Source organism: Mustelus asterias, chromosome 11 (genome assembly GCF_964213995.1).
Source record: "Mustelus asterias chromosome 11, sMusAst1.hap1.1, whole genome shotgun sequence".
Taxonomy (NCBI): Eukaryota; Metazoa; Chordata; class Chondrichthyes; order Carcharhiniformes; family Triakidae; genus Mustelus; species Mustelus asterias.
Window position 1 is genome coordinate 95,046,696 of NC_135811.1, and position 135,533 is coordinate 95,182,228.

The 135,533-nt window shown below is 44.3% G+C and overlaps 4 protein-coding genes and 1 pseudogene across 4 annotated transcripts; 2 read left to right on the forward strand and 3 right to left on the reverse strand.

Moving 5' to 3' along the window:
• Positions 1–20,626: 20,626 nt before the first annotated feature.
• LOC144500684 (glucose-6-phosphatase catalytic subunit 1-like) lies at positions 20,627–31,137 on the reverse strand. The gene is made up of 5 exons (XM_078223996.1): positions 30,847–31,137; positions 27,672–27,781; positions 25,528–25,633; positions 24,338–24,453; positions 20,627–23,286 (listed from the first exon to the last, which is right to left on the reverse strand). Exons 1-5 carry the CDS (start codon positions 31,083–31,085, stop codon positions 22,775–22,777), a joined length of 1,083 nt encoding a protein of 360 aa, XP_078080122.1. The 5' UTR covers positions 31,086–31,137; the 3' UTR covers positions 20,627–22,774.
• Positions 31,138–41,036: 9,899 nt separating this feature from the next.
• Positions 41,037–51,926, forward strand: LOC144500703 (glucose-6-phosphatase catalytic subunit 1-like). Its single transcript, XM_078224037.1, has 5 exons — positions 41,037–41,347; positions 43,200–43,309; positions 44,330–44,435; positions 46,630–46,745; positions 50,822–51,926. The coding sequence occupies exons 1-5, from the start codon at positions 41,118–41,120 to the stop codon at positions 51,331–51,333; spliced, it is 1,074 nt and encodes a 357-aa protein (XP_078080163.1). The 5' UTR covers positions 41,037–41,117; the 3' UTR covers positions 51,334–51,926.
• An 8,789-nt stretch (positions 51,927–60,715) lies between these two features.
• On the forward strand, positions 60,716–69,166 carry LOC144500702 (glucose-6-phosphatase catalytic subunit 1-like). The gene is made up of 5 exons (XM_078224035.1): positions 60,716–61,034; positions 63,800–63,909; positions 65,651–65,756; positions 66,692–66,807; positions 67,753–69,166. The coding sequence occupies exons 1-5, from the start codon at positions 60,796–60,798 to the stop codon at positions 68,262–68,264; spliced, it is 1,083 nt and encodes a 360-aa protein (XP_078080161.1). The 5' UTR covers positions 60,716–60,795; the 3' UTR covers positions 68,265–69,166.
• An 8,346-nt stretch (positions 69,167–77,512) lies between these two features.
• On the reverse strand, positions 77,513–116,967 carry LOC144500685 (amine oxidase [copper-containing] 3-like). The gene is made up of 4 exons (XM_078223998.1): positions 115,356–116,967; positions 85,969–86,257; positions 84,205–84,334; positions 77,513–82,913 (listed from the first exon to the last, which is right to left on the reverse strand). Exons 1-4 carry the CDS (start codon positions 116,914–116,916, stop codon positions 82,623–82,625), a joined length of 2,271 nt encoding a protein of 756 aa, XP_078080124.1. The 5' UTR covers positions 116,917–116,967; the 3' UTR covers positions 77,513–82,622.
• LOC144500686 (amine oxidase [copper-containing] 2 pseudogene) lies at positions 99,298–100,702 on the reverse strand (annotated as a pseudogene).
• Positions 116,968–135,533: the final 18,566 nt, after the last annotated feature.

A 135,533-nucleotide genomic window follows, 5' to 3' on the forward strand; every position in this document is an offset into this window, starting at 1 on the left:
CATTCATAGCCACGTAAAGAGTTTTATTTTCCTAATTAAGGCAACATAGGTTCAATATTTTTCACAAAAGCTCAAAAGACCAGACCATTGATTAGCTTCCGTTAGCCATTGGAGGCTTATTTGGAATTGAGATATACCGCATTGGTGATCTGTTTGCCAGTCTTCCATACATTGTGATTTTACAGGGGATGCTGGGCTTTTGGCTGATTTTGCTATTTGCCGAAGTATTTGTAATTTTTTCATGTTGATGGCTAAATCACCACTCTGAGCAAACGGCAGTGCGTAATTCGTTGGGTTTAATGTGATCCTGTGCTACAGTAAATACAAGGTGAGTGACCTTGTGAGTGACCTCCTTGAACTCTGAGATCTTTGGTCAGTGGCGGAATGTCAGTGCATAGCTTAACCAGCAATTTCTTGCTTGAGAGCTTTCCAATCAGCTCTTGTCACGCAACCAAATATTGTACTCGCTATTTCTTTCAAAATACCAATGAAAGGGCACTTGGATACAGATCAAATACTATAATGGTCAGCTGTGCCATTTGATGAATGCTTTCAGGATAGTAGCAACATGAGTGACTGAACAGAAGGGGATGTCACTATGAATTGTGCATTTTTCTGTCTAGGTGATCTTCATGGTGATAGCTACTTGAATCATAGAATCATACAGCGCAGAAGAGGCCCTTCACCCCATCGAGCACATTAGAAACACCTGAACTCCCACCTAATCCCATTTGCCAGCACTTGGCCCAAAGCCCTGAATGTTATGACGCGCCAAATGTTCATCCAAGTACTTTTTAAAGGATGTGAGGCGACCCACCTCTACCACCCTCCCAGGAGGTGAATTGTGCATTTTCCTATCTAGGCGATCTTCATGGTGGTTGTTACTTGAAAGAAGAACAATGGTGACTGAAGAAAACGAAATCATTAAAAACAACAATTTGCATTTTCTTTTACTGAGGGTGGGATTTTCCGTCGCCTCCCATGGCGCATTTCGATGGCTCGCATTGGCTGCCAATGGGATCTTCCGATGTCTACGGTTTTTTGCGCCGCTCGCCCATCCCACTGCTGGGTAACCCACCGCGATGGAGACCCCTTCGGTGGGACAGGAAGATCCCTCTGGCAGGAAGGGCTGGAAAATCGAGCCCGGAGTATTTTCAATATTTTTTGTTTTAATTTTGGATTTCCAGCATTTGCAGCTCCCTAAGCCCATGTTCAAAGCATTCTGAGTTGGCATTGGCTGTGATTATCTTCCAACTGCATTTCAGAAATACTCAGCCAATTCTTCAATCTCCTGGAAATTTCCGATCTGGTCTGCCGAACAACCAAACAAATGAGCTGCACCTATGCACAAACCTCTGTTATAGTTGGGCCTGGGTTCCAGTCAAATGCAAGTAAGTGTGTATCTTAACCAGAGGGTTTCTTGATTTCAAACTGAGTATCTCAGTTTGTTCGCTGCACTAGAACTGTGGCCATAACTGTCCATTTCTTTTAACCTTCAGAGAAAGACAGATGAGAAACTTGTAATGTATATCACGGTGGCACAGTGGTTAGCACTGCTGCCTCACAGCTGCAGGGACCGGGTTCGATTCCCGGCTTGGGTCACTGTCTGCGTGGGTTTCCTCCGGGTGCTCCGATTTCCTCCCACACTCCAAAAATGTGTGGGTTAGGTGCATTTTTTTAAATATACTTTTCCAATTCAATCAAATCAAATCCAATTCAGAGTCTCAACAAGTTGAGACATTTCAGATCCAGGCTGACAAGACAGGGCGAGCGACCAAAACCACCCTGTCCAGGGCCTGATCTACATGAGCCAAGCTGATTGGAGAAGGGGGAGGTTCCTCCTCCAAGACCTGAGCTCATTTGCATCTTAGCCAAAAGGCCGAGATGCCGCTTTTAAAAATTGCTTCATATGAAACATATGAAGCCTCAGCGTAACCTAATGACCTCAACCAAGTGCGGCCGACCATGGGGTGCCGACCATACACTTGATCTTAGCCAAAAGGCCGAGAAGGTTAGGTGCATTGGCCATGCTAAATTGCCCCTTAGTGTCCCGGGATGCATAGGTTAGAGGGATTAGTGGGATAAATATGTGGTGTTACGGGGAAAGAGTCTAGGTGGGATTGTTGTCGGTGCAGACGTGATGGGCCAAATGGCCTCCTTCTGCACTCTCGAGTTTCTATGATAATATAATAATGTAAAATTCCTTACAGAAGTCAAAGATGTGAGGGTTAGATGGATTGGCCATGCTAAATTGCCCCTTAGTGTCAGGGAGACTAGCTAGGGTAAATGCATGGGGTTATGGGGATGGGGCCTGGGTGGGATTGTGGTCAGTGCAGACTCGATGGGCTGAACGGCCTCCGTCTGCACTGTAGGATTCTATGATTCTATGAAGACTGAAATCTCACCTGTATGTGGAAATCAAAATCTCCCTCATGGGGCAAAATAGGAATTCATTAACCTTTCAGTGACCAGGTAGCAATCAATGATTTTCCCATAGTCAGCTAGTTCTTTTTATCTTGTACTGATTGTTCATTTGAAAATCATGGACTTCAGAATGCGAAGTTAATGTGTGACAGGCAAAAAATCAGCATCGGGGGAGGAACCACAAACCTGTTAAACCTCTAAAAATGTCATAACTTATGCTTACTCTCCTCACGTGGAATGAATCCAATGTAGAGTTAGTATTTTTAGGAACGCTTTCACCAATTGTAGGTTTCATGACTGAGCACATTTGCGGTCGATGGCATATCGAATAGTCATCCATTCTGTTATGAGGCATCCATTGGTGTCTTCTTATGAACAGGGGCCCACTCCCACTTTGCATCATTCTTCTCTCTTTTGGACCTACCGACCTAGCATGGCTACAGAGGAGCTAACCTTGTCAATCTCCTTCTTAATCCACTTACTGCAACCCTCTTGAATATCTGCCAGTCACACTGACAACATCAGGTTAAAGTTCAACAGTTTATTTGGTCGCAAAATCCACTAGCTTTCGGAGCGCTGCCCCTTTGTCAGGTGAGTGGGAGTTCTCTCACCTGACGAAGGGGCAGCGCTCCGAAAGCTAGTGGATTTTGCTACTAAATAAACCTGTTGGACTTTAACCTGGTGTTGTGAGGCTTCTTACTGTGTTTACCCCAGTCCAACGCCGGCATCTCCACATCAGTCACACTGACATCAGCTTTGACTGAGTCTTACTCATTGTTAGCAGTGTGGGTCTGTTTTGCAAGCCTCGTCCCCGGCTCTATTTTCCACTAACTGTGCCATCCAAAGCTTGAAGGTGGTGAAGGGACCCTTATTGCTTGCCCCCTTCTCTTCTGGAACCCCCCTCCTCTTTTGAACACTTCATCTCCTTCCATGCTTTTATCTCTCTTTTAATGACAAACCCGGCATGTCATTTTTAATCAAAAAGTTCACAAATTAAATTGTACCTCTTCTATAGCCCCCTGCACCATCTGATTCAGCCCAAGTAAATAGCTTGGCCATAGGAAGGGAAGGTAATGAAATTTTGGTTGGGAGCTAAATCTGATATCAGATCTGAAATGCAATGTTCTAGGATCTGAGCTCGGTGGGGTATGAAGGAATCTCCAGTCCCAGCCTGCACAGTGTGGCCAACCCATGGTACCTGACGGGTGGCAAAGTGGTTAGCACTGCTGCTTCACAGCGCCAGGGACCCGGGTTCATCGGCCTCGGGTCACTGTCTTTGCGGAGTTTGCATGTTCTCCCCGTGTCTGCATGGGTTTCCTCCGGGTGCTCCGGTTTCCTCCCACAGTCCAAAGATGTGCAGGTTAGGTTGATTGGCCATGCTAAAATTGCCCTTAGTGTCCTGAGAAGCGTAGGTTAGAGGGATTAGTGGGTAAATATAAAGGGATATGGGGTAGGGCCTGGGTGGGATTGTGGTCGGTGCAGACTCGATGGGCCGAATGGCCTCTTTCTGTGCTGTAGGGTTTCTATGTTTCTATGAAAACCCTTTTTTAACAATAATTGTGGGTAGGCGATGGTCTAGTGGCATTATCACTAGATTATTAATCCAGAAACTCAGCTAATGTTCTTGGGACATTGGTTCGAATCCCACTATGGCAAAATTTGTTTTCAATAAAAAATATTTGGAATTAAGGATCTACTGATGACCATGAAACCATTGTCAATTGTTGGAAAAACTCATCTGGTTCACTAATGTCCTTTAGGGAAGGAAACATACCTGGCGGCACAGTGGCACAGTGGTTAGCACTGCTGCTTTACAGCTCCAGGGACCTGGGTTCGATTCCCGACTTGGGGTCACTATCTGTGTGGAGTTTGCACATTCTCCTCGTGTCTACGTGGGTTTTCTCCGGGTGCTCCGGTTTCCTCCCACAGTCCAAAGATGTGCGGGTTAGGTTGATTGACCATGTTAAATTGCCCATTAGTGTCCAGGGATGCGTAGGTTAGAGAGATTAATGCGTAAAATATATGGGGGTAGGGCCTGGATAGGATTGTGGTCGGTGCAGGCTCGATGGGCCAAATGGCCTCTTTCTGCACTGTAGGGATTCTATGATTCTATGGTCTGGCCTACATGTGCCTCCAGAGCCACAGCAATGTGGTTGACTCTCAACTGCCCTCGGGCAACTAGGGATGGGCAATAAATGCTGGCCAGCCAGCGACGTGAAGTCCCACAAATGAATTTAAAAAATATACTTTTGTCATCTCTTTTAACTCTTCCCACTTCTCAGTGTCTGCTCCTTCTCTGTGAAGTGTATATAGGATATTTCTGAATATTCAAAAATTTCTGACGTTAATTTTGTTCCTCTCTCTAAAGATGCTGCCTAATTTCTATGATTCTATGATTCTATGAACCTACTGAGCGTTTCAAGCACTTTCATGTATTTATTTCAGGTTTCTCATGGAACTTAAGATAAAAGCAAATTACTGCGGATGCTGGAATCTGCAACAAAAACAGAAAATGCTGGAAAATCTCAGTAGGTCTGACAGCATCTGTGAGGAGAGAATTGAGCCAACATTTTGAGTCTGGACGACCCTTCGCCAGAACTGGGAGCAAAGAGAATCAGCAGAGATTTATATTATGAGGGTTGGGGGATGGAGTGGAATGGGACAAAGGGAATGCAAATGAGGGTACAGAAGACTGAGAAAATGCTAAAAAAGAGTCCATTAAAGTGGTCAAAATGTGTGAATGGCAGTACAGAGGTACAGATTGTTAAAGGACTGCCTGGGGAATGTGGCAGTTGCCCTGAAAGGAGGGGTGGAGGGGTGGGGGGGGGGGGGGGGGGGCGGCGGGGCAGGAAGGAGAGCTGGAATGGAAAGTGGGAAAATGGAGATGAGAAAGAAGGATGATAAAATGGATAAATGAGATGAAACAAAATGAAATAAAATAAATGGAAATGGGGTAAGGGTGGAGGGGAGAGTTCATGCTCTGAAGTGGTTGAACTCAGTGGCACGGTAGCACAGTGGTTAGCACTGCTGCTTCACAGCTCCAGGGTCCCGGGTTCGATTCCTGGCTCGGGTCACTGTCTGTGTGGAGTTTGCACATTCTCCTCGTGTCTGCGTGGGTTTCCTCCGGGTGCTCCGGTTTCCTCCCACAGTCCAAAGATGTGCAGGTTAGGTTGATTGGCCAGGTTATAAAATTGCCCCTTAGAGTCCTGGGATGTGTAGGTTAGAGGGATTAGCGGGTAAAATATGTGGGAGTAGGGCCTGGGTGGGATTGTGGTCGGTGCAGACTCGATGGGCCGAGTGGCCTCCTTCTGCACTGTAGGGTTTCTATGATTTCTATGATTTCTATGAAAATGAATCACCTCACATTTATCAGGGTTAAACTCCATTTGCCATTTTTCAGCCCAGCTTTGCATCCTATCTATGTCTCTTTGCAGTCTACAACAGCCCTCCACCTCATCCACTACTCCACCAATCTTGGTGTCATCAGCAAATTTACTGATCCACCCTTCAGCCCCCTCCTCTAAGTCATTAATAAAAATCACAAACAGCAGAGGACCAAGCACTGATCGCTGTGGCACTCCGCTAGCAACCTGCCTCCAGTCCGAAAAATTTCATCCACCACCACCCTCTGTCTTCGATCAGACAGCCAGTTACCTATCCAATCGGCCAACTTTCCTTCTATCCCACACCTCCTTACTTTCATCATAAGCCGACCATGGGGGACCTTATCAAACGCCTTACTAAAATCCATGTATATGACATCAACTGCCCTACCTTCATCAACACGCTTAGTTACCTCCTCAAAAAATTCTATCAAATTTGTGAGGCACGACTTGCCCTTCACGAATCCGTGCTGACTATCCCGGATTAATCCGCATCTTACTAAATGGTCATAAATCCCATCTCTAAGGACCTTTTCCGTCAACTTACCAACCACCGAAGTAAGACTAACCGGCCTATAATTACCAGGGTCATTTCTATTCCCTTTCTTAAACAGAGGAACAACATTCGCCACTCTCCAGTCCTCTGGCACCATCCCCGTGGACAGTGAGGACCCAAAGATCAAAGCCAAAGGCTCTGCAATCTCATCCCTTGCCTCCCAAAGAATCCTAGGATATATTTCATCAGGCCCAGGGGACTTATCGACTTTCAGTTTATTCAAAACTACTAGTACATCCTCCCTCCGAACATCTACTTCCTCCAGCCTATTAGCCTGTAACACCTTTTCTTCCTCAAAAACATGGCCCCTCTCCTTGGTGAACACTGAAGAAAAGTATTCATTCATCACCTCGCCTATCTCTACTGATTCCATACACAAGTTCCCACTACTGTCCTTGACCGGCCCTAACCTCACCTTGGTCATTCTTTTATTCCTCACATAAGAGTAAAAGGGAAATTAAAAACAAAACACTTTTCATTAGTTTGTTGAAAACCCAACCGGCAGGTTAGACTGATATCCCAGGGTCACTTGACATTTAAATTAGCATGTCTTATTCAAGTTAAATTTTAGCATTTTTCAGTTAGGAGCAATGGGACAATGCTGGGACAATGCTCAGCAAAAGGAAATCTCACCCATTTTTAATACCCATTCTGCCCAGGATGCTGAAACCAGTGATTCCTCAATGACCCCAAACTTTGACAGTAGCATCCCTACAGTGCAGAAAAGGCCATTTGGCCCATCGATTCTGCATCGGCTCTCTGACAGAATACATGACCCAGGCCCTCTTTCTCACTCTATACCTGTAATCCCACACATTTATCATGGCTAATCCATCTAATATTGGGACAAATAAGGGTAATTTCACATGGCCAATCCACTGAACCTGCATTTCTTTGGACACGAAGGGCAATTTAGAATGGCCAATCCACCAAACCTGCACATGTTTGGACTATGGGAAGAAACCGGAGCACCCGGAAGAAACACACGCAGACACAGGGAGAACATGCAAGCTCCACACAAACAGTGACCCAAGGCCGGAATTGAACCTGGGTCCCTGGAGCTGTGAGGCAGCAGTGTAAACACAAAACCGGTCTCAAAACTAGAACTTTCCTCAGTAATTCCTATCGAATGGAACAGAATCACCGATGGGAACAGTGTTGACAAGTCGGGAAAAAGATTCAAAATTTGTCAACATGGACCAACAGACTCAAGAACGATACCTTCCCTGCTGTCATTCGAATTTTGAATAGTCCGATCATATATTAAGCTGATCTTTCTCTTCACCCTACCTGTAGCTGCAACATTATATTCTGCACCCTCTCCTTTTGCTTCTTCACTATGTACTTCATGAGTGTTAGGTTTTGCCTGTATAGCACGCAAGAAACGATAGTTTTCACTGTATCCCAATACATAGAATCCTACAGTGCAGACGGAGGCCATTTGGCCCATCAAGTCTGCACTGACCACAATCTCACCCAGATCCTACCCCCATAACCCCATGTATTTACTCCAGATAGCCCCTGACACTAAGGGGCAATTTAGCATGGCCAATCCACCTAACTCGCACATCTTTTGGAATGACAATACATGTGACAATAAATCAAGTCAAATCAAATGGAACTAGATGAATATTAGTACCCTCAGTAGCAATCTAAATGCTCAAAGTCTGCCTCTAAACCAGAACATGATAATTTATAGTAATCAAGCTGAATTGAATAGAAATACCAACAATTATTTTCCTTCCCCCTTTAATCCAAAGGGGTTACTAAAAATCACGGAAAGTTGGACATTGTCTGCAATTTAGAATTTGTTTTTTTCTACAAGGTTGCAATTCCTGTAAATCAATTTCTATTGGATCTAGCTAGTCACTAACTGTTAATGTTCTATCCGCAGTAAACCTGCCATGTTTGTGAAATAAATTCTGTTTTTCTGGAAACAGAATGATAGGACCAAATCCATTTTGCAGTGTTAAGGTGTTTATGAACTGGGGATATTAGTATTGCAACCCTGCTATTGCCAAGGAGGCAGGGGTGGAATCGGGGCATCAACCTGTCTCTGGGAAGCCCAGATATGAGTGGAACATGAGAAAATGAGGACCTACTGGATTTAATGATGGGAGATCATTAGAATTTTGCTTGCACTGATACATTGAAGGATGGATCTCTGGTGGGAGGGCCTGTGGTAGAATGCACGTACTGGTCTGGGACCACTGAGGATAGTCCCGGACAATGAAGAGGATTGAGCAGGACAGGTGAGGTGGGAGCGTGGATCATAGAGAGATCTTGGGGTGAAGATCCTCAGTTCAAAGGATGGGCTCAGATCACAAGAGGTAAGCTGGATCCTGGAAAAGAGGGACCTGAGATTGCAGGAGGGATTTGGGTGAGAGGGTGGGCTCACATCGTGGAGGTAATAAATGAGAGATCACAGTAAGGGGTCAAACAATGGGGGGGCTGCTTGGATTGTGGGGGGGGAAGAGAGATCGTGGTCAGCCTCGCATCTGGAGGCAGAATTAAGCAAGTGTGTTTGAGGGACTGTTAGGGGGTCGTGTTGGCAGGTAGCACTTCTGCTACTCTTGGCCCACGAACAAAGAACAATACTGCACAGGAACAGGCCCTTCGGCCCTCCAAGCCTGCGCCGCTCATGTGCCCAACTAGACCATTCAATGCTGGAAAAGTATTTGCCCACTGGATCTGATTGCTCCCATCTCCCATCACCTGCTGAGTTTCCTGAACCCTGGGAAACCTGGCCTATGAGCATTAGATCCAAGCTACTGAAAATAAAGATCTGAGGTATGCAGCCTCATTTAAATATTTTAATTACTGACCTATCTCTGCAGAGCGGCTACCTGCCTGACTCCAATGCTGCCACAATCAAATCGGAAGTTTATGACAGCTTGGATCAGGCTTCCCATTTGCTAAATTTAGTTTCCCACATCAAGACCTCAAAGGGGAGAGCAGCCTATGATCATCTGATGGCACGGAGGTAATAGTAATTAACACTGTTGCCTCACAGTGCCAGGGACACAGGTTCAATCCCGGTCTCGGGTGATTATCTGCGTGGAGTTTGCATATTCTCCCCGTGTCTGCATGGGTTTCCTCCGGGTTCTCCAGTTTCCTCCCACAGTCCAAAGATGTGTGGGGTTACGGGGATAGGGCCTGGGTGAAGTTGTTGTCGGTGCAGGCTCGATGGGCTGAATGGCCTCCTTCTGTACTGTAGGGATTCTATGACTATGACGGCTTTATCTTCAGTTCTTGAATAGATTCAAGTCAGAGATTGTAGATTTTCAGAACTGAAGTAAAACTAAGGGATATGGAGATAGGGCAGGAAAATGGAGTGGAGGTAGAAGATCAGCCGTGATCTTATCGAATGGTGGAGCAGACTTAAGGGGCTGTACAGCCTCCCCCTGCTCCCATTCCTTATGTTCTTATTGGCAATACATGTGGGAGCTCTAATGCATATCAAAGCTTGTTTAATTGATGACCTGATCAGTTGGAAAAAGCAGAGAACAGCATTTTAATGAGTAACTTCCCATCCCATATAAATGTACTTTAAACTGACTTCATGTTTTTCTTCTCTCAGTGGTTCTTTATTGGAGTTAAGATGAAAGTATGGAAAAAAATATCCAAATCCCCGAATAGCGTTCTAAAACAAAATTCAGTGAATTCAGATAAATCCACATCCATTATCTGTGGATCTTTTATAAGTAAACATTTACCAAGGCACAAATTGCTTCACTCATAGTGAGCCATTTGTTGACGATCTTATCGAGTAGAACATCTCCGTCTGTGCATTGTACTGAGATGTTCTACTGAGTAAACCTGTAAACAAATGTGTGATCACAATGGTTAGGAGGAAAGTATGTGACTTCAATGGGTTTCAGCATTAACCTAACTAGTTGAAAAGTATGTGACAGACTCACTACAAACACAAATTAAAAGCAGGAAATATAATCGGAAAGATAGATGAAACCATTAAATGGATGAGAAAAGAAGATTAAATGGACACTTGATCGAATTCTAAAAGCATTATATTGTACTGTATGGCAGTGATTAGCAAGGCACAATGAATGTTTGGATATACAAATCCACCCAAAGACTATAATGTTCAGTCAATTAGTACGAATGGTAAATAAAGAGTTGGGAAGATAAACATATTATGATAACGGAATTAAAGGACAGAGGCTATTGATGGATTAAGTGACCTTTTCTCGCTCCAGCCACCATGTAACTGCTAAACAAATAGCACAGATTTTATTGTGTTTTGTCGCATTAAAAATCTGCCCTTTTATCTGTTGAATTAGAATTCCTACAGTATAGAAGGAAGCCATTCGACCCATTGAGTCTGCGCCGACTCTCTGAAAGGGCATCTTACCTACGCCCACCCCTGGATATACCCCATAATCCCACACATTTACCCCACTAATTCCCCCTAACCTACACATTTGGGACTCTAAGGGGCAATTTTGCATGGCCAATTCCGCCTAAGCTGCTCATCTTTGGACTGTGGGAGCACCCGGAGGAAACCCACGCAGACAATGTGCAAGCTCCACATGAACAGTCACCCAAGACTGGAATCGAACCCCGGGATCCTGGCACTGTGAGGCAGCAGTGCTGACCACTGTGCCACCGTGTGGCCAATATAACAGAATATTTTACATCTTTTTGCATTTATTGTGGATTTGGGGGCCAATAGTGTCTATTTCCTATCCTGGTTCCCAATTCTTATCCCTGGAGAAGATGTCTTTTGTGCAGGAACACCCATGCTGATGTCAGGCTCGGAGTTGTAGGACTTTGACCCAGTGATCATGCAGGAACGAATGCCCAAATCATGAAAGTGCATGACTTGGAGATATAGGAACATTGGAGCAGAAAGAGGTTATTCAGCCCCTCAAAGCTGCTCTGCCATTCTCTTCAGTCATGGCTAATCCATATCTTAATTCCATCTACCTGCCTTCCTTCCATAACCATAAAACTATTTACCATTTATATAGAAGATCTGGAGGAGGGGACTGAGTGTAGGGTAACAAAGTTTGCAGACGACACAAAGATAACTGGAAAAGTGAATCGTGTGGAGGGCGTAGAAGGTCTGCAGAGAGATTTGGACAGGCTGAGTGAGTGGGCGAGGATCTGGCAGATGGAGTATAATGTTGACAAATGCGAGGTTATTCACTTTGGAAGAAATAATAGCAAATTGGATTATTATCTAAATGGAAAGAAATTACAACATGCTGCTGTGCAGAGGGACCGGGGGTCCTTGTGCATGAGACGCAAAAACCCAGTCTGCAGGTGCAACAAGTGATCAAGAAGGCAAATGGGATGCTGGCCTATATCGCAAGGGGGATAGAATATAAAAGCAGAGATGTCTTGCTGCATCTGTACAGGGCATTGGTGAGGCCGCAGCTGGAATACTGTGTGCAGTATTGGTCCCCTTATTTGCGGAAGGATATATTGGCCTTGGAGGGAGTGCAGAGAAGGTTCACCAGGTTGATACCAGAGATGAGGGGTGTTGATTATGAGGAGAGACTGAGCAGATTGGGTTTGTATTCGTTGGAATTTAGAAGGCTGAGGGGGGATCTTATAGAGACCTATAAGATAATGAAGGGGCTGGATAGGGTAGAGATGGAGAGATTCTTTCCACTTAGAAAGGAAACTAGAACTAGAGGGCACAGCCTCAAAATAAAGGGGGGTCAGTTTAGGACAGAGTTGAGGAGGAACTTCTTCTCTCAGAGGGTGGTGAATCTCTGGAATTCTCTGCCCACTGAAGTGGTGGAGGCTACCTCGTTGAATATGTTTAAATCACAGATAGATGGATTCCTGATCGGTAAGGGAACTAGGGGTTATAGGGATCAGGCGGGTAAGTGGAACTGATCCACTTCAGATCAGCCATGATCTTATTGAATGGTGGGGCAGGCTCGAGGGGATAGATGGCCTACTCCTGCTCCTATTTCTTATGTTCTTATGTTCTAATACCATTGCTTGAGGAAAATCCATATCCATCAATTTTGAAATTTCCAATTGGCCTTATCCCAATAGCTTTTATGGGGAGAGAAAATTCTACATTTTCACTATCATTCTGAAACAACCTTTGTGATACTGGAGATCAATGAGAAGGTTATTGAGTACATACCTGACCAAAAATATTATTAATACCTAATTACCCTTAGTAAAATTATGGTTTAATTAAGCTAATCTGTGACAATTTTCCAGCAAAATTCAACGGTTTTCAATGGTAACATTTCAGTCTTCATAATATGAAATATATTCTTTGTACTCTGGAAGTGTAGCACATTGCAGGTGTCAGAGCAGCTTTCTTGAAGGTCAACCCATGGAAAGCAACTGGCCCGGATGGGGTACCTGAATGTGCACTCAGATCCTGCGCGGATCAGCTGACGGGGGTATTCACAGACATCTTCAACCTCTCTTTAGTTAAGAAAGCTCACCAACGTCTCTACTTTCTCAGAAGACTAAGGAAATTTGGCATGTCAGCTACGACTCTCACCAACTTTTACAGATGCACCATAGAAAGCATTCTTTCTGGTTGTATCACAGCTTGGTATGGCTCCTGCTCTGCCCAAGACCGCAAGGAACTACAAAAGGTCGTGAATGTAGCCCAATCCATCACGCAAACCAGCCTCCCATCCATTGACTCTGTCTACACTTCCCGCTGCCTTGGCAAAGCAGCCAGCATAATTAAGGACCCCACGCACCCCAGACATTCTCTCTTTCACCTTTTTCGTTTGGGAAAAAGATACAAAAGTCTGAGGTCACGTACCAACCGATTCAAGAACAGCTTCTTCCCTGCTGCTGTCAGACTTTTGAATGACTTACCTTGCACTAAGTTGATCTTTCTCTACACCCTAGCTATGACTGTAACACTACATTCTGCACTCTCTCATTTCCTTCTCTATGAACGGTATGTTTTATCTGTATAGTGCACAAGAAACAATACTTTTCACTGTATGTTAATGCATGTGACAATGATAAATCAAGTCAAATGTGCTGCTGCCTCACAATGCCAGGGACCCGGCTTCAATTTCTGGCTTGGGTCACTGTCTGTGTGGAGTCTGCATGTTTTCCCTGTGTCAGCGTGGGTTTCCTCCGGTTTCCTCCCACAGTCTGAAAGACGTGCTGGTTAGGTGCATTGGCCATGCTAAATTCTCCCTCAGTGTACCTGAACAGGCGCCGGAGTGTGGCGACTAGGGGATTTTCACTAACTTAATTGCAGTGTTAATGTAAGCCTACTTGTGACTTGTGTTGAATCATAGAATTCCTACAGTACAGAAGGAAGCCATTCAGCCCATTGAGTCTGCACTGACTCCCTGAAAGAACATCATAAATTAACTTTAACTTTAACTCATGTACGCTCAAAATACCATCTATTTAAACGTTGGATTGTGCAGATTACAAGTTAGAACTTTGACATTATTTAAATCATTTTAAAATATCAACATAATGATTAAATTAACCACTAATGATTTAATGATTAATCAAGAGCAGGAATGTACTACTGAGGTTGTATAAGGCTCAGGTCAGACCCCACTTGGAATATTGTGAACAGCTTTTGGCCCCATACCTAAGAAAGGATGTGCTGGTCTTGGAGGGGATCCAGAAGAGGTTCACAAGAATGATCCCAGGAACGAAGGATTTGTCATATGAGGAACGGTTGAGGAGTCTGGGTCCATGCTCGATCGTGTTTAGAAGGATGAGGGGGGGATCTAACTGAAACTTACAGAATACTGAGAGGCCTAGATACAGTGGATACAGAGAGAATGTTTCCATTAGTGGGAGAGACTAGAACTCGAGGGCACAACCTCAGAGCAAAGGGATGTTCCTTTAAAACTGAGATAAGGAGGAATTTCTTCAGTCAGAGGGCGGTGAATCTGTGGAACACAGAGAGCTGTGAAGGTCAGGTCATTGAGTGTCTTTAAGACAGAGATAGATAGGTTCTTGATCAATAAGGGGATCAAGGATGAGGGAGAGAAGGCAGGTGAATGAGGATGAGAATGATATCAGCCATGATCGAATGGCGGAGCAGATCCGGTGGGCCGAATGGCCTAATTCTGCTCCTATATCTTATGGTCTTATAACTGGACGGGGTCACCTTGTTTATCTAACACAAAAATAATTTAGATAACAGCAACTTCACAAATTATAGATTTCTACAATGCAGGAAACCCACCAATTAGATATATAAGCAGTTTCTATGTATGTATCTCTATTTCAATCTAGGTTGTTGAATTGTAATATTGAGTATAGTGAGACTGGCATTGCCTTCCTTCATTTGGAGCATTGCAATGTATCAGTATTAATAGTTCAAATTTTGCATTTGAAATTAGTTCTCCAAAAGTGAAAGGCAACTTTAGATTGTTGGTCGAGATTTAACCCAGTTATCTGATACAAAGTACACATGGAACCCAATAAAATATTTATTTGGCAATCCAGATTATGCTTGGATCAGGGATATTAGTGGATTTTGATTTATTAACGACATTATATGGCCTTCTATTTTCACAATCTGTTCCGATCTGAGGGTTATTTATAACTTTGTTACAGCCTGCCTAGAAATTATAGGTGAATTTTTTTTTCAATCCTTACACTCACAACTGGCTGAAGCTCCAGGTGCTTTGTATTTCATATAATGAGCAAAGTTATTGGTATAGATCCTTACCCAAGATCAATCTATGACTTGATGCCTTTACCTAATTTAGTAGTGATTTACGGTGGCACAGTGGTTCGCACTGCTGCCTCATAGCGCCCAGGGACCCGGGTTCAATTCCCTGCTTGGGTCACTATCTGTGCAGAATTTGCATGTTCTCCCCATGTTTACATGGGTTTCCTCCGGGTGCTCCAGTTTCCCCCCACAGTCCGAAAGATGCGCTGGTTAGGTGCATTTGCTAAATTCTCCCTCAGTCTACCTGACCAGGTGCCGGAGTGTGGCGACTAGGGGATTTTCACAGTAACTTCATTGCAACTTAATGTAAGTCCACTTGTGATACTAAGAAATAAATTAAACTAAAATGTTACTAAGCGACCTCTAGTTGCCAATTTTGACATTCAATGTTACATCTGAGGTTTCTGAAAAGAATTTAACATTCAGATTGTGCTCAAAACATACAAAGATTAATTTGTAGTTACCTCCCCCTTAAAGTAGAGACAATATATGTATTGAACTTCTGTAAAAAATGGACTGGTACAGATAAATAATTGCAGGGAGTTTGAAGGTTGCAATGCATTTGTTTGCTACTTTCTTCTGTTGTGGTGGACACATTAGAGGTAGTGAGTATGACAAGGGTATGAATGTGAATAACATCATATCACTTTATTAGATTGAAATGAATGTACATGTCATTTGAAATTACTATTACAACATAACAGTTTCAAGTGTTTGAGGACTTCATATTATACAAAAAGAATACATGGAATATTTGATTCTGAATCTCAGCTGTTGCTTGTCTTTCTTGGGTACAGTGCTTGGGTACATGAAGGCTGTGTGGTGGGATACAGCACCGATTAACATTATCTAGACCAACAATCTAAAGTTGCCTTTCACTTTTGGAGAACTAATTTCAAATGCAAAATTTGAACTATTAATACTGATGCATTGCAATGCTCCAAATGAAGGAAGGCAATGCCAGTCTCACTATACTCAATGTAGTATCACAGCTTGGTATGGCTCGTGCTCTGCCCAAGACCGCAAGGAACTACAAAAGGTCGTGAATGTAGCCCAATCCATCACGCAAACCAGCCTCCCATCCATTGACTCTGTCTACACTTCCCGCTGCCTTGGCAAAGCAGCCAACATAATTAAGGACCCCACGCACCCTTCTACCTTTTTCGATTGGGAAAAAGATACAGAAGTCTGAGGTCACGTACCAACCCACTCAAGAACAGCTTCTTCCCTGCTGCTGTCAGACTTTTGAATGGACTTACCTTGCATTAAGGTGATCTTTCTCTACACCCTAGCTATGACTGTAACACTACATTCTGCACTCTCTCATTTTCTTCTCTATGAATGGTATGTTTTGTCTGTATAGCACACAAGAAACAATACTTTTCACTGTATGTTAATGCATGTGACAATAATAAATCAAATCAAATGGGCAGCACGGTGGCACAGCGGTTAGCACTGCTGCCTCACAGCGCTAGGGACCCAGGTTCAATTCCTGGCTTGGGTCACTGGCTGTGCGGAGTCTGCATGTTCTTCCCGTGTCTGCGTGGGTTTCCTCCGTGTGCTCCGGTTTCCTCCCACAGTCTGAAAGACATGCTGGTTAGGTGCATTGGCCATGCTAAATTCTCCTTCAGTGGACCCGAACAGGTGCCAGAGTGTGGCGACTAGGGGATTTTCACTGTAACTTAATTGCAGTGTTAATGTAAGCCTACTTGTGACTTGTGTTGAATCATAGAATTCCAGTACAGAAAGAAGTCATTCAGCCCATTGAGTCTGCACTGAGTCTCTGAAAGAACATCATAAATTAACTTTAACTTTAATGCTCAAAATAGCATCTAATTAAACATTGGATTGTGCAGATTACAAGTTAGAACTTTGACATTATTTAAATCATTTTAAAATATCGACATAATGATTAAATGACTAATGATTTAATGATTAACCAAGAGCAGGAATGTACTGCTGAGGCTGTATAAGGCTCTGGTCAGACCCCATTTGGAATATTGTGAGCAGCTTTTGGCCCCATACCTAAGGAAGGATGTGCTGGTCTTGGAGGGGGTCCAGAAGAGGTTCACAAGAATGATCCCAGGAATGAAGGATTTGTCATATGAGCAGCGGTTGAGGAGTATGGGTCTATGCTCGATGGAGTTCAGAAGGATGAGGGGGGGGGTCTAATTGAAACTTACAGAATACTGAGAGGCCTGGATACAGTGGACACGGAGAGGATGTTTCCATTAGTGGGAGAGACTAGAACTCGAGGGCTCAACCTCAGAGTGAAGGGATGTTCCTTTAAAACAGAGATAAGGAGGAATTTCTTCAGCTAAAGGGCGGTGAATCTGTGGAACACAGAGAGCTGTGGAGGTCAGGTCATTGAGTGTCTTTAAGACAGAGATAGATAGGTTCTTGATCAATAAGGGGATCAAGGATGAGGGGGAGAAGGCAGGAGAATGAGGATGAGAATCATATCAGCCATGATCGAATGGCGGAGCAGACTTGATGGGCCGAATGGCCTAATTCTGCTCTTATTACTTATGGTCTTATAACTGGACGGGGTCACCTTGTTTATCTAACATGAAAATAATTTAGATAACAGCAACTTCACAAATTATAGATTTCTACAATGCAGGAAACCCACCAATTAGATATATAAGCAGTTTCTATGTATATATCTCGAATTCATAGAAACATAGAACAAAGAAACATAGAAAAACTACAGCACAAATAGGCCCTTCGGCCCCACAAGTTGTGCCGAACATATCCCTACCTTCTCGGCCTACCTATAACCCTCCATCCTATTAAGTCCCATGTACTCATCCAGGAGTCTCTTAAAAGTCCCTATTGAGTTTGCCTCCACCACCACTGACAGCAGCCGATTCCACTCGCCCACCACCCTCTGTGTGAAAAACGTACCCCTAACATCTCCTCTGTACCTACCCCCCAGCACCTTAAACCTGTGTCCTCTCGTAGCAGCCATTTCCACCCTGGGAAAAAGCCTCTGAGAGTCCACCCAATCGATGCCTCTCAACATCTTATATACCTCTATTAGGTCTCCTCTCATCCTATGTCTCTCCAAGGAGAAAAGACCGAGCTTCCTCAGCCTATCCTCATAAGGCATGCCACTCAATCCAGGCAACATCCTTGTAAATCTCCTTTGCACCCTTTCAATCATTTCCACATCCTTCCTGTAATGAGGCGACCAGAACTGAGCACAGTACTCCAAGTGGGGTCTGATGAGGGTCTGATATAGCTGCATCATTACCCCGGACTCCTAAACTCAATCCCTTGATTGATAAAGGCCAGCACACCATACGCCTTCTTAACCACTTCCTCCACCTGCGGGGCCGATTTTAGAGTCCTATGGACCCGGACCCCAAGGTCCTTCTGATCCTCTACAGTACTAAGAGTCTTTCGCTTTATATTGTACTCCTTCATCCCATTTGACCTGCCAAAATGGACCACTACGCATTTATCTGGGTTGAAGTCCATCTGCCACTTCTCCGCCCAGTCTTGCATCCTATCTATGGCTCTCTGTAACTTCTGACATCCCTCCAGACTATCCACAACACCACCAACCTTTGTGTCGTCGGCAAACTTACCAACCCATCCTTCCACTTCCTCTTCCAGGTCATTTATGAAAATGACAAACAGCAAGGGTCCCAGAACAGATCCCTGGGGCACACCACTGGTGACCGACCTCCATTTAGAAAAAGACCCACCTATACCCACTCTCTGCCTCCTTTGGGCAAGGATTTACAAGGATGTTGCCTGGATTGAGTGGCATGCCTTATGAGGATAGGCTGAGGAAGCTCGGTCTTTTCTCCTTGGAGAGACATAGGATGAGAGGAGACCTAATAGAGGTATATAAGATGTTGAGAGGCATCGATTGGGTGGACTCTCAGAGGCTTTTTCCCAGGGTGGAAATGGCTGCTACGAGAGGCTTTTGCTACCAAATAAACCTGTTGGACTTTAACCTGGTGTTGTTAAACTTCTTACTGTGTTTACCCCAGTCCAACGCCGGCATCTCCACATCCTTTGGGCAAGCCAGTTCTGGATCCACAGGGCAGCAGCACCTTGGATCTCATGCCCTCTCGCTTTTTCTAGAAGCCTTGCATGGGGGACCTTATCGAAAGCCTTGCTAAAATCCATATAAACCACATCTACCCCTTTCCCTTCGTCAATGTGTTTAGTCACATTTTCGAAGAACTCCACCAGGCTCGTAAGGCACGATCTGCCTTTGACAAAGCCGTGCTGAGTATTCTTGAGCATACTAAACCTCTCTAAATGCTCATAAATCCTGTCCCTCAGGATCTTCTCCATCAGCTTACCAACCACTGAGGTTAGACTCACCGGTCGGTAATTTCCTGGGCAATCCCTATTCCCCTTCTTGAAAATAGGAACCACATCCGCAATCCTCCAATCCTCTGGCACCTCTCCCGTCTCCATCGACGATGCAAAGATCATCGCCAGAGGCTCTGCAATCTCTTCCCTCGCCTCCCACAGTAACCTGGGGTACATCCCAGGTACATCCCATTTCAATCTAGGTTTTTGAGTTGTAATATTGAGTATAGTGAGACTGGCATTGCCTTCCTTCATTTGGAGCATTGCAATGCATCAGTATTAATAGTTCAAATTTTGCATTTGAAATTAGTTCTCCAAAAGTGAAAGGCAACTTTAGATTGTTGGTCTAGATTTAACCCAGTTATCTGATACAAAGTACACACGGAACCCAATAAAATATTTATTTGGCAATCCAGATTATGCTTGGATCAGGGATATTAGTGGATTTTGATTTATTAATGACATTATATGGCCTTCTATTTTCACAATCTGTTCCGATCTGAGGGTTATTTATAACTTTGTTACAGCCTGCCAAGAAATTATAGGTGAATTTCTTTTTCAATCCTTACCCTCACAACTGGCTTTGTATTTCATATAATGAGCAAAGTTATTGGTATAGACCCTTACCCAAGATCAATCTATGACTTGATGCCTTTACCTAATTTAGTAGTGATTTACGGTGGCACAGTGGTTTGCACTGCTGCCTCATAGTGCCCAGGGACCCGGGTTCGATTCCCTGCTTGGGTCACTATCTGTGCGGAATTTGCATGTTCTCCCCATGTTTACATGGGTTTCCTCCGGGTGCTCCAGTTTCCCCCCACAGTCCGAAAGATGCGCTGGTTAGGTGCATTTGCTAAATTCTCCCTCAGTCTACCTGACCAGGTGCCGGAGTGTGGCGACTAGGGGATTTTCACAGTAACTTCATTGCAACTTAATGTAAGTCCACTTGTGATACTAAGAAATAAACTAAACTAAAATGTTACTAAGAGACCTCTAGTTGCCAATTTTGACATTCAATGTTACATCTGAGGTTTCTGAAAAGAATTTAACATTCAGATTGTGCTAGAAACATACAAAGATTAATTTGTAGTTACCTCCCCCTTAAAGTAGAGACAATATATGTATTGAACTTCTGTAAAAAATGGACTGGTACAGATAAATAATTGCAGGGAGTTTGAAGGTTGCAATGCATTTGTTTGCTACTTTCTTCTGTTGTGGTGGACACATTAGAGGTAGTGAGTATGACAAGGGTATGAATGTGAATAACATCATATCACTTTATTAGATTTAAATGAATGTACATGTCATTTGAAATTACTATTACAACATAACAGTTTCAAGTGTTTGAGGACTTCATATTATACAAAAAGAATACATGGAATACTTGATTCTGAATCTCAGCTGTTGCTTGTCTTTCTTGGGTACAGTGCTTGGGTACATGAAGGCTGTGTGGTGGGATACAGCACCGACTAACATTATCATTACCCTGGCAGAACAGCATTTGGGCTGTTAAAGAAGCTGCAATGAAATTGCAACCTTAAAAAGCCATTCTTGCCCTGGTACAGAGATCAGGCAATGAATGTCAGCAGTCAGAGTGAAAAAAATGGTAGAATACTAAGAGATATAATGCACGGAGCAGTCCACTTGACTGGGGCCCCTTCCACCTGAAACATTTCCTCCACCAGTGATGGACAGTGGCAGCAGTGTGCATCATCTAGAAGATTCACTGCAGTAACTCATCAAGCCTCCTTCGACAGCGCCTTCCAAACCTGTGACCAATACCTTCTAGAAGGACAACAAGGGCAGCAGGGACATGGGAGCACCATCACCCACAGGTTTCTCCCCAAGCAACACACCATCCTGACTTGGAACTGTATCATTGTTCCTTTACTGTCGCTGGGTCAGAATCCTGGAACTCCCTTCCTAACACCACTGTGGGCGTACCCACACCACACTGGCTGCAGTGGTTCAAGCAGGGAACACCCAACCACCTTCTGAAGGGCAATTAGGGATGGACAATAAATGCTGCCTTAGACATCTCGTGAATGAATTTTTAAAAATTCAAAAGCCTGAATATGCATCATAAGGAAATGACAGGAAACATATTGACAGATGTGCCAGAAAGCTGTTCCCAACCCTAAATGTTGACAATTGTACCCAAAAGGTTCAAGCACTCTGTTTTTCAATTTGATTCCCCATTTAGGGTGCGATCTTACCGGCAGTTCACGCCTCACTGCTGCTGCCAGCGAGGATGGAGAATTTGGTACTCAGCCAAATCTCTGTTCGCTGCAGCGGGACTGGAGAACCCCACTGGCATGAATAGCCAGAAATTCCGTCTTTACTCTCTTTTGTTCAGTGCCGGATTGCTCTTCCTCTGCTCAGTGAGATCAGGCTGTAGGGAGCCACGAATCTCACACCTTTCTTTGCTGTTGTGTGTGCCAATCACTGGCATCGGTTCGAAGGTAAAGCAAATGGAGTGCCAGATTCCCCCACTGATCAGTCACTATATTATGACTAAATGCACCCTTGGTTAACCCTGTGCCCTCACCTTTCCAAGTGACTGCTTTAAGAGCAGAGCCGGCTCATACTGTGACTCAGAGCAGCCAAAACTACCTGTTCTATTTGAAGTAGGCCAGCGGTTCGCTCCAGCACAGTAAGGAGCAAGATAACTAACTCGACGGTTAGTTAATAGAATAGAATCACAGAATCCTGCAGTGCAGAAGGAGGCTATTTGGCCCATCGAGTCTGCAACCACAATCCCATCCAGACCCTATCCCCATAACCCTGTGTATTTCTAGTCCCCCTGATAAGGAGGGGCAGTTTAGCATGGCCAATCTACCGAACCCACACATCTTTGGAGTGTGGGAGGAAACTGGAACGCCCGGAGGAAACCCATGCAGACACGGGGAGAATGTGCAACCTCGATTCAGACAGTCGCCTGAGGCTAGAATTGAACCCGGGTCCCTGGCGCTGTGAGGCAGCAATGCTAACCACTGTGCCACCGTGCCACCCCTAATAACATTCAGAAATTCAAAATATCCCTGCCTATTATTGCTGTCCTTTTGCACACAAAGAGGATGAAATTCAATTCAAAATAATATCTAGTAACCAATAAAGAAAAAGTACAAATGTCCATAAAATCTGAAATAAAAAAAAACAGAGACAATACAGAAAAATAAGCAGGAAAACTGAGTTGTTTCTCAGCATCTGGAAAGAGAATGGACAGGTTAGCATTCTGATGACCTCTCTGTCTCTGGCATTCTTTGTTTTTCTCTCCCTCTTCCTCTTTTCAAATGCTGAAAGAGCTGCTATGCAGTTCCAGGATTTTCCTGTGTTTTCTTTTTTAAACGCTCAACAGTGCTGAGAAGATCATTAGATATTTCCAAGTTTTGTATCGACAGAACTCTATAGAAGCTTCTTCTCCTCGCGGTTTACAATTTGTGACACACAGTACGGGACAAATGCCACAGCTGCCAGAGGCACTGCTGCACTCTTACAGAAAGACAGTAAGTAAAACAGGAATTCTCTCTGTGTTGGGGGCTTCACCGAGTCAAAGAGGTGCAGGATGATCAATGAGGCCACGATGCAACTTAGCCTGAAACTGAACTGCTGGCTCTTCTTCCCTTTGCAGCTTTCCATGTAGATGGGAGAGTTGAGGGCCAATCCCAATCCAAACAAGGCTCCCACATTCCTGACCAGACTAGCGAAGGGAGTGCTGTCGATGTGGACCCACTCTGCCCGGGCACACCATCTCTGGGCTTTCTCCACGGACCACAGCAGGTCCACTCCCAGTACTTTCAACAGCAGGTAAAAGCCCAGAGCGAAGGAGAACAGGAAGAGAGTGATCTTCAGATACTGCTTGAAGGTTACGTCGTAGATTGCATTAATTCGACCAAACACTTGAGCCACAACTAATCCTGTGAATGAAAATTTACAATTAATATTTCATCAGATATTCCATCGGTAGATATAGATAGAAATATATATGCTATGTACAATATACATGTGTGCCAATAGCAAGGTCATTTTTGAGGATTTAGTGAACTGTATTTAAAAAATAAATGTTCATCATTTTAACACAGGTTTCCATCTCACCATCCCTTTCTCAAGGGCAATAAATATTGGCCCAGCCACTGGTGCCTGCATCCCATGAACTAAAAACCAATCGGCTTTAATGTGGTGTTTTTTTTCAATGCAGAAGGGCTTTCAAGCATCGAGTGGGACTGTGGCACAGTGGCAAAGTGGTTAGCATTGCTGCTTCATACCGCCAGGAATCCGGGTTTGATTCCTGGCTTGGGTCACTGTCTGTGTGCAGTGTGTGCACATTCACCCCGTGTCTGCGTGCGTTTCCTCCGGGTGCTCCGGTTTCCTCCCACAGTCCGAAAGACGTGCTGGTTAGGTGCATTGGCCATGCTAAATTCTCCCTCAGTGTACCTGAAAAGGCGCCAGAGTGTGGCGACCAGGAGATTTTCACAGTAATTTTATTGCAGTGTTAATGTAAGCTGACCTGTGACACTAATAAGAAACGGTTCAGCTCTGATAAAGGGTCATCCAGACTCGGGACGTTGGCTCTATTCTCCCTCCCGAGACGCTGTTAGACCTGCTGAGATTTTCCAGCATTTTCTGTTTCTCTTTCCGATTCCAGCATTAAAAAGGATCTGGGATAGAAATTGGTCAAGAGTTGTTGTGTAAAATGGGCAATTTCAGATTCATTGTCCAATAAACACAGCTCCTGATATTCACATCCATTGACTCCACAGTCACTTGTAGTTAAGTCCATCAGAAAGGGTCAGTTTTAGGCACTGCTGCCAAACAGCTATTGAATCAATTGTGTTTTTAATCCCTTGAGAACTGAAATGATGTAGAATATCACAAACAGGAACAGAGGCTGAAATCCCTGCAGGGTAAATCAATGCACAATGATCGAGTTGTATCATTATATTTTCAACTGAAAGAAGGAATCCTGACCTGAAATAACCCCCATGAAGACCTGATGTGGGAAGTGAGCGGCTAGAAACACTCTGGAGGCACAGACACAGGCCTGAATCAGCCAGAATCCCGTCCAAAGCAATACGTGGAGACACCTGGAAAACAGGAAGGTCATTATTGTACAGTCAATTAAAGAATGAATCCATTACTTATAAAACACATGAGGGATTATAACATTGTTCATCCTTCATCCAACCAGACAATATCCATCCATATTTATTTTTAATCTTTTTTTCATTCATTCATGGGACATGGGTGTCACTGGCTGGACCAGCATCTATTGCTCATCCCTGGTTGCCCTTCAACTGAGTGGATTGATAGGCCATTTCGGAGGGTAGTTGAGAGTCGACCACATTGCTGTGGCTCCGGAGTGGCATGTAGGCCAGATCAGGTAAGGACAGCAGATTCCTTCCCTAAAGGATATTGATGAATCAGATGGGGTTTTCCGACAATCTACAATGATTTCATAGTTATCAGTAGATCCTTAATTCCAGATATTTGTACTATAGTGAAGCTTAACAGATTGTATTGGAAAAGCTGTAGTTTAAGACCTTAACACAAGTGGATCTGCACTTACACTATCATCATTTAAATCAACTTTATAACTGCTGTGGGCAGTTCCCCATTAAAACAGATTCATCATTAATTGGAAAGATAAGAATAAGCAAGATAACTTATTCATACCAGTCATTTTTTTTAGGTTTAGCACAGTTACTTATTACACTAAAGCTATGCTAATATAAAATTAAATAATAGGTATTGGATTTAGTAACTGACTGAGAATAAACTCTCTTCTCAAATCTGGGGAGCTCAGAATGGTCATAATCTACACATGGTACAAATCCCTAATCATAATTCCCTTTAATGGGATTTTAAGTCAACCACAGGACAGTATACTAAATCTACTTGTACATAAACATTTCTAAAAAAGGAACCAAGATCAAACACAACATGTTAAATGTGGAAGTGTTGAGTTTAAATGTAATCAGTCTTTAAACATACACACCTCCGGTACTGTCATACAGAATTGCATACATGTTGAACTGTATCTACACCTCACATACGAAACTGCATTTTATGTGCACGACCCCTGTCAATCCAGACAAACCTATTGTACAGAAGCTGCACTGTACACACTTGAATGTACGTATAATACTTTGAAATCTTACCGTTTTTGGAAGGAGGGCTGCTTTTTTTGTAATCCAAAGGTGAGGAGTGCTGTGACCATCACATACCAGACACCAGCTGAACCCATTGCGTGACCAGATGGACTTCCTGTCAAACACATCATTCAAAGGCTCAATTATAAAATGGTGTTTTCCATTGCTAAACATTTAAGTAATACTTGGCAGTGCTTTTTAAAAAATACTTCTTTTCCTACCCCTGCACTATTCCATCTGGTGTACTCCAAGGATCTCTCCTTGGCTCCCTCCCATCTGCCCCTTGGTGACAAAATGTGAAAGCAGAGTGTTGGTTTACACATCTACACTGACAACACGCAGCTCCCCCTCCTCTTAACTCCTCCACTGTCGCTAAATTGTCAGACTTCTCATCAGACATCTGGCACTGGATGAGCAGAAATTGGCACCAGTTAAACATTGGGAAAATGAAAGATATTGGGTGGGATTTTCCTCCCCGTCAGTGGTGTGTTTTGCGGAGGCAGGAGGAGGTGTGTGCTCACTGGCAGCAGGATCTTATGGTCCCGTTGTTGCCAACGGGATTTCCCGTTGAACACGTCGCTCAAAGCCGGGAGATCCGCGGTGAAGGTGCGGCTTTGGCGGGACCATAAGATCCCATTGGCGTGAATGGCAGCAAGATTTTGGTGATTGTCTTAACTCCCCGCTTAACACTCCATTCCCGAGCTCCTGACAACATCCTTTTTCCATGCGACTGTCTGAGACTAAAGCAGACTGCTTGCAATTCTGGTGTCATATCTGACCCCAAGATGAGTTTCCGACCTCAAATCTGTACCATCACTAAGACGGCCTATTTTCATCTCTGTAACAATGCTGACCTCACCCTGTCTCAGCCTATCTGCTGCTGAAACACTCAGTCATTTCTTTCCTAGTTCCAGCCTTGACTATTTCAACACACTGTCATAATCTTATTAATCTCTATCAGGTTCCCCCCTCATCCTACAGCGCTCCAATGAAAACAATCCCATGCATATCCTCGAGTAGTATTGGACAAGAAAACTCAGTGAAAAGACATCAAAAGTTAAAACGATCAAGATTTATACAGTAAATGGTAGAGCCCTTAGAAATATTAGCATACAGAGGGATCTAGGCGTGCAGATCCCCAGTTCCCTGAAGGTGGCAACTCAGGTTGACAAGGTGGCCAAGAGGGTGTATGGCATGCTGGCCTTCATTGGTATTGGCATTGAGTATAGGAATTGGAAAATCATGTTGCAGCTGTATAAGTTTTTGGTTAGGCCGCATTTGGAGTATTGTGTACAGTTCTGGTCACCACACTACCGGAAGGATGTTGATGCATTGGAAAGGGTGCAAAAGAGATTGACCAGGATGTTGCCTGGTTTGGAGCATATGGACTATGAAGAAAGGTTGAACAAACTTGGATTGTTTTCATTGGAGCCTCGGAGGATGGGGGGGACCTGATAGAGGTTTAAAAGATTATGACAGGCTTGGATAGAGTGGATAGTCTGAGTCTATTTCCCAGGGTCAAAGAATTAATTACTTGGGAGGATAGGTTGAAAGTGAGATGGGGAAAGTTTAAAAGAGATGTAAGGGGCAAGTTTTTCACACAAAGGGTGGCGAATGCCTGCAACGCATTGCCGGAAGAAGCGGTGGAAGCAGATTCTATAACAATTTCAAGAGGCATCTGGATAGATACATGAATAGGCTGGGAATAGAGGGATAAGGACCACGTAGAGGCAGGAAAGTATTAGATTAGAGAGGCATCTGTGTCGGCACAGACTTGGTGGGCTGAAGGGCCTGTTCCTGTGCAGCACTAGAACATAGAACATAGAACATTACAGCGCAGTTCAGGCCCTTCAGCCCTCGATGTTGCGCCGACCAGTGAAACCAATCTGAAGCCCATCTGACCTACACTATCCCAATATCATCCATATGTTTATCCAATGACCATTTAAATGTCCTTAATGTTGGCGAGTCCACTACTGCTGCAGGCAGGGCATTCCACGCCCTTACCACTCTCTGAGTGAAGAACCTACCTCTGACATCTGTCCTATATCTATCACCCCTCAATTTAAAGCTATGTCCCCTCGTGCTGTTCTGTGTTCTTTTACAACTGCAAAGCCTGCTGTTGTCGTTGTAATGCAATGAATTGCTGGTACCTGGTCCTGTTTCACAGGTGATGGGAAACTGCTGCACCAAGGGAAGAGAGGAATTAGCGTAAAACTGGGTCTCATAAACCCACCAGTAAGGTCTCTCTCCAAATAAGAACCTGTCAAAGAAAGATGGAAACTGATTAATATGTGTCCAATATCCGTTATTTGCTTACATGTCCTCATTCTTTGTAATCACATTTAACTCTTCCAATAGGAAACTTCACTTACTGATACATGCAGGAATTTGAATCATTGGCTGAGGGGTCTGGCATGGGGGAGCCAACAGGCTCTAGAATGTATGACGTTGGAATTGAATTCAGCAGATGCAAATTGTAACCAGAACACAAACTGAAATCCCCAGCTGAAGTTCCTGCCAAGAGTTCAGTCAAAGGACAAAAGGCGCCATAACATGTGGGCGGCACGGTGGCACAGTGGTTGCACTGCTGCCTCACAGCGTCAGGGACCGGGGTTCAATTCCCGGCTTGGATCGCTGTCTGTGCAGAGTGTGCACATTCTCCCTGTGTCTGCATGGGTTTCCTCCAGGTGCTCCGGTTTCCTCCCACAGTCCGAAAGACTTGCTGGTTAGGTGCATTGGCCATGCTAAATTCTCCCTCAGTGTACCCAAACAGGCGCCGGAGTGTGGTGACTAAGGAATTTTCACAGTAACTTCATTGCAGTGTTAATGCAAGCCTACTTGTGACGCAAATAAAAATACTTTTAAACTTCATAAGGGCGCAGGGAAGGAAAGAGTTGCCATCTCTATTACATTGATCTGAACCAGGGGTTAAATCAGATTAGAACTCTTTCAAGCTACTTTTTTCTCTGCCGGTTTGACATCTGTCCAAACACCTCGGAATGTGAACTAATACTTAAACACCCAAAGTTATGATAAAACGATAATTCACCTCCTCAAAAACAAATTCAAATAAAAAAACATAAGACATAAATATTAAACTTAAAAAAGATACATTCACCAGAGATAACACCAAGAAAAACACCCAGGATGAAGGAAGGACTTATCATTTTATTATCTTGAAATATTCACAATTTCAAAATGGGAAAATATCTACTGTGATTAGTACAAGTATAAATGATTCACAGAAGGTGCCGAGTGAGGAAACTCCAATACGCTGTGTTTGAGCTGCTCAGGCACTTTTCTGTGACTTCAAATTTCCATAAAATATGTTTGGAATCTCATGTCAACGTCGGAAGGTGCAGTGGTCAGAAGGGCCATGTACTTCCTGCAACTAAATCAGTCCTTGCCCTGTATTCCCATTCCCAACCACAAGACCCCCTCTGGCAGTTAGCTAGAGGTTTGTTGTTTGTCTGTCTCTTAGTGTAAAAGAACTGTCGACCGTCCAAGGTACGAGGAATAAATGCCGCAAATATGTTTTAAATTATAAACATTTATCATTGTTTTAAAAAATGGAGATTGGAATAAAAATATTTCTGTCCTCAGTCGCAAGTGCCCAAGTCTCAGAACATAAAACAAACACACCTCCGATTACTCATAGTAAGAAAGAAGTACAGAATATTTATGTAGTTAAAAGCAAATTACTGCGGATGCTGGAATCTGATGAATCATAGAATCCTACAGTGTGGAAGGAGAACATTCGGCCCATCGAGCCTGCACCGACCACAATCCCACTCAAGCCCTATCCCCATAACTCCATGCATTTAACCTAGTTAGTCCCCCTGACACTAAGGGGCAATTCAGCATGGCCAATCCACCTAACTGGATGAAGAGTCATCCAGGCTCGAAACATTGGGAGGAATTCTCCGGCCGTTCATGCTGACGGGATTCTCTGGTCTCGCTGGCAGCACACCCCCTCCCCGCAGGTTTTGGACTGACGTGGGTGACATCGACGGAAAATCCCATTGACAGCGGCAGGACCAGAGAATCCCACCACCAACGAACAGTGCGCCGCCTCCCACGGCTGAGAAACACGCAACTGGGAGGCCGGAGAATTCCCTCCATTCGCTCTATTCTCACTCTGCAAATGCAGGCAGACCTGCCGACATTCTCCAACATTTATATAGTGCCTTTCATGACTAGTGCATTAGAATCAATTAAATACTTTTGAATTGTGGTCACCGTTGCAATGCAGGAAATGTGGCAATCAATATGTACACAGCAAGCTCCCACAAACAGTAATGTGGCAATGAGCAGATCATCATTCGCGGAACGGTGGCACAGTGGTTGGCACTGCTCCTTCACAGCGCCAGGGACCCGAGTTCAATTCCAGTCTCGGGTCACTGTCTGTGTGGAGTTTGCACATTCTCCTCGTGTCTGTGTGGGTTTCCTCCGGGGTGCTCCGGTTTCCTCCCACAGTCCAAAGATGTGCGGGTTAGGTTGACTGGCCATGCTAAATTGACGTTAGTGTCAGGGGGAGTAGCAGAGTAAATATGTGGGGTTACGGGATTGTGGTCGGTGCAGATTTGACAGGCTGAATGCCTCCTTCTGCACAGATGTTTCTATCTGTTTTTTTGTGATGTTGATTGAGGAATAATTATTGGTTGGGATATATTGGGAAAACACCCCTACTCTACTCTAAAATAGCACCATGGAATCGTTTACATGCACTTGAGCAAACAGATGGAGTATTGGTTTAACATCTCATTCATAAGGCAGCATGACCAACAGTTCAGTAGTCCCTCAGTACTGCACTAGACTGTCAGTCTTGATGTTTGTGCTCAGACACCAGAGTAGGAATTGACTCCAGCACCTTGTGACTGAGCGGCAACAGCGCAACCAACTGAGCCACAGCGAAGGAGGTTCAGTCTGCTACATTGTCATGTATTAAGGTCTATTCCGTTGCTCTAATGAGAGACATTTAATCAATCTCCAAAGAGCTTGTGATAGGGGACATACCAGGCCGGAGATTGGCAATTGGACAACTAAAGCTGAGGAAAGTTTCATGAGGAAACTGATATGACCGAGTCAGTTTGAAGCTGCCAATTGGCAAGTCAGCAACAGGGAAGGGAAAGCAGACATTTTAACCTGTAACTTGGACTTCCTCCTGACTGGGGAAGGTGGAGGGACAATATTGGAGGCAGTCAGCATTGTGGGGTGTGACAATACATACCCGCTGCCCCTCAGTCCTAACTATCCCTAAGTTACCTGAAAGTCAGAGCCTAGGCCTCCAAAGACATTTAGTGGAGAGAGTCAGCGAATACTTACCATTTGAAGATGAGGTTGAGCCAGTCTCCAATGACCGCCACCCAGAGGAGTTTGATGCCCACCGCCTCACACAGGTGGAACCAGATGGGGAAGAAAACAAAGAAGGTGTTTCTCAGGTCAGCGGCGAAAGAGATAAAAGTGAACCAGCTCTGGGAGTCCTGGTAATTCTGCTGTAGATACTGCACCAGTTCAACTCCCGAGCTGTGGAGCAGGTCCATCCCAGTGTCCATCCTCTGCATGTTCAGAAGGCGCTGAAGATTTTCTCGGTTTGCAGTATGGCTTCTGATTTTGCTGGTGGGGATTCAGGGTTTATATAGGAGAAGAGAACGGTTTGGCAACTTGTTATCAATTCCATTTACAGCCAATAATCACGAAAGATTGAGCAAACCTGTGCAAAACAATGTCAATGGCCTTTTTGGCAACAACATCTGCGTCATTGGCCTGCCTCAAGCCAAACTCCTAACGCATGCAGGGATCTGCAAAGCCAATATTTGTGAAAAACACCCTTGTGAAAATATTGGAGCTTGACAAACTTATCAAATTCATCACAGCAAAACTCGACAATCTCCGCTGCTTACATCATTTGTAAATCACACAGAAGAGAGCATGTGTAGCAAAATTTGCTGACAATGTCAGGTTTTGAAGCGAGATGACTCGCGTAAGAGAGATTTGCATCATTCAAAATGTTACGCAGAAATTAAATGCACAAGATGCACATCCAATTCAGATGTGGATACTGAATATGTAAATAGAAAATGTGAATTGTCGGAAGTGGGTAACCGGTTTTGGTATTGGTAGCAAAATATGGAATAATGGGGACTGTAAAACTGCCTGAAATGTTGCTTGGTTACCTTCAGTCAATAAAAATTTTGCAAAGTTTTGCCTTCTTGATATCTTACCTGTGGTCTGTTACATTAGGAATTTCAATGTAATCATATTAGTGTGTGGCTTAATGGGCAGTGATCAGTCACTTCAGATGGTCAGTCCTTCTGCAATGAAGGCACGAACACTCATAGCCATGACTGAAGAACAAAAAAGCAACTTTCTCCTCCTTGAGGGTGTCTATTTAAAATAGTGTTAAAGTTTTTAACTTAAAAAAGTTGAAAGTTTATTTAATCTTCGTCACAAGTAGGCTTACATTAACACTAATGATGTTACTGTGAAAGTTACTGTGTTGGCACGCCTGAATGCTGGATATTTTTTGGTCCACCAGAAACCATATTGCCTTGGAGTGGTGAAATGTTTTCTATACATAACTTCAAAGTACTTTTCTTTTCTCAGCACAGTATCTTCCAAAATGATCAAGGTTTGAATTTCATTACATTTTGTTTGCTGTTTCTTTGAAATAATCACTTTTGTCTGACATCTCGAGCAAATTCAGGAAACGTTCCCCAAAATCTATGTAGAAACTGAAGCCATGAGCAGTCTCAAAATGCTTTCCACTATACAGCTGACAGCTTAATCATGTGCAGTTGAACGTTCTTCAGTTGTAGAGCACGGCTACAATAGTAGCAACCAAAGTGACTTAGAGGTCACCAGTCTAACCATAGGAACAGTGACAATTAAAGAGACATTCACATACTGATTGAGGAATAACTTTTGTTTCCAAAGAGAGCTTAGAGAAATGTAATAACATAGAAAATAAGAACAAAAGGAGGCCATTCAGTCCTTTGAACTTGCTCCTCATTCATTATGATCATGGTCTGATCCTGCCTTCCCCACATATCCTTTGATCCCCTTTGCCCCAAGAGCCAAAGTTAACTCCTTCTTGAAAACCTACAATATTTTGCCCTCAACAGCTTTCTGTAATAGCGAATTCCACACATTCTCTGGGTGAAGAAATTTCTCCTCATCTTCGTTCTAAAAGGTTTACCCCATATCATTGGACTAAGACCCCTGGTTCTGGACACCACCACCATCAGGAACATCCTGCATCTACCCTGTCTAGTCCTGTTAAAATTTTATACATTTCTATGAGATTCCCCCTCATTGTTCTAAACTCCAGTGAATACAATCATAGAATCATAGAAATCCTACAGTGCAGAAGGAGGCCATTCGGCCCATCGAGTCTGCACCGACCACAATCCCACCCAGGCCCTACCCCCACATATTTACCCGCTAATCCCTCTAACCTACGCATCTCAGGACTCTAAGGGTCAATTTTTAACCTGGCCAATCAACCTAACCCGCACATCTTTGGACTGTGGGAGGAAACCGGAGCACCCGGAGGAAACCCACGCAGACACGAGGAGAATGTGCAAACTCCACACAGACAGTGACCCGAGCCGGGAATCAAACCCGGGATCCTGGAGCTGTGAAGCAGCAGTGCTAACCGCTGTGCTACCGTGCCGCCCCTAATCCTAACCAACTCAATCTCTCCTCATGTGTCAGTCCTGCCGTCCCAGGGATCAGTCTGTTAAACCTTCACTGCACTCCCTCCAATCCTCTTATCTGCATTCTTGCTGATGCAAAGAGCGCTCTGGGAGCATTGAAACACCATTGTGCATTAAACCAAGTAAGTTTTAAGTAATTTTTCCTTAGGTTTCTGATTCCTGATCAGTAGGATCAATCATTTTCATGTCCACATCATTCACCTCCAATGTTTAAGCTAGGATTGATGAGAACCAGGACTTTAGGGTCAAGACAGGAGCTGGAATCAGCAAGAACATCTTTCCTCAGATAAGGAGTCTGAAGCTGCACACAATATTGCTGATGTGGAGATGCTGGCGTTGGACTGGGGTGGGCACAGTAAGAGGTCTCACAACATCAGATTAAAGTCCAACAGGTTTATTTGGAGTCATGAGCTTTTGGAGCGCTGCCCCTTCATCAGGTGAGTGTTGTGAGGCTTCTTACAATATTCAGGCATGGCCTCACCAATAGCCTGTATAATTGCAGCAAGACACCCCTGCTCCTGTATTCTCTCACTATGAAGGCCAACATACCATTTGCCATCTTTACTGCCTGCTGCACCTGCATGCTTACCTTCAGTGACTGGTGTACGAGGACACCCAGATCTCGTTGCGCATTCCCCTCTCTCAATTTATAGCCATTGAGATAATAATCTGCCTTCCTGTGTTTGCTACCAAAAAATGGATAACCTTACACTTATCCACATTATGCTGCATCTGCCAACTCACTCAGCCTGTCCAAATTACACTGAAGCATCTCTGCATTCTCCTCACAGCTCACCCTCCCACCCAGCGTGGTTTCATCTCAAAGACACTTCTTCACCAGCATCCACTTTGCTCCATACTGAAACAGTGTTTTTTTACTTCTGTTATCATTTCCACTTTCAGTCAATGATTACTATTGGGTGCAATCCCAAAGAAAAACAGAGTCAGTGTCCTTTCGATCAATGAGGCCTGCGTCATTGCAGTAACTGGGAGTGAAGTCCTACGCACATCTTGATTCACAAGGACAGATCTTATGAAAGTGGCTGGAGTTGTTTACAGAAAGTAAATTGCGTTTTGAAGAGTGTTTTTCTAAATCATTGGTTAAATTTTATTTCAGCCACCAATTTATGAATTTATGGTAAGTCGGAGAATATTATAGTGAGAGACTACTCTATTGCAAGAATCAATTGGCTTTCAGATTTACCACACATTGGAAATGAGGAACACTTAGGAAGCAATTAATACACCAATGACAATTGACTGTTTATCAATGACATCGAAGTTTCCATGGAATCAATAGCAAACACACTATTGACAGATCGTGGGAAGTCTTGAACGCTGGTGAACCAGAGGTTATGGGACAAGACCGTGTATTTTGCTTATTGTCACACAATGTTGTTTGGTTTATATATTTCTTTACAGATTGAGTCCAGCCAAATGTAACACAACACAGAGAGGATACAGTGGAATGCCAATTAAATACAATCCTCTCATCTGCATTTTTGTTGATGCAAAGAACCCTTTGGGAGCATTGAAATACCTTTGCGCATTAAACCAAGTAAGTTTGTTCAGTTTTAAGTAATATTTTCTTAGATTTCTGATTTCTGATCAGTAGGATCCATCATTTTCATGCCCACATCATTCACCTCCAACATTTAAGCTAGGATTGATGAGAACCAGGACTTTAGGGTCAAGACAGGAGCTGGAATCAGCATTTTTAAAACTAGTATACCTCTGTTAAATCGATAAGTTATATATTTTAACAACAAAGAGTGGGAGGTTGGTTCGGTAACCAAATTTGACCAATCAGAAACTAAGGGCACGATCTTGCCTGCCGTTCATGCCACGTTCCCGCTGCAGCGAGGTTGGAGAGTTTGGCGGCCAGCCAAATCTCCATTCACTGCAGCGGGATGGGAAAATCCCACCGGCGTGAATGGTGGTAAGATTCCGGCCTAAAAGTTCAACCATCAGACTAAGTGGAGGTCTTGTGGTGCACTGGGTTGTGTACCTGCCTCTGAGCCAGAAGCTCTGGGTTCGAGTCCCACCACAGAACTTGATGGCCAAAGAAGGTGCGTTCATAACACGGCCAAACAGGTTGAGTGTCAACCTGCAAAATCCTTCAAACATGCTGATGGCTGGTGGTAAGAGCGGGAGAGACTCCTGGTCAGCCATGTTTGATGTGGAGTGGTGCCCCTCAAGCTATAAGCCTCGCGTGACAGATTAGTGACTTGTTTTGAGAATTATTAGCTATGGAAATAGCTGCCTTAGTGCACCACTAGGTATGGGAAGAGAATTGGAATGAGGAGACTAAGTAGAGAACCTTTCAATTGCTTATTAGTTTCCGTTATCCAAGATGTGTGTGGGACCTTCGTTGTGATAGATAATTGAACAAAATTAGGAGAAGGAATAGTTCATACTGCTGTTTACATCTGCACTACCGTTAAGTGTAGGCATGGCTGATATTTTCCTTCATCTCCACTTTCCCACCTGCTCCCCATATCCCTTGATTCCCTCAGAGGATGGAGCATACACAACCCCCTCGAATAGAGAATTCCAAAAGATTCACAACCCTCCAAATGAAGAAATTTCTCCTCTTCTCAGTCGCTAAAGATCAATCCTTTATCCTGAGACTGTTCCCCCCATGTTAGAGATTCCCCAGCCAGAGGAAACAGCCTCTCAGTGTCTATCTTGTCAAGTCTTTTTTGTTTCAATGAGATCACCTCTTATTTTTCCAAATTCCAGAGACTATAAGCCTATTTACTCAGCGCCCCCGCCCGCCCCCCCCCTCCCCCCACCCGCCCCCCACTTCTAGGACAATCCTCTGATCTGAGGAACCAATCTAGTGAACCCTAGTTTAGACCTTCTAAAAAATATTCTGCAATGCAATTCTTATTAACAAAGTGAACAACCTCAAACTTCTCTACATTATACTCCGTCCATCATCCTGTTGCCCACTCACTTAATCTGTCCCTATCTCTTTGCAGCCTCTTTGTGTCCCCATCATATCTCACATTTCCACCCAGCTTTGTAATGTCAACAATCTAGGATCCATCACTCTCAGTGTCTTCATTTAAGTCATGAGGTGGAGATGCCGGCGTTGGACTGGGGTGGGCACGGTAAGAAGTCTCACAACACCAGGTTAAAGTCCAACAGGTTCATTTGGTAGCACGAGCTTTTGGAGTGCTGCCCCTTCATCAGGTGACTCACATGATGAAGGAGCAGTGTTCCGAGAGCTCGTGATTCGAAATAAACCCGTTGGACTTTAACCTGGTGTTGTGAGACTTCTTTCATTGAAGTCATTAATATAGATTGTAAATAACTGAAGCCCCCAGTCGATTGGAAGGTCTTGCTGCACAGTGTGTAGCATCCCTACCTTTGGACCAGAAATGCAAGGTTCAAGTCCAACACCAGGACTTGTTGGCCACAGGAGTGTTCAGAATGTGGTTCAATGGGCTGCTAATTAGCTCTGGATTCCTTCCACCACTTCCCCAAATATCCCCCCCAAAAAGGAGGGGAAATTGTGTGATTGTGGGAAAATAAATGATTTTTTTTTTGGATTCCACCTAAGTACTAAACTAGAATCTTCTAAGAATGGCAATCCCATTATGGCATGACTCCATTCTTTTCACTAGTTGACCTCACAGGTTTACCGACGTTTTTCTCACAATGTTTCAACTGACCATCAGTTGACTTTCCTTCAGTTGTCTGCCCAAAGGCAGGTCTGATCCACAGTGCCATGACCCTTACCATGAAGTCACCCCAGCAGGAACAGAGATCGAGCCCCCTGCTGCTCCTGCTAGTCATTCGGGCCATTCAGCCAATATAGCAAACCGGCCCCCCAAGATGTTCGAGTTGCTGTGGCAACATGTGTTGTATTCCGGAGCAATGAATAGTGATGGTCGAGGCTCCAACTTTCTTTCCATCACATGGCCGACCAGGAATCTCTCCCACTCTTACCGCCTTCCTTTGGCAACATTGAAGGATTTGCAAGTTGATTCTCAACCTGTTTGGCCGCTTTAATAACTTGAGAGCGATTCGTGACTTCAACTTAAGAAGGGTTTATTAACAACAATATAAGTACGTATGTGCAAGCAATGGTCAGACAGAACCAAAGACACGGCTACACCTTCTGCTCCCGTGGCTCCAACTGAGGTCCCTCCTTGATCCCGGACATGCTCTCGATTGGCTCGGCTTCCCGCGTTGGCTCTCCATAGAGTCCGGCCCAATCACATGACACTCAGGGATTGCCCCCTTAAAGGGGCCACATTACCACAGCTGCATTATGAAAACACTTTCCTTGGCTAACAAGTTTATTTCTGGGACTTAAACTTGAGACTTCTGGCTCAGAGGTAGACATGCTACCCACTGAAACACCAAACCTAGTTAATACAGCGGGAAACCCTTTGATTTAGTACAGCATGGGTCCAGGGCTTTATTGAGGGTGGGCTCAGGAGTGGAAATAGAGAAAATGGAAGGAAAAACATTGGGGTACAATCACATTGATCTCAAAATACTGACTCATACTTTAAAAAAAACAAATTTTGGAGAAAGTCAATTAATTTGAGTATTCAATCAGGCCACTTAATAAGCTGGCCTGTGTTTGGCTGAAGCATCTTTTAATAACTATTGGAAAATAACCTTGCGCTTAATCACCTGTTGTTAATTCTCGAAAGAAAATTGGCCCGTATGCAAGATGGGATTGTGGGGTATGTGCACTCAAGTGATGCATGATCCTTTCTGGACTTTCAGACTGGTCTAATCTGTTCTGCTTCCATAAGTTTTCATGCTGACTGTTCCTGTGCACACAATTAATTTTATAGTAGTTATCAAGAGAAGGAATTTTGTTCCACACCCTGCCTCTTCCCCTACCCCTCACCCCCACAACATGGAATTGGTGTGAGCAATAAAACAGGTAATAAATATTAATCATTAAAAATAAGGGACAGACTTTGTTTCTCACACTCTCAATAATCTGGATACAAATTACTCTTAAAATCGCGCTCTTTTAAAAAATCACAGTATGACTCAAATTCCCGCTCAAACTTATTTGCATAATCACAAACATAAAGGGCAGGATGAATTGTCCCCTCCAAATTTCAAATGGTCACAACAGAATTTGGTATTCTTGTGTTTGTCCTGATGAATACGACAAAAAGCTTTAGCAATATGGCTCCCTTTTCAACAATGTTCAAAATCAAGGGAAGGTGATGGCCTAGTGGCTATTACTCCAGAAACTCAGCTAATGTTCTTTAAAGTTTATTTCTTAGTGTCACAAGTCGGCTTACATTAACACTGCAATGAAGTTACTGTGAAAATCTCCTGGTCGCCACACTCCGGTGCCTGTTCGGGTGCACTGAGGGAGAATTGAGCATGGCGAATGCACCTAACCAGCACGTCTTTCGGACTGTGGGAGGAAACCGGAGCACCCGGAGGAAACCCACGCAGACACGGGGAGAATGTGCAGTCCCCGCACAGACAGTGACCCAAGCCGGGAATCGAACCTGGGCCCTTGCACTGTGAGGCAGCAGTGCTAACCGCTGTGCCACCATGCCGCCCTCATTTCCATTAGTTTGGGCTGGTTTGCGTTTCAATTAGTTTGGGCTGGTTTTACCAGACCAATTATCCCAAAGTTGGCCAAACCAGCTTTTAAAAGATCAAGGAATTGAAATGCAAGTTAAACAGAGCGTAAATCAAACTTCCATGAACTTTAACCCACAAAACTGGCCAAGTATCGACTGAATTAGCAAAGATGGTATTGGTTGCACCGATTGGGCCTGTTTGCAACCATTCCAGAATTCTCTTCAAATTGAGTTCAGTAATATTAGGTGCACAGTATTAATTCAATACTAATTAAGTTTATAATTTTATTTAAGTGGTGGGCAACAAGTGGGGATTCACTACAAATGAGAGCATGTGGAACCTGTGGTTGGTTGTATGTTTGCAATGTGTAAATAAAAGCACCAAAAGACTATGCTGCAGTTCTCTCCTTCACTTCCAGACTTCTGCAGCAATACACAAAAGTTTTAAGAGTTTTTACATGTTAGATATATTTAATTGACTAATAATTTTTTTTATTCATTAGTGGGACATGGGTGTCCCTGGCTAGCCAGCATATATTGCCTATTCCCAGTTGCCCTTGCAGTGAGTGGCTTGTGAGGCCATTTCAGAGGGTAGTGGAGGGCTCTGGAGTCACATGTAGACCAGACCAGCTAAGGACAGCAGATTTCCTTCCCTAAAGGACATAAGTGAACCAGATGGATTTTTTCGACAATCGATAATGGTTTCACGGTCATCAGTAGATTCTTAATTCCAGATTTAAAAAAAAATTAAATTCAAATCCTACAATCTGCCATGGCAGGATTCAAACTGGGTCCCCTGGGCGGCACGGTGGCACAGTGGTTAACACTGCTGCTTCACAGCGCCAGAGACCCAGGTTCGATTCCCGGGTTGGGTCAGCATGCGGAGTCTGCACGTTCTTCCCGTGTCTGTGTGGGTTTCCTCCGGGTGCTCCAGTTTCCTCCCACAGTCTGAAAGACTTGCTGGTTGGGTGCATTGGCCATGCTAAATTCTCCCTCAGTGTACCCAAACTGGCGCCTGAGTGTGGCGACTGGGGGATTTTCACGGTAACTTCATTGAAGTGTTAATGTAAGCCTACTTGCGACACTAATAAATAAACTTTGAACTTTAATAACTCTAGACTAATGTATCCATATTATAACTGCATTTTGAACTTTACTTTGGCCTCTCAAATTTTAAACATTTGCGGCGAATCATGTCGAATCTGCTCTTAGAGAAATCAAAGGTGAGTGGGTAAGTCAAACTCAAAGTTTATAAGAGAGGACAAAACGTGTATCCTTAATATTTCTCCTGTAAAAGGCAGAAGGATATGAAAACTTTGTTATTTGATAAATAATCGGTTAATGTTCTTTGCAATCCATAGCATAAACAGTCAACATAATAGTCTGCTCCTATATCTTGTGGTCGTAAGGTCTAATGTTCTTGCAACCTTCTGTAATCTCTGCAAACATCTGCAAAGGTGGATTTTTCGCTGAGGAAACTTCTTTCATTTCGCTTTATCTAAGACATTGTGCAATGTCGTTTTGTGAGTAATGATTAGTGAATTCCTGAGAACTGGGTAAAATGCTAAAAAAATTCAGTTAGAGAACAGATGCATTACAGACTTATGCAAATTAAGGGCCTTATGGTTAAATCAGAACGGAATCCTTTGACCATCTAACAGAAAAAGTACACATTTCTAAACAAAAAAACATTTTTGCAGTCTGTTCTTTTCACAGGAGAAAGTCTGTACACCGGTTTTCACACAGATCTTGTCTCTCTGCATGACCTTTACAGGTTGGCTCACTGATGAGAGCTATTTGTGAATATTTACTCAGTAATTTAACATGCTTCTGTGCTATTAGTGGAAATCCCAACTGTTGCAGGGTTAAAGCTCACTTGCTTCTGTTTGAAAATGCATACATATATTAAATATTATAGTTAATTGACTTTATTTCAAAAATTGCTCAGACTTAGACCTCTGTCACCACATCTAAAATTACATTAGGTGAAGTGCAATGATGTTAAAAACACTCTAATCCTTCCTCTCCAGTTGTTTATTAGCTCAATCAATAAATTCAATGACTTGGGTGTTTTTCAAGCTAATAGGTATCCAAACATGTTTGCGTCAGCCTGACATGATCTTGCTTTGTTCGTTGACTCTGCGAGCCCAGCTTCTGAGTCCAAAGATCGCTGTGTGCGCATTATCCAGCTGGCTATCCCTGTATATAACGGATCCACTCAGCACAGCAGAGGAGAGCTAATCCTGCAGAGGGACAGGCTACAAGAGAGGTTACCTGAAGTCTCTGCAAGGTGTAGAGGATGGACACTGGGATGGACCTGCTCCATAGCTCAGGGGTTGAACTGGTGCAGTATCTACAGCAGAATTACCAGGACTCCCAGAGCTGGTTCACTTTTATTTCTTTCGCCGCTGACCTGAGAAACACTTTCTTTGTTTTCTTCCCCATCTGGTTCCACTTGTGTGAGGCGGTGGGCATCAAACTCATCTGGGTGGCAGTCATTGGAGACTGGCTCAACCTCATCTTCAAATGGTGAGTCTCAGAGAATAAAATTATATATATTTTTTTTGTTACCTACAAAATCTCAAAAATTGCCTTAACATTTCCGAGAAATAGAATACAGCTGGTTATGTTCCCATTTACAAAACCAGCAACAAACTTGGTTCAATTTTCACTTTAGTGGAATTGACTGTGCAATCTTTTAGCCTCAACGAGCATTGGACCCTTTCTGGGTTAGCTCAGCTATTCAAAGGGTTAACCAGCTGAACCTTTGGGGACCATTGTCAAGTGAAGGATTCACATTTTTGTATCTTCCATCAAACTTCTCCTCTTTTCTACTGCAAATGCTGACCTCCCCTGGGCTGCACCTTAGTAGAAAAGGTAAATCAACCACAGGGTGCATCACTATCCAATCCCCTTCTCATCAGATGTTTACACATGAGTACTTTCCAAGATGTACTCTGGTTGGTCGTTTCGTTGCTTAGTTCTGGGGCATTGCAATCATCGCGTTAGACTCCCTCCAGTGAGCAGCCAATATAATCAAGGTCAAGGATACAAGTCGGGACCTTTAGCTCAGTACTGAACCAACCACGGTGCTGTATGTTTGCACTTTGTATTCTCGTATGCAACTGGAAGAATACAGACCTTGATGACTTTTCTGTTATGTTCATGCCCACCGCTTCAATTGAAGAGGAATTCTTCAAATATGTAGGCTGCATTTTGTTCAGAAGTTGATGTGGGATTGTTCACCCAAAGAAATATAAAACCCAGAGCTCATGCATCATGTACTATATTTAAACAAATAACTTAGAATCTAGAATCCTGCAGTGCAGAAGGAAATCATTCGGTCCATCGAGCCTGCACCGACCACAATCCTGCCCAGGCCCTATCCCCATAACCCCACATATTTCCCCTGCTAATCCCCCTGATACTAGGGTCAATTTAGCATGGCCAATCAACCTAACCTGTACATCTTCGGACTGTGGGAGGAAACTGGAGCATCCGGAGGAAACTCACGCAGACACGGGGAGAAGGTGCAAACTCCACACAGACAGTGACCCGAGGCCGGAATTGAACGCGGGTCCCTGGCACTGTGAGGCAGCAGTACTAATCACTGTGCCTCCCACCTGTTGATCAAGTATGCTTCTCTTATTCCTACACGTCTTTAAATTTGGAAATAATGGGCGAATGGATTGAGTCTTGTTCCACTATTCCCACTCAAGCTGACTACACAATTTCTCTTTCTGGTTCCCACATTAGCTAATAGTGTTAATGCTGCTCTCTCTTCAGGTGCTGCCCTCCTCTCCTTCAAACCTGACATTACCTTTCTCCTTGAAAAATTAATCCTTCACCTCTCTGTCTTTGAAATTTACTACCCCATCTTTAATGTCCCGTTCCTCTGCAACATCCTTGAATGTGTGCTAGGCTCCCAAACCCTAGCAAAAATGTAGCCATGCATTTTTGGTGCCATTTAACTTTAGCTAGTAACCTTTAGTGGTGACATGATGTAGATACACTTGATTAGAAGATATTTTATGGGACAAATAAACAGCGATCAGTAATTAACAAGACCAGGGCAACATTCCAAGATAACCTTTCTACAATCAGGAGTCAGTAAACAGGAGGTACTCAGTTCCTAAGTTTTACAATCTTTGCTACTGCTGAGTTCAGCTCATATACTTTGAAAAAGCAGTTCTTATCAGCATTTCTTAGATATTCCAGTGTAAATGTTTAGCAAATGTTCCATGTTATTTGATTCTAACTTGTTTTGCATTAGTTTGACGATTCTTTTGAGTGAAAACCAGAAGTTACTGGAAATGAAAATATATGTATAATTAAACCTGTGTTTTTTCTTTAACTATGTTTTCTTTGTTTTCCTTTTCAGGATATTATTTGGACAGAGACCTTACTGGTGGGTTCATGAAACTTCCTACTATGGCAACTCACCTGTTCCTGTGTTAGAGCAATACCCCATCACCTGTGAAACAGGGCCAGGTATTTATCAATAGGATCATGGCTGATCTAATTGTGGTCTCAATTCCAAATTCCTCTCTGCCTCCCAAAACTCTTGATTTCCCTGTCAATCAAAAATCCTGTCTAATTCTGCCTTGAATAATTTCAATAACCCAGCCTCCACTGCCCACTGGACAAGATAATTCTACAGACCAACTCTCTCTTCTGAGAGAAAACACAATTCTCCCCATCTCCACCTTAAAGGACCCTTCTGATTCTTAAGTAAAAAGAGAAAGTGTTGGATAAATTCAGCAGGTCTGGCAGCATCTATGGAGAGAGAAACATAGTTTATATTTCAAGTCTATTTGACTCTACATTTCTGTAGAAGGGAAACATGGATGCAGAACATTAACTCCACTTCTCCTCCACAGATGCTGCCAGACCTGCTGAGTTCTTTCCACAGAATTTTGCTTTCATTCCTCTTATTCTTGAACTGTATCTGTTAGGTCTAGTCTCCCTCACAAATGGAAGATTCCTTTTAGTATCTACCCCCTCAGAATCTTATATGCCTCAATAAGATGTCTCAATATATGTCAGGGGTGGCACAGTGGTTAACACTGCTGCCTCACAGCACCAGGGACCTGGGCTTGGGTCACTGCCTGTGTGGAGTTTGTACATTCTCCTTGTGTCTGCGTGGGTTTCCTCCGGGTGCTCCGGTTTCCTCCCACAGTCCAAAGATGTGCGAGTTAGGTTGATTGGCCATGCTAAATTGACCCTTAGTGTTAGGGGGGACTAGCAGGGTAAATAGGTGGGGCTACGGGAATAGGGGGTGATTGAGATTGTGGTCGATGCGGACATCGATGGGCCAAATGGCCTCCTTCTGCACTGTAGGTTTTCTATGTACATTTCTATGTAAGATCGTCTCGCATTCTTCTAAACTCCAATGGGTATAGCCAATGAGAGAGCAGCACACTTGCAAATACTGGAAACTGTAAGTCTTCAAGAAGTGCATGTTTGACTTTTTCCATCATTGCTGATGACTCCAAATCTTGTCCGTTTCAGGAAGCCCTTCAGGCCACACGATGGGATCAGCTGGGGTTTGGTACGTGATGGTGACAGCCTTTCTGACCAGCACACTTCAGAATAAGCAGCACTGCATCCAAAACTGGTGAGTCTGTGAAACATTAAGGGCAGGATTTCTCCGATCTCATCCGTGGCCCCTCACGCTGCAAATGAGAAAGGAGAATTTGGCATTCCAGCCAAAACTCCGTTCGCTTTCAGCGGCACTGGAGAACCCCAGCTGCGAACGAGAATGGAGATTTTCGGCGTAAATCTCTAAAATTGGAGGAGTCCAATTAAATTTGATTGAACCCTGAGTTATGCAGAAAGCCTCCAAAAAACTGGAGAAGTTTACACTCGAGAAAAGAAAGTTCAGGGCAGGTCTTAAAGAGATATGAAAGATGTTGAGGTGTGGTGATAAATTGAACCATAGTCATATGCTTAACAGACAGAGACAAAGAGATGAATGTATGTTCAGAAGCTGAACAATTAATTCATTGTGTAGAGGTTGGTAAGCTTACAAAACATGCTGCACAGGTTATTAATAGCATTAGATAACCCTAAACCAGACTTCATAGAATCCCTACAGTGCAGAAGGAGGCTATTCAGCCCATCGAGTCTGCACCGATCACAATCCCACGCAGGCCCTATTCCCACAACCCCACATATTTACCCTGATAATCCCCTGACACTCGGGTCAATTTAGCATGGCCAATCAACCTAACCCACACATCTTTCGGACTGTGGGAGGAAACCGGAGCACCCGGAGGAAACCCATGCAGACACGGGGAGAATGTGCAAACTTCGCACAGGCTGTGACTCGAAGCCAGAATTGAACCCGGGTCCCTGGTGCTGTGAGGCAGTAGTTCTAACCACTGTGCCACTATGCCACCCAGCTTTTTTCTTTTTCTTTTAAAAAACTTTTTAATTAAATTTTTAACAGGGTGAATATATGGGGTTACGGGGATAAGGCTTGGGTGGGATTGTGGTCGGTGCAGACTCGATGGGCTGAATAGTCTTCTTCTGCACTGTAGGGATTCTATGATTCTGTGAAGTCCGGTCTAGGGTTATCTAATCCTATCAATCTTCCCTTTACGAATGCCATAAAATGTTTATTTAAATATGGTAGTGCTTGTTACAACTTATTACATGGTAAATCCATTTACATTCATTGGCCACAATCAAATAAAGCCTTCAGAGCGGCTTTACAGTTAATAGTCCAAATGTAGTGGTTAACTTAACAGATAAACAGATTAACAGCACAGGTACACTTAGATACTCCCACAAATACTCCCACTTGTGAGTTGTTTATCAGACATCCCAATTTGAAAGGTAAGGAATGAAAGACAGAAAGAGAGAGAAAGAAAGAAAGATAGAAATATATATAAATCTTAAGAAAGTAAATGCAAGGCATTTTCAAACTTTGGAACTGGCCAGATGAACCACTGTTCATTCCAATCTAATGTTTAAACAAAACATAGAATAAACTACATACAAAATCAAAAATGGGTACAGAACAGCTTCCTAGTTGGCACAGACCATAGACACAGGCGACAGACCAAGGCTGCTCATGATCTGAGACCCACATATTTGGTAGGTAAACATTGCATGCTCTGGAAAGTGGGTAGATGTCAAACTGCAGAGTACACAGTAGGTCAGGTTTATTTCTAAGGTACAAAGGGAAGGATGTGATAATGGATACCAATTTCCTTGGAAATTAAGTTTATTCAATTGATGAAATTCCTGCCTCCGCAACCTCCCCCTATGCCAACCACATACACCTGAGGCATTTAATAACACCATGATCAGAGAGTAAAGCTGAACATTTGGGCGGCGCGGTGGCACAGTGGTTAGCACTACTGCCTCACAGAGCCAGGGACCTAGGTTCAATTCCAGTCTTGGGTCACTGTCTGTGTGGAGTTTGCACGTTCTCCCCATGTCTACATGGGTTTCCTCCGGGTGCTCCGGTTTCCTCCCACACTCCAAAGATGTGTGGGTTTGGTTGATTGGCCGTGATAAATTGCCCCATTGTGTCAGGGGATTAGCAGGGTAAATATGTGGGGTTATGGGGATAGGGCCTGGATGGGATTACTTTTGGTGCAGGCTTGATGGGCCGAATGACCTCCTTCTGCACTGTAGAGATTCTATAATTCAATGATTGGTGAAGCATTGTTGTTTGACAAGAACAATTTATGTTGGTAATATATCTGCTATTTGGACACTTTACTACGAGTATGCACAGTTAAATCCTAATGATGGTGTTATGTTGTTACTTGCTGACATCACTGCCTTCACTCTTTCAGGTGTCTGCGTGCTTTACTATGGGGAGCCTTCTGGGTGATTCAGATCTCTGTCTGTGCGTCCAGAGTGTTTCTGGCTGCTCACTTTCCACATCAAGTCTTCCTCGGGGTCATTTCAGGTCAGTGGAAGTATTTAGGAATCCTTCCTGTGTGACTGAGAGACCGCAATATCTGACCTGTGCCGTTTGTAGGAAGTAGCTGATTTGCTGTTGCAGAGAGCTGGCACGGAGACAATGGGCCAAAGGGCCTCTTTCTGAGCTGTAACTATTCTATGATTCTTGTACAAAATACCTTTCTGTTTATTTAAAGCTATTCAGCACCCTCTGTTAAACGGGCACAGAGATGTGCAGCTAAAGTGGATTGGCCATGCTAAATTTCCCCTTAGTGTCCAAAGATGCGTAGGTCAGGGGGATTAGCAGGGTAAATAAGTGGGGTTACAGGGATATCACCTGGTTAGGGTGCTCTGTCAAAGAGTCAATGGGCTGAATGGCCTCCTTCTGCACCGTAGGGATTCTATGATCCCATGATATTGTGCACTCGATCGTATGAGAACAGCTCAGATTGAAATGTTGAAGCTTAGATTCACGAAACATAACCAGTATTTAATTAAAGGGCCAGAAGTTTAAAGTTTATTTTAAAAGTTTTGTTAGTAATGTCACAAGTAGGCTAAAATTAACACTGCAATGAAGTTACTGTGAAAATTCCCTAGTTGCCACACTTTGGTGCCTGTTTGGGTAGACTGAGGGAGAATTTAACATGGTCAATGCACCTAACCAGCACGTCTTTCAAACTGTGGAAGGAAACTGGAACACCCAAAGGAAACCTACGTAGGCACAGGGAGAACGTGCAGACTCCGCACAGACAGTGACCCAAGCCGGGAATCGAACCCGGGTCCCTGGCACTTTGAGGCAGCACTGCTAACCACTGTGCCACCATGCCACCCCAACAACTCCTAAGAGATTGTGATCACAGTCAGTTTGTCATTCTGCTCCTTCTGGAGCTGCAAGATTCTCTCCTGACCTTCTGACTCGGGTCTGCTGAGAAATGTACAGAATGCTAGGAATTCTACTGTACAGTAGAGTAGCATGGGAAAGTGAAACCAGGCTCTCCTTTATACGGCCCTAGCTTAAGGTTTTAAGGTCCCAGTCACTTTGAGAAGGTAAGTGGGTGGGGTGGGGTGTGATGGTTCGGGGGGAGGGGGGGTGGATGAGATGGGTTGGGTGGAGTCTAGGGTGGGTAGAGGGGTAGAATGGGTCAGGGTGTCAAGTGGTCAGTAAGGGGATCTCAGGGCAGTCGAGGGGTGGGGGGGAGGGGGGTGGTAACCGTGGGGAGTGGGTGGTAGTCTGTGGTTGGGTGGGGTAGTTAAGTGGGTAGTCATGGGGAGTGGGTGGTAGGCTGGGGGCAAGGGGGTGGTGGTGGGTAGGGAGTAGTCAGGAGATCTGGTGGGGTGATGGGGCCTGTAGTCAGGAGAGGACCCAGTGGGGGATCACTAGTATAGTTCACCAGGAGTGAGAAGTGGTTTTAATCCTTCTAACTTTTCCTGAGTAATTATTCTCCTAAAGAGTCAGAACCATCAGGAGTCTCCAATCAGAGTACTGGATGGTTTCCGATGCAGGGTAATTACCAATGAATTTATCAGGAAACTGCCATGCAGTCCTTACATGGGGATCTCCAGGGGGGCCCCCGGTGCAATTTCTGGGGTACATCCCGGGTGCGACTCCCTGAACCAAGGAATGGAATTTCCAGGCCATTGTCTCCTTGGCTACAGTGGTTAACTTGGTAAAATTATTTTGGCCACCGTGGTAATAGCTTCATAATTGAAATTACTTATCCTCGCTACAATTAAGAAAAAAAATGTTTTGCGTTACCACACTCTCAGGATGTTTTTAAATGCTCCTCAGGTCCCTGGCACTTTGAGGCAGCACTGTTAACCACTGTGCCACCATGCCACCCCAAGAACTCCCAAGAGATTGTCATAGAGTCACAGAGGTTTACAGCATGGAAACAGGCCCTTCGGCCCAACTTGTCCATGCCGCTCTTATTTTTTTAAAAACCCCTAAGCTAATCCCAAGAACTCCCAAGAGATAGCAGCACTGCTAACCACTGTGCCACCATGCCACCCCAAGAACTCCCAAGAGAATTGGGATGATAGAACTTCAAGAGATAACTTACATGTCTGTTCTATGGGCTTTTCTTGTGCTTAGTCCAATGACGAGAGCTTGGTTTTATAAGATGGTTTTCTCTCCTTCTCATTGTCAGTTTTCTCCCATTCTCCTTTGCTGAGGTTGTGAACTCCTTGCTGGGGGAGGGTTCCATGGATGCTGAAAACACATTAATATCTAGCTCAAGTGGCCATTCTTAACTTGTGAGTCTGAACAATGAGCTTTAAGTAAAGACCATATCGCAACTGAGCTCCATCCTGTCCTTTTGAGCATTTAGAATCCCGACAGTGCAGAAGGAGGCCATTTGGCCCATCGAGTCTGCACTGACTCTCTGACAGAGCATCTTACCCAGGCCTGCCACACTCTTCCTATCCCCATATCTCCACATATTTACCACGCTATTCCTCCTAACCTGCACCTCTTGGGACACTACGGGGCAATTTATCATGGCCAATCCACCTAACCTGCACATCTTTGGAGTGTGGGAGGAAATTGGAGCACCCAGAGAAAACCCACGCAGACATGGGGAGAACATGCAAACTCCACACAGATAGTCACCAAAGGCTTGAATTGAATCTAGATCCCTGGCGCTTTGAGTCAGCAATGCTAACCACTGCCACCGTGCCACCCAAGGGGGTCATTGGATAATGACCAGAAGCAGGAACCCTGGCCAATAATATAACCTCTCTTCTAACACAGGACGCCAACTGTAGAACTCATAATGGCGTCCCATCTGACGTCAGTCAACTCAGCACAGTTTAGGGACTGAACACAGGCCCTTCTCTGATTTCTCTGACTCAGCTACCCATTGCTTTTACTCAGTAAATGATGTGTTGAGCTCACTAAGTCACTTTTAATAATTCATATGCCAATAGAAGACTAAAAATAGAATGTGTTTTACTTCAGCAAGACTCAACTGCTGCAACCATTTGTTACAAATAAGAACAGAGAGAACATAGCCACCCAATCAATCATTGAGCCTAGTTTCCCCCTGGACCATCCCAACTGGTTTTTTATTCTTTCATAGGATATGGGCGTCGTTGGCTAAGCCAGCATTTGTTGCCCATTCCTAACTGCCCCTTGGACTGAGCATCTCGCTCGACCATTTCAGAAGGCAGTTAAAAGTCAACCACATTGCTGTGGGTCTGGAGTCACGTGTAGGCCAGACCAGGTAAGGATGGCAGATTTCCTTCCCTGCAGGGCATGAGTTACCTGGATGGGTTTTTCTGATATTGACAATGGTTTCATTAGACTTTTAATTCCAGATTTTTAAAATTGAATTCAAATTTTATCATCTGCCCTGGTGGGATTTGAACCCAGGTGCCCACAGCATTACCCAGGGCCTCTGGGTTACTAGTCCAGTGACAATACCACTACACCACTGCCTCCTGCTTATCCTAATTCTTTAACCTCCTGATGCAAAGCTCTTCCAAAGGTTTGCCTGACCTCAAAAAATTATGAAACTAGAAGTATATTCCAGAACGTCTATTTGTACATCTTCTTTATTCTAATTAGTTGCTTTTGTCATCTGATGCTTGGTCCTAGTAGCCATTTTGCCTATTTCATTATCTCTAACTACTCTGATCCAATTAGCCTTTAATCCATGACCGAACCAAATATAACGTTTCCCTAATATTTGTTTTATTAGATTAAGTTAATAGCATCAAGAACAGATACACTGGACATTTATCTCATTGATGTTTGTGGGTTCTTTTGCTCCAAGTGTCGGCCTACACAAGAATAGATAAAGTAGTTCAAAGTAACTTGCAGTGTGCAGAGAATAGTTCGATCTTTCTGACCAATGTGATAAGATATTACATCAGTACAGTCTTTACTGCTATAGAGGACAATAGCTAATTTGAGATCAACTGGGTTCAGCATAAGCTATCAAATTTAGATATCTCTCAAATGGCCTTCATTGTGAATGATGTCAATAACTAGAAGAGTTCCATGTATATTTAGTATCAAAACATGACAACCATTTCTTGGCCCTTGTATTCACTGTGTTAACTTTTGTACTATTTTGTGTTCAGGGTTGGTTGTGGCCGAAGCATTTGGTCGAATTAATGCAATCTACAACGTAACCTTCAAGCAGTATCTGAAGATCACTCTCTTCCTGTTCTCCTTCGCTCTGGGCTTTTACCTGCTGTTGAAAGTACTGGGAGTGGACCTGCTGTGGTCCGTGGAGAAAGCCCAGAGATGGTGCACCCGGGCAGAGTGGGTCCACATCGACAGCACTCCCTTCGCAAGTCTGGTCAGGAACATGGGAGCCTTGTTTGGATTGGGATTGGCCCTCAACTCTCCCATCTACATGGAAAGCTGCAAAGGGAAGAGGAGCCAGCAGTTCAGCTTCAGGCTAAGTTGCATCGTGGCCTCATTGATCATCCTGCACCTCTTTGACTCGGTGAAGCCCCCAACACAGAGAGAATTCCTGTTTTACTTACTGTCTTTCTGTAAGAGTGCAGCAGTGCCTCTGGCAGCCGTGGCAATCATCCCATACTCTGCATCACATGTTATGAACCAACAAGAGAAAAAAGTGCTATAGATAACTAGAACTGACATGTTCGCACAATAGTAACATCGCTCTCTGAATCAAATCAGTTTGACTTTGGTTAGTTTTCGTACTTTGGGACAGGATCTGAATTCAACCAACATCACAAAGGCACAAAGCTAGCAGGACCCATTGAACAGAGCGGTCTTGTAAGGTATGTGATTTGTTGAGAAAAATTGCATGTGCTGGAGGTTTCCTAAGAATGAACTGCACATCATAGATCAGCAGCTGCATTTTTAATCACTGTCCTGTCTGTATTCCATTGTAATCCAGTACTTACATTGAGTTGCATTTATCTAAGTCAACCCTTTAGCTATGCAGTCACGGTGCTTAATGTTATTTGGTAAAATGAGAACCATAGCGTTATGTTTTGTACGGCGCTGTTTGCCTTCAATGGGCTCCTTATCAATACAACTACTTGTTTAAAGGTAACATCTGGAGCACCCCTGATGACCCAATGAGAAACTGCACACATGACATGTTATGGACAGGTCTCATGTGCAATTTGTTGACTTGGTTGATCTTATCTGAGAGCAAGCCAGTGTTCCAGCTCCTGACTGTTGGACTGTGTAAAAAGTCTGCACATGTGGGCGAGGACAGGATTGTGCCAAGTCGTGATTCACCCCATGGTCCAATATGCCGTTGACACTCAACCTATCTGCCTACACATGAAAAAATGGCCAATTCGGTATGGGACTGGAGGCATAGCAGTTTCTGTGAAGTATCCTTCCACTTTGTGGAGTAGAAGATTGTATCGCATTTCTACCATTTCATGTTCTAATGACCTTGTTTGACATGAGTATTTGGATAAAGGGGAATGCATCACTCATTACCAAAGCTTCAAATTGACAGGATCCAACTCTTCAAAACTTTTGCTTTAAGAAAATGATTTGAAAATGTACGTGTCTCAGCTCAGGCCTGTGCATTGGGTTTTTTTTTCTGATGGTGGGTAGACAGTTATTTATTTTATAAAGGTGGTCTTTATCAAACAGAAAACAACTGTTAAGTGCTTTAAGATCACTTCGCTAGATTCCACCATTTTGTTCTTTTTCATTGTGCACATCTTTGAGTAATTGTTTTGTTCAGTGTTTTCTTTTAATAAATATTTTGAAAACAATGATGTTGTTTGTTTGCAACTTGTTTTAATTTTTTGAGGTGTTTTATTTTGAGTAAGATTCTAAGGATGGCGACTGATTGGCACCCATCATCCCAAGAGTTGGTGCCCAATGTGCCGCTGTCACCTTTGAACTCCTGTTGCCATTTGACACTCACTTGAGTGTTGATTGGCAATAGGCGTAACTTCCGATTGCCCTCAGAAGGAAGGTGCACCAATCAGATTGGCCGACAACTCTTCTGCCCAGCCAGGCATAGCGCTGAAGTGGTCGGAAGTGGTACTGCAGTGCTCTTCCTGCAACTGAAGCATAGGGCCAATTTTACCATCAAGTTGCGCCCATTTTCGGGCTCAAAAACTTGGTAAAGTTGGGCATAGGCAAATAGCGTGATCTGTGCCCGCCTCTGCTCCGGTTCCCCCTTTGCCAAAGCCCAAAAATGACCGCGATTGGGACTGCGCCAGAAACAGGTGGACAGTCATTTAAATGCGTTTGCATGCATTTAAAATGACTTAATGGGCTGCACACCCAATCTTACCAGTACTTCCCCCTTTACCACCGCATTCACCCATCCAGATTCGGCGTGAAACAGACATACTCTGCAAAATTCTGATTCGGGTGCTCCAGTTAGTGAGGCGGTAAGTGCAGAGTATCTGACGGCTCCCTGCTTGAGATTGGTGGGGGGAGGGGGAGGGGGGGTGAAGGGGGGATCTGCTGCCACTCTGCCTGAGATCAGTGAGGGAGAAGGGGGATCCGCTGCCACTCTGCTTGTGATCAGTGACGGGGAAAGGGAGCGTCCGCTGCCACCCTGCCTATGATCAGTGAAGGGGAAGGGGCAGGTCTGCTGCCACTCTGCCTGAGATCGTTGGGGAGGAAGGGGGGTCCGCTGCCACTCTGCCTGAGATCGGTGTGGGGGATGGGGGAGGGGCCCCCGATCGGTCTGGGTGGCAGAGAGGGTGGGGGATAAGGGGGTCAGTAATGTTGTGGGGGTAGAGCAATGTCTGTGGGGGCCAGGGGGAGGCATTATCGGGCCTGGGAGCGATGTGGCCGGGGAGCCGCATTCTATCATTTTTTTTCTGCGCGTGCGCAGTTGGAGGTGATGATCAGAGCTGCAGGATTTTGGGTGCATTAAGCCCCGCCCACAGACTTGTGCAGCGCGATTCAGAATTGCTGATATTTTTTCAGGCAGAGTGCGTTTGGGGGCGCCTGAGAACGGGTCTAAAAGTCAGATCCGAAACACTCCCAGTTTCAAGTCTGCCCAGCACTTAGAATCAAAATGGTAAAATCGGGTCCATAGAATTATAGAATCCCTACCATGCAGAAGGAGGCCTTTCGGCCTGCACTGACAACAATCCCATCTAGGCTCTATCCCCGTAACCCCACATATTTACCCTAGTCCCTCTAATCCTGAGGGGCAATTTAGCATGGCCAATCAACCTAACCAGCACATCTTTCGGACAGTGGGAGGAAACCGGAGCACCCAGAGGAAACCCACACAGACACGGGGAGAACGTGCAAACTCCACACAGACAGAGTGACCTTGGGTCAGAATCGAACCTGGGTCCCTGGCGCTGTGAGGCAGCAGTGTGTAGGAACATGGGACTTAGGAACACCACAACTCGATAAAACCATGCCTGATCTGCTTATGGTTTCAAATCCACTTCCTGTCCATCCCCCCATAACCCTTGACTGCCTTGCTATCAAAATCCATCTAACTTAGCCTTGAATAAATGCAATGGCCCAGCCTCCACTGATTTCTGAGGAAGAGAATCCCACAGACTAATGATGGCATGGTGGCACAGTGGTTAGCACTGCTGCCTCACAGTGCCAGGGACCTGGGTTTGATTCCCAGTTTGGGTCACTGTCCACACAGAGTTTGATTTGATTTATTATTGTCCCGTGTATTAGTACACAGTGAAAAGCATTGTTTCTTGTGTGCTATACAGACAAAGTTTACCATTCATACAGAAGGAAATGAGGGAGTGCAGAATGTAGTGTTACAGTCATAGCTAGGGTGTAGAGAAAGATCAACTTAATGCAAGGTAGGTCCATTCAAAAGTCTGACGGCAGCAGGGAAGAAGCTGTTCTTGAATCGGTTGGTACATGACCTCAGACATTTGTATCTGTTTCCTGAAGGAAGAAGGTGGAAGAGAGAATGTCTGGGGTGCGTGGGATCCTTAATTATGTTGACTGCTTTTCTGAGGCAACGGGAAGTGTAAACAGAGTCAATGGATGGGTGGCTGGTTTGCGTGATGGATTGGGCTATATTCACGACCTTTTGTAGTTTCTTGCGGTTTTGGGCAGAGCAGGAGTCATACCAAGCTGTGATACAACCAGAAAGAATGCTTTCTATGGTGCATCTGTAAAAGAGTCATAGCTGACATGTCAAATTTCCTTAGTCTTCTGAGAAAGTAGAGGCGTTGGTGGGCTTTCTTTGCACGTTCTCCCCGTGTCTGCGTGGGTTTCCTTCAGGTGCTCCGGTTTCCACCCACAGTCCAAAAGATGTGCTGGTTATTGCATTGGCCATGCTAAATTCCTCCCTCAGTGTACCAGGACAGGCATTGGAGTGTGGAGATTAGGGGATTTTCATAGTACCTTCATTGCGATGTTCATGTAAACCTATTTGTGACTAATAAATAAATGAAACTACTATTATTTACTCTGAGAGAGGACATCTCTGTCTTAAAAGGGTGAGCTCTTATTTTCATTGGTGTCTGCCTAGTTCTAGTCTCTCCCACAAGGGGAATCATTCTTTCAGTATCCGCCCTGTCAAATACCCTCAGGATTTTATGTGTTTCAACAAGTATAGGCCCAATATGTTCAAACTTTCTTCATACAATAAGTCCTTCATCCTGGGAATGAGTGGACTGAGCCTTCTCTGGACTGCTTCTAAAACAATTATATCCTTTTTCTAATAAGAAGAACAAAAGTGTACACAGTACTTTGGGCGCGGTCTCACCAAAGCCCTGTACAGCCGTGCAGTAAAATATCCATGCTTTTATATTCCATTTTTCTTGCATAAATGTAACATTCTATTTGACTTCCTAATCACTTGCTTTACCTGCATACTATATTTTTGTGATTCATGTGGGTGGCATGGTGGCACGGTGGCACAGTGTTTAGCACTGTTGCCTCACAGCACCAGGGACCCAGGTTCAATTCTGGTCCCAGATCACTGTCTGCGCGGGTTTCCTCCGGGTGCTCTGGTTTCCTCCCACACTCCAAAGATGCGCGGGTTAGGTGGATTGACCATGCTAAATTGCCCCTTAGTGTCCCAAGATGTGTAGGTTAGGTGGATTAGCCATGGCTAGGGATAGGGTGGGGGAAGAGGGTCTGGGTAAGATACTCTGTCGGAGAGTTGATGCAGACTCAATAGGCCAAATGGCCTCTGCTGCACTGGAGAGATTCTATGATACGCTGATATATCAGGACACCCAGATCCCTCTGTACCTCTGAGTTCTGCCATCCCTCTACACTTAAATATTATACTGTTTTTCTATTCTTCCTGTCAGAATGGACAAGTTCATGTTTTCACACATTATACCCCATCTGCCATATTTTTGCCCGCTCACTTAACCCACCTATATCCTTCGTAGACTCCTCTCCTCCTCTTGACAATTTGCTTTCCTACCTTTGTGATTTCATTCTGCAAACTTAGCGATATTCAATCCCTTCATCCAAGTCATTTATAGAAATTGTGAATAGTTGAGGCCTCAATGGCCGAGTGCTTTTCATTAAGGACGTGCTGGACGATGAGATCTGCTGCTGGTCCTTTAATGGGCAGGGCCGGAAGATCACCGAGGTGTGCTGCCCTCCATAGTGTACACAACAGAGAAGAAACAGACCAAGGTTGAGTTCCCCGAAGCCCAAATCTATGAAGAGACTCTGAATATTTTATTGTCCTCTGGTGGACACCCCACTAATTACAGCTTGTGAGCCTGAAAAAGACCCATTTATCCTTACCCCGAGGGAGATGGCACCGTAGTGGTGACTCCACATCAGGGGCAGAACCTTCGGTTCAAGTCCCGCTCCAGGACTTGATGGCCACGGAAGTTTGGTTCAAAATAGAGCCAAAACAGGTTGATTATCAGCCAGTAAATCCTTCCAATACAGCTGATGGCAGGCGGTAAGAACGGGAGAGTTTCCTGGTCAGCCATACTGCAGATGGCAATGCCAAGCCACTGCAGTACTTTGCCAAGCATAGTTATGCGCCAATCCAATGTCTTCTTAGGGCGTGGTACCCGGAGGAGGAGGAGGACACCTACTCTCTGCTTCCTGTTAATTAACTAGTCCTTCATCCATCTATTTTCGAGCTGTAACCCCAGCTTTAACTCATAGGATAAAATTCCTACAGTGCAGAAGGAGGCCATTTGGCCCAGTGAGCCTGCACCATTAACAATCCCGCCCAGGCCCTATCTCCATAACCCCATACATTTACCCTGCTAATTTACCCTGATACTAATGGCAATTCAGCATGGCCAATCAACCTAACCTGCACATCTTTGGACTGTGGGAGGAAACCGGAGCACCCAGAGGAAACCCACGCAGACATGGGGAGAACGTGCAAACTCCACAGAGACAATGATCCAAGGCCCCATTTGTACCCGGGTCCCTGGCACTGTGAGGCAGCAGTGCTAACCGCTGTGCCACCGTGTTGCCCTTACATCTTTGGTCAAACCTTTGATCACCTGGTCTAATGTCAGATTTTGTTTGATTGCACTACCATGAAGTACCTTTGAATGTTTTATTATGTTAAAAATGTGACATAAATACAACACATCAATAGAAAATCCACGTTTCCTGCTTATAATGAGGTATCTACTATTTACTCAATTCAAGAGCTGTAAAATAAATTCAATAGTTCTAAGATAGACATTTTGTCCATTTCATTATCTTATTGATGACTTACTGGAGAAATTGGCACCCCACCCATCACATTCATGCCCTCCACCACCGACACACACCAGCAGCAATGTGTACCAGCTACAAGATGCACTGCAGTAGCTCAGCAAAACTTCTTCGACAGCACCTTCAAATCCCTGACCTCTACCACCTCAAAGGACAAGGTCAGCAGGTGCATGGGAAACACCAAGTTCCCCTCCAAGTCACACACCATTCTAACTTAGAATTACATCACCGTTCCTTCATAGTCACTGGGTTAAAATCCTGGAACCCCCTTTCTAACAGCACTGTGGGTGTACCAAGCGGACTGCAGCAGCTCAGAAAGGCGGCTCACTACCCCCTTCTCAGGAACAGGTATGTCTTGCTGCAATTAGACAGGGCCTTGGTGAGGCCACAGCTGGAATAGTGTGTGCAGTTTTGGTCTCCATATCTGAGTAAAGATGTTCTTGCTTTAGAAGGAGTGCAGAGAAGGTTTAGCAGACCGATTCCTGGGATGGCAGGACTGACGTATGAGGAGAGATCGAGTCGGTTAGGATTGCATTCGCTGAAGTTCAGAAGAATGAGGGGGGAATCTCATAGAAACCAAAATATTTCTAAGCGCACTAGACAGGGTAAATGCAAAAAGGATGTTCTCACTGGTGGGGGTGTTCAGGACCAGGGGTCACGGTCTGAGGATACAGGGTAAACTTTTTAGGACAGAAATGAGGAGAAAGTTCTTCACCCAGAGAGTGGTCAGCCTGTGGAATTCACTTCCACAGAAAGTTGTTGAGGTCAAAACATTGTATGTTTTCAAGAAGCAGATATAGCCCTTGGTGTGAAGGGTATTGAGTTGGATGATCAGCCATGATAATAATGAATGGTGGAGCAGGCTTGAAGGGCTGAATGGCCTCCTCCTGCTCCTATCTTCTATCTTTCTATATTTCCATAAATCAAAGATTCATGGGTTCTCAATTCTAATTCTGATCATGAAACAAGATTTTTAAAATTAATTTACAGCATGTGGATGTTGATGATTAGACTGGCATTTATTGCCCATCCCTACTTGCCCTCGAGAAGGTGGTGGTGAGCTGCCTCCCTGAACCGCTACGGTCTCTGAGGTGTAGGTACACCCACCGTGCTGTTAGGAAGGGAATTCCAGGATTTTGACCCAGTCACAGTGAAGGAATAGCAATATATTTCCAAGTCAGGATGATGAGTGGTTTGGAGGGGAATCTCCAAATGGTGGTGCTTTCCAGGTATCTGTTATGCTTGTCCTTCTAGATGGTAGTGGTCACAGGTTTGAAAGGGGCTGCCAAAGGAAACTTGGTGAGTTCCTGCAGTGCATCTTGTAGATAGAACACACTGCTGCCATTGTGTCGGTGGTGGAGGGAATGAATGTTTGTGGATGTGGTGACAATCAAGTGGGCTGTTTTGTGCTGGATGATGTGAACTTTCTTCAGTGTTGTTGGAGCTGCTCTGATCCAGGCAAATGGAATGTATTCCATCACACTCATGTATAAAAACTATGAGGGGCATAGATAGAATGGACAGGAAGAAACTTTTCCCCTTGGTGGAGGGATCAATGACTAGGGGGCATAGATTTAAGATAAGGGGCAGGAGGTTTAGAGGGGAAATGAAGAAAAGCTTTTTCACCCAAAGAGTGGTGGGAGTCTGCAACTCACTGCCCGAAAGGGTGGGGGAGACAGAAATTCTCATCACATTTAAGAAGTATTTAGATGTGCACTTGCCATGCCAAGACATACAAGGCTATGGGCTAAGTGTTGGAAAATGTGATTAGAACAGTTAGGTGATTGTTTTTGACCAGTGCAGACATGATGGGCTGAAAGGCCTCTTTTCTGGTGTAGACTTCTATGACTCAGTGACATGTGCCTTGTAAATGGTGAACTAGCTTTGGGAAGTGAGGAGGTGAGTTACTTCCTATGGGATTCCTCGCCTCTGGCCTGCTGTTGTAGCCATTGTACTTATATGACTAGAAAGGCGATGGCCTAGTGGCATTATCGCTAGACTATTAATCCAGAAACTGAGCTAATATTCTGGGGATCCTGGGTTCGAATCCCACCACGACAGATGGTAGATTATGAATTCAATAAAAAAAGATCTGGAATTAAGAATCTATTGATGATTGTTGGAAAAACCCATGTCCTTTAGGGAAGAAAATCTGCCATCCTTACCTGGTCTGGCCTACATGGGACTCCAGAGCCACAGCAATGTGGTTGACTTTCAACTGCCCTCAGGCAATTAGGGATGGGCAATAAATTCTGGCCAGCCAGCGACGCCCATGTCCCATGAATGAAAAAAAAAGTTCAGTTTCTGGTCAATGGCAACTCCCAGGATGTTGACAGTGCTGGTAATATCATAGAATCCCTACAGCGCAGAAGGAGGCCATTCGGCCCATCGAGTCTGCACCGACCACAGTCCCACCCAGGCCCTACTCCCACATATTTACCCACTAATCCCTCTAACCTACGCATCTTAGGATTCTAAGGGGCAATTTTTTTTTATAACCTGGCCAATCAACCTAACCCGCACATCTTTGGACTGTGGGAGGAAAGCGGAGCACCCGGAGGAAACCCACGCAGACACGAGGAGAATGTGCAAACTCCACACAGACAGTGACCCGAGCCAGGAATCGAACTCGGGACCCTGGAGCTGTGAAGCAGCAGTGCTAACCACTGCGCTACCGTGCCGCCCCTAACTATTGAATGTCAAGGGGTGAAGAGATACAAAGTGCTTTGGGGTGGATGATGTACTTTAGAAGGGGGGTCACTGTAAAACCTGACAGTGCTCACTGTGGGTTCACTCTGAAACCTGAAGAGAATGGAGATGGATCATGAAGGTTTTTATTGCTCTGTGTAAACACCACAAGATTAAATCTCGCTACTGCAATCTGCAGTGACCACAAAAAAGCCATCCTTCTTCTTATCGATTTGTGGTTCAGGGTTTTTGAAGTGAGGCTACTGACAACAATGGAGCTCCTGTGGATATCAGAAGGGAAACTGCTAACGAAGTTACAAGCTGCTCTGCGGCATGTGGTGCTGGTCTTTCACATTTGTGGCTAAAATCAAAATTAGGTTTGAGTCCCCAATAAAGATGAAAAGATCTATAATAAAACAATTGCATTTGTTGAACTGAAGAAACCTAACATTTGCTGTTTATTGTCCAATTTCAAAGTGTATTTGGTGAGTCAATAAAGCAGATACCACAGGCATTTTCAGTGCGAATGTCCTAAACGCATTTACGTCAGTTTGAAATGACATTACGTCGCTCATTGACTTTGGGTCAATTTCACAAGTCCAAAGATCGCTTCATGCACGTGGGTTGTGTTGCTGGCCGTTGTATATAACTGACACAGTGGAGAGAGTTTCAGCCAACAAGGCGAGAAGCGGTGAAGGTGAGAACCGAGAGAAATAGACATCTCCGCTGGACTTTTTCCACACTTCTGAACATGCACAGGATGGACACTGGGATGGACCTGCTCCATAGCTCGGGGGTTGAACTGGTGCAGTATCTACAGCAGAATTACCAGGACTCCCAGAGCTGGTTCACTTTTATCTCTTTCGCCGCTGACCTGAGAAACACTTTCTTTGTTTTCTTCCCCATCTGGTTCCACCTGTGTGAGGCGGTGGGCGTCAAACTCCTCTGGGTGGCAGTCATTGGAGACTGGCTCAACCTCATCTTTAAATGGTAAGTATTTGCTGACTCTCTCCACTAAAGGTCTTTGGAGGCCTAGGCTCTGACTGTCAGGTAAGATAGGGGTAGTTAGGACTGAGGGGCAGCGTGTATGTGTTGTCACACCCCACAATGCTGACTGCCTCCAATATTGTCCCTCCACCATCCCCAGTCAGGATGAAGTCCAAGTTACAGGTTAAAATGTCTGCTTTCCCTTCCCTGTTGCTGACTTGCCGATTGGCAGCTTCAAACTGACTCGGTCATATCAGTTTCCTCATGAAACTTTCCTTAGCTTTAGTTGTCCAATTGCCAATCTCCGGCCTGGTATGTCCCCCATCAAAAGTCAGTGTATTTTCAGAGAAGCTCCTTGGAGATTGATTAAATGTCTCTCATTAGAGCAACGGAATAGACCTTAATACATGACAATGTAGCAGACTGAACCTCCTTCGCTGTGGCTCAGTTGGTAGTGCTGTTGCCTCTCAGTCACAAGGTGCTGGAGTCAATTCCTACTCCGGTGTCTGAGCACAAACATCAAGATTGACAGTCTGGTGCAGTACTGAGGGACTACTGAACTGTTGGTCATGCTGCCTTATGGATGAGATGTTAAACCAATATCCCATCTGTTTCCTCAAGTGCATGTAAAATATTCCATGGTGCTATTTTAAAGAAGAGCAGGGGTGTTTCCCCCATATGTCCTGACCAATTCCTCACTCAACATCACAAAAAACAGATAATTTGCTCATTGTCACATTACTGTTTGTGGGAGCTTGCTGTGTACATATTGATTGCCACATTTCCTGCATTGCAACAGTGACCACAATTCAAAAGTGCTTCATTAATTCTAATGCATTGGTCGTGAGAGGCACTATATAAATGTTGGAGAATGTCGGCTGCATTTGCAGAGTGAGAATAGAGCGAATGGTGGGAATTCTCCGGCCTCCCAGTTGCGTGTTTCTCAGCTGTGGGAGGCGGCGCACTGTTCGTTGGTGGTGGGATTCTCTGGTCCTGCCGCTGTCAATGGGATTTTCCGTCGATGTCACCCACGTCAGTCCAAAACCCGCGGGGAGGGGGTGTGCTGCCAGCGAGACCAGAGAATCCCGTCGGCATGAACGGCCGGAGAATTCCTCCCAATGTTTCGAGTCTGGATGACTCTTCATCCAGTTAGGTGGATTGGCCATGCTGAATTGCCCCTTAGTGTCAGGGGGACTAACTAGGGTAAATGCATGGGGTTATGGGGATAGGGCCTGAGTGGGATTATGGTCGGTGCAGGCTCGATGGGCCGAATGTTCTCCTTCCACACTGTAGGATTCTATGATTCATCAGATTCCAGCATCCGCCGTAATTTGCTTTTAACTACATAAATATTCTGTACTTCTTTCTTACTATGAGTAATCGGAGGTGTGTTTGTTTTATGTTCTGAGACTTGGGCACTTGTGACTGAGGACAGAAATATTTTTATTCCAATCTCAATTTTTTAAAACAATGATAAATGTTTATAATTTAAAACATATTTGCGGCATTTATTCCTTGTACCTTGGACGGTCGACAGTTCTTTTACACTAAGAGACAGACAGACAACAAACCTCTAGCTAACTGCCAGAGGGGGTCTTGTGGTTGGGAATGGGAATACAGGGCAAGGACTGATTTAGTTGCAGGAAGTACTTTGTCCTTCTGACCACTGCACCTTCCGACGTTGACATGAGATTCCAAACATATTTTATGGAAATTTGAAGTCACAGAAAACTGCCTGAGCAGCTCAAACACAGCGTATTGGAGTTTCCTCACTCGGCACCTTCTGTGAATCATTTATACTTGTACTAACCACAGTAGATATTTTCCCATTTTGAAATTATGAATATTTCAAGATAATAAAATCATAAGTCCCTCCTTAATGCTGGGTGTTTTTCTTGATGTTATCTCTGGTGAATGTATCTTTTTTAAGTTTAATATTTATGTCTTATGCTTTTTTATTTGAATTTGTTTTTGAGGAGGTGAATTATCGCTTTCTCATAACTTTGGGTGTTTAAGTATTAGTTCACATTCCGAGGTGTTTGGACAGATGTCAAACCAGCAGAGAAAAAAATAGCTTGAAAGTGTTCTAATCTGATTTAACCCCTGGTTCAGATCAATGTAATAGAGATGGCAACTCTTTCCTTCCCTGCGCCCTTATGAAGTTTTTAAGTTTACTTATTCATGTCACAAGTAGGCTTGCATTAACACTGCAATGAAGTTACTATAAAAATCCCTTAGTCACCACACTCTGGTGCCTGTTTGGGTACACTGAGGTAGAATTTAGCATGGCCAGTGCACCTAACCAGCAAGTCTTTCGGACTGTGGGAAGAAACTGGTGCAAACGGAGGAAACCTATGCAGACACGGAGAAAACATGCAGACTCTGCACAGACAGCAATCCAAGCCAGAAATCGAAACTAGATCCCCAGTGCTGTGAGGCAGCAGTGCAACCACTGTGCCACCGTGCCGCCCACATGTTATGGCACCTTTTGTCCTTTAACTGAACTCTTGGCAGGAACTTCAGCTGGGGATTTCAGTTTGTGTTCTGGTTACAATTTGCATCTGCTGAATTCAATTCCAACGTCATACATTCTAGAGCCTGTTGGCTCCCCCATGCCAGACCCCTCAGCCAATGATTCAAATTCCTGCATGTATCAGTAAGTGAAGTTTCCTATTGGAAGAGTTGAATGTGATTACAAAGAATGAGGACATGTAAGCAAATAACGGATATTGGACACATATTAATCAGTTTCCGTCTTTTTTTGACAGGTTCTTATTTGGAGAGAGACCTTACTGGTGGGTTTATGAGACCCAGTTTTATGCTAATTCCTCTCTTCCCTTGGTGCAGCAGTTTCCCATCACCTGTGAAACAGGACCAGGTACCAGCAATTCATTGCATTACAAAGACAACAGCAGGCTTTGCAGTTGTAAAAGAACAAAGAGCAGTACTGCACAGGGACAGGCCCTTCAGCTCACCAAGTCTGTGCCGACATAGATGCCTCTTTGATCTAATGTTTTCTTGCCTCTACATGGTCCATATCCCTCTATTCCCTGCCTATTCATGTATCTATCCAGATACCTCTTGAACGTTGTTATAGAATCTGCTTCCACCACCTCTTCCGGTAGCGCGTTGCAGGCATTCACCACCCTTTGTGTGAAAAACCTGCCCCTTACATCGCTTTTAAACTTTCCCTATCTCACTTTCAACCTATCCCCCCGAGAATTGACCCTTCAACCCTGGGAAAAAGACTCTGACTATCCACTCTATCCAAGCCTGTCATAATCTTGTTAACTTCTATCAGGTCCCCCTCATCCTCTGACGCTCCAATGAAAACAATCCAAATTTGTTCAACCTTTCTTCATAGTCCATATGCTCCAAACCAGGCAACATCCTGGTAAATCTCTTCTGCACTCTTTCCAATGCACCAACATCCTTCCGGTAGTGTGGCGACCAGAACTGTACACAATACTCCAAATGCAGTCTAACCAATGTCTTATACAGCTGCAACATGATTTTCAAATTCCTATACTCAACGCCGCGACCGATGAAGGCCAGCATTTCATATGTCTTCTTGGCCACCTTATCCACCTGAGTTGCCACCTTCAGGGAACTGGGGATCTGCACGCCTAGATCCCTCTGTATGCTAATATTTCTAAGGGCTCTACCATTTACTGTATAAATCTTGATCATTTTTACTTTTGATGTCTTTTCACTGAATTTCCTTGTCCAATACTGCTCGAGGATACACATGGGATTGTTTTCATTGGAGCGCTGTAGGATGAGGGGGGAACCTGATAGAGGTTACCAAGATTATGACAGTGTGTTGAAATAGTCAAGTCTGGAGATAGGAAAGAAATGACTGAGTGTTTCAGCAGCAGATAGGCTGAGACAGGGTGAGGTCAGCATTGTTACAGAGATGAAAATAGGCCGTCTTAGTGATGGTACAGATTTGAGGTCGAAACTCATCTTGGGGTCAGATATGACACCAGAATTGCAAGCAGTCTGCTTTAGTCTCAGACAGTCGCATGGAAAAAGGATGTTGTCAGGAGCTCGGGAATGGAGTGTTAAGCAGGGAGTTAAGACAATCACCAAAATCTTGCTGCCATTCACGCCAATGGGATCTTATGGTCCCGCCAAAGCCGCACCTTCACCGCAGTTTCCCGGCTTTGAGCGACGTGTTCAACGGGAAATCCCGTTGGCAACAACGGGACCATAAGATCCTGCTGCCAGTGAGCACACACCTCCTCCTGCCTCCGCAAAACACACCACTGACGGGGAGGAAAATCCCACCCAATATCTTTCATCTTCCCAATTTCTGCTCATCCAGTGCCAGATGTCTGATGAGAAGTCTGACAATTTAGCGACAGTGGAGGAGTTAAGAGGAGGGGGAGCTGCGTGTTGTCAGTGTAGACATGTAAACCAACACTCTGCTTTCACATTTTGTCACCAAGGGGCAGATGGGAGGGAGCCAAGGAGAGATTCTTGGAGTACACCAGATGGAATAGTGCAGGAATAGGAAGAGAAGTATTTTTTAAAAAAGCACTGCAAAGTATTACTTAAATGTTTAGCAATGGAAAACAGCATTTTATAATTGAACCTTTGTATGATGTGTTTGACAGGAAGTCCATCTGGTCACGCAATGGGTTCAGCTGGTGTCTGGTATGTGATGGTCACAGCACTCCTCACCTTTGGATTACAAAAAAAGCAGCCCTCCTTCCAAAAACGGTAAGATTTCAAAGTATTATACGTACATTCAAGTGTGTACAGTGCAGCTTCTGTACAATAGGTTTGTCTGGATTGACAGGGGTCGTGCACATAAAATGCAGTTTCGTATGTGAGGTGTAGATACAGTTCAACGTGTATGCAATTCTGTATGTCAGTACCGGAGGTGTGAATGTTTAAAGACTGATTACATTTAAACTCAACACATGTGTAGATTATGTCCATTCTGACCTCCCCGGATTTGAAAAGAGCTTTTTCTCAGTCAGTTACTAAATCCAATACATATTATATAACTTTATATCAGCATAACTTTTAGTGTAATAAGTAACTGTTTTAAATCTAAAAAAAATGACTAGTACGAAGAAGTTACCTTGCTAATTCTTATCTTTCCATTTAATGATGAATCTCTTTTAATGAGGAACTGCCCACAGCAGTCATAAAGTTGACTTAAATGATGATAGTGTAGATGGAGAACCACTTGTGTTAAGCTCTTAAACTGCAGCTTTTCCAATACAATCTGTTAAGTTTTTCTATCGTACCAATATCCGGAATTAAGAATCTACTGATGACTATGAAATCATTGTCGGAAAAACCCATCAGGTTCACTAATGCCCTTTAAGAAAAGAAATCTGCCGTCCTTACCTGGTCTGGCCAACATGTCACTCCAGAGCCACATCAACGTGGTTGACTCTCAACTACCCTCTTAAATGGCCTATCAAGCCACTCAGTTGAAGGGCAACTAGGGATGAGCAATAAATGCTGGTCCAGCCAGTGACACCCATGTCCCATGAATGAATAAAAAAAGATAAAAAAATAAATATGGATGGATATTGTCTGGTTGGATGGAGGATGAACGATGTTATAATCCCTCATGTGTTTTATAAGTAATGGATTTATTCTTTAATTGACTGTACAATAATGACCTTCCTGTTTTCCAGGTGTCTCCACGTATTGCTTTGGACGGGATTCTGGCTGATTCAGGCCTGTGTCTGTATCTCCAGAGTGTTTCTAGCCGCTCACTTCCCACATCAGGTCTTCATGGGGGTTATTTCAGGTCAGGATTCCTTCTTTCAGTTGAAAATATAATGATACAACTCGATCATTGTGCATTGATTTACCCTGCAGGGATTTCAGCCTCTGTTCCTGTTTGTGATATTCTACATCATTTCCGTTCTCAAGGGATTAAAAACACAATTGATTCAATAGCTGTTTGGCAGCAGTGGCTAAAACTGACCCTTTCTGATGGACTTAACTACAAGTGACTGTGGAGTCAATGGATGTGAATATCAGGAGCTGTGTTTATTGGACAATGAATCTGAAATTGCCCATTTTACACAACCAATTTCTATCCCAGATCCTTTTTAAGACTGCGGATGTTGGAATTGGAAACAGAAACAGAATATGCTGGAAGATCTCAGCAGGTCTGACAGCATCTAGGGAGGAAGAATAGAGTCAACGTTCTGAGTCTGGATGACCCTTTGTCAGAGCTGGGCCTTTTTTTAAATTAGTGTCACAAGTAGGCTTACACTGCAATGAAGTTACTGTGACAACCTCCTAGTCGCCACACTCTGGCGCCTGTTCGGGTACACTGAGGGAGAATTGGGCATGGCCAATGCACCTAACCAGCACATCTTTTGGACCATGGGAGGAAATCAGAGCACCCGGAGGAAACCCATGTAGACGCAGGGAGAGCATGCAAACTGCACACAGACAGTGACCCAAGCTGGGGATCAAACCCGGATCCTTGGTGCTGTGAGGCGGCTAACTATTGTGCCACTGTCCTACCCAATGCTCCAATGCCTTTCTGCATTGAAAAAAAACACCACACTAAAGCCAATTGGTTGTATATTCACGGGATGCAGGCACCAGTGGCTGGGCCAGTAGTTATTGCCCTTGAGAAAGTGATGGTGAGATGGAAACTTGTGCTAAAATGATGAGCATATATATATCCAACGATTACATATCCGATGAAATATTAATTGTAAATTTTCATTCACAGGATTAGTTGTGGCTCAAGTGTTTGGTCGAATTAATGCAATCTACGACGTAACCTTCAAGCAGTATCTGAAGATCACTCTCTTCCTGTTCTCCTTCGCTCTGGGCTTTTACCTGCTGTTGAAAGTACTGGGAGTGGACCTGCTGTGGTCCGTGGAGAAAGCCCAGAGATGGTGTGCCCGGGCAGAGTGGGTCCACATCGACAGCACTCCCTTCGCTAGTCTGGTCAGGAACGTGGGAGCCTTGTTTGGATTGGGATTGGCCCTCAACTCTCCCATCTACATGGAAAGCTGCAAAGGGAAGAAGAGCCAGCAGTTCAGTTTCAGGCTAAGTTGCATCGTGGCCTCATTGATCATCCTGCACCTCTTTGACTCGGTGAAGCCCCCAACACAGAGAGAATTCCTGTTTTACTTACTGTCTTTCTGTAAGAGTGCAGCAGTGCCTCTGGCAGCCGTGGCATTTGTCCCGTACTGTGTGTCACAAATTGTAAACCGCGAGGAGAAGAAACTTCTATAGATTTGTGAAATGTAAAGTTATCAGAGGCAATAGGGTGAGTAGTCAGAGAACCCTAAAAAGAATCAGTTTACCTTTAACTGATTCATGTACACCACACATAAAATGCTGCGGTTTTCTGCTCAAAACTCTCTTTCATAGGAGCAGGAGGAGGCCATTCAGCCCTTCGAGCCTGCCCCACCATTCAATACGATCATGGCTGATCGGTCACTTCAGTGCCTTTTACACCGACTATCCCCATAACTTTTTACCTTAATGTTAATCAGTAATCTACCAATCTCTGCTTTGAACATACACAATGTCTTCGCTTCCACAGCCCTCTGGAGTAGAGAATTCCAAAAATTCCTAACTCTCTGTGCAAAGAAATTTCTCCTCATCTCGGCCCTAAGTGGACCTTATTTTGAAATTGTGCCCCTGAGTTCCAGGGGAAAGACAATGCCCGGAATTTTCCTTCCATTCAGGCTGGCAGGATCTTCCAGTCCCGTCGACGATGCACCCCCACCATGGGTTTCATGCCGACGTGGATTGCATTCAACAGGAAACTCCATTGACAACGGCTGGACCAGGAAATCCCAGCACTGGCCAAAACACATGACAAGTTGCATGGAAAATCCCACCCAAGTTGTTTTTCTCTGGGATAGAGCAGGATGGTCATTAACTCACCAGAGGTTTCCTGCTAGCTGATTAACACCTGAGGCAGTATTTTGTTTATTGTTAGGTACCTCTATAGTAAGGATGAGGGGATACAGGATGAGGGGATCGAGGCATTGATGAGTCTGAGGTGAGCTGCTGCACATTTTTAGCTCGTCAGTACTCAGGTACAGAATCCGCTCACATCTGAGGAGTTGGGAGTGAATTGAAATAGTAAATGGCTCTTGGCCATACCTTAGACCTCCTCTACCTGGGCTTCATAAGAACATAAGAAATAGGAGCAGGAGTAGGCCATCTAGCCCCTCGAGCCTGCCCCGCCATTCAATAAGATCATGGCTGATCTGACGTGGATCAGTACCACTTACCCGCCTGATCCCCATAACCCTTAATTCCCTTACCGATCAGGAATCCATCCATCCGCGCTTTAAACATATTCAGCGAGGTAGCCTCCACCACCTCAGTGGGCAGAGAATTCCAGAGATTCACCACCCTCTGGGAGAAGAAGTTCCTCCTCAACTCTGTCTTAAACCGACCCCCCTTTATTTTGAGGCTGTGTCCTCTAGTTTTAACTTCCTTACTAAGTGGAAAGAATCTCTCCGCCTCCACCCTATCCAGCCCCCGCATTATCTTATAAGTCTCCATAAGATCCCCCCTCATCCTTCTAAACTCCAACGAGTACAAACCCAATCTCCTCAGCCTCTCCTCATAATCCAAACCCCTCATCTCTGGTATCAACCTGGTGAACCTTCTCTGCACTCCCTCCAATGCCAATATATCCTTCCTCATATAAGGGGACCAATACTGCACACAGTATTCCAGCTGCGGCCTCACCAATGCCCTGTACAGGTGCATCAAGACATCCCTGCTTTTATATTCTATCCCCCTCGCAATATAGGCCAACATCCCATTTGCCTTCTTGATCACCTGTTGTACCTGCAGACTGGGCTTTTGCGTCTCATGCACAAGGACCCCCAGGTCCCTTTGCACGGTAGCATGTTTTAACTTCACCTCTGTTTGGTCAGTGGCTTCACAAATACTTGAATTTTCGACACTTGAAGTGTGGCAAGATCTTGAATTGTTATTTATTTATTTTTTAGTGTGTTTTTGTTTCAGACACGGTACAAAATATGTGATGAGAATAAAACTAAATTTGAAATAATTGCTGACAACTAAATTTCTTTTCGTTGTATAACTTGCAATGTTTTATTTTGTTATTTCATTATTAAAAAAAGCCAGAAAAGAGATTGAAAGGCCGCAGCTTCTTCTCATTTTTTTTCTATTGTGGAATTAAGTTTGTGAATGAATTTGTTTTATCACTCACTAAGATCTAGCTATGCAGCAACACACGCTGTGTAGTGTTGGGGGGGTAGTTAGTGCGCATTTAGGCTTAAATTGCATGTCAATGCAGAAGATTATGCCATGTAATAGGCATGTATTAGTTCGCTAGTTAGGTTGAGCTGTGTCCTTTAATGCAACACCAGGTGTTGGTGGGAGACAATGGCCAAGTGGTATTATCGCTGGACTATTAATCCACAAACTCAGTTAATGTTCTGGGATGGGATCCGGGTTCTAAGGTGTTTTCTGAAGTTTGGTGTTCAAAATGGCCAACTTGAGGCCTACTCAGTGATGTACAAAGTTTTAAAAAGGTCTCTTTGCTATTACATTACATTCCTCTATTTATAAATCCAAGTATCCCATATGCTTTGTCAATGTGCCCTCCCATCTTTCAAGAATGTGGACAAAAGTTCCCTGATCATCTACACCTTTCAAAATCATGTAACTTATGGTGTCTGGCTTTCAATATTAGTCCTCGGAATGGTCATCACTTCACATTTTCTGCAATGAACTCGTGATCCTGTGGTGTGTAACTCACTTCCTGTTCACCATCTACAAAGCACAAGTTAGAAATGTGATGGGATACTCTCCACTTTCCTGAATGAGTGTGTGTTGTGTCCAACTTGAGTAGGACTCAAGACGTTTGACACCACCCAGCACAAAGCACCCCATCCACAAATATTCACTCCCTTCATCACCAACACACAGTGGCAGCAGTGTGTACCATCAACATAATGCACTGCAGGAACTCACCGAGGCTCCTTAGACAGCACCTTCCAAATCCACAGCCACTGCCATCTAGAAGGAGAAGGGCAGCAGAGACATGGGGACATCACCACCTAGAAGTTCCCCTCCATATCACTCACCATCCTGACTTGGAAAAACATCGTTGTTCCTTCACTGTTGCTGGGTCAAAATCCTGGAACTCCATCCCTACAGCACTGTGGATGTACCTAGACCACATGGACTGCAGCAGTTCAGGAAGGCAGCTCACCACCACCTTCTCAAGGGCAATTAGGGATAAATGATGGCCTAGCCAGTGACACCCACATGCCATGAATGAATTTTTAAAAACTCTGCCATGCCTCTGCCCATTTCACCATCTCCTTTACGTCTAGTTTCGGATCACCTGCAAATTTCATATGTTGCTCCCTACAATGGGCGGCATGGTGGCACAGTGGTTAGCACTGCTGCCTCACAGCACCAGGCACCCAGGTTCTATTCCGGGCTTGGGTCACTGTCTGTGTGGAGTTTGCATGTTCTCCCCGTGTCTATGTGGGTTTCCTCCAGGTGCTCCGGTTTCCTCCCACACTCCAAAGGAGTGCTGGTTAGGTGCATTGGCCATGCTAAATTGCCCCTTAGCGTCAGGGGGACTGGCAAGGGTAAATATGTGGGGTTATGGGGATAGGACCTGGGTGGGATTGTGGTCGGTGCAGACCCGATGGGCCAGGTGGCCTCCTTTTGCACTGTAAGATTCTATGATTCTCAGCTGTTCATAAAAATTGCTTTCTAGGTAAAAATCTAAGGCAGATTTGAAACTGTGACCAAGTTAAATAAAGTTATGTATAGTTACATAGTTCCCAACTTGGATATTTTTGGTGTTGGGTTTGCTTTGTTTAAATGGTTTTGTATTTTTTGGCTGCTATTCAGAACATCAGTGCACAGGAGGGCATCTGTTCAATGACATGGATGTTGTTTAAAAGCCCTGTTTGATGGGTAATGTTAACCCAATGGAGTCAATCTTTTTCTGGCCTTTGGGAGACCACATGGACTGCAGTGGTTCAATCAGGGATTGCACCACCACCTTCTCAAAGGCAAATAGGGATGGGCAATAATTGTTGGTCATGCCAGCGACATCCACAGCCTTTATGTGAATAAAAATCATCTCTGAGCTCATCGAGTCTGCACCGACCACAATCCCACCCAGGCCCTATCCCCGTAATCCCACACACTTACCCTGCTAATCCCCTTGACACTAGAGTCAATTCAGCATGGCCAATCAACCTAACCCGCACATGTTTGGACTGTGGGAGGAAACCGGAGCACCCGGAGCAAACCCACGCAGGCACGGGGAGAACATGCAAATTCCACACAGATAGTGACCCAAGACAGGAATTGAACCCGGGTCCCTGGCGCTGTGAGGCAGCAGTGCTAACCACTGTGCTGCCCAGGGGACTAAGTAGGGTAAATGCATGGGGTTATGGGGATAGGGCCTGGGTGGGACTGTGGTCAGTGCAGACTCGATGGGCCGAATGGCCTCCCTCTGCACTGTAGGGATTCTATGATTCCACTCTATGAGTCTAGTAACTTGACGACACGGCAAGAATTTTCCAATGTTAGGTGTAGATAATTATCAACAGATCACCATTGCATAATAAATGAGATACAATAATTCATTTGCTTATCTTTCATCATAAAACTATGATACGAAGGACGTACCTGCTGATGCCAGAATTTAGGGATTAAATTAACTGGAATTTTCTACAACTTTGAAAAACAGTTAAGCTGTTTGTAGCACAGTCTTTATAAAACCACGGCAAAGAATGCTTCCACAGTTTTCTACAACGCATGAGAGTGATGGCTGTATAGTGGTATTGTCACTAGGCTAGCGATCCAGAGGCTAATGCTACAAGGACTGGTATCAAATCCCACTGCAGTGGTTAGTGGAATTTAAATTTAAGCATTAATAAAACAATTGGGAGTTGAAAGTTTGTCTCAGTCAATGACCATGAAACGATCATCAATTGTGTTAAGAACCCATCTGATCTAATGTCCTTTAGGGAAGGAAATCTACTGACCTTATTCTGGCCGATATGTGACTCCAGACCCACAGCAATGTGGTTGCCTCTTAAGTTCCATCTAGAAGGACAAGGGCAGCAGATACATGGGAACACCATCAAATGCCAGTTCCCCTCCAAGCCACTCACCATCCTGACTTGGAAATATATTCCCATTCCTTTGTAGTCGCTGGGTCAAAATCCTGGAATTCTCTCCCGAACGGCATTTGGGTCAACCCACAGCACGTGGACTGCAGCAATTCAAGAAGACAGCACACCAATGCTTTCTCAAGGGCAACGAGGGATGGGCAATAGATGCTGGCCCGCCAACGACACCCATGTCCCATGAATGGATAAAAAAACCTGCCCCTCTTAAGTCACTTAATTGTACCAAACTGATACAGAAACACCAGATAGGCTGCAGTGGATCAAGTTGCTGGGTCACCTCCACAATCTCAAAAGTAATCGGGAAGGGTGGCACGGTGGCGCAGTGGTTAGCACTGCTGCCTCACGACGCCAAGGCCCCGGGTTCGATTCCAGCCTTGGGTCACTGTCTGTGTGGAGTTTGCACTTTCTCCCCGTGTCTGCGTGGGTTTCCTCCAGGTGCTCCGGCCATGCTTAAATTGACCCTAGTGTCGGCGCAACTTGTGGGCCGAAGGGCCTGTGGGAATAGGGCCCGGATGAAATTGTGGTCAGTATAGACTTGATAGGCCGAATGGCCTCCTTCTGTACCGTAGAGGTTCTATGAATTGCCTGGCCCCCCTAAGAATGCCCGCAGCCCATGAAAGCATAAAACAAGAACTTATCCTCATAAGGCATGCCACCTAATCCAGGCAACATCCTTGTAAATCTCCTCTGCACCCTTTCTATGGCTTCCACATCCTTTCTGTAATGAGGCGGCCAGAACTGGGCACAGTACTCCAGGTGGGGTCTGACCAGGGCCCTATACAGCTGCAGCATTATCTCCCGATTTCTCAACTCAATTCCTCTATTGATGAAGGCCAGTATTCCATACGCCTTCTTAAACACAGCCTCCACCTGCGACGCTGCTTTGAGCGTCCTGTGAACCCGGACCCCAAGATCCTTCTGATCTTCCACACTGCCAAGCGTCTTACCCTTAATATTATATTCTTTCATCCTATTCGACCTGCCAAAATGAACCACCACACACTTATGTGGGTTCAAGTCTATCTGCCACTTCTCCGCCCAGTCTTGCATCTTATCTATGTCTCGTTGCAACTGCTGACATCCTTCTACACTATCCACAACACCATCAACCTTTGTGGCATCAGCAAACTTGGCAACCCATCCTTCCACTTCCTCATCCAGGTCATTTATAAAAATCACAAAGAGCAAGGGTCCCAGAACAGATCCCTGGGGCACTCCACTGGTGACTGGCCTCCATGCTGAAAAAGACCCATCTACAACCACTCTTTGCCTTCTGTGGGCAAGCCAGTTCTGAATCCACAAAGCAATGTTCCCTTGTATCCCATGCCTCTTCACTTTCTCAATGAGCCTTGCATGGGGCACCTTATCAAACGCCTTGCTGAAATCCATATAAACTACATCTACCACTCTTCCTTCGTCTATGTGTCTCGTTACATCTTCAAAAAATTCAATTAGGCTCGTAAGGCATGATGTGCCTTGGTCAAAGCCGTGCTGGCTATTTCTGATCATACTATTCCTCTCCAGAGGTTCATAAATCCTGCCTCTCAGGATCTTCTCCATCAATTTACCAACCACTGAGGTTAGACTCACTGGTCTGTAATTTCCCGGGCTATCTCTTCTCCCTTTCTTGAATAACGGAACCACATCCGCAATCCTCCAATCCTCCGGAACCTCTCCCGTCTCCATTGATGACGCAAAGGTCATCACCAGAGGCTCAGCAATCTCTTCCCTCGCCTCCCACAGTAACCTGGGGGACATCCCATCCGGTCCCAGCGATTTATCTAACTTGATGCTTTTCAAAAGCTCCAACACATCCTCTTTCCTAATGTCCACATGCTCAATCTTCTCAGTCCACTGCAAGTCTGCACTGCAACTACAAAGATCCTTTTCCACTGTGAATACTGAAGCAAAGTATTCATTGAGTATCTCTGCCATTTCTACCAGTTCTATACAGACTTTCCCACCCTCACATTTGATAGGTCCTACTCCTTCACATCTTATCCTCTTGCTCTTAACATACTTGTAGGATGCCTTGGGGTTTTCCTTTATCCTGTCTGCCAAGGCGTTCTCATGACCTCTTCTTGCTCTTCTAATTTCCCTCTTAAGTTACTTCCTACTAGTCGTATACTCTTCTAGATTTCTAACATTACCTAGCTCCCTGAACCTTTTGTAGGCTTTTCTTTTCTCCTTGACTAAATTCGTTACAGCTTTCGTGCACCATGGTTCCTGTGACCTACTATAACTCCCCTGTCTCATTGGAACATTGCTATGTAGAGCTCCAGACAAATTTTCCTTGAAAATTTGCCACATTTCTTCTGTGCATTTCCCTGAGAAAACCTCCTTCCAATTTATGCCTCTAATTTCCTGCCTAATAGCATCATGATTGCCCTTACTCCAAATAAACACTTTCCTAGCTTGACTGATCCGATCTCTCTCCAGTGCTAATGTAAAGGAGATAGAGTTATGATCACTATCCCCAAAATGCTCTCCCACTGAGATATCTGACACCTGCCCAGGTTCATTCCCTATGTTCTAACAGATTGGAAATCTTTGGGAGATAGGTGTGCATCCAATTTCCCCATGCGCACAAAATTGGGACCTCATGAACTTAGCCTGTTGGTAAGTACACAGGTCAGAAACTGTAAGAATTGGTCATTAATGTTTTGAGTTCATGACTAATGCAAGGGCTCCACCTGAAGAATTAACCTGTCTCTACTTCTTCACTTCTTTCCCGCTATGCATTTCCAATATTCTCTGTTTTCGTTTCAACGTGCGTGGTTTCTGTCTTTTTATTACAGCTTTATGTTGCTTCCATTTAATATTTTTGTTCTATTCATACAAAATGTGCAATAAATCTCTGATTTAAATCTATCATGCCTAACGAATAGTCAAACAAGTAGGACTTTCCAGTTCGGTGCTCCGAATGCACGCTAGGATTGCGTATTGGACAATTGAACATACACAGCTCTTATTGGATGGAAATTCTACATCCAAGGGTGAAGAATCGCCTGAAATGCATTTCTGTGAAGTAATTAAACTCTGAAATTGATAGGTTTTTTTGCATTAATCCAATTTATATTGATATAGCCTAGATTGAAATATCTGGGAGGCAATATTCATGAACCAAGACATGTTACCTGGAACATATCACCTAAAATTCCTCTGTCATGCTTCTTGTGACTTTAAAAGGTGAGATAGGTTTTTTTTATTTGTTCGTGGGACAAGGGCGTCGCTGGCTGGCCATCATTTAGTGCCCATCCCAAGTTGCCCTTGAGCTGAGTGACTTTCAGAGGGCAGTTAAGGATGGCACAGTGGCACAGTGGTTAGCACTGCTGCCTCACAGCGCCAGGGACCCGGGTTTGATTCCTGACTTGGATCACTGTCTGTGTGGAGTTTTCATATTCTCCCCGTGTCTGTGTGGGTTTCCTCTGGGTGCCCCGGTCTTCTCCCAATGTCTAAAAGACGTGCTGGTTAGGTGCATTGGCCATGCTAAATTCTCCTTCAGTGCACCCGAACAGGTGCAGGAGTGTGGTGACTAGGGGATTTTCACAGTAACTTCACTGCAGTGTTAATGTAAGCCTACTCGTGAGACTAATAAATAAATTTCGAATCAATCATATCGCTGTGGCTCTGGAGTCACATGTAGGCCAGGCCAGGTAAGGACGACAGATTTTCTTCCCTAAAGGACATTAGTGAACCAGATTATTGTTTTCTGACGATCGACAATGGTTTCACGATCATCAGTAGATTCTTAATTTCAAATATTCTTTACTGGATTTGAATTCCACTACCTGCCGTGGCACAATTCGAACCCAGTTCCCCAGAACATTAGCTGAATTTCTGGATAATAGTCTAGCGATAATACCACAAGGCCATCGCTCCCCTAAAAGTAAAGATAAAGTCGCTATTGTCTCAGGTGACCATAGGCTGCTCAGCCCTTTGAAGGGGGGAGCTGACTGGTGGTGATTTAACCTGAGGCTCACCACACCTCAGGCGAGGGGCAAGGTTGAGAAGGCGGGGCCTTCATGAATAACCTCAACCGGTACGGGAATTGAACCCACTCTATTGGCATCAATCACCAACTGTCCAGCCAACTGAGCTAATCGACTCCCTTTTGGTATCATTTAGAAGGACATCATAATCATTTGCCATACTTAAAACTAGCGGACACCTTAATAACATCACTAGATGGGTGTGATTGCCTAATGAAGCTATTTGCACTGTAACAATGAATGATATTTCTCGGAATAAGCAAACTCACTGCCTCATCAATCATATCTTTACTGAAAACAGGGTGGTAATAAAATTATTACAAGTTCATTGTACACAAGATTACATTTTTTTATTGACTAATTGTTACACAGATAATTGTTAGTTGAGAATAAACTCTGGAAATTACTGTGAGTTACCTTATGTTCCAAATGTTTAGCTTAACCGCAGCAAACCACTTCTTTCTACTTTAAGGGAGCTGTATGTCATTTAAAATAAAAGACTTAAATCCAGTATTAAAATATCAGAGAGGAATCTGACACTAGTATGTGCGCACAATTACACTGGCCACCTTCATTTCCCATTTTAAATTGCGCCTGTGTAATTCAGTGTCAGTGAATCATCTGGAATGCGTCCAACATTCAACCTGCTTTATTTAAAACAGTCTAATAGCCTTTGTAACAATTGAACTGCAGTCGTGTTAGAGAACAGTGCCCCCTCCTGAAAGAGGATAATTGTTGCTTTACAACAGAATTAGGCAATCTGTAAAATGTGGCTCAAAGAAACCAAATTGAACTTGCTTCAAAAATTGTTACTTTTTTTTCCCTCCACTTTCTCCTCACCTCTGCTGATTTAAGTTGGAACACTGTACCCAGTGGTTCACTCAATGCTTATTTACCCAACCTGTTTCCTCACACATTTCCCAATAGGATCACTGGATAGTGATAATTGGTCAGAATTCAAATGGGTTTTCCATTCGATTCAAGCAGAACTTCATTGTTGTTCTCAACCGTAGAACCATAAAATCCCTATGGTGCAGAAAGAAGCCATTTGGCCCTTTGAATCTGCACCAACTCTCCAAAAGAGCATCCCACCCAGGCTCTCCCCTCTGCCCTATCTCCCCTTACCCCATGTGTTTACCCTGGCTAATCCACCTGACCTACACATCTTTGGACATTAAGGGGCAACTTAGCATGGCTAATTGACCTAATCTACACATCTTTGGACTGTGGGAGGAAAACAGAGCACCCAAAGGAAGACACAGGGAGGATGTGCAAACTCCACACAGTCAGTCACCCGAGGCCACTATTGAACCCAGGTTCCCTGGCACTGTGAGGCAGCAGTGCTAATCATAGTACCACCCCGCCATCATGACAGAAGACAACATTTTGAAATTCGTAGTGATAGGGATCTGCAGCTGAAAGCGAACACTATGGTACCCATCAAATTGTATTTGTACTGTTAATGGTGTGTGGTAACTGCAATCCCAAAGTCAATACCAGTGCTGGATTGGCAGTTGATGCGCAGTCCTCAAAATAATCACATTACCAGACAAAGAATAGAAATTAGACTTAAAAAAAAAACACATAAATTTTCTTTGACTGCCTCTTCTGTTCACATACAATGAAGGTTAACAGCTAGTTTTAGTTTCATGACCTTTGCTTCCCTACATGAAGCGTTTCTATCATGGTGGGGAACATGGGGCAATGGTGTACACGCAATCAAACTAAGCTACGCTACTTGAGGTCATCCAAAACTCAGTTGTCCATGTCTTAACTTGCACCAAATCCCATCCCACTATCCCCCACTGCTCATTGACTGACATTGGCTCCTGCTTAAGCAATGTCTCTTTCTCAAATCTTCCCATGACCTCGCCCCTCCCTTTCTCGGTCATCGCCTCCAGCCCCACAACTCTCCGAGATATCTCCGCTCCACTAATTCTGGCCTGTTGCGCATCTCCGATTCTTAATCACTCCGCCATTTGTTGCCTAGGCCCCAAATTCTGGAAAAACTCTCCCTACACCTCTCCATTTTGCTTTCCTCCTCTAAGACACTCCTTAAAATCTATGTCTTTGTCCAAGCTTTTGGTCATCTAATTTCACCTGATGTGACTTGATGCCATAATTTGTTTTATAAACACTCCCGTGAAACATCTTGGGACATTTTTGCCGAAAACCTCCATCCTCGTTCGTGGCTGGGATCCTCCGGTATTGCTGAAAGCGAATGGAGTTTTGGCCGGAATGCCAAATTCTCTATTTTCACCTGCAGCAGCGTGGGCACGGATCAGATTGGTGAATCACTCCCTTTATTTCATTGCGGATGCTATATAAATGTATGTTAATGTTATTGTGGTGCTTTTAATGGAAAATATTATGCAGAGTTGCTGAATATCAAAGATGGCAGCTGAAATTCAGGTCCCATGGATTGTTTATAAGATGGTCTTGAAATTTCTAAACCCTGTGAAAAACATTTGATCCTGGGGGTGGGAATTTACGGCTTCGCTCATCCCAAAACCGTAAAATCCCACTCTAGGTCAATGGACCTTCCCATTTACTAGGATGCTACCGGGACTTGATGGTTTGAGTTATAAGGAGAGGCTGGATAGACCGGGGCTTTTTTCTCTGGAGCGTAGGAGGCTTAGGGGTGATCTTATAGAGGTCTGTAAAATAATGAGGGGCATAGATCAGCTAGATAGTCAATATTTTTTCCCAAAGATAGGGGAGTCTAAAACAAGAGGGCATAGGTTTAAGGTGAGAGGGGAGAGATATAAAAGGGTCCAGAGGGGCAATTTTTTCACACAGAGGGTGGTGAGTGTCTGAAACAAGCTGCCAGAGGTAGTAGTAGAGGCGGGTACAATTTTGTCTTTTAAAAAGCGTTTAGACAGTTACATGGGTAAGATGGCTATAGAGGGATATGGGCCAAATGCGGGCAATTGGGACTAGTTTAGGGGTTTAAAAAAAGGGGCAGCATGGCCAAGTTGGACCAAAGGGTCTGTTTCCATGCTGTAAACCTCTATGACCTCTCTATGACTCCATTGTCCGCCCCTCACCCATTCGTCGCGGGCGGGGTGGAAAAATTCTGGCCTATGTCTGATTGTATACCACCTGAATGGTAAATAAATTAGATTTTTTTTGCAAGACTGCATCATTTATAACCTACAGCAGTGCCCTTGGCAACAGGTAGGCCACAGCTCTCTAACATTCCAAAGCATTTTGTAATTGCTGGCCAGAAATTCTTGATCAATCAATATCGTTAACCTCTAATCCCCAGAAGGAAGCATCCTCTTGTGAACATACTCTTCAGCCGGAATTCTCTGACCTCGTCCACGGCTGGGATTCTCCAGTCCAGCTGCTGTGAATGGAGACTTGGCTGAGCGCCAAATTCTCCATTCTCACTGGCAATGGTGGCAGGGCGTGTGATATCGGAGAATCCCGGCCTTTGTTTCACAGCAAGCTGGACAGGTAATGGTTCGTAAAAGCAGAAAAGTGGAAGCATTTTATGCATTGAATGAAAGAAAGAAAAGGAGGCAGTTGGGCCTCAACTGGTTCTTGACGGTAATCGCAAGCAGGAAATCAGCAATCAAGTATGAAGAAGCCCTTTCCTTTGACCTGTGTTTTATTTTTCATCAGTCTCTTAAGATTGACGAAGAAAATCTTTGCACAAATATATTACACAAGGTCCATGGAATGGATCCTGACTTAATGCAGATGCAACTGTGGAAATCAAAGCATTTTTACGTTGACTGTCTCACATTATTTCCTCAACTGATCTACTACATCGCCATTTTACAGAGATTATTTTTTTGTACTTAAAGTGGTTGTTTTCCTGCTGTAGTTTCCACTGTACCACTTGATGTAGGACAAGAAACTGCAGATCTCATCTGCCAAGTGTAGAAGCGCTGACCAATGGAACTTTAAACCTACAGAAGGCTTTAACGTTGAAGATTGTTGCCCTGCTGTGGTGTTGCCAGAAAACACTTTTCACTTGGAACAATGGTAACCAGGTATAGCCTCAACAGTGATTGACACATAACGCTAATAATGTTGCGTGACCTCCGATGACGAAGGTCATTACTCGAGTTACATATCGATTTATCCCTTTATGTTTTATTGAAGTGACACCCTAATGTATAGAAGAAATAGAATATTCAACATGGCATTGTCAGCGTATGCCAAAATATTGGTGACACTGTGAAATATGTAGCCCACGGCATTATTTTAGAAGTTGGCATAGTTGCAATATAAAAAAATATAAAAATGTGTTTCAAAAATGAAGCTATAAAAATGCTTACAAAATAGAAAGTCAAACCAAAAGTGAGGTTCGATAATTATATCCCTTGTGTAAAGCTTTTCGTAACACACTCTACGATTCGATCCTTTCTAGGGCAGTATAAACGTTATTCAATCCCCAAAATACTAGCAAAAATTGCTGAAATTTGCAGAAACACCGTGTAATAAAAAACAGAGTTTGACTTATTCAGTCACAGGAAACTGCTGACTTAATTACAAGCAGCTCTGATTTTGGAATGTGGGTCTCCAAACATTATGAAAGTCCCCAAAGCCCTTTAGCAAAAGTGACTTTTAACCTAGTCACAAAAAAAAATCAATTAGTCATGAACGATATCGCTAGCCTCACTTTTGGACACAACAAGAAGTCTCACAACACCAGGTTAAAGTCCAACAGGTTTACTTGGAATCACGAGCTTTCGGAGCGCTGCTCCTTCCTCAGGTGAATGACTCACCTGAGGAAGGGACAGCACTCCGAACGCCCGTGATTCCAAATAAACCTGTTGGACTTTAAGCTGGCGTTGTGAGACTTCTTACTGTGCCCACCCCAGTCTCACGTTTGGAGGCATTTACAAAAGCTAGCACACATCTATTATACTGTAATGATGTATCTGATCAATTAAAGAAGTCACCTTATGCGCCAATGTTTCAATTAAACAATCCGTTACATTGAGGCAAGACAAAGTCACTTAGTTTCTGAGCTACTAAATGCAAACTTATTTTCAGTCATAATGGGTTTAAGGGTAAATTTGACTCAATGATTCTCCCTGATGCTGCATCAACTATGCATTGTCTAGCAGTCAAACTTGGAGGTCACTTAGCTCTGGCAGGATTTCCTGCCCATTAAAATCTAATGGATAAAGAATTTTGTGGGGCCCCTGCACACAAGATTCTGTGCCGGGAGCTGGAATTTGTGAAATCTACCCTGCATTTTTCTTTAGTGTTGGATGTTAGACTATTAGGGCTAGTGACAGCCATATAACATAACAACATCTCGCAAAGTCAATCTGACCCCAATCTGATGAATGGGGTTGTGGAATTTTCAAGTAGATCGCAGGAGCCTAGATAAAACTGTGATTTCTCTACAAAGAAATCTAATACTGTAGGGTTAAAATGAAAGTGGTGGCCAGTCACAGTTAGCTTGCCTTCTCACTCTAATCAAATCCTGATAATAATCGAGATCTATTTCCATAGGTGAAGTCTGGGAGATTGGGTATACACGAGGCATATTCCCGTGCACATGCCATGGGGTTGCTCTTGCAAGTTACTGTTTTCTGGAGGGGATCAATGTAGACAGCATCTTGAGCGTAAATGGAAGGATCATTTGTAAAGTAGTTGACTGGTTTTAAAATGAAGCCAACACCATTTCCAGCTGTGGCAGTATTGGGAACATCCTCTGCATGGGGAATGTGGAGAAAGCCAGCCGTAATCCAGGCTACCAGGTCCTGTTCACAAACATGAAGGAAATAGGAGTATGGTTACCATTTTGACATATAGATAATAAAAACAAACAAATTTCCACCAATTTTCTCCCTTCCTTTAATAATGGGGGTGAAATTAGCCTACACCAGAAGTGCAAAACAGGCTTAGAGTCATGGCCTCAATGAAGGAGGCTATTCGGCTCATCGAGTCCATGTCATGCGAATCAGCAGTGGGGTCCTTCTCTATGAGAGGGAAGGTTAGCCCGTGGACAGTAAAAGGCAACAAGGCCGAGCCCAATTTGAGCATCACACCTGTGCATGTTTCAGCAGAATAGGGGAGTGGCGTAGTGGTATTATCAGTGGACTAGTAATCCAGAGATCCAGGGTAATGCTCTGGGGACCCGGATTCAAATCCCACCATAGCTGATTGTGAAATTTGAAATCAATAAAGAACTTGAATTAAAAGTTTAATGATGACCATGAAACCATTGTCGAATAAAATCCATCTGGTTCCCCAATGGGCGGCACAATGGCACAGCGATTAACACTGCTGCCTCACAGCTCCAGGGACCTGGGTTCAATTCCCGGCTTGGATCACTGTCTGTGAAGAGTCTGCATGTTCTCCCCAATGTCTGCGTGGGTTTCCTCCGGGTACTCCGGTTTCCTCCCACAGTCCGAAAGACTGGTTAGGTGGTTTGGTGCATTGGCCATGCTAAATTCTCCCTCAGTATTCCCGATACCCGAACAGGCGCCGGAGTGTGGCGACTAGGGGATTTTCACAGTAACTTCATTGCAGTGTTAATGTAAACTTACTTGTGACACTAATAAATAAACTTTAAACTTTAACAATGCCCTTTAGGGAAGGAAATCTGCTGTCCTTACCCAGCCTGGCCTACATGTGACTCCAGATCCACAGCAATGTGGTTGACTCTTAACTGCCCCCTCAAGAGTGATTAGGGATGGGCAATAAATGCTGGCCCAGCCATTGACACCCACTTCCCATGAATGAGTAGAGAAAAAGGAATATGGAGGCCTAATAAAATTTGCTTTCTTTCTCCTGGGGGAGGGTAACAGATGCCAGTAACTGAAACCCAACTGCTGCCCTGAATGGGGGTTAGCTAATTCAACATAGACCTTCTGGCTTACCATGGCCTCTCACCCTGCTCCTATCAAATATCATTGGATATGCAAGAATGACCTGGGATTGCTGATACAGTTTCCGTGGCACCTGTGATAGCAACCCATGGTTCGCAGATCCAAGAAAAATGCATCTCCATAGTCAAAAATAATTGTTTACATGCAGATATAAACGAACCTCATTTTTAATGTTTTCATCATTAATAAAGTCTTCAAAATAAACAGCAGGCTCCCATGGATTATTCTGATTGTAGATACTGCTACTCCTTCGCTCCTTTTCTTTGTATTTTGTTATTGCCAACTGATACCTAAATTGGACGTAACAACATTATTAGCTCATCTTGTCCATGAGCGTGCAAAGATTCAAATGCAACAACTTGCATTTATATGGGGCCTTTAAGCAATAAAATATCCCACAGCACTTTGCAGCAACTTTATAAAACTTGATATCAGATGTCAGAGCAGATGACCAAAACTTAGTCAAAGAATTATGTTTTAAGGAGCACCTTCAAAGGGGGAAAGAGAGGTCGAAGGTGGAGAGAGGGGTTTAGGGAGTTCCAGATCTTAGGAAGGATTTGAATGTTGAACACAGAAAAGAAGACTGTAGGGGGAAAAGGGTAAAGTTAATGAAAAAGCCACGCGGACTGCTAGCAATGTGGAAAGGCGGACAAAGGAGAGAGGAGAAAGGGCAATGCATAGGAACGCAGCAACAGGAGTAGGCCATTCAGCCCATCGTGCCTGTTTAGCCATTTAATGAGATCATGGCTGACCTGTGGCCTAACTCCAAATATCTGCCTTTGGCCCATATACTTAATTACTTTGGCCCATATACTTAATTTGCTTAATAAAAATGTATCTATCTCAGATTTAAAGATAACAACTGATCTAGCATCTACTGCCATTTGTGGAAGAGAGTTCCAAACATCTACCACCCTTTGTGTGTAGAAGCGCTTCCGAACATCTCTCCTGAATGGTCTGGCCCTAATTTTTAGACTAGTTCTGGTGGTAGAGGCAGATACGAAAGGGGTGTTTAAGGGGCTCTTAGATAAGCACATGAATGTGCAAAGAATAGAGGGATATGGACCAAGGGCAGGCAGAAGGAGGGATATGGGGGGTAGGGCCTGGGTGGGATTGTGGTCGGTACAGACTCAATGGGCTGAATGGCCTCTTTCTGTACTGTAGGATTTCTAAGGAATTATTTTAATTTGGCGTCATGTTTGGCACAACATCGAGGGCTGAAGGGCCTGTTCTTGTGCTGGACTGTGCTATGTTCAGTGTTCTATGTATAAATTTATTAATTTACCCATATTTCAACACTTCCCCTGTACAAAATCCTATTTATTGTAAATGTCACAAAATATTAAATAAACAGGCCACAACATAATTTACTATTGCAAGAAATCTGAGATCCAATGCATTATTTTTGTAACTTTGGGGGGCGGGCAAGAGTGCCAGTCAGGTATTGTTCACTAACCGTTATGTCTTATGTTTCTCAGAAGTCAGAAACAATCCACACTTTAGACACAAATACTGGCGCGGACATCAAGTATATTTCTCCAGATCTTGCCATATGCTACAGAATGATACTTTGTTATTTTGGCACACTGACTAGTGCAGTAGCCATGATGTGGAGATACCGGCATTGGGCTGGGATGGGCACAGTAAGAAGTCTCACAACACCAGGTTAAGCTCCAACAGCTTTATTTGGAATCACGAGCTTTCGGAAGACAGGATGAAGGAGCAGCGCTCCGAAAGCTCGTGATTCCAAATAAACCTGTTAGACTTTAACCTGGTGTTGTGAGACTTCTTACTATAATTCAGTAGTAAGAGATGCGGAATTCTAAATACACTCTACATGGATACTGCGTGCAACATTACAGTTCCTAACTCTTCTCAAATAATATTACAATATAACTGCAACCAAGAGCTAAATGCACTATACCTTTGCCAGGAGATAGCTTTTTCTTCCGGAATGTCTTCCGGCACACTGTCAGGGTTGAAGCTTACCACTTGGATCCTGTAACCTCGATAATGTTTCCAGTTATTTCTATGATTCAGGTTTACAAAACTCAGATATTTAGGCATTTTCTCTCCGGCTTTGAAAGCTGCTTCATTTTCTTTGTCCAATATTTTCTCTTTCACAGTGGGCACTTTTACCTTCTGACCACTTCTCCACGGGACTGGTTTGAGTATGTACTCCACGTCCTTTGTTTCAATAGCGTTACTTGTTCCTAAAGGGGAAAAAAAAAAGAGTTGGTGTGAACTCAAAATGTAGAATGACAACACTGCGCCAAACAAAAGCTGGTTTGGGAATATGCGTTCATACCTTCATAGGGGAGGTGATGGCTTAATGGTATAATCACTAGACTATTAATCCAGAAACTCAGTGAATGTTCTGGGGACTCGGGTTCGAATCCCATCAAGGAAGATGGTGGGATTTGAATTCAATAAAAAATATCTGGAATTAAGAATCTACTGATGACCACAAAACTATTGTCGGAAAAAGCCATCTGATTCACTAATGCCCTTCAGGGAAAGAAATCTGCTGTCCTTACCCAGTCTGGCCTACATGTGACTCCAGAGCCACAGCAATGTGGTTGATTCTCAACTGCCCTCCAAAGGCAACTGGGGATGGGCAACAAATGCTGGTCTCACAAATGAATGAATAAAAAAAAAATTATTCAGAATATAAAAATCAATAGTGACACAAGAACAATTCCTAGGGTGGAATTCTCCCACTGACAGAACCAATGGTGGTGGGGTGTTGGGGGGAGGGGTTTGGAGGGGGTGCTGGGGGGAGGGATGAGGAGATACAGCAGGAAGCTCAAACAAAATGGTTCCAAACCAGTGTGAAATTACGGTGGGATCTTCCGACACTGCCCGCCAGGGGAGATCAGGAATCCCACTAGACACCGACGTGAAACTGATTTCCATCCCACTAATGGAATGCAGATGAAGGCAGAACCAGAATCTTCCCCACACCCAATTCTCCGTGACGTTGGAAGGAAACATATGTGGTGTGCAGAAGTTGGGACTTATCTGAAGAATGCCTGGGGCTGCTTTTGCAGTTCAGGATGGAGGCCGCCAGCTACCCTGGACCCCAGAACACCACAGCAGCGGGTGGGGGTGGGGCGGGGGGGGGGGGTGCATCTAAAAGGTGGCTCTGGCAGATTCAGTGTCATTAAGGAGGTTTGCCTTCTTGCCTCAGAGCATTCCTGGAGGTCCATCTTCTTTCTTCAACAGTGGGTCAGTGATGTCAAATGCCTTTTCAATATGGCACCTGGATGTAACGGCAAGATGTGGACTATTGAGCCCTCCCTGACACAGAAGATGGCGCAAAACTGCCAGTTGCATAATTAATTACACCGCGGCATGTGCGGAATACATGGTGTGCTTTTCATCGGCCTCCGCAGAAGGAAATTCTCCCGGCCACCAGCCTCACCACAGGACTTAGTCCTGGATTGGAGAATTCCGTCCCAAAGTCACAAAAAGAAAACTATGCATATTCCCAACCCAGTATTTGTTTGGCATTGATTTGATTTGATTTGATTTATTATTTGTCACATGTATTAGTATACAGTGAAAAGTATTGTTTCTTGCGCACTATACAGACAAAACATACCGTTCATAGAGAAGGAAAGCAGAGAGTGCAGAATGTAATGTTACAGTCATAGCTAGGGTGTAAAGAAAGATCAACCAGCTGGGAGCTATGGAAGATGAAAGTCTAACACAATATTATCATTTTATATTTTGGGTAATCATCATCAAGCAAACAATGTATAATAATCTTAAGAGTTGTTAGTTCTAGTTGCTGTCTTCTTATGAAGACATATTCTGTAATAAAACCCTGAAGCACCAAGGTCTTCCAAGTTTTCAGCCTTAAAGCAGCAACATCCTATCTATTTAATGATAGCAAATTACACATTATTTGCTACATAGGGCAGCACAATGGCACAGTCGTTAGCACAGTGCCAGGGACTCGGGTTCAATTCCCGGCTTGGGTGACTGTCTGTGTGGAGTTTGCACATTCTCGCTGTGTCTGCGTGGGTTTCCTCCGGGTGCTCCAGTTTCTTCCCACAGTCCAAAGGTGTGCGGGTTAGGTGAATTGGCCATGCCATTGAGCGGCACAGGCTTGGAGGGCTGAAGGGCCTTTTTCCTGTGCTGTACTGTTCTTTGTTCTTTAGAAGTGTACAAAATTATGAAGGGTATAGATAGGGTGAACAGTGGGAAGCTTTTTCCCAGGTTGGAGGTGACGATCACGAGGGGTCACGGGCTCAAGGTGAGAGGGGCGAGGTATAACTCAGATATCAGAGGGACGTTTTTTACACAGAGAGTGGTGGGGGCCTGGAATGCGCTGCCAAGTAGGGTGGTGGAGGCAGACACGCTGGCATCGTTTAAGACTTACCTGGATAGTCACATGAGCAGTCTGGGAATGGAGGGATACAAACGAATGGTCTAGTTGGACCAATGAGCGGCACAGGCTTGGAGGGCCGAAGGGCCTGTTTCCTGTGCTGTACTGTTCTTTGTTCTTTGTTTGTTCCTAAGTTCTCCCAGAGTGTACCCGAACAGGCGCCGGGGTGTGGCGACGAGGGGATTTTCACAGCAACTTCATTGCAGTGTTAATGTAAGCCTACTTGTGACACTAATATAATAAACTTTACTTTAAACATCTTATTATGCAGTTTCCAGTCTTCTTATTGGGGCTTCTACTTTTCTGTCCACATTGCAGGGCTATGGGGAGAGAGGGGGAGTGGAACTAAGTGGGAAAACTTTTCAAAGAACTGGCACAGCCACAATGGCTAGGTTTTGTCACCGAAAATGTTTGTTCATAAACTTGGCTCACCCCTACTCAACTCTTAGACAGGTTGACACTTGTGTATGAAGTCAGATTTTCATGCACCTGCAATGTTGAATACAATTTTTTTTGTCAAACTTGAATGGTGTTGGGGCTATGTATTAATTGGTATTTTTTTAAAGAAGTGTAACAATACTTATGGGGAAATGGCTTTTTGCACAACAAAAGCCACTTAGTGGAGATCAAGCGTTCAGCAGCTAAAGCTTTGAAAAGCAGCTTGAAATGTGATAAGGTCAAACATTTTTAGTATTTGTCAAATGACAAGTAGAAACACTTCCCAGGGTTGTCAAGTTTAACTTGCTAGAAGCTACCTTTAGCACCCATGAGAAAATCTTAGGTCATTTTCATGGCAATCTTGAGAATTATCTACCGAACAAAATTAAAACTACAAAAGGTCATTAATGTAGCCCAATCCGTCACGCAAACCAGCCTCCCATCCACTGACTCTGTCTACATTCCCGCTGCCTCAGCAAAGCAGCCAGCATAATTAAGGACCCCACGCACCCTAGACATTCTCTCTCCCACCTTCTTCCGTTGGGAAAAAGATACAAAAGTCTGAGGTCACGTACCAACCGACTGAAGAACAGCTTCTTCCTTGCTGCCATCAGACTTTTGAATGGACCTACCTTGCGTAAAGTTGATCTTTCTCTACACCCTAGCTATGACTGTAACACTACATTCTGTACTCTCTCCTTTCCTTCTCTATGAACGGTATGCTTTGTCTGTGCAGCACACAGGAAAAAGTACTTTTCACTGTATACTAATACGTGTGACAATAATAAATCAAATCAGATCAAAGAAATTGCCTCATCCGAGTTCTTAACATCAGCAGATTCTCAGCTTTTTCAGTTTCCAACTGTATCCATACCTGATGCATGTTGTGAGCTGCTCACAGAAGCAAACAGCTCTGTCATCAGGATATCAGAAATTCCATACAACAGGAAACCTTTGGAGCATTTCTCACTGCTGTCATATTTGCATCCACTTTAACATGATGTCAGCAGTCTTCAAACACATCAGCATACATGTTGTATGTTTGACACTCATAAACTGCCCAACACAGTATATCACTGATTCTTCAGCTAACCATTAAAATATTTACCAGATTGCACATATATAAGCTACTCGCATCTACTGATGTTTCCATGTTCAATATAGGCATGATAACTTTAAATATGGGCCCTATCGACCCCCCAAGGGTCCCAGTTATGCCTGTCTTTCTGTGGAGTATATGGAACATTCCTTGTTCCTGTCCTACTCAGGCCCTATCCCACAATGGTTTTTCCAGTACCTCAATGATTGTACCGCTTTGTGCTCTCATCTGGAACTGGAAAAATTAATCAATTTTGCTTCCAGTTTTCATCACTTTCTCCAACACTTCCCTTCCCTTCCTTTACTTCTCCATTTCTGGGAATCAGCTGTCTGCTGATATTCATTATAAGCCCACTGACTCCCACAGCTACCTCGACCGCACCTCCTCATACCCTGCTTCCTGTAAGGACTCTATTCCCTTCTCCCAATTTTTCCATTTCCATTGTACCAGTTCTGATTCTGCTACCTCCCAGAACGGTGCTTCCGACATGTCTACCTTTTTCTTCAGCCCAGGACTCTCACCCCTTGTGTTTAACAGAGCCCTCAACCACGTCCAACCCAGTTCCTGCTCACGGGGCAGCACGGTGACACAGTAGTTGGCACTGCTGCCTCACAGCGTCAATTCCAGCCTCAGGTGACTATCCATGTGGAGTTTGCATGTTCTCCCTGTATCTGCGTGGATTTCTTCCGGGTGCTCCGGTTTCCTCCCCCGGTCCAAAGATGTACACTTTAGGTGGATTGGCCATGCTAAATTGCCCCTTAGTGTCCAAAAGATGTGTAAGTTAGTTTGGTTAGCCATGGTAAATACATGAGCTTACAGGGATAGGGTGGAAGGGAGGGGCCTGGGTGGGATGCTCTTTCAGAGTCAGTGCAGACTTGATGGGCTGAATGGCCTCTTTCTGCACTGTAGGGATTCTATGATTCTTCAACCCTTGCTCCCAGAATCACAATAGGATTCCTTTCCCTTAATTTGCACCCACAAGCTTCCATATTGAGAGGGTTGTCCTCCACAATTTTGAAGCAGTTTTTAAATCAAGCTCACAAATGGCAAAAGCCATTTCCCCATAAATATTGAGGTGGAGATGCTGACGTTGGACTGGGGTGGGCATAGTAAGAAGTCTCACATTGATGAAGGAGCAGCGCTCCAAAAGCTCGTGATTCCAAATAAACCTGTTGGACTTTAACCTGGTGCTGTGAGACTTCTTGCTGTGTCCATAAATATTGTTACGCTTCTTTAAAAAAATACAAATTAATACATAGTCCTCGCTTGTGTAAATGTATCTGAAAGTTTGCTTGTCTGTTTCCGTAGCTGTTTTCCTTTCTTTGTCTTACAGTTAGCAGTACAACACTTCCTACCTACATTTGTCTAAATACTAGAAATTGACCTCTTGTCCATAACACTCTAACTCTCCATTAATCAGTTTGATTTTCCAACCAAGCAGTTTAGTCTTGGAGTTCCACTTTTACTTATTTGATGGACAATTTCAGTCTACTTTATTTGAACCTTTGTAATGCCTTTCACAGATTTAATTCTCAGCCCCTCAGTAGCCTCCCCACCACCCTCCCTCTTTATGTCTATCTATCAATTCTAACCCAACTTAAACATAAATCTAAATCACAAGAATGCATAAGTTGTTTATGATATAATTTAGCAGTCCATCAATTTCCCACTGATTCGATTTCTCAAGCTGAACACATCTCGGACATGGGATTTGTCCCTGGCTAGCAAAGATTTCAAACCCGTTCAGAGCAATCTGCATTTTCTTGAGTGATTATCTTATAACATCTGCACCCTACCTTCGATCATGAAAAGCGCCATTATTTTAGACCATCAATTTTCACACAATTATATTGATATAATTCAACATTGACACAAGACCATAAGACATAGGAGCAGAATTAGGCCACTCGGCCCATCGAGTCTGCTCCGCCATTCAATCATGGCTGATTTTTTTCTCATCCCCATTCTCTTGCCTTTTCCCCATAACCCTTGATCCCCTTATTAATCAAGAACCTATCCATCTGTTTTAAAGACACTCATTGACCCGGCCTCCACAGCCTTCTGCGGCAAAGAGTTCCACAGATTCACCACTCTCTGGCTGAAGAAATTCCTCCTCATCTCTGTTTAAAAGGATCGTCCCTTTAGCCTGAGATTGTGCCCTCTGATTCTACTTTTTCCTACTAGTGAAAACATCCTCTCCATGTCCACTCTATCCAGGCCTTGCAGTATCCTGTAAGTTTCAATAAGATCCCCCCTCATCCTTCTAAACTTCAACGAGTACAGACCCAGAGTCCTCAACCGTTCCTCATAAGACAAGCTCTTCATTCCAGGAAGAGTTGTCCTTGCTTGAGTTTCTTTCAGTCTGCTGCTGGATGTTCAATCGGATGATGTGCATGTCCAATTGGCAGCAGTCCATGAATGGCCACCTCATCAAATGCTTGCGTCTAATGTTGTGTCTCCTTTCAGTCTTCCTGAAACCACATATTGGTGATATGACTTTCAGAGCAGACACACCAGAACCTTGCCGCTAACTGGTGGATTATTTATTACAGCTATTGGCAAGCAGTTGCCTGAAGCTTTAACCAGTTCTTGTTACATACTCAGGTTGTCAACTTGTCATCTCTACCTGCAATAAAGCACTTTGGACGCACAAGTATGATTTTGTTCTTGGTAATGAATAGCCGGCTATCATATTTCTCAATTCCAAGCCTCTATTTTGTAGATTTTAACTCGAGATTGCAATTCTCATAATGAGCAAGAGGTACAAGCTCCTTTGTGTGTGTCAACCATGGCTCAGTTAGTCACACCTGTGCCTCTAACTCAGAGAATTGTGGGTTCAAGCCCCACTCCAGGACTGGAGCACAAGAATCAAAGCTGATACTCCAGTGCAGTACTGAGAGAGTGCTGCAATTTTGGAGGTGCTGTCTTTCAGACGAGAGTCAGAATTCTCCAGCCGATAACGCGGGCGGGATTCTCCGGCCCCACTGGCAGCGCACCCCTGCTTGTGGGTTTCCCACATGGAGTAAAGTCAATGGGAATTCCCACCTCCCACCTGCGGGAAACACGCGGCTGGGAGGTGGGAGTATCTAGCCCCAAATGTTATACTGAGACCAAATTACCCTTTCTTAAGGATAGATCCCTGGTGTTCTGGCCAATATCTATCCCTCAACCAACACCACAAAAACGGAATATCTGGTCTTTATTATGCAGCTGTTGCTGGGAGCTTGTTGTGTGTAAATTGGCTGCTGCATTTCCCATAACAGTGACTACAATTCAAAAGGACTTTGCAAAAGTCTTTTGTCCGCTTTTTGAGATGGCTGTTATTTTTTAACATAATTAAGATGACTCCTTTGAAACTGACATCAACTTTAGGAATCTGCACATGTGCACTTAAATTAAGGATGGCACTGTGGCACAGTGGTTAACACTGCTGCCTCACAGCGCCAGGGACCCAGGTTCGATTCCAGTCTCGGGTCACTGTCTGTGTGGGGTTTGCATGTTCTCTCCATGTCTGCGTGGGTTTCCTCCGGGTGCTCCAGTTTCCTCCCACAGTGCAGGCTAGGTGGATTGGCCATGCTAAATTGCCCCTTAATGTCAGGGGAACTAGCTGGGGTAAATACATGGGGCTATGGGGATAGGACCTGGGTGGGATTGTTGTCAGTGCAGGCTCGATGGGCAGAATGGCCTCCTTCTGCACTGTAGGGATTCTATGATTCTAAACATGGAAAACGAGAGGTTACTGTATCTGATTCGACACTTCCCTATACGACGTGCTGTTTAAGTTTCCTCAGACCACAATAAGTAAAACTTATTGTAGTGACAAAATTACCCTACTGTAAAAACCCTTAAAAACTTTACAAATTGAATGAGGTCTAATAGGGTTTCGATGCTGGCTACGTTCATAATGATTGCTGAACAGCCTCCCTGTCTCTGAAAATGTAATTTCATATTTGTGAAATTTGTTAAATTTCTCCATTATAATAAAACAATCAAAGTTTTTGAAAGGTTGATATTTTTTAAAGCTGGATTATGACATTTCAGCATCTACCTTCATCCCATCTGTATGTCCCAATCATTTATATCAATCTCTGTTAAATCTAAGCTCAAAGTGAAAAATTCAGTGTATGTTATTTCCTGGTCTGCTGTAGAATCATAGAATCATAGAATCCCTACAGTGCAGAAGGAAGCCATTCAGCCCATTGAGTCTGCACTGGCCACAATCCCACCCAGGCCCTACTCCCACAACCCCACATATTTACTCTGCTAATCCCCATGACACTCGGGTCAATTTAGCGTGGCCAATCGACCTAACCCCCACATCTTTGGACTGCGGGAGGAAACCGGAGCACCCAGAGGAAACCCACGCAGACACGGGGAGAATGTGCAAACTTCACACAGACAGTGACCCGAGGCTGGAATTAAACCCAGGTTCCTGTCGCTGTGAGGCAGCAGTGCTAACTACTGTGCCACCATGCCGCCCATGCTGTCTATGAGGATACTTCAATTTCCTGTTTCCCCTGCTTGCAGATGTCATTATCGCTCCATGTTTGGAGATTCCCTTCACTTAGCAGCAGATTCAAACTGATGTTGGGAAAGGAAAATCTCACACTGGAGATGGCTAGGTGTGATCAGCTTTCTTTGAGGTCAGTGATTTGTGCCTTTGCTTCAGCACTAATCATAGGATCCCTTCAGTGCAGAAGGAGGCCAGTCAGTTCAGCGAGTCTGCACTGACTCTTCAAAAAAGCATCGCACCCAGGCCCTATCCTTATAACCCCATGTATTTATCCTGCTAATTCCCCCAACCTATACATCCTGGAACACTAAGGAGCAATTTAGTATGGTCAGTCCACCTAACCTACACATCTTTGAACCGTGGAAAGAAACCTACGCAGACACAGGGAGAACGTGCAAACTCCACACAGTCACCTAAGGCCGGAATTGAACCCCGGTCCCTGGCGCTGTTAGGCAGTACTGCTAATCACTGTGCCACCTTGCCATCATTTGTTCAGTATCACATTGCTCTTTGTGGGAGCTTGGCTATGTAAAAATTGGCTGCTGTACTTCCTATATTACAATAGTGACTACACACCAAAATGTATCAATAGGTTCGAAAGTGTATTGGGATGCTTTGAGGATGTGAAAGGTGCTGCATAAATGCAAATCCATTTTGTATGCATCTTGAAGATCTGGGTGCTGCGGAAAGTTTTGTCAAATATTACCTTCACTGAACAGGTATTTTTTGAGGACTATGCCCTGCTACTCCCCCCGCCCCCTTCCTCCACCCCTGTGGTGATTGTCCCTTTATGGGCAACACACCCCTTTACCCACATTTCTTGTAAGAGTTTTGAAATGGCAAATGGTCCAAATTCTCAATTGAAACTCCTGCCCTGTTTCCCCCCCAAAAAATGCAGTAATTTAAATAATTGCTGTCGTCATTTAAACATGGGCCAACACACATTAGCTTAAGTTCCATGGAGCCACAAACTCACATGAACAGCATATAAAAAGAACAAATATAGAACTTTATGGGACTTCAGGATATCTTAAAGTGCTTTATAATCAACTGCAGTGTAATCTTTGTTGTAATGTAGGATACAATTTGCACAGCTTCGTACCTAGGTATATTGGGAGTTAATAGCTAAGAAGGTCTACTCTCAAAATCATCTGAAACATGCCACTAACTTGTTAAAAAATGTATTCTTTCACAGGGTGTGGGTTTTGCTGACTAGACCAGCATTTATTCCCCATTCTTAATTGTCCTTGAGAAGGTGGTTGTGAGCCGCCTTTTTTAGCTGCTGCAGTCCATGTGGTGTAGATACACCCACAGTGCTGTTAGGAAGGATTTTCCAGGAATTTGGTCCAGTGACATTGAAGGAATGGTGATGTATTTCCAGGTCAGGATGGTTTGTGGGTTACAGGGATACTAGCAGGTGGTGGTGTTCCCAATTATCTGCTATCCTTGTCCTTCTAGTTGGTATAGGTTGTGGATTTGGGAGGTGTTATCGAAGGAGCTTTGGTGAGTTGCTGCAACACATCGTGTAGAATGTAGACAGTACATACTGCTGCCACTGTGCATCAATTAAGTGGGCTGTTTTGTCTTGAATAGTGTTGATCTTCTTGAGTGGTTTTTCATTATTATTGCCAGAATATTGTCAGGACCCATGGCCTTTGCAGTATCCAGTGCCTTTAGCTGTCTTTTGATATCACGTGGAGTGAATCGAATTGGCTGAATACTGGCATCTGTGATGCTGGGGACATCAGGAAGAAGCCAAGATATGTCAACCACTTGGCAATTCTGGCTGAAAACTGGGCAAGTACTTCAGTTGTATCTTTTGGGCTGATGTGCCAGGCTCCCCCAGTATTGAGGGTGAGGATGTTTATTAGCTGTATAATTGTCCATGGCCATTCATGGCACAATGTGGTAGGACTGCAGAGCTGATCTGTTGGCCATGGGACCGAATTAGCTCTCTCTATCATTTTGATATGCAAATAGTCCTGTATTGTAGCTTCACTGGGGTGACATATTTAGGTATGCCTAGTGCTGTTCCTGGCATGCTCTCCTGCACTCTTCATTGAACCAGAATTGATCCCCGGCTTGTTGGTAATGGTGGAGTGGGGGATATGTTGAGGTTACTGACTGTGGTTGAGTATAATTCCACTGCTGCTGATGGCCCATAGAACCTCATGGAACCTCAATTTTGAATTGTTGAATTTGTTTGAAAGCTGTCCCATTTAACATGGTGGTAGTCCCACACAACATGATGGAGGGTACCTTTAATGTGATGAGGGGACTTCACCTCATCAAGGACTGTGCACTGGTCACTTCGACCAATATTGTCATGGACTGATGCATCTCTGACAGGTAGACGTGTGAGGATGAGGATCGGTAGGCTTTTCCCCCTTGATTATTCCCTCACCACCTGCCATTGCCCCAAGTCTAGCAGCTATGTCCTTTAAGACTCAGTCAACTCAGTTAGTAGTGGCACTACCGAGCCACTCTTGGGGATGGACATTGAAATCCCCCACCCAGAGTATATTCATACATCAGCGGCTCTTCCAAGTGGTGTTCAACATGGAGGAGTACTGATTTATCAGCTGAGGGGGCTGAGGGTAGTAGGAATTGAGAATATTGTGCCCTACGTGGGAAGAACTGCAAAACATCCAACCCACTACAATCTCTCGGTTTGCTTCCGATCAGTGTGTGCCATCTGGTTTTGCTGTATGAAGTCCAAGTCCAGATTAATGTTGGCCAAGGTTCTAGTTTCAGTGTTGCCACTTTCACACAGGACCTGACTCCAAACCAAAATCCAATGTGGTAGGATTGGAAATTGAGCCTCTTAAAAGTGACTGGGGAGGAGTTGCACCTTGCACTGTACTTGCAGTAGCTGGAGGAAGAATGTATGTGAGTTATAAAATTGCAGCAAGGATGTTGCCGTTATTATTACTAGTTACATAAAGACCATCAGTGAGTTATTGTACTATTGTTGGGTATGAAGGGTGTCTGACGGCTATCAGTATGACTATTGTTCCATTCCAGCAACAAAAAATATATTTAAAAAATCAGGTAAGAATCAAATCATAGAATCCCTACAGTGCAGAAGGAGGCCATTCAGCCCATCAAGCCTGCACTGACAACAATCCCACTCAGCCCTATCTCCATAACCCCACATATTTATCCTGCTAATCCCCTTGACACTAAGGGACAATTTGGCATGGCCAATCAACCTAACCTGCACATCTATGAACTGTGGGAGGAAACCGGTGCACCCGAAGGAAACCCACACAGACACGGGGAGAATGTGCAAACTCCACACAGACAGTCACTCAAGGTGGGAATTGAACCCGAGTCCCTGGCGCTGTGAGGCAGCAGTGCTAACCACTCTGCCACCATGCCACCCAAAATATGGATAGAATTTGACACCTAGGTTATTTCAACCCAATTCCACTTTTATTTGCTTGAACTGGGCACTTATTTCCCAAGCATTGGCTGCAACTGAGATTGTAAGGATGGAGAATGAGATGTCTGGTAGTCCAATATATTCTTACTGCCTCATTTGAATGTACCTGTCTAAGCAGTTAGAAATGATCCAGGAATAGGAGGTGCTAAAGAGTGTGGGGATCAGGTGCTTTCTACTCTCTGCCCATCCGAATACCAAGCAGTCACTTCTGGGTGTTCAGTCATCAACAGATTGACAGTAGAATATTATTAAAAGCCATGAGCCTGTCAGTGGTCAGCTGCCAATTCATCAAAACGTTCATAGAGTCATAGAGATATACATCACAGAAACAGGCCCTCCGGCCCAACTCGTCCGTGCCAACTGGGTTTCCTAAACTGAACTAGTCCCAATTGCTGCATTTGGCCCATATCCCTCTATACCTTTCCTATCCATGTACCTGTCCAAATGCCTTTTAAATGTTATAATTGTACCCACCTCTACCATCTCCTCTGGCAGCTCATTCCATATACGCAACACCCTCTGTGTGAAAAAGTTGCCCCACAGGTCTCTTTTATATCTTTCCCCTCTCACCTTAAACCTATGCCCTCCAGTTGTGGACTCCCCTATCCTGGGGAAAAGACCTTGGCCGTTCACCTTATCTATGCCCTTCATGATTTTATAAACCTCTATAAGGTCACCCCTCATCCTCCTACGCTCCAGGGAAAAAAAGTCCCAGCCTATCCAGTCTCTCCTTTAATTCAAACCTTCCAGTCCCGGTAACATCCTTGTAAATCTTTTTTGCCCCCTTTCCAGTTCAATAACATCCTTCCTATAGCAGGGCGACCAGAATTGGACGCAGTACTCCAAATGTGGCCTTACCAATGTCTTGTACAGTTGTAACATAATGTCCAAACTCCTGTACTCAATGCTCTGACCGATAAAGGCAAATATGTCAAATGCCTTCTTCACCACTCTGTCTCCCTGTGACGCCACTTTCAGGGAACTGTGTATCTGCACCCTTAGGTCTCTCTGTTCAACAACACTCCCCAAGGCCCTACCATTAACTGTGTAAGTCCTGCCCTGGTTTGCCTTACTGAAATGCAACACCTCGCATCTTTATCTGAATTAAACTCCATCCTCCATTCCTTAGCCGATTGGCTCAGTTGATCAAGACCAAGTTGTAGTCTTAGATAACCTTCTTTAAAAAATGGTCATAAACATCTGGCCTACCTGCTACATCGAGGTCAACCTTGAAATGCAAGAAATGAGTGTGAATGTTTCCAATAATATGTTCCTCAAGCTTGGTTCCATATTTCAGTGCCGCCTCTGAATAGAGCGAGGTTTGCGCATACCCTGTCGGATGGACCTTGGTCTCAATCACCCCGTTGTTGTGGAAGATGTAATCAAAGATATAATCAGAGTTGCCCATGGTGGATACTGATCTGATGATCAGCACATTGTCAGACAGTCCTCCATAAGAAGGAGCTGTGTACCAACTGGAATAGTGACGCCTGAGGGGCAGCTCTCGGTTCTGTTCAAATATACAGATGGAATTTGGGATCTTCTGGGGTTCCTCGCTCTCTATTAAGTGAAAGGTGTCCAAGTATGTTGCGGCCTAGGGACAGTCCACACCTCTCACCAGCTCGTTGGAGGATCTTCCAATCCCATAATGACCATCTAAGAATTTGGTCCTCATTAAGGATGGGGTATCGCCTCCATAAACTGAGTTTAACTCCTCGATACTTAATTCATAGACGACCCTTTGCCCCTGGAATCTGATGTCAAACAACTGCAGACCATTCACAGTGCTGTGTCGAAATGCAAAACCCCACCCATGGTAGCTGACATGGTTGTTTACAACATGATACCGTTGACCTTGTGGCTCATATTGCAAAGGGGGGGCTGTGTGAGATTCAGTGTGGGGTTCCAGTGATGCGTAGTTGGGATCAGAGTCCTCCCGATGTAGTTTGATCTTCTGCAAGGTCCCCTGATCATAGCGATCCACCAATTCTTCAACACTCTCAAAGTACTGGTTATTGTAAAAGACTTTCTTCACACTCCACTCAGAGACATTGCTGCTGCTGTGGTCCAGCAGCACCTCAAACCCCAGAGGGTGCATGAACGTACCGCTTATCTTCCTCAGAAAGGGAAACCAGGTCTCCCTGTCCCCTGGCTTGAACCCCCGGGGGGCAGAGTCCAGGTGAGTCAGATGTTCCCTATCCAATCCAAAACATTCCCGAAGGAGTCGAGAAAGTTTCTCCAGCCCCATTCTGGAAACGGCATTTGTGTATTCAGAGGAGGTGAGTGGTCTGGAATTAAAGCTGAGCTTCTGGTATTGCTGGGAGGTGATGTCCTTGTGGTAACTGGGAGCCGGGAGGGCTCCCACGATGTATTCCGTGATGTTGGGATCAGCCTGAGCCCCAAATATCACCACAGCTCTGGCTTCCCTCTTTGGCTGACTTCCAAGTCCTTCCAGGAACTTCAAGGCTTCCCCTTTCGGGGGGATTTGTAACTCGATGGTGTAAATGAAGTTCTCAGACGGGAGAGCCTCGCTGCAATTCACCAGCTTCACCCCCAGTTGCTGCTTGAGGTATTTCACAATGCTGCCCAGCTCCTCCTGCCTCAGATCTTCAAACACCTCGGCCTCCTGCGCCACTTCCAGCTCAGTACTGTAGTCACAGAGCTGGACACAGTGTGGGGACTTATATAAGCCTGCCAGCAAGATCCAATTCAGGGCAATGATCGCGACTAGAGCCACCGCCAGCACAGCGAACAAAACCTTCAAATTCATGATGTCGGGAGCAGCCTTCTTTCCAGCAATTCCCAGTGACTGACAAGAGCTGGCTCCTCTATCCTCGGTCTAAACATAGCCCTGTCTTGGCTTCAGGGTCTTGTATGTGCATCCCAGAATTCTCCACAATCCAAGTGGTTTAACTGTTTGTAACCAGAGTGAATATCAATCTTCCCGTTCCAGCCTGGAGTGAGAGTTTCCAAGGATTAACTTCACCCAGCAGCCACTGATCCGCACAAGAGAGTTGTTCAGGGGTGAGAAGGGCAAAGAATTTAACGTTTGAGGTTTCAAAATCACTTAGGGGTTGTTCGGGGTATCCAGACAGGGAGAAACTGCCCCCTGCTAGTAAGACGGATTGAGAGCTATGACTGTAACATTCTGCACTCTCTCCTTTATGAACGTATAGACGCTTTGTCTCTATAGAAACAATACTTTTCACTGTATACTCATACATGTGACAATAATAAATCAAATCAGAGAAAAAAGACACAGATTCAAAGTGACTTGCAAAAGAGGCAAGATGTGATGTGGGGGTGGCTGGAGGGTAAAAAAAAAATACTTTTGCTCACATGGGGAGTGGTTGGAGTCTGCAATTCAGTGCCTGGAAGGGTGGTGGAGACAGATTGAGTCCAGGCATTCAAGGTGAGAACAATGTATGGGGAGGATGGCACCAAGTCAAAGTGCTGACGTGGAGAGCTGGGGCATAGCAGATGGGCCGAACAGCCTCTTTCTGCGGCTTTAACCGTTTTGTGATTCTGAAAATAGATACAGGGGGTCAAGCTCTGTTTCTGCCCTCTCTGGGCTCATCCCTGCCTCTGGGGGCAATTCTCTCGCCCGACAGCATGGTGGGAGAATCTCACGTCCAGGCATTCACGGGATTCGCGCATGTGTTCCCGCTGCGTGCATATCTCCCATCACCGGATATCCGGCCCCATCTGATTCGCGCTGGAAACCGGCGGGAACACCAGGTAAGTACTTTGCATCTGATTTTAATGTTATTTTAATGTGATTAGCGGGCCCGGGACTGAATTCTCCGGGACCGCTAGCATCTCTCACCCCGCCAGTAGTATTTCACACCAGCCGGGTTCAGACTAGCTCCCCATCTTCGGGGAACTAGTGGGGCGACCCCGCTGGCGTGAAGGTGGGACAATTGGGGCCCCCCGGGGGTTCAGCGGTGAGGGGGCACCCTGACAGTGCCAGCCTTTGCCCCCAGTACTGCCAAGGGGCAAAGTGCCCAGGCCAAGGGGGCACTTTGGCACTGCCCATCAGGCATGGGGCAGTGCCAAAGGAGCGGGACCTATTGGGGCAGGGCCTAGGGGGGCAATCGGTGGATGTGGGGTCCCGCTGCCTCTCTGCCATTGCAATCAATGGGGGCTGGAGGGAGACCCGCGAACAGGGCAGGCTGGGGGGGGGGGGTGGAATGGTCAGCCGGGGGTCTGCCATGGGGAGGATCTGCTGTGGGGGGTCTGCCTCCCAGGGGGGTCTGCTGAGGGGCAGGGGGGGTTTGGGATGGCCCACAAATGGGCAGGAGTGGGGCCATGAGGGAGTTGGGAGTAGGGAGTCGGGGAGAGCAGCACTGCAGGGGTCCCGGGCTGGCCCAGCGATCAGGAGGATGTCAGTTCGGGACCACTGCACCTGTGCAGATGCCCTGAACTGTCAGCCTCCTGGTCGGGAATAGGCCCCGCCGCCTGAAATGTAATGATATTCACACTGGTGGCCTCTGCATTGCACTGTGTGGGAGATTCCAGTGTGAACTCCCACTGAAAAAAACAGCGTGATTTACTCGTTTTCCCATGAATTCGACACTTAGAACTTTTTTGGGAGAATCCAGGCCTCTATTTCCATCCCAGTTGTCCAGTGTAGGAGAAAATAGAGATCTCAAGAGAAGGGGAAAGCTCAAAAGATACAAACAGTTTTGAAGCTGGACAGGGAACAAATATTCCAAATTCTTCCACTCCCCCCAATTCATAGAATCATACAGTGCAGAAGAGGCCCTTCAGCCCATCAAGTCTGTACCGACTTGCGACAAGCTTTTGGGACGGGATTACACGGCCTCGCTTGTCCTGAATCTGTAAACTCCCACCCAGGGGCATCAGACCTTCCCATTGTTCACCCCTTGCCTGCTCCAATTCCTGTGGCGGGCTGGAATTCCAGCCTTGAAATCCCACCTAATCCCATCTACCAGCACTTGGCCCATAGCCTTGAATGTTATGATGTGCCAAGTGTTCATCCAGGTACTTTTTAAAGGATGTGGGGCAACCCGCCTCGAACATCCTCCCAGGCAGCACATTCCAGACCGTCATCACCCTCTGGGTAAAAAAGATTTTCTCCACATCCCCTCCATTTACAATAACAAAACTCCTCCCCATATCTCAATAATTTCAGCAAAAGTATTGACTCTGGTGACTAACATGATGGAATTCCCAGACAGAAAAAAAGAATTGAAAAGAAATGAAACCCTAGGGGTAGATGGTATTGACCCTAAAGTTCTAGGATAAAGCGATTGTTGATTCATTGACAATCATCGAATCTACAGTGCAGAAGGGGGCCATTGGGGGAGGTTTAACACAGATATCAGAAGGACATATTTTACACAGAGGGTGGTGGGGGCCCGGAATGCGCTGCCAGGCAAGGTGGTGGAGGCGGACACACTGGGAACGTTTAAGACTTATCTAGACAGCCACATGAACGGAGTGGGAATGGAGGGATACAAAAGAATGGTCTAGTTTGGACCAGGGAGCGGCGCGGGCTTGGAGGGCCGAAGGGCCTGTTCCTGTGCTGTATTGTTCTTTGTTGTTCTTTGAGTCTACACCGACAACAATCCCACCCAGGCCCAATCCCCATAACCCCACATATTTACCCTCCTAGTCCCCTGACACTAAGGGGCAATTTATCATGGCCAATTAACCTAACCTGCACATTTTTGGAGTGTGGGAGGAAACCGGAACACCCGGAGGAAACGCACACAGACATGGGAGAGCATGCAAACTCCACACAGACAGTGACCCGAGGCCGGAATCGAACCTGGGTCCCTGGCGTTGTGAGGCAGCAGTGCTAACCGCTGTGCCACCGTGCCGCCCATGCCACCCGACAATCATAAGGAAGTTCATGAAAACAGAAAAGATTATTTAAATAGGCGAATGTGATGCCAATATTCAGAAAGGATGTTGGTCATCAGTCTTACTCCAATTCTACGTAAAATAAATAAATGGATAAAAGGTTGAGGGTGACCTGTACAATACAATCTACTTGATGGCATCGAGAAAGCTGCAACCTAGTTGACAGTAGACAGTTGAATGATACAAAGCTGAATGACCACAAAGGGTTGTGAATGTAGCCCTGTCCACCATGCAAACCGGCCTCCCACTCACTGACTCTATCTACACTTCCTTCTGCCTTGGAAAAGCAGCCAACATAATCAAGGACCTCAGAAATATTCTCTTCCATCTTCTTCCATCGGGAAAAAGATACAAAAGTCCGAGGTCATGTACCATCCGACTCAAGAACAGCTTCTTCCCTCTTGCCATCAGACTTTTGAATGGACCTACCATATATGGAGCTAATCTTTCTCTTCACCCTGTTGGTAACTGTAACATTATATTCTGCATCCTTTCCTTCTCCCTTATGTTCTCTATGAACAAGACTTTTTGTCTGTAAGGCACGTAAGAAACAATACTTTTCACAGTCTCCCAATACATGTGACAATAATAAATAAAATCAAAAGATAGGCTGTAGCTAAGCTTTCATAAGACATTTGGCATTTTTTTCAGTTACACTTAAAGTTTTGGGGATTCTGTGTAAATCTGAGGAATGGATAAAAATGATAAAAAGCAGCTTTAAAAAATTGTTTTTGGGACAAAGCATTTGTTACTCATCCTTAGTTGCCTTGAGGTGAGGAAGAGTCAGCCACTTCATGTGGGACATTGGCTCCATGGGACCATGTGAATACCACACAGTTGCACAATAGAGACACACAGGTTTAATTAAGTTACTGGGTTCCCCAAAGTGTAGAGCTCAATCGATGACACCCACATAGCAGTGTGAAGACTTGCAGTCAATTCCCTAAAATGTCTGAACCAAAAGGCGGATTTCACTCAATGAATATGCATATTAAATGCAGATAGATGCAAATAATGAATGCTAGATTTGTTGAAAGTTGCCACAACACTTCTGCAATCATGCATCCTAGCCAACTTGACTCTTTCAAGGATAAATCTACAATGGCTCGTGAATGATATGGTGTTTCCCATTTGGTATCATTGAGAACGGGCCCTCTACAAGTTGCAAATAATGGTACATTGAGGCATATGCATTTATAAGAATTATAACTGATAGAGCTATGGAAGTTTTAAGTGAACTTTCATTGCTTTCATAGATCTGGAGGAGTTCCAAAATATAATTGTAAGCATGTGTCCTGCACAGTCGTAACTTGACGCACGTTGCATGTGTTTACAGTTTGAAAATATTTACACAGAGACAGATGGGTTCAACTACTTACGAGGCACAAGATAATTGAGGGAATGTTATGATGTTATGAAGACTGAAAGACCATTTATTCAGTGATGGCTATAAGGAGCATCAGATTGCATCTTATCATTGAAGCATTCTCATCAGTTTAGCAGTCTCCATTTACTCCATTTTCTGTGCCTTCACAAAAATTCCATTTCCTTAAATGCAGTGTCCACCCCAGAATCTTACACCACATCAAACCTCTTTGGAACAGGTTGTAGAAGGGCAGCTTGCATTTGTTCGGCATTTCTACTTACTTTCAACTTGCTTCTCATTTGCTGAGCCAAGAATATCGGCAGTGTTAACCAAAAGCTTGGGCAAAGAGCTGTGCTTAATGGAAGACATTAAAGGAGGAGAGAGAGGTGGAGAAGCAGATTGCTTAATAAAGAAATTCCATAACATTGGGTCTAGGTTTCTGAAGAAATAGCTGCAAAAAGAACATCAGAAGAAGTGATGGTGTACAAAATGTCAGAGAGATGGAGAGTTGGATAGTTGAGGGTAGGGGGATCCAGCAATGGAGCAGATTACAGGGTTAGGACAGTGTAAAGTGTGGGGTGGCACGGTGCCACAGTGGTTAGCACTGCTGCCTCACAGCGCCAGGGACCCGGGTTCAATTCCAGCCTCGGGTCACTGTCTGTGTGGAGTTTGCGCTTTCTCCCCGTGTCTGCGTGGGTTTCCTCCGTGTGCTCTGGTTTCCTCCCACAGTCCAAAGATGTGTGGGTTAGGTTGATTGGCCATGCTAAATTGACTCTAGTGTCAGGGGCAGGGTAAATAGGGGTTATGGAATAGAGCCGACTGGGATTATGGTCGGTACAGACTCGATGGGCCAAATGGCCTCTTTCTGTACTGTAGGGATGCTATAGAGTCTTGGCATGATTTAAATGCAAGCATAAGAACTATGAATTTGAGTTAAAGAAGGGACATCACTGAGTCAAAGAGTGATGAGTAAGCAAGATACGGTGTGGGACAGGAACATAGACAATGAGTTTTGGTTGAGCTGAAATTTAATGACGTTTCATGGGAAACCAGCCAAAAGAATGAGAATAGTTGAGTCCAAAGACAAGAAATGCAGAGATGAGGATCTCAGTTCGCCAATTCACAGAGTCAAGACAGAGACAGGAAATGTTAGAACAAAGAACAGTACAGCACAGGAAACAGGCCCTTCGGCCCTCCAAGCCTGTGGCGCTCCTTGGTCCAACTAGACCAATCGTTTGTATCCCTCCATTCTCAGGCTGCTCATGTGACTATCTAGGTAAGTCTTAAACGATGTCAGCGTGTCTGCCTCCACCACCCTACTTGGCAGCGCATTCCAAGCCCCCACCACCCTCTGTGTAAATAACATCCCTCTAATATCTGAGTTATACTTCGACCCTCTCACCTTGAGCCCGTGACCACTCCTGATCGTCACTTCTGATCTGGGAAAAAGCTTCCCACCGTTCACCCTATCTATCCCCTTCATAATCTTGTACACCTCTATTAGATCTCCCCTCATTCTCCGTCTTTCCAGGGAGAACAACCCCAGTTTACCCAATCTCTCCTCATAGCTAAGACCCTCCATACCAGGCAACATCCTGGTAAACCTTCTCTGCACTCTCTCTAACGCCTCCACGTCCTTCTGGTAGTGCGGTGACCAGAACTGGATGCAGTACTCCAAATGTGGCCTAACCAGCGTACTATACAGCTGCATCATCAGACTCCAGCTTTTATACTCTATACCCCGTCCTATAAAGGCAAGCATACCATATGCCTTCTTCACCACCTTCTCCACCTGTGTTGCCACCTTCAAGCATTTGTGGACTTGCACACCTAGGTCCCTCTGTGTTTCTATACTCTTGATGGTTCTGCCATTTATTGTATAACTCCTCCCTACATTATTTCTTCCAAAATGCATCACTTCGCATTTATCTGGATTAAATTCCATCTGCCAGCTCTCCGCCCAATTTTCCAGCCTATCTATATCTTGCTGTATTGCCCGACAATGCTCATCGCTATCCACAAGTCCAGCCATCTTCGTGTCATCCGCAAACTTGCTGATAACACCAGTTACACCTTCTTCCAAATCATTTATATATATCACAAATAGCAGAGGTCCCAATACAGAGCCCTGCGGAACACCACTGGTCACAGACCTCCAGCCGGAAAAAGACCCTTCGACCGCTACCCTCTGTCTCCTATGGCCAAGATGTGGAGATGCCGGCATTGGACTGGGGTGAACACAGTAAGAAGTCTCACAACACCAGGTTAAAGTCCAATAGGTTTATTTGGTAGCAAATACCATAAGCTTTCGGAGCGCTGCTCCTTCGTCAGATGGAGTGGAAAGCCAGTTCTCCATCCATCTAGCCACTTCTCCTTGTATCCCATGAGCCTTAACCTTCTGAACCAACCTGCCATGTGGGACTTTGTCAAATGCCTTACTGAAATCCATATAGACGACATCCACGGCCCTTCCGTCGTCAACTGTTTTTGTCACTTCCTCAAAAAACTCCACCAAATTTGTAAGGCACGACCTCCCTCTTACAAAACCATGCTGTCTGTCACTAATGAGATTGTTCCGTTCTAAATGCACATACATCCTGTCTCTAAGAATCCTCTCCAACAACTTCCCTACCACGGACGTCAAGCTCACCGGCCTATAATTTCCCGGGTTATCCCTGCTACCCTTCTTAAACAACGGGACCACATTCGCTATCCTCCAATCCTCAGGGACCTCACCTGTGTCCAAAGAAGTGACAAAGATTTCCGTCAGAGGCCCAGGTTAGGAACCTGAAAAGAGGCAGTCTTTGTGATGAAGAGGATGAGGTCAAAAGCTAAACTTTGGATTGAAAGTACATCAAGATAGGAGTGCATGGTTGGGAAGGGGAGAGAGAAAATGGCAATGATACAGATTTGTGCTGGCGGCTGAAGATGATGGTTTTGGTCCTCTCGGTGTTTGATGGAAGGAATTTGTGGTTCATTCGAGGCTGGATGTTGCACAAACAGCAGATGAGTTAGAAGACAAGGTGGAGATAAAGTAGAAAGTCATCAAAGTACATGTGTCCCCACATCAGTGACCCCACATCTGCAGGTGATGTAGATTAGGGAGAAAAGAAAATCAATGTCACTGGTAACTTCCTCTACACAGCACAGAAGGCACTTTTTGAAGTTTCCTGCCTTGGGTACAAAGGGGCCTTTCCCTCTTTTGTTGCATTCACTTAGGGGCCTCTGAAAGTCAGTTTCATTAATGTATTTCTCTGCCTTTCCAGTGTCTTGCCCCTTACATTGTGTGACACATGCCAGCTCCATGAATTCTCACAAATATGTCACCCATTCTCAAATTAGCCAAATATTGCAACTGAGAGTAAATTCAGTCTTGCATGAAGTGTATGACTCATCTGCTGTGTGAAAGAACATGGCCATAATGCAAGAATATTTGAAGTTAAAATAATTATTTTCCTCTAAACGCACAGAAAGTATTCTTCCTTTTTTTTGAAAGTCAGAAAACTCTCTCAAAGACAAGTTGAAGTTTAGCCTCCTTCACAGCAAGGTAAATTTCCTGATAATAGGATACACACCCAAAAAATATTGGTACAAATGCATCTATTTAAAACCAGCACATAAAGCATACAACACAAGCACTGATAACTAAAACCACAATGAGACAGAAAACCTTTAGGTTCAAAGTCATATTATCTCACATGGAACTATCCACTCGCTGATTAAGGGAAAAGTTTGGCCATAACCCGTTACCGAGGCCTCACCTTCCTGGGCCTAGTCAGGCCACAAATTCAATTATATTCTTCGAGGATGTAACTAATAGAGCTGATGAGGGAGAGCCAATGGATGTGGTTTATTTGGACTTTCACAAGGCTTTTGACAAAGTCCCACCTGAGAGAATAGCGTGTAAAATTAAAGCACATGGGATTGGGGGTAGTGTATTGAGATGGATAGAAAACAGGTTGACAGACAAGAAACAAAAAGTAGGAATAAATGGGTCTCTTTCCAAATGGCAGTCAGTGACTAGTGGGGTACCGAAGAAATCAGTGCTGAGACCCCAGCTATTCACTATATATATTAATAATTTTGATGAGGGAACTAAATTTAATTTCTCCAAATTTGCAGATAACACAAAGCTGGGTGGGAGGGCAAACTGTGAGGAGGATGCAGAGATCCTTCACTGTGATTTGGATAAGTTGAGTGAGTGAGCAAATGAATGGCAGATGCAGTATAATTTGTGAGGTTATTCACTTTGGTAGCAAAAACGGGAAGGCAGATTACTAACTGAATGGCCATCAATTAGGAGAGGGGAATGTGCAACGAGACTTGGGTTTACTCGTACACCAGTCACTGATGGTAAGCGTGCAGGTGCAGCAGGCAGTAATAAAGGCAAATGGTATGTTGGCCTTCATAGCGAGAGGCTTCGAGTACAGGAACTGGGGTATCTTGATGCAATTGTACAGAGCCTTGGTGAGGCCACACCTGGAATATTACCTGCAATTTTGATCTCCTTATCTGAGAAAGGATGTTCTTGCTCTGGAGGGAGTGAAGAGAAGATTTACCAGACTGATTCCTGAGATGGCAGGACTGACATATGAGGAGAGGTTAAGTCAATTAGAATTGTATTAGCTGGAGTTCAGAGAATGAGGGGGGAATCTCATAGAAACCTATAAAATTCTAACAAGACTAGACAGGGTAGATGCAAGAAGGCTGTTCCCAATGGTGGATGTGTCCAGAACCAGGGTTCACAGTCTGAGATACAGGGTAGAATTTTTAGGACAGAGATGAGGAGAAATTTCTTCACCCAGAGGGTGGTCGGCCTGTGGAATTCGCAACAACAGGAAGTAGTTCAGGCCAAGACATTGAATGTTTCAAGAAGCAGTTAGACATAGTACTTGAGGCGAAGGGAATCACAGGATATGGGGGGAAGGCGGGATCAAGCTATTGAGTTGGATGGTCAGCCATGATCATATTGCATGGCGGGGCAGGCTCAAAGGGCTGAATGGCTTCCTCCTGCTCCTTCTTTGTTTCTATAAGAAGTGGCCTTTTCACCAAATGTGGGACATTAATAGGGGTGATTTCATTAATACTAATGTAACATCACTGTATGTAAGAAATTAACTATACAGTCTTGAAATTTACTCTAAGTATCTAATGAGAAATCAGATAGATTAGACTAGTTTCACAAGCTGAGTGAATCTCACTCATTTAGTGGTAACCTTATTTCAATATTTGATGGGTATCATTTTTAGAAAATCATCTCTGCAACAATTAAAACTTAAACCTGGATTCTCTGTGAGAAATAAGACTTGGCTGTTTCCTCTTCCTAGATCTACCTAATATTACAATTTACATATTTCACCTAGAGATTGAATTGCATGTCGGTCCTTTCATAAATATTTGTATATTTAAAAATTCATATTGTCTCACATAGTTTTCTGGATCAATTACTCAAAAAACTTGGCACTGTACTTTCTTTCAATGGGGGAGTAAATAACGGAGATGTTTTCACTTGGTACCTTGCAAAACTTGAAAAAATTGGCACAGTGGTTAGCACTGCTGCCTCACAGCGCCAGGGACCCGGGTTCAATTCCCGGCTTAGGTCACTGTCTGTGCTGAGACTGCATGTTCTCCCCGTGTCTGCGTGGGTTTCCTCCGGGTGCTCCGGTTTCCTCCCAGAGTCCGAAAGATGTGCTGATTAGGTACATTGGCCATGCTAAATTCTCCCCCAGTGTACCCGGAGTGCGGCAACTAGGGAATTTTCACAGTAACTTCATTGCAGTGTTAATGCAAGCCTACTCGTGACTAATAAATAAAATTTACTTTAAAATTACAATCTACCTCTAACTTATTAAACAAGTTATTCAGAGGAAGCATGAATGGTTCTTCTACTTTGGGGAAAGACTGATCAATTATGCAGACCCATTTAAGTGTCTTTGGAATCTGCCTTTCTCTATCTGAGGTTGAAAGCAGTAAATGGGGGTACTCCACATCTGGAATAGCCTCAAAATGGGCTAGGATTGTAATACACCACAGCTGCAGCCAGCCTTCTGCAAGCTGCCATCATTATTTCTTATTTAAATGTGGCAGGAATACGTTCATCCCACTTCCCCCACTTACAATAAAGTATTTGTGTGTTCCAAGAATGTTGCACTGCAGAACTGCAAGAAGGTATTTAAATGAACAGAATCCCCATTCTAAAAAGAGAAAAGGCTGGAAACGTTCAACACACTTGGCAACACCCGCGGAGAGAAAAATTGAATTACTGTTTGAGGTCAATGACCTTTTTTCAGAAGTGGAAAAAACTAGAAATGTCAGAATGGAGCCAGGGAAATGGGGGAGGGGAAAAGGAAAAAACAAGGAGTTCTGTGAAAGGGTGAAAGGCAGGAAAGATGAAATAAGAAAAGGGATGATGGTGTAAGGCATAAGGAGATATGGCAATGGGTCAAGGAAACAATCAAAAGCTGAATCTGATAGAGGTGTAATTGTGAAAAACAGAATCCAGCTTTTATCCAAGAAAGACAACAAAAAAAAGAAAAATGGAGGCAGAGGTTGTAGTTATAAATTGTTGAATTCAGTGTTGAGTCCGGAAGGGTGTAAAATGATTGAAAGATGACGTGCTGCTCCTTTAGGCTTAAGTTGTTCTTCATTGGAACCATGTAGAAATGCAGAGGGCAGAGACATCAGGGTAATGGTGGGATGATAAATTAAAATGGCAGGTGACTGGAGGCAAGGGGTCATGTTTAAAATTTATTTATTAGTGTCACAATTAGGCTTACATTAACACTGCAATGAAGTTACTGTGAAAATCCCCTAGTCGCCACACTCCGGCGCCAGTTCGGGTACAGTGAGGGAGAATTTAGCATGGCCAATGCACCTAACCAGCACATCTTTTGGGTTGTGGGAGCAAACTGGAGCACCTGGAGGAAACCCATGCAGACATGGGGGGAACGTGCAAATTCCACACAGACAGTGACCCAAGCCAGGAATCGAACCCAGGTCCCTGTTGCGGTGAGGCAGCAGTGGTAACCATTGTGCCACCGTGCCGCCCATTGTGCCACCAGTTGGAAAAGAAGTTAATATCATCACAAGTGAATCTTAACTGGGAGTGGATGACTGTTGAATAATAATAAAATTAAAAAGAAAAGTTATGGAATGAATGAAGCACCCAAGTTGGTGTACATAGGCCAATGAAACCTAGCTCCACCTCAGAACCATTCTTGTCAGATGGCCTTTCCAGCATTCAGTTTTGGGAACATTGCCATTACATTAGATCCCCACCACAAACTCTGCATTTTTGCCATTGCTTTAATCTCTATGTCTCTATGACCCCTTTGTAACTAGTAGTTAACTGAGGAGAACCAGTAGATGTGGTTTATTTAGACTTTCAGAAGGCTTTTGACAAAGTCTCACATAACAAACTACTATGTAAGCTAAAAGACATGGGATTGCAGGTAATATCTTGAGATGGATAGAAAGCTGGTTAGCAGATAGGAAGCGAAGAGTTGGCATAAATGTCTTTTTCTGATTGGCAGTCAGTGATTAGTGGGGTTCCGCAGTGATCTATGCTAGGACCCCAACTGTTCACATTATATATTAATGATTAGGAACTGAATGTATCATCTCCAAATCTGCAAATGATACAAAGTTGGGTGGGAGGGTAAGCTAAGAGGAGGATGCAGAGATGCGTCAGTGTGATTTGGACAGGCTGAGTGTGTGGGCATCTGCATGTGGATAAATGTGAGGTTATCCACTTTGGTAGCAATAATAGGAAGACAGATTATTACTTGAATGGGTGTAAATTGAGAGAGGTGGATACTCAACGAGGCCTTGGAGTCCTCGTGCATCAGTTGCTGAAAGTAAGCACATAGATACAGCAGGCAGTAAAGAAGGCAAATGGTATGTTGGCCTTATAGTGAGAGGATTTGAATATGGGTAAAGGGATGTTTTGCTGCAGTTGTATAGTGTGTTGGTGAGGCCTCACTGGAGCATTGTGTGCAGTTTTGGTGTCCTTATCTGATGAAGGATGTCCTTGCTATAGAAGGAGTACAGCGAAGATTTACCAGGCTGATTCCTGGGATGGCAGGTCTGTCATATGAGGAGAAACTAAATCGGCTAGGATTATATTCACTGGAGTTTAGAAGAGCGAGAGGGGATCTCATAGAAACTTACAAAATTCTAACAGGGTTAGACAGAGTAGATTCAGAAAGAATGTTCCCAATGGTGGGGGAGTCCAGAACTAGGGGTCAAAGTTTGATAAGGGGTAAATCTTTTAGAACTGAGGTGAGGAGAAATTTCTTCACCCAGAGGGTGGTGGGTGGGTGGAATTCACGACCACAGAATGTAGTTGAGGCCAAAACATTGTCTGATTTCAAGAAGAAATTAAATATAGCTCTTGGGGCTAAAGGGATCAAGGGAAATAGGAGGAAGACGAGATCAGGATACTGAATTCGATGATTAGCCAGGATAAAAATGAATGGCGGAGCAGGCCCGAAGAGCTGAATCGCCAACTCCTGCTTCTAGTTTCTATGTTTCTCTCCCTTCGTCCCACGATTGCCAGCCACGGCTTCAGCTGTCTAGACCACCCAGCCTCTTTGAAATGCGATGGGGACACTGATGCAAGTTGTCCTGATGCAAAGTGCTGCTGTTGTTCTCTGTCCAAAACCACAGCCTTCTGCAGTGCGTCAGCTAAAGTACCCTGGACAAGATCCAGCACTCGCTGAAATTACCCATGAGCAGAGAAGTTGGAAGAAAGATAGAAATCAGGAACAGATTAATTACCAAAGTTCACAAACCCAAAACTCCTGGCAAAATGACAAGAGCTCACTTATGAAGATTATTGCAAGGTATTTCTCACAAGACGTTAATTATTTTACGCGATGTTTAGTGACCTTACCAGAGATTTTGTCACATTTGATATTGAGTTAAAGAAATGACTGTTGTCAGGGCGCAGACAGGATTTGGAACAGCTAACAAGCTGGACATTTGCAACAAGAGAAAAAATCAATGAATTCAGTAGCTATCGAATAATAATAAAATTAAAAAGAAAAGTTATGGAATGAAGTTGAATGAAGCTCCCAAGTTTGTACACATAGGCTAATGACACTTACCTCAGAACCACTCTTGTCAGATTGCAGCATACAATTGCAGCAAAGGCCAGATGGCCTTTCCAGCATTCAGTTTTGGGTACATTGCCATTACATTAGATCCCCATCACAAACACTGTACTTTTGCCATTGATTTTAATCTCTACGGCCCCTTTGTAACTAGTAGAGTTAACTGCGGAGAACCAGTGCATGTGGCTTATTTAGACTTTCAGAAGGCTTTCGACAAGGTCTCACATAACAAACTACTATGTAGAATTATAGAACCCCCACAGTATAGAAGGAGACCATTCAACCCATCGAGTCTGTACCGACCACAATCCCACCCAGGCCCTATCCCGTAACTCTGCTACTACTACTACTAACCCTGCCACCTAGTGGAATATTCTCTTAAACATATGTAATATGTATACCACAGTATGTAATATATAAATATGTAAACATATTTCTTCTCAAATATTACCCTGCTAATCCTCCTGACACACTAAGGGTCAATTTAGCCTGGCTAATCAACCGAACTCGCACATCTTTGGACCGTGGGAAGAAACCGGAGCATCCGGAGAAAACCCATGCAGACACGGGGAGAATGTGCAAACTCCACACAGTGACCGAGGCCGAGAATTGAACCTGGGTCCCTGGTGCTGTGAGGCAGTGCCTACTGTGCCACTGTGCCACCCCAATGTAAGTTAAAGCAGATGGGATTGAAGTGATGGTTGCCAGGTGACCAGGTAGTCGTTGACTGTTCTTTAATGAATGGGAAAGAGTGAGGTGAAATCTGGTGTTTCTTTTTCAGGGACGAAGACATTTCAGCCTTTGGCTATCAGAGAGATTCTTGAAATAATAGAATTCCTCGCCACGGACTTTACACAGTTTAGAAACCTATTTATGGCTCTTTTCCGGATACCATGTGTATTCACTAACAACGGTTCAAGTTGCACGGACTCTTAAACATTCACGAATGAAGAAAGTTCGAGACTCGCGGCTAAATCATCTCCATAGATAAAACTTCCCGATAGAGAAATTAAACGCGAACAGCCATGCACATTTGAAATTCACCTGGGACCTACCCACTATATCCAAGTCAGCCTTCAAGTGTAGGAAATGGGTGTGAATATTCCCCAAAACGTCCTTTTGAAGTTTTCCACCGTAGGTAAGTCCTTTGTCAAAAAGAAATGAAGTGAGCGCGTACCCTGTGGGATGGACCTTGGTCTCAATCACCCCGTTGTTGTGGAAGATGTAATCAAAGATATAATCATAGTTGCCCATGGTGGATACTGATCTGATGATCAGCACATTGTCAGACAGTCCTCCATAAGAAGGAGCTGTGTACCAACTGGAATAGTGACGCCTGAGGGGCAGCTCTCGGTTCTGTTCAAATATACAGATGGAATTTGGGATCTTCTGGGGTTCCTCGCTCTCTATTAAGTGAAAGGTGTCCAAGAATGTCGCGGCGTAGGGACAGTCCACACCTCTCACAAGCTCGTTGGAGGATCTTCCAATCCCATAATGACCATCTAAGAATTTGGTTCTCATTAAGGATGGGGTATCGCCTCCATAAACTGAGTTTAACTCCTCGATACTTAATTCATAGACGACCCTTTGTCCCTGGAATCTGATGTCAAACAACTGCAGACCATTCACAGTGCTGTGTCGAAACGCAAAACCCCACCCATGGTAGCTGACATGGTTGTTTACAACATGATACCGTTGACCTTGTGGCTCATATTGCAAAGGGGGGGCTGTTTGAGATTCAGTGTGGGGTTCCAGTGATGCGTAGTTGGGAGCAGAGTCCTCCCGATGTAGTTTGATCTTCTGCAAGGTCCCCTGATCATAGCGATCCACCAATTCTTCAACACTCTCAAAGTACTGGTTATTGTAAAAGACTTTCTTCACACTCCACTCAGAGACATTGCTGCTGCTGTGGTCTAGCAGCACCTCAAACCCCAGAGGGTGCATGAACGTACCGCTTATCTTCCTCAGAAAGGGAAACCAGGTCTCCCTGTCCCCTGGCTTGAACCCCCGGGGGGCAGAGTCCAGGTGAGTCAGATGTTCCCTATCCGATCCAAAACTTTCCCGAAGGAGTCGAGAAAGTTTCTCCAGCCCCATTCTGGAAACGGCATTTGTGTATTCAGAGGAGGTGAGTGGTCTGGAATTAAAGCTGAGCTTCTGGTATTGCTGGGAGGTGATGTCCTTGTGGTAACTGGGAGCCGGGAGGGCTCCCACGATGTATTCCGTGATGTTGGGATCAGCCTGAGCCCCAAATATCACCACAGCTCTGGCTTCCCTCTTTGGCTGACTTCCAAGTCCTTCCAGGAACTTCAAGACTTCCCCTTTCGGGGGGATTTGTAACTCGATGGTGTAAATGAAGTTCTCAGACGGGAGAGCCTCGCTGCAATTCACTAGCTTCACCCCCAGTTGCTGCTTGAGGTATTTCACAATGCTGCCCAGCTCCTCCTGCCTCAGATCTTCAAACACCTCGGCCTCCTGCGCCACTTCCAGCTCAGTACTGTAGTCATAGAGCTGGACACAGTGTGGGGACTTATATAAGCCCGCCAGCAAGATCCAATTCAGGGCAATGATCGCGACTAGAGCCACCGCCAGCACAGCGAACAAAACCTTCAAATTCATGATGTCGGGAGCACGCTGCGGGCTCTCTGTCTCTCTGCCTTCCCTCAACTTTGTATCAGGGCAAGTCGAAATGTTTTATTGTTGGAGGAAAGGATTGGCGCTGATTGGTTCGAAATACATTGACGCCGATGTTCCCAGTGCTGCAGTTATTCTGAGAACTCTCTGAGATTTTTAACTGTTAAGTGGTCTCCTCAGCATGGGTTTTCTAACCAGGGGGTAACCCTTTGCCACCCTTTCCTGCCTTGAGGATCAATCACGTTTTGCATCACTGTACAAGGGCTTTTTGGGGTGAAAGAGCAAATGCTGGATCAACATTTTTTGTCATCCATTCATGGGGCATGGGCGTCCCTTGCTAAGAAGTTTAACAACACCAGGTTAAAGTCCAACAGGTTTATTTGGTAGCAAAAGCCACACAAGCTTTCGAAGCTCTAAGCCCCTTCTTCAGGTGAGTGGGAATTCTGTTCACAAACAGAGTTTATAAAGACACAGACTCAATTTACATGAATAATGGTTGGAATGCGAATGCTTACAACTAATCAAGTCTTTAAGAAACAAAACAATGGGAGTGGAGAGAGCATCAAGACAGGCTAAAAAGATGTGTATTGTCTCCAGACAAGACAGCCAGTGAAACTCTGCAGGTCCACGCAACTGTGGGCGTTACAAATAGTGTGACATGAACCCAATATCCCGGTTGAGGCCGTCCGCGTGTGTGCGGAACTTGGCTATCAGTTTCTGCTCAGCGACTCTGCGCTGTCGTGTGTCGCGAAGGCCGCCTTGGAGAACGCTTACCCGAATATCAGAGGCCGAATGCCCGTGACCTTGCTGGTCAGCATTTATTGCCCATCCCTACTTGTCCTTGTTCAGAGGACAGTTGAGAGTCAACCACATTGCTGTGGACCTTGGTCTCAGTCATCCCATTGTTGTGGAACATGTAATCAAAGATGTAATCATAGTTGATTTGATTTATTATTGTCACATGTATTAGCATACAGTGATAAGTATTGTTTCTTGCGCACTATACAGAAAAAGCATACCGTTCATAGAGAAGGAAAGGAGAGAGTGCAGAATGTAGTGTTACAGTCATAGCTAGGGTGTAGAGAAAGATCAACTTAGTGCAAGGTAAGTCCATTCAAAAGTCTGATGGCAGCAGGGAAGAAGCTGTTGTTGAGTCAGTTGGTACCTATCCTCAGACTTTTGTATTTTTTTCCGACGGAAGAAGGTGGAAGAGAATGTCTAGGGTGCGTGGGATCCTTAATTATGCAGGCTGCTTTGCCGAGGCAGCGGGAAGTGTAGACAGAGTCAATGCATGGGAGGCTGGTTTGCGTGATGGATTGGGCTACATTCACAACCTTTTGTAATTTCTTGCAGTCTTGGGCAGAGCAGGAGCCATACCAGGCTGTGATACGACCAGAAAGAATGCTTTCTATGGTGCATCTGTAAAAGTGGTGAGAGTCGTAGCTGACATGTCAAATTTCCTTGGTCTGAGAAAGTAGAGGCGTAGGTGGGCTTTCTTAACTATAGTGTCGGCATGGGGGGGTGGGGGGGGGGGGGGGGAGCAGGACAGGTTGTTGGTGATCTGGACACCTAAAAACTTGAAGCTCTTTGCTGATCTGATGATCAGCACATTGTCAAACAGTCCTCCATAAGAAGGGACTGTGTACCAACTGGAATAGTGACGCCTGAGGGGCAGCTCTCAGTTCTGTTCAAATATACAAATGGAATTTGGGATCTTCTGCGGTTTCTCGTTCTCTATTAAGTGAAAGGTGTCCCAGTATGTTGCGGCGTAGGGACAGTCCACTGCTCTCACCAGCTCGTTGGAGGATTTTTCAATCCCATAATGACCATCTAAGAATTTGGTTCTCATTAAGGATGGGGTATCACCTCCATAAACAGAGTTTAGCTCCTCGATACTTAATTCATAGACGACCCTTTGCCCCTGGAATCTGATGTCAAACAACTGCAGACCATTCACAGTGCTGTGTCGAAACGCAAAACCCCACCCATGGTAGCTGACATGGTTGTTTACAACATGATACCGTTGACCTTGTGACTCATATTGCAAAGGGGGCGCTGTTCGAGATTCAGTGTGGGGTTCCAGTGATGCGTAGTTGGGATCAGAGTCCTCCCTGCTGCTGCTGTGGTCCAGCAGCAGCTCAAAACCCAGAGGGTGCATGAACGGACCACGCAGCTTCCTCAGAAAGGGAAACCAGGTCTCCCTGTCCCCTGGCTTGAACCCCCGGGGGGCAGAGTCCGAGTGAGTCAGATTTTCCGAATCTGAGAATGGCGAGACAAAGTACTTGTTCTAATGCATCGCTTGATTATGAGAAGGTCCAAACTTATAAGTCACGTTGTTCTCCTGGAAAAAGTATAAAATGAATGGAGTTACTTTGTGTGAATTATTTTAAAGGTTACACATGTCTCACTGGAAATAACAACTTCTTACTTCATGTTGAGACACATGTTCCACCGCAGTTTGAGGTGAAGTGAGCTGGAGTTTGGGAGGAGGGCTGTGAAGGTGACCAGCAGTGCGATTTAAGAAGTAGATTTTGAGGAACCGTTTGAAATTGTGTCGAGGACTTTGAGAAGGGAATTCCAAAGTGTTGGGGAGCATTGAGCTCCAGCAGTAAGGAGGTAATGAAAGGAGCGAGAGTTGCACAAGAATTGGAAAAGAGTAACTTCTGAGACCATAAGACATAGGAGCAGAATTAGGCCACTCGGCCCATCGAGTCTGCTCCGCCATTCAATCATGGCTGATATTTTTCTCATCCCCATTCTCCTGCCTTTTCCCCGTGACCCCTGATCCCCTTATTAAACAAAACCTATCTATCTCTAGCAGAGTAAAGGTGGGACAAGGCGGCAGTTAAGGATCAGAATTCAGCAATGAATGAGTGGCAGGCTGTGATGCTGGGGAGGTATAAAAGGTGTTAGCTGAGCAAGATTTACTGCGGGGTAAAATGCGAGCAGTAAGCTCTTGATGAGATGCCACTAGTGCAGATCTGAAGCAGAAGGAACCTGAAAGAACAGCACTGGAGAAGTTGAGCAGTAAGATGTCTGGCAAGGCGTTTGCATTTCTCATCCCATTTCCATTCGCAATCAGCTTATCTGATTTAATAAGGTACTTCATAAAGTTTATTTATTAGTCACAAGGAAGGCTTACATTTACATTCATGGCTCTGAAGTAATGTCATACTAACTCTGTTTCTCCCTCTGTTTCCAGCATTTTCTGCTTTTATTTCAGATTTCCAGCAACAGACTGCAGTATTTCGCGAGCAAGATTTTTTTGGGGGTATACTTTTGCCAGAAAAAATGGAGCGTTGCAATCATTTATTGTTGCTGATTTGCGCTGTGACATTTGTTTGGGCACAGTTTGCTCCAATGTGTTAGTAACTAACACAACCGACAATCAGCCGCACTGATGGACAAAATCGCATCTGTGATAACAGTCTCCAGGTTGTATGCTATACTTGCGGTGCTGAAGCCTGCATGTGCATCTGGAGCAATGATGGACAACCTAGGCTGGTGAGCGGGATGGAACTTAAATCCCAACCCTTCTGGCTCAGGAAATGAGAGTTTGACCATTGAGCCACGACCAACACTTTAATCAACCTAATACACTAAGGAAGTAAACTCAGGAAGTTCAAGTGATTAAGTGTCAGAGATGGTAAATAGAATTGATCAGTGAATATGTTAAGGAAGACACCAAAGGAAATGTTCATTTTCGTTTAGTATTCATTGGTGACGAAGAAAACGTACAAGAAATATGAGTAAAAGCAAAATACTGCAGATGCTGGAATCTGAAATAAAAACAGAAAATGCTGTAAAATCTCAGCAGGTCTGACAGCATCTGTGGAGAGAGAACAGAGCCAACATTTCAAGTCTGGATGACCCTTTGTCAGAGTGACAAAGGTTTATCCAGACTTGAAATGTTGGCTCTGTTCTCTCTCCACAGATGCTGTCAGACCTGCTGAGATTTTACAGCATTTCTGAAGAAATGTGAGTAACTGGGGGACAGTGAGGACAGAATGATAGTTTGACATGTGAATGGTGCAGTGGCCACAGTGGTTAGCACTGCTGCCCCACAGTGCCAGGGACCCAGGTTCAGGCCTTGGGTAACTGTGTGAAGTATGCACATTCTCCCCATGTCTATGTGGGTTTCCTCCAGGTGCTCTGGTTTCCTCCCACATGCCAAAGATGTGCAGGTTAGGTTGCTTGACCATGGTAAATTGCCCCTTAGTGTTCAAAAATGTGTAGGTTAAGCACATGGCAGCTAATTTGTAAACAGTAAACTCACACACAGCAATAATAACACCCAGGTAATCTGCTTTTGTGATGTTAATTGAGGGATAAATATTGGTTGGGACATTGGGGCTAACTCTGCCGCTCTTCACTGCGGGGTAGCTTGGTGGCACAGTGGTCAGCACTGCTGCCTCACAGCGCCGGGATCCAGGTTTGATTCCTGGCTTGGGTCACTGTCCGTGTGGAATTTGCACATTCTTCCCGTGTCTGCGTGGGTTTCTTCTGGCTGCTCCGGTTTCCTCCCACAGTCCGAAAGACATGCTGGTTAAGTGCATTGGCAATGCTCAATTCTCCCTTAGTGTCCCCGAGCAGGCGCTGGAGTGTGGCGACCAGGGGATTTTCACAGTAACTTCATTACAGTGTTAACGTAAGCCTACTTGTGACACTAATAAACTAAAATAGTGTCCTGGGATCTTTTACATCTGCCAGATGACTTTCACAGTAACTCTGTTGCCGCGTTAATGTAAGCCTACTTATGATTCAAATAAACTTTAAATTGTCTTTCATCCCCACCACAACCTCTGTTTCCTACTTGCTGCTTTCATTCATCTCCCAGTGTCTGAGGCCAAATCAGACTCTTCACAGTTTTGCGATTTGTATCTGACCCCAAGATGAACATTGACACATATCTATGCCATCACTATTCCCACCTCTGGAACATCATTTTGTTCCTTTTTCAGCTCCTTTGCTGTTGGAATCCGAATTGTTGCCTCCAAACTTGGCTATTCCAATGCTCCTCTGACCAATCTGCCATTCTCTGTGAACTTGAGGTAACCTAAAACTTTACTGCCCATCTCTAAATCACACCAAGTCCCATTCTCCCATCACACCGGTGCTTTGCACATTCTCCCTGTGTCCGTGCGGGTTTCCTCCGGGTGCTCCAATTTCCTCCCACAGTCCAAAGATGTGTAAGTTAGGTTGATAAATTAGTGTCAAGGGAAGTAGCAGGGCAAATATGTGGGGTTACGGGATAGGGCCTGGGTGGGCTTGTGGTTGGTGCAGACTCGATGGGCCGAATGGCCTCCTTCTGCACTGTGGTGATTCTATGTAGCTTCTCCTAACCTGGCAAGAGTTCGGGACAATCGAGATATTTATTCTATGGATGCCTTTGTTCTTCAGTGGTGGTGACTCATACAAGCAAACTTTTCCTTATCCTTCGGATTTTGCCTGATCTACATTAGCTCTCGGTTAAGCTACACCTCAATTTTAAAACTCTCATCCTTGTTTTCAAATCCCTCCATGGCCATGCCCCACCCTAACCTCCTCCAGCCCTGGCAGAAATCTGCACTCCTCCAATTCTGGTCTCTTGCTCATGCCCAAGTTCATTGCTCCACCATTGGTGTCAGTGCCTTTAGCTGCCAAGGCCCTAACCTCCGGAATTCTCTCCCTAAATCTCCCTACCTCTCTTTTTCCCTTTGAGCTGCTCCTTAAAAATATTCCCCTCTGACCAAGCTTTTGACCAGCTATGCTAAAATCTCCTCCTGTGGATCAGTGATAAAGCATCATGAGACAAATTATTATATTAAAGGCAATATATGGAAGTTTTTGTTATTTTATATAACAATTAAAGATTAATTACATTGATAGCAATATTCCTATCTATTCATTAATCATTTGTAATTTAACCTGTATTTCTTTCCAACCAAACATTGTGATTAGTACAAAATATTAATAGCATATGTCAGTTAACTAAAACTATTTTTTACAAGGAATTTGAATCAAACGCTGCCAAACCAACCAGAATTATACAGTAGTTTTCCATCCTTTTTGAATAATAATTTATTTAAATCCTGCCTGGACTTATCCACATCATTAATTATATGTACTAAATGGTTAATTGTCCACTCTATGATGACATTCAGGTTGCCTGTCTAATCTTGGACGAGCCCTTTGATTGGGGCGGCACGGTGGCACAGGGGTTAGTGCCGCTGCTTCACAGTGCCAGGGACCCGGGATCAATTCCAGCTTGGGGTCATTATCTGTGTGGAATTTGCACGTTCTCCCCGTGTCTCTGTGGGTTTCCTCCGGGTGCTCCGGTTTCCTCCCACAGTCCAAAGATGTGTAGATTAGGTTGATTGGCCAAGATAAATTATTGTCAGAGGGAGTAGCATGGTAAATAGGTGGGGTTATGGGATAGGGCTTGGGTGGGATTGTGGTTGGTGCAGACTTGATGGGCTGAATAGCCTTCTTCTGCACTGTAGGGATTCTATGTAGCTTCTAATCTGGCAAGAGTTCGGGACAATCGAGATATTTATTCCATGGATGCCTTTTGTTCTTCATGGTGGTGACTCATCCAAGCAAACCTTTTCTTATCCTTCTGATTTTGCCTGATCAACAAGCGTCTCTCACAAAGAATAGGAATCTTTTCCCCAACAGACCTTCTGCATTGTGAGTGTTCACAGTTTGAGGGGAACTCTGATCCTCTGGTGCATGTGCAGGTATCGTGTAAGAGCAACAGTCCCTGAGGGATTGGACAGATATCAAAATATATCAGCGTGGTTGTCCCTCTATTGTTCAGTCCGCTGCTTGAGTTTTGTCAGTGTGGGGCCAGTTTAGATGGGCACAATATATAACTGTTTTCTAAATCACATATATTCTGTAATGAGCTGTTGCATGGCCAGGCATGAGGGCTATTACATGCAAGATTGGGTTGATGAATTTGGAGGTCATGCAGAAATCCCACATCCTTATCGTTCACAATTATCTGGATCGACTCAAAAAGATTACATGCTAAAACCATTGTACTTCCGATTATGTGATTAAGTTAACCATATCCTTTCTCGTGTGGCCAATCAAGCAATCAAAGGTGGATTGTTGCAGTAAAATAATTTTACAGGCGTTCGCTATTCCTTTTTGTGGTCTCTATATCCACCCTGACTTGGAACTATATCACCATTCCTTCACTGGTCAAAATCCTGGAACTCCCTTCCCAACAGCATTATGGGGTACTGACACCACCTGGACTGAATCAGTTCAAGAAGAGAGCTCACCCTCACCACCTCCTCAAAGGCAATAGGGATGGGCAATAAATCATTGAATCATACAGTGCAGAGGAGCCCCAACATGTGTGAAACACCTGACCACCCATCAAATTCTATTTATCAGCAGTTAGCCCATAGCCTTGAATGTTATGGTGTACCAAGCGCTCATCTAGATACTTTTTAAAGGATGTGAGGCAATTGCCACCCTCCCAGGCAGTACATTCCTGACCGTCACCACCGTCTGGGTAAAAATGCTTTTCCTCACATTCTCCCTAAATCTTCTGCCCCTCACGTTGAACTTGTGTCCCCTCGTGACTGACCCTTCAACTATAAAAAACAGCTGCTCTTTATCCACTCTGTCCACGCCCCTCATAATCTTGCACACCTCAGTCACATCCCCCTCAGTGTTCTCTGCTCCAACGAAAACAACCCAAGCCGACCCAACCTCTCTTCATAACTTAAATGTTCCATTCCAGGCAGCACCCTGATGAATCTCCTCTACACTCCCTCCAGTGCAATCGCATCCTTCCTATAATGTGGCGATAAGTGGTGCTCACATCCCATTAAAGAAAAGAAAATCTCAGTTTTTTCCTCTTCCTTTATCCTCTTGAAGATGTTGGTGCCCTTACTGGGGTAAAATTCCACGCCTCCATTACCTACCTAATTATTTTTTAAAAATATTTATTCATGGGACATGGACGTCGCTGGCTGGCCAGCATTTGTTGCCCAGGACATTTGAGAGTGGCTCTGGAGTCACATGTAGGCCAGACCAGGTAAAGATGGCAGATTTCCTTCCCTAAAGGACATTAGTGAACCTGATGGTTCAATCAACAATGGTTTCATGGTCATCAGTAGATTCCAATTACAGGTATTTTTTTATGGAATTCAAATTCCACCATCTACCGTGGCAGGATTTGAACCTGGGTCATTAGCTGAGTTAATGTCACCAGAACATTAGCTGAGTTTCTGGATTAATAGTCTAGTGATAAAACCACTAGGCCATCACCTCCCCCCTAATGTGTAAGCTTTGAAAATAACTGCCAGCAAACTATTCAACTTCAGGAAAGCACCATCAGGTCCTCATCCAATGTTTACAATATATCCTTCTCATTCTTCTAGAACATCTCCTCATTATTGGGGCAGCATGGTGGCACAGTGTTTAGCACTGCTGCCTCATAGCTCCAGGGACCTGGGTTTGATTCTCGCCTTGGGTCACTGTCTGTGTGGAGTTTGCACCCAACCAGCACGTCTTTCACACTGTGGGAGGAAACCGCAGCACTCGGAGGAAACCCACACAGACACGGGGAGAATGTGCAGACTCCACACAGACAGTGACCCAAGCCGGGAATCGAACCTGGGTCCCTGGTGCTGTGAGGCAGCAGTGCTAACCACTGTGTCGCCCTATGGATCAGGTGGTGAAAAATGGGTTTAAAATGAGTGGCTAGTTTCTTTTTTCTCCTTTTTGACTGGTGCAGACATGATGGGCTGAATGGTCTCTTTCTGTGCCATAGTTTTGCTATGGTTCAAAAATGAACAATGTCCAGGAGATAAAGTCAGGGCCAATGGAACATGCTGCTCTGTGAGCTAGGTAGTACCTTCTCCTGTCCATCTACTGGCTCTTTTAAGCAGGCAATGATGAACAATTGGCACTGGGCACTGGAACATGATGGGTGGGATGCTCTGTTCTCAATTCAATTTTTGGAAGTTCTAATAAGACTCACACCCAGGAGCAGTGAGCTTCTTCTGGTCTTCCACACCCCTCTCTCCTGCCCCCCTTCCCCCCTCCCCCCCACCCCCACCACGCCCAATGCTGTCTGATCAGACTAGGTGCACCTACGGCTCCCAATTTTCTGCTTTGACTGTCCAGTTTGTACATGCACTTTTGCAGTATGGATACTGGAAGTAAGTCTTATCATTACATCTAAGCTGGTGTGAATATGTGGCATAATGCATCCAAAAAACATATATTCATAAATTATATATATATATACGAGAATGGGGTTGAGAAACTTATCAGCCATGATTGAATAGTGGAGCAGATTCAATGGGCCGAATGGCCTAATTCTGCTCCTATATCTTAAGGTCTTACATATAATCATTTTCCAATAGGCAAATTTAGGCCACTGGTAATTTATTGGAAGTTTGACATGTACAATTTGGATTATATCTGGGAATACACATACCTTCTACTTCCCTACATTAATCATTCTGACATCTACACCATTCGCTATGTGTAAAAATACACTACTTTGAAAGTTACATTGTGTTTGTTTCCCCAAGTACAAAACTGAAACTCCACAGGACCAAATCAGAACTCCATCATATGGTAGAGTTTTATCTCTCATTGATAGTGGAACGACATCTGTATAAACATGGAAAGGCCATTGATCCCCATGGAGCAGTTGGTTCGTACAAGGAATGGAGATTGTTAACAGTGGAACAAGAAAAACAGTAAATAAATGAAATGGGTATGGAAGTAATGTTAAAATATTTGGAAGTAAATAATTTACACAAAGAAAGAAGGGGACAAAGAGAGGGCCATACGTATCCCCCCCTGGAGCCTCATTTATTCTGGCACAACTTGACAGAGTGCTTGCCAAGTTTACCAGAGTTCTCTCTGTTAATTCTATTATTTATAGATGCAGGGAGCCAGATGTTAACTGTCAAAACCATTTTAAGTTTAAGGCCTGCTATTCAGTCCACTAAAGCTCCATCAGCAGCTAGAAGGTTGTGCGCAGTCCTGGCTGGAATACCTCCAAAACAAGAGGCGCCATTTCTTCAAGCCTGAAAGAGGCAGGAGGTTCTTTGCATAGACAAATAACTGGCTAAAACCTGTTTGAGGCTCCTTTGTTTTTTTCCCAGGGGCAGCAGGACCAGCCCTGGCTACACTCAGGGAAATCAAACCTAGGGGTCCGCCTGCAACAGAGAAGGAAGCTTACTCTTCCTGAATCCACACACAATTGAAGGAACTGTCCTTCTGCAGTGATCAGTATTTTTGCAGATAATTGTCTGGACGAAGTTGGCAACACAATGAATATAAAGAAAAGTCTATGATAAATTGATTCCATTTACATCCACTTACAAACTTTAAGTTTGTGGTAAATGCATGGAATACCAAAGAGATTGCTGTAAACCTTTGCCTTGATTTGGGTGATTTTTGGAAAAAAAGAGTAATTGATAACAGATTTATATGCTCAGTGACAACATAGTTTTGGCAAGACCAGAATGAAAGCACCTAGAGGATATGAAGTTTCAGAAATAGAGTGAAGCTGTGAATCAGATCATTTTGAGCCTGGTCTTCCCTCTGCACATAATCTGATCTGTGATCCCAATCTCCACTTTGCTTCCGACTCAAGCCCTATGATCCCCTACCATCCCGCTGCCCTCAACATGCTCCTGCATTCCCCAACTATCAATTGTGCCCTCCATTCCAATCCCCAACCCCTGCGCCCATCCAACCCACCATGCAGCCTGCAATTCCTGATAACACGGTCATAGAACATAGAACATAGAACAGTACAGCACAGAACAGGCCCTTCGGCCCACGATGTTGTGCCGACCTTCATCTGAAACCAAGATCAAGCTATCCCACTCCCTACCATCCTGGTGTGCTCCATGTGCCTATCCAATAACCGCTTAAATGTTCCTAAAGTGTCTGACTCCACTATCACTGCAGGCAGTCCATTCCACACCCCAACCACTCTCTGCGTGAAGAACCTACCTCTGATATCCTTCCTATATCTCCCACCATGAACCCTATAGTTATGCCCCCTTGTAATAGCTCCATCCACCCGAGGAAATAGTCTTTGAACGTTCACTCGATCTATCCCCTTCATCATTTTATAAACCTCTATTAAGTCTCCCCTCAATCTCCTCCGCTCCAGAGAGAACAGCCCCAGCTCCCTCAACCTTTCCTCATAAGACCGACACTCCAAACCAGGCAGCATCCTGGTAAATCTCCTCTGCACTCTTTCCAGCGCTTCCACATCCTTCTTATAGTGAGGTGACCAGAACTGCACACAATATTCCAAATGCGGTCTCACCAAGGTCCTGTACAGTTGCAGCATAACCCCACGGCTCTTAAACTCCAACCCCCTGTTAATAAAAGCTAACACACTATATGCCTTCTTCACAGCTCTATCCACTTGAGTGGCAACCTTTAGAGATCTGTGGATATGGACCCCAAGATCTCTCTGTTCCTCCACAGTCTTCAGAACCCTACCTTTGACCCTGTAATCCACATTTAAATTTGTCCTACCAAAATGAATCACCTCACATTTATCAGGGTTAAACTCCATTTGCCATTTTTCAGCCCAGCTTTGCATCCTATCTATGTCTCTTTGCAGCCTACAACACCCCTCCACCTCATCCACTACTCCACCAATCTTGGTGTCATCAGCAAATTTACTGATCCACCCTTCAGCCCCCTCCTCTAAGTCATTAATAAAAATCACAAAGAGCAGAGGACCAAGCACCGATCCCTGCGGCACTCCGCTAGCAACCTGCCTCCAGTCCGAAAATTTTCCATCCACCACCACCCTCTGTCTTCGATCAGATAGCCAGTTACCTATCCAATCGGCCAACTTTCCCTCTATCCCACACCTCCTTACTTTCATCATAAGCCGACCATGGGGGACCTTATCAAACGCCTTACTAAAATCCATGTATATGACATCAACCGCCCTACCTTCATCAACACACCTAGTTACCTCCTCAAAAAATTCTATCAAATTTGTGAGGCACGATTTGCCCTTCACAAATCCGTGCTGACTATCCCGGATTAATCCTACAGGTTGCCTTGATGTGGGGGCATCCCAAATTCCGGAAGGAAAATTTGGAATGCCAGTTCTTAGCTATTTATTTTTGCAATTCGGAAATTATTCAAATAACACAATGTTTATTAAACTTCAGAACACGCACAAAAAAGGCAATAATGAAGAACAAGATTTGCAATTAACTACAATAATGGTGACCCAGATTGTATGCTTAAATTACCCCCCCCCCCCCAATTTAAATCTATCTACTTTCCTAAACTCTAAGTATACACCTTCCCCAAAACAACATCCCATCGGGTTAACACTATGAGCCAAATCCAGTAATTAATTATCATACAGGACTTGTAGCTTTCTTTTGTGAACCTTTCTTCTAGTTTAGAGCAGAACTCATGGGGTCTCACGCAGACAGATTTCTCCTGCTTTCTTTTCTGCTTAAATCACAAAGCTCTGCTTTGCAACTGAGCATGGCTACGATCTAGGTCCCTCGACTGCTAGTTTGCACTTTGTTTAACAGTTTTATCCTGCTACTAGAATAATCTGATTCTCTCAAGTCCTCATTGCAACTAAACCTCCATCGGATTCTTTTTTATTCAACTCTTTAGCTTTTATTTCACTCCAACTTCCGAACAGTAGCCCAAACCTGGACTCCTCCCCAACGCTTGTGTGGCTTTTGCTACCAAATAAACCTGTTGGACTTTAACCTGGTGTTGTTAAACTTCTTACTGTGCTCCTCCCCAACAGCAGGTCTTCATGTTTCATTGAAGGAAGGTTGAACCTCAATACCTGGTGAGCGTCAGACCTCTTCATCCAAGTGTGAGGCATTATGAACCAGGCCACCCACTACAGCTCAGTTTGTAGGTCACCATTTTTATAGAAACATGTACAATATATGTTAGCATGCTATTCTTTGCAGTGTCGCTTCCAATGTTATTCGGTGTAAGATCATGCGACATTTATTTTATCATAGAATCCCTACAGTTAAGAAGGAGGCCATTCTGCCCATCGAGTCTGCACCGACCACAATCCCACCCAGGCCCTATTCCCGTAACCCCACATATTTACCCTGCTAAGCCTAACACTAGGGTCAATTTAGCATGGCCAATGCATCTAACCAGCACGTCTTTCGGACTGTGGGAGGAAACCAGAGCACCTGGAGGAAACCCATGCAGACATGGGGAGAACATGCAAACTGCACACAGCCAGTGACCTAAGCCGGGAATCGAACCCTAGTCCCTGGCGCTGTGAGACAGCAGTGTTAACCACTGTGCCGCCGAACTACCTCCTATCCAGTAAATCAAGGATTTACTGACTCCTCAGGACATTTGTGAAATGAAATTAGGAGCAGTGTCTTCAATGGCTTTAGCTTCTCAATCCACATTAAGAACAGCTCTCCAGATAGCACTAGAAGTTGCTGCTGCATCAAAACTCTGTGTTAATCCAGGGTAGTGGAGGTGACATCCAAAACAACTCTCTTCAATGTAAAGATACATCCAGCAAGTGACAGATGCCCTGTTGGCACAAGTTTGACACAGGCACCAACACTCAGATTCTACCATGGGGTTTGTCACAGGAGTAATAAATGGGATCCACTAGGTTCTACAAGCACCTTCTGGCAGGAGTATCCCCTTATATTAACAGGAAGGACATTTATTCTCATGGGGGGAATTTGATGAGAAATCTACATAAGTTATATTAAGTGGCATCTGCCACTAGGTTCCACAGTGTGCTGTGTCTGACCACAGCTGGCCTTTGCTTTATATGAACTGTGAACTTACTGAAAACAATATAGTATAATATATATTCTGTAACTTGCGCCACCCTTAAAAATCTGTGCACATTTGTGAAAGAGTAATGTATTCTAGTCAATCTTTTCATGTCCAACAAACATTTTCTTTTGTAAAAAGAAAAACGGAGAGTCCTGTGACTTTGTTCATTTACATTTTTAAAAGAAAAAAGTTAGTTTATTGTGCCAGGGTTCCATTCAGGGACTTTCTTGCCCACTAGTAACAACAAGTGGGCTTGCAATGATTAGTAGGCTATTGCTGAGTAAGTGTTCTCTACGAATGGGATGCTTTGTCTGCATAGCATTCAAGAAACAATACTTTTCACTGTATACTAATACAAGTGACAATAAATCAAAGCAAAATCAAAAGAACTTTTGACACCTTACATCCTGTTACTGTTGATCAAAGTTAAACTGATAGATTTGCGCTGCTCTTTATGGACAGGACATACCTGGGCAATTTTCCGCATTGCCGGGTAGGTGCCAATGTTCTAGCTGCACTGGAACAGCTTGGCTAGCGGGTGCAGCTAGTTCTCAAGCACAAGTCTTCAGTACTATGGACGGAATGTTGTCTGGGGCCGTTGCCTTTGCAGCATCCAGTGCCTTCAGCCTTTTCTTGATATCAAATGGAGTGAATCAAATTGGCTGAAGACTGACCTCTGTGATGCTGGGGACCTCAGGTGGAGGATGAGATGGATCATCCATTTGGCACTTCTGGCTGAAGATGGCTACAAAGACTACAGCCTTGTCTTTTTGCAAGAAAGGCAGAAACTTGGCATGTCAGCAACGACTCTCACCAACTTTTACAGATGCACCATAGTTGTATCACAGCTTGGTATGGCTCCTGCTCTACCCAAGACCGCAAAGGATTTACAAAAGGTCATGAATGTAGCCCAATCCATCACGCAAACCAGCCTCCCATTCATTGTCTCTGTCTACACTTCCCGCTGCCTTGGCAAAGCAGCCAGCATAATTAAGGACCCCACGCACCCCGGACACTCTCTCTTCCACCTTCTTCGGGAAAAAGGTACAAAAATCTGAGATCACGTACCAACCGACACATGAACAGCTTCTTCCCTGCTGCCATCAGACTTTTGAATGGACTTACCTTGCATTAAGTTGATCTTTCTCTACACCCTAGCTATGACTGTAACACTACATTCTGCACTCCCTCGTTTTCCTTCTCGATGAACGGTATGCTTTGTCTGTATAGCACTCAAGAAACAATACTTTTCACTGTATGTTAATACATGTGACAATAATAAATCAAATCAAATCAGAAAATGGAAGTTGTTGTCTTTCTGGAGAGATCAGTATTTTTACATGCCCATCCAGACAAATAAATGAAGATTTAAATAAGGAGCTATGATACATTGATTTATTTTAAGTCAGATAAGGTTTTCTGAAAAATACATGGGAGGCCAAAGAGAATGATGCAGCCATTGCCAGAATTCGGGTAACCGTTGAACTAAAAAGAGCAATTGATAACATTAAGTCACAAAATATTTATTGCTGAGATCAAGCAACAAGAGACATGATCTAGGATATAAAGCAGGCTGACATTTCAGAAATAGAGGAAAGCCATTAATCAGACAATTTTAATTAATGCCTGGACCAGGTAATAAAATATTCAAATTCCAACAAGTTCACTATTACATGGAATAGCCATTCCATATTCACATTCTAGCTTGACATCTCAGTGTATTACTGTTGCTTTCTTGCTTACAATTACATTCACATACTTGTAGATCACACATTTCAGAAAGGAGAAAGTTTAAGTTTTTAAGAATTCTGAGTGGAAATTACTCTGTGCCAAATGTTAGTAAGAGTTTTAACAACACCAGGTTAAAGTCCAACAGGTTTATTTGGTAGCAAATGCCATTAGCTTTTGGAGCGCTGCTCCTTCATCAGATGGAGTGGATATCCACTCCAACTGATGAAGGAACAGCGCTCCGAAAGCTAATGGCATTTGCTGCCAAATAAACCTGTTGGACTTTAAGCTGGTGTTGTTAAAACTCTTACTGTGTTCACCCCAGTCCAACGCCGGCGTCTCCACATCATGACCACCAAATGTTAGTGGCAGCGAGATGTCAGGGGACAAGCCAATTCACCTACAAATCTCTTAAATCTACTATACCATGTATGTTGAGCAAAGGCTATATTCCGCGGTGGAGAACACAATCTGTACTTACAATCAATTCTTTAAAAAACTTATAAACTCTCCAAGAATGCATGGGAACAGAAAAAAGTCTCATATGCTGCTGTTGCCAAGTTTCTACTCTTAAACCCTCACCGCTCAATTGACTTAGTCAAGATGGTCAGGGCTGGGATTCAAACACAACTACTGAATATTTTGTTTTTAGACCATTAGTTTACAGTTTGCTGCCAATAGTAAACATTTATTTCTCAGTTTTTGATGAATGGAATTGGCCTATTCCATTCTCACCTTGCTTTGACACAGACAGCCATTGTAAACTGATTCTTTCATTAAGTTCCTATCCTGCTCAGAAAATCATTTTTCATTGTGCTTTGCAGAATAAAGAAAGCACTGATTATAAATAACATTGTATTGGGATACGTGTCGTACTACAGGATTAAGATGGAAAGACAGGAACAGGACTATACTATCACAATGAAGTCGCATCTGATTATACCAGTGGAAACTTGTATGGAAAACAAGCCAGATAGTATGGCTGCAAATGTGGGTGGCACAGTGATTTGGGGTTCGATTCCAGCCTTGGGTCTGCGTGGAGCTTGCACGTTCTCCCCGTGTCTGTGTGGGTTTCCTCTGGCTGCTCTGGTTTCCTCCCACAGTCCAAAGATCTGCAGGTTAAGTGGACGAGCTATGCTAAATTACCCCTCAGTGTCCCAAGATGTGTAGATTAGGGGATTAGTGGGGGAAAATGCACAGGGTTACAGGGATAGGACAGGGGGGGGGGGGGGGGCGGTGGCCCTGGGTGAGAAGCTCTGTAGGAGGGTTGGTGCAGACTCGATGGGGCCAAATGACCTCCTTCTGCATTGTAGAGAATCTACGGAAAATACATTTCTACAGCTCAAAGACATTTTGTTGCAAGTCATAAACTTTGTTTTGGCTTTTAAAAAGGCAACTAAAATATTAATATGCTGGTAATGCTAATACACTGTATGTGTGTTCTAAATGTTGTGCCACAAAATGATTGCATCACTATCAATATGACATGATAGTGTTTTAAACTTTGTAATTCTTTAAAAGGGTTCATAAATCTGTACAGGACAAAAGATCTGCTATTGCACACTTGTTCCCCTACCACCTATTTATTGGAGGAAAACAAAGCTTCCTCATTGCTGCAGATTGATTTGGTTTCTATCAGCTGTCACGGGCTTCTTCCTCACAATTTCAGGCTGCAGGGTTTGGTTAAACACGTGTTACTTGGAGCAAGACCTCACATAAATTGTACTTTATCTATTCACTTGAATGAGTAACACATACGTACTCATTAGCAGAATGAGAGAATGTTTTCTTTAACTCATTTGGGTTCAAGTTATTTATTTTTATTTCTGTGGGCACTGCACTTCTATGTTGCAGACATGCTTTCAGACAGTTGTAGCATTATAAGTCAGCCAAGTGAAGCTGGAGAACGGAAGAATTCAACAGTGACACAGAACGCCTGTTATAAGAGAGGCAGAAATCAACATTCAGGCTCAGAGTGAAACCAGAGATCGCTGGGTTGACAGGGACTGCAGTGGCTCAAAAAAGCAGCTCATCACCACCTTCTCAAGGGCAATTTGGGGTGGGCAATAAGCAAGGCCCTCGCGTGTGACGCCCACATCCTGTAAATTAATCTTAAAAATAAAAACAAACATGTACAGCTGCAAAATACACACGGGAAGAATTTAATTTATGGACATACTGTTGGCTTTAAAAAAAAGGCAGTACTGCAAAGGTCTATTAAAAAGTTTGCAGCCAGGGTCATCAGATCAGCACTCGGACCCCTAGGGCGCCACACGGCTTCATCAGACAAATCGTTTCAAGAACAAAGCTGGCTTTGTTAAAAACAAAACCAGCTGCAAGAGACCACTTCCTATCAACCCTTCTTGCTCAAGCTTGAAGCAGTCAACCATCTTGTGACAGATAGTAAGTAACAGGGTTAACAGTCAGTGTGGTCCTGGCAGAGAGAAGTCCCATTCACGCAGCTTTCTTTTTTGAGAAGCTTAGGCCCACGTTCTCCGCTGAGCATGTGCAAGTCACATCATCACCATTTAAAAAGTTTTTTTTCTTTGCTGCAGGCTAATGATTTCAGCAGAATGCATAGTTAATAACAAAAGATTTGTGTTTTTGAGCTACCGTTATATTTCAGTACTTCAAGTTGGTTTTAGTTACCCAGATTTTCAGCAAACACTGGCACAAACAGGGTGGTAAACAATAAGAAAACAAGACAAGTGAATAAAGCAAATCAAAGAGTTTAAAAGACAAATCTAATGAGTAGAACAATAGTCTTCAGTTAAAAAATAATCTGTTTTAATTTAATGCCAATTAATTGTATAAAACGTGTTCAATTCCCAGCTTGGATCAATGTCTGTGTGGAGTTTGCACATTCTCCCCGTGTCTGTGTGGGTTTCCTCCGGGTGCTCCGGTTTCCTCCCATAGTCCGAAAGATGTGCTGGTTAGGTGCATTGTCCATGCTAAATTCTCCCTCAGTGTACCCGAACAGGCACCGGAGTGTGGCGACTAGGGGATTTTCACAGTAACTACATTGCAGTGTTAATGTAAGCCTATCTGTGACACTAATAAACTTTGAAACC

Bases quoted from the DNA above. Each gene is read 5' to 3' on its own strand.
- LOC144500684 (XM_078223996.1), bottom strand. From the start codon at position 31,085: ATGCAGAGGATGGACACTGGGATGGACCTGCTCCACAGCTCGGGAGTT. The intron at 24,454-25,527 runs GTAAGATTTCAA...CCTGTTTTCCAG, and splicing joins CAGCCCTCCTTCCAAAAACG to GTGTCTCCACGTATTGCTTT. The intron at 23,287-24,337 runs GTCAGGATTCCT...TTTCATTCACAG, and splicing joins CTTCATGGGGGTTATTTCAG to GATTAGTTGTGGCTCAAGTG.
- LOC144500703 (XM_078224037.1), top strand. From the start codon at position 41,118: ATGGACACTGGGATGGACCTGCTCCATAGCTCAGGGGTTGAACTGGTG. The intron at 43,310-44,329 runs GTATTTATCAAT...TGTCCGTTTCAG, and splicing joins CACCTGTGAAACAGGGCCAG to GAAGCCCTTCAGGCCACACG. The intron at 46,746-50,821 runs GTCAGTGGAAGT...TTTTGTGTTCAG, and splicing joins CTTCCTCGGGGTCATTTCAG to GGTTGGTTGTGGCCGAAGCA.
- LOC144500702 (XM_078224035.1), top strand. From the start codon at position 60,796: ATGCACAGGATGGACACTGGGATGGACCTGCTCCATAGCTCGGGGGTT. The intron at 61,035-63,799 runs GTAAGTATTTGC...TTTTTTTGACAG, and splicing joins CTCAACCTCATCTTTAAATG to GTTCTTATTTGGAGAGAGAC. The intron at 63,910-65,650 runs GTACCAGCAATT...TGTGTTTGACAG, and splicing joins CACCTGTGAAACAGGACCAG to GAAGTCCATCTGGTCACGCA.
- LOC144500685 (XM_078223998.1), bottom strand. From the start codon at position 116,916: ATGAATTTGAAGGTTTTGTTCGCTGTGCTGGCGGTGGCTCTAGTCGCG. The intron at 86,258-115,355 runs GTAGGTCCCAGG...TTTCCCCTTTAG, and splicing joins GGCTGACTTGGATATAGTGG to GAACAAGTAACGCTATTGAA. The intron at 82,914-84,204 runs GTTCGTTTATAT...GTTTGTGAACAG, and splicing joins ATGAAAACATTAAAAATGAG to GACCTGGTAGCCTGGATTAC.